The following is a 144,179-nucleotide window of genomic DNA, read 5'->3' on the forward strand; positions in this document are numbered from 1 at the left end:
AATGTACATTTCACTCTTGTCTAGGAGTTTGCTTGCTTGTCCTCAAATGACATAAATAGATGAATTGAGAGCCCTAGTTTCAGTTTTGAAGTACTTGAAGCATATTTTTGTATTCTCTTTGGCATCACTGGTGAATAACATAAATACAAAGCATAATATAACAGTATGTGTATACAGCTGGCACTGCAATGCAAAATCAAGAATGTCTGATAAAATGGTGGGGGAAAAGTTGCTTGGTGTAATTTGTCAAGGTCCTGATGCACAATGATTTTCAGACTAGGAATTTTGACTGGGTTTTTTTTGTTTGGTTGGTTTTTTGGGTTTTTTTGGGGATTTTTTTTTGAGCACCTGAGGCCTTCTCTGTTGTGGACAGGAGGATTCTCTAGAAGACGAGCAGATCAGTGGCAATCACTTTTTGCTCTCTGTGTTTAGAAAGCAGATGGTGAGGGATTCGCCTCTCAGTCTCTGTGAAACACAGGCACTGATTTCCTTGATTCCACTGTCAGGAATGCCTTGCTGGTCCTGAAGTGGGTTAAAGTAAACTATGAAAATGAGTGCTTATTCTCAAGAAAAACATTCCTGCATGGAGTTGATTTGGAATAGTTGCATGCACAGAAGCTCCTAATAGCCTGAGGAGGAAAAGGAAAGAAACTACTGGAAGGTGGTCTTATTCACTCTAAAAAAATATTCCTTCAGTAACAAAACCAAAGAGATGAACTGAGTGTTCTGCCCACCTCCAAACTCCTAGCCCTCACCACCTCAAGGAAGAATGAACCTCAAATATTTGTTTGCAAGCAGTTTTTACAGAAAAACCATTTGCTGTGACATTAAATTAGCTCAAATATGGGATCCTCTCTGAGCTGTGATGTGCCCACCAAAAACATGCAGTGTTCAGAATTATATCCAGTCCCCACAAGCAATCCCAAAGCTAAGCCAGCTCCATCCACCACGCCTTTCACACATCACTGACTTCACTGTTATCTCAACTAAGACTCAGAAATGGCTGAAGATCACAGGGAGAACAGCATGAAAATTCTTATATATACATACATACATACATGCATACATATATATATATATATATATATATATATGTATAAAGAGAGAAAGTGATTTTAGTGTCTTAGGAGTTTGCATATTTACTTTCAGGAAACCTGAACAGAGAATGATTGAAACATAATCAACAAATGTGCCCTCAATCACGGTGTTGTTAACTCTGTGGGTTTTCCTTGGTGCTCAAATCTGCCCAGTCAAGTCAACTGGAGTGTTTAGGCTTTCATGGGCTTTGCTCTGGAACCCCTCTGAAATCTCATTGCTAAGGGAAACCACATCCCTGTGATATACAATGCGCTCCTCCTTACATGTGACAGCAGCCTGCTCTGGTTTAGATAATACCAACAAACTGGAAATCTCTTTTTTCTCTCTGAAAACTGTTTAAGAAACAGTGCCTGCAGACTGACTGGCTCCATCAATAAACCCAAATCATACATAATCTAAGAACCTGCCTGCTAAAAACGGCACCATGAGATATAATTTAGGCATGAGGAACACAGCTCTGAAGGGAGCTTGAAACAAATGATATCTCAATAGCACTCTTGGGTTGTTTCCCCTGGTCTCTGGTAGGTAAATTTGAGCTTAAAAGGGGGGGGGAGTTCATCTAAATGCAAAAATTGATGTAACTGGTTAAAAAGTTGAGTTGTCAAAACAAAATATGCCTTCTGTCTTTTGAAAAAGAAAAACCTCTGAGAATCTAAAAGTGTGTGGAATTAATCTACACAATGAAAGAAACCTTATAAACCTCTTGGTTCAGCCCATGAAGCTGACCAATATTAACAATGACTGAAAGGGCACAGGATGGTTTTATTTTATTTTTTGGGACAGGGCTCTCCTTTTGAAGAGGAAAAAAGATTTAATAAGCCTCAGTAGAAAAAGATTTCTTGTCTGGTGCCAGTGCAGGAACCACTGTTGGCCTTTTTTCTTCCGAGAAATTAAAGCCTTTTGTATGAATTTATAAAGTCAGTAGGAACTGTTTGCCCCAAAGAACCTGTTTGCACCCCTCTGCTATTCTAGGTGAATATTCTCACATGCAGACAGAGCATTAGAGGGAGCTGGCACACCAGGCTGTGAACAACAAGAATTCACTGCAGAGAGTGCAGGGCCAAAAGCTGGGCTGCTGGTGGTGTGGAAGGTCTCAGCATGGGGTGGAGGCTCTGCCATTCCTGGATGCTGCTTCCCAAACCTCTGCTGCAACAGAAATGCTTTTTCCAGCCTGTGGCAAGCAGCGAGGAAGATTTGATATCTCTTGGCCCATGTGTCCGGGGGATGGTTGGCAGAGGAAGGAGCTGCAGTGTTGCCTTCACTTGATCGGGAGAGACAACCATAAGAAACAGGATTTGCTCTTTTGGGTGATTTCTTAATCAAATGCTTCAGGCCTTTGTGAGCTTGCCTGCAAGTTCCTTGTCCCATTTCTCTCTCCAAGGCTCAGAGGGTCCTAGAAGTAGAGGTGAAGCATCCTGGAGATGCTCAATGACCCTCTAAAACACAACAACCAGCCCTAGCCATCTGCAGCCTCCAGCTGGGTCTGGCCTGGTCCAGATGATTTTGTCTCAGTGGCGAAAACACCAAAGTTCCACGGCGTTATTTCAGCTGTGGGCCAGGTAACACCACCCAGCGATCACCTTGACCCTCTGACACTGCAGAATGACCGGCTCATAATGGCAGTGGATTGCCATCCATTGTTGAGAGAGAATTTGCAAAGCAGCCTAAGGGAATTTGGCGCCCCATTCCTATTGAATTACAATGGGATTTGGGCATTGAATTTCCTTAGTTAGTCCTTTCAAACTTCCTCTCCTTTTTAAAGTAATAAAGGTGGTATTTTCATAAGGACTCGTGCTGGCTTCTTTTGAAACTGCTTGACGTTTTTTACCACTTACTTCAATGAAAGCATCATTTGGCCAATACTCTGCAATTTTGAAAAACTCACGGTGGGGATTTTGAATCATTTGCTCTGAAATTTATGGCCTAAAAGTTTGTCCAAAGGATTAATTTAGGGGGAAAAAAAAAAAAAGTGAAACATTTAAAAGACATGAAGGAAGGAACTGAGCTCAGTGGAGAGAAGAGACCTTGATGAGATTTAATAAGTAAATTCCAAGGTGCACTCCAAATTCATCTTGGTTATCTCAGTCTCAAATAGCTTTTGAAAGCCCTAATATTTATTTAACTGTGGAAGATATGAAGGGGTTTCCAAGACACTTTCCAGCTATGATACACCAATATACTAAAAATCAGCTTTGAAGACTCAGACCTAATTAAATTTCTTGAAGATGCTTTATCATCTTCATCTAGGTATTTGTTAAAAACCTCTTTTAAACTACATATATGGATTATTAGCTATTAACTTAATTGTGTGACCTTTAGTCAAATCAGAAAACCTCTGAAATCAAGTAAACCAAAGTCTACTGGCACAGTTGCATATCTGGAAACGGCTTGAGATTTTCACTAATTCTCCTGGAAAATGCAGGACTTTCTTTGACAGACTGGAAGCCCGGCTCTGAAAGTAGGCAATTATCCCTCTTGGTCCTGTTTTTACCACAGTTTTAAACTGAGATTGCACGGGGTGGGGATGACACATGGTTAACAACAGGAGACCATTAACTTAAACATCTTCCATTTATGTGGAAGCATCGGTAATTCGACGGGAAGGCTGAGGCCGTAAGTCCGTGCTGAGGGCAGGCTCCAGGCTGTGGAATTTTCCTGGAGCCAGAACAAAGGAGCCAGGTATCAATGCAGTCATCTAAAGAAGCAAAAGATCTCTCTAAGGGATGAGATTCAGGAGACAAAGCTCCAGGGTGAGGAGGACCCCTGAGCAGGATGTGCTTACTTGGCAGGTGGCTTTTGTTTACTTGCAGGATCAGCTAAGGCATAAGGAAACCGGGCTGGGGCTGCAGAGAAGCTGCTGCAGGATTCAGAGCAGGACTTTTGTGGAGGAGGGAACATCCTGAGCTCCTTAGAGGATGCCTCAGGCCAGAAAGGAACAATAAGGGTGAGGCAACCGGGCAGAAAGAAGAGTGTTTGGTTTAGTCTAAAGCTGTTTTCCTTCCAGGAGATAAAGTGCTGGAAAGGTGGCACACAGCTCCCAGAAGGGAGGTGTACCTCGCTGCCCGCCGTTATCTCTGGTTCTAAACAATGCCTCATGCTGGGAAGTCGGCATGGACAGCATTGCTCCGGGGCTCAGGGCTGCCTGGGTCAAATCTCCCATTTTCATGGAGATCTTCAAGCATTGTGGCCAAGCAGAGGGGCCAAAGGAGGATGTTGTAACTTAGACCACTGGAATTTTATGAAAGCAAAACTCCACCACTTATACATAAGCAAGCAGCTAAATGAAGTATCCAGCCCTAGAAACTGCAACTGGGTTTCACTGCTCAGTGTCTTCAAGGACCAGAAAGTGAACTTGATCTTTAAAAATGAAATAAACTCACCTGCATCTGTTCAACTAAATACTTTGTATAATTTGTGATTAGCATCAAAATGAACTGAGACTCATGCAGTGCCTTAGACTGCTTGTTCCTCCATCCATTCAAAAGTTATTCACTCAATTTCTGAAGCCTCTTACCTCAGTGGACTCTGGACCTGGGTCTACCAGCAGATTGGTTTTCTTGTACTTGTAGTGCTTAGAAACAGGACCAAACAGGAAATAATCTACTTTCAGCATCTGTGGAAACTTCTGTTCTTCATAGTGGGCAGAAGCAAGCTCAATGCACAGAGAAATAATGCCTCCGCTCCAGCAAATGTTCTCTAAAAAAAACCCTCCAAAATGTGGAGGTAAGTATAAATTGCAAAGAGGTTCTACAGAAAAAGCTGAGCTAAAAGGAAAGAAGTTTTTGGATGGGGGTGGAAGAAGGCAAGAGAACAAGATCTAGTTTTATATTTTTTTGTTAATTCCATGAAGATGATAAATATAATAACTAAAACAACCCCTGCAGGAGATTATTAGAATTTAGGCTCAGCACTTCCATTAGTATTTAATGCTACAAAAAGATGTCCAGAGGAAACAGAACCTCTTCTCACCTACTGGCTGCCCTTCAGCTAACAGGATTTCATTAGTTAGATGCATTTATTTGGGCTACTGGACTATTTGGACTCTGCTTTAAAAAAAAAAAAAAAAAAGTTTGCACACAGGGAGAAACCTCAGTGTTCAAACAGAGGTCTCTGATCTGGCAGTAACAAAGATTTCTCTCTGTAGTCGGTAGCCCAGCAGTGAGGCACATATCTGCTGAAGATATACTGCAGACAGCAGTTCTCCTGAACGTCTGGAGGTGTTCCTTACCCTGAGGCAAAGGCTGCTGCAGCAAGCAGAACCCAAGGTCTGACACAGCCTGTCCCCTCATGGTCTCAGTTCAAGGTGCTGCCCTCCACCTCCCACGTAGGTTTATCTGCCTGATGGGTCTGATTGTGGATATGAGACAAAATTTCTCTTTGGTTCTTCCTTACGGGATAGAAAAAAATTGGGAAAAAAAAAGAGGGGAAAAAAAAAAAAAAGAAAAAAAAGAAAAAAAGCCCACCCAACAGAGGAATTTATTAATTCCAGTGGCACTGGCAGTTTATTACAAGACCCCTTTCTGTAGACAGCCAGTTCCAATAGGAGGCTGCCAGACTTGCTTACAAGTGCTCTGAGAGCAGAGAGTTGCCTGGAGTTGTTCAATCACACTTAGGCCAAGACATATTAGTAATGTCATTAATATTATTTGACATATTGATAATGCCAATAAACATTTTGAGCAATACCTTTGGCATAAAGGTAGGAGGGGAGGGTCGTCTTGACATCTGTATGCGTGCAGGGCCTTCCTACTTTTTCCTTGAATACAGAATTTATAACCTTGGCAACGCAATTCAGTATTTCAGGAGGAACATTCAAATGACTTGTAAGATAATCTGCCACCCCCTTGCTCCTCTATGTGTTAATGGGGTCACAGCTTCACTCCCTTGTTCCTCATTTCCCCTCTGGTCTGTTTATTGTCTGTCCATCCCTACAAAACATTTCCGTGCACGCAGCTACAGCTCCTCCTCAGTGCCCAGCACAGACACCAGTCCCCAATTGGTGTTCCTAGGATCTCCTCCCATGCAAACAATGCTGAGTAGATGTCCTGTAAGGTGATTTTTGCACAAACTTTTTCTGCCAGAGCTCTCCTGTGGCTCAGTTTTATGGGGGTTTTTTTGCGTCTTGCTATGAGAGGTCTGACTAAAGAAGGACCTTATTGCAGATTTCAGCCCTTCAGGAAGCAGAGATAGGATAGAGCCAGACTCCTCTTAGGGTGAAAGGCAATGCAGCTAGCTGAGTTTTGTCTACATATGGAGGAACAACAAAATCACAATATGAGTAGTTAAACATTGGAACAGAGGCCCAGCATTCTCATGGGACCTTTCCCCTTGTTTTTAAAAACTTAACTTGTCAAGACTTGGAGCAAACTGACCTAGCTGAGTAAGATGTTGAACTATCAGATGGCCTCCAGAGCTCCCTTACACCCAAATTATTCTGTAAATCTATATCTACTTATTATCTTACGTATTTAGGCTACTAGGGTTTTAGAGAGCACAATGATATTAAAATTTTCACAACGGACTGCGCAAACGAGTAAACAGAGTTCCCTCCTATCTTGGTGTTAATGAAGCTTTATCTAAGGCTGAATGACACTAATTCTATTTTACAAAAATTGCAGGCTGATAAAGAGTAAGTGTGGATTTTCAAACAATGTACTCCAGAAAGATCTTCTGCAGCTTCTCTTTTTTTTTTTTCCCCTCAACCCCCCCAGCTACAAATGCAGAAACATTAACTCTTTTTATCTTGAATGGCATCATACTGGGTGAGGCACTATAAAACCAGTCCAGTGATTACAATCAAAAGGAACCTATTTTGTTAGTATCTGTGGTTTACAAATAAGATCATGTTGGGTGTTGCTTCTCAGTGACTGTTGGGCATCTTTATGGTTTTTCGCTTGTCCTTTCTAAAATGCATACAGAGTGGGTATGGCCATAGTAAATTACTGTTTCTTTCATAATTTTCCATGCACTCTTATTTCAGTGGGAAATGGTAGCAGAAGTGAAGGACTGCCCAAGAAATCACAGGGAGACATAGGATTTTGAAGACCCCAAACATGTGTTTGCCACCTTAACTTGTCCTTTATGTCACTGCAGATTTTGGTCTCTCTGGCTAATTTTAGTGTAACCTATACTACAAAGATATGAAATATGCTAGTTAATTAACTTCTGCTTTAATTCTTGAAACAGAAGCTGACCCAGCACTGACTTTGAAAGTGATTCTCCCCATATGTACAATGACAAAACACTAAATCATATTTTTGGACTATGATGGTGAAGCTAATATGAAAATGTTGCTAGGTAAGTTTTTGGAAAAAACTTGTTGTAGATCGTGGCATAATAAACCCTCAGCTTGCATGCGCTGAGAAATTGTTTGGATGTAACAAATGGTGATACTCTTGTTGCTTTTCTTGTCTCTAGTGGAGAAGAATCAGGACATCGTGGTTGTTGGAGGTCTTGGTAAAACACGTTGAAGTCAGAGGAAGAACATTTACTGGCTTCAAGACTGCATGAGAAGGAACAACAATCCTAATTTTGAATTTCTTATGCTCCAGTTTAATTTTTGTTTAATCCAGATGTTCTTAAAAGCTAACATGGTTTCAAATTATTCAAAAATCCCCTCAATCTTAAGGCTTTGTTTTTCTCCCCCTCCCTTTGAATAGGACAGGCAACTTTATAAAAAAATAAAGCACATAATTTATGGCATTCCATCATCTGAACAGAGAGGCTAATGCTCACAAACTGCATGAAGCTGGATGCCTGGTTCCCAAAGATTTCCTTCTTTTTTTTCTAATTTGGTGGAAGGCATGCAGAATGACACCAGTCCCCCCCCAACAACCCTGTGGGAACCAGCACTCCAGCCGTAGGTAGGAGAATGGGCAGCCTGAAGCCCTGGCCAGACCAAAGCAGCAGACAAATCCCTGGAGAGCAGCTTTTTCATTCAGGCAAGCTTGAGGAAGGGAATATTTGCACAAAAGCAAATTTACTTTGCTGGTGGCTGTTTTGTTGATTAATACCAGTGAGGATGCGAGCGCCGCGTTTCTCCCAGCCCAGGTTTCCTTTCTGCCTGACCTCCTGTCACATGGCTGGGATAGTCTGATGTTGCCACGGGTTGCCATGGCAATGACAGTGATGATGGCATGTGTTCAGCATAGCCAAATTTGAACCTAATGAGAGCAGATATGACTTGGAGCTCTTGTCCCTGAAGAGCAAACCTGGTTATATCTCCACGTCTCTCCTTGGGAATCGTGGAGAGAGCCCTTAAATGCAGCTCTTGTGAGTGCATTAGCTGTGGACACCAGCATGGAGGGATGAAAATAATTTCTGCTTGCTGTAAACATGGTCTCATGAAGCTGAACACACACTCATGTGAGGAGAACTGAGAGAGAGGACATGAGGAAAACAAGAAGTCTCATCCGTCTGCAGTTCCCTTTGCTGACGTGCATTATCTTCCTTAAGCATAAGCAGATTCCTGTATGTCGCTGTGTGTTATCAGTTTTGGTCTCTACACTTTCCTAAGAAAATAACTACTTCCAGTTGCTGCAGGCCTGTGTGACATGCCATGCAGAGCTGCAAAGCACCATGAATAAATTATGGCTGTCACCAACTTCTCCGTCTAAAAAGGACTGCTACAAAAATAAATTAGCGCTGCCCTTGAGCGCTGTGAAGAGTAAACATCTCACTCATGACTTTGCTAACGAAAAGAGTGAGACCTGTACTCCACCACAGCCAAGCCTACACAGACAATGTGTTCTCAACATGAAAGAACAGCCACTGCTCTAAACAACCACAGGGAGATAAAAGGTCCTAGTGCAAGAAAATTACATTCAGCCTAGAGACAATTCCAGCCTTCTTAACTTGGGTTGGGATCAAGGACTCAGCTGGATCACGATCAGGAGAGAAGTTTAAGGTTGCTTCATAACTACTCTAAAGTTTCTTGGGGAGAGATTGAACCTCCAAAACTCCCTCTGCTCCTGCTGTGTTGTCAGATGGGGATGACTGAAATGAAGCAGCTCTGAACCTCACCCATCAGTATGTGTGAGTTGTCTCATATTGCAAGAATTGTGGCTTTATCTCTAGGTTTGTAGAAAACAGCTCCAACTTTGGCTTCAGGAACAGTACTTGGAACAGTTCTATCTGCATACTGGGGTGGAATAAACCATCCTTTGTATGTGGAGTCCTCCCTGTCTACACTTTTTCTTGAGGTTTTCAAAAGCCCTGATTCTAAACCAGAAGTTCACATGAAAATGTTCATTGCTGTGAGCACTTTCTAACAAAACTGCCCAGTGGATTTTCCAGCAGTGGACAGGTAATCCAGAGATTATTTGAGGAGGCAATTTAATCCTCTTCATTGCATAAAACTAGCTAGGGCACACCTGGAAATTCCTCATGAAACACTAAGGCACACACCATCCATATGTGTTTCTAAACACGAAAAAGAGACAAGCTAAACGAAGAGGAAGAAGAGTACCATATCATTTTGCACTCCTTTTAATCTTGCATCATGTGGCAAGAAGACATGTCTGTAGAGATATTACACCTTGCCTAAAAGCCACCTGAGGCCTGAGTTGTCCTTTCAAACGTCTGCTGCTGTTTTTCCTACTCTTCCTGCAGCTCCTTGTCCCTCCTTTGTTAAGAAATTCATCATAAGCTTAACCCAACTCTTATTTCCAGCCTCTAACTTCAAGGGAGTCAAAGATCAAGGGAGTAGCAGCAGGGAGGGCAGGTAACCTGCACTTTCACACTGAGGCCTTGCCCCTCATCCTACACTTCCCCACCCTCACATCTCTGAGAGCTGCACCTCTAAAAGCTGCTGGTAGCCCTTAAGGGGAGCAGACTTCACTGCTGAACATCTTGAAGGGAAGAGCAGGCTCAGCACCAGCCAGGATGCCTGTCTGCTGCTCTCACCCAGACCATGGAGCTCTCACCATCCTCAGGCAGGACAGCACAGCAGGATGTGGGGCTTGGGCAGAGAGATGCCAGTGCAAGCCCATGGATGGATGGATGGATGGATGGACGGACAGATGGATGGATGGATGGACGGAGCACCAAAGACAGAAGGCAGGACTTATGAAGAGGTTGCCCTTGTGCTGGGCGTTTTCCCATCTCCTTTCCTCAGTGCTGACCAAACCCAACGCAACTCCACGCTCCCTGAGCTCCTCCTGGCACACCAGGCAGGTGGATCACCTTGTGCATTTCAGGGTGACAGCGCTCTCTGCCTGGCTGGGACATCCCAGCGCCGTGGTGGGCACTGAGGTGTGATGAGTGAGGACTGCAGCTCTGCAGCAGGCTGGGTGTATCACCAGCCACGGTTGAAATGTTAGCTGAAGGCTGGGTGAAAGGAATATGCTCAACAGGTGTGCTGGGAGTCTGGCACAGGGAGCTGGGCTGGGGCCAGTGCCACTGAATGCCTGCTGTGCTGCTTGGCCAGCTGGCTAGAGTTACAGCAGGGTGGAGGGAGTGCCTCTTCATCTGCAGCAGCTTGCTAGAAAATTCTCCCAATGCTCCTGACTCATCTACTGCCCAGGAGCCACAGCCCTCTTTTCTTTTCCTCTTGCTTTTCCTTTTTCCACCAGGAACCTGTGCAGCTGCTCTTGGCCAGGGGTTGCTCCTCTGCAGTCCCAGTTTGAACCAGAGGACACAGGGCAGCAGGGAGCAACAGCCCTGAGATTTGGCTAGCTCGGGGCAACCATCAAAATCTTTCAGTTATGACCTTGACTAGTAACAGTGGGCAGATCAGCATGTGTCTGTTGGTGAGATATCCTCAGACTAGGGATTTATGCAGCAGCCTCATCCCTCCTGCACAGTTACTCTTAGGACTGCCAGAACTACCTTATCCTAGCAGGGAAATTACTCCAATTTCTGGACTGTCATTTCAGAGCTGCCAAGTCAACCTTCTCACCACACAACTAACAGACAACAATTGGAAGAGATCTAAGCACGTTAGGCTTGATGGGTTGGGACAGTTTTAGATAGCAAGCTGAGTAAGAGCTTTCTGAGCCAAGGCAGTATCCTCTGCATCCTCATGACTTCAGCCACATGTCAGCCAGCCCTCACATGTGAATATGCCTGACTGTCAGCCAGAAAGCTTCCTGATGACCCTTTGACTCCCTTCACTGGGAGTTTTGGGTGCACTGGCCCACGTGACAAAAGAACTGGGGAAGCTTTCTTTGATCAGTTTTCAAATATGCCATTAACATTTTTTAAAAAAATAAAAGTTTGACTCTGTATGCCTGAGATCAACAGGAGTTTTGCTTCTCATTTTAGTGGGATTTTTGGAAGAGCTTAAGTAATTCCTATGCCTCTGTTCACCAACAAAAACTTCAGCAGGAATGTTTTTACCAAGTGCTAGCACTACATGGGGCAAATAAGGAAAGAAGCTAGAAAAGCTTAGGCTTGCTATACAAGTGGCCCAATTGCCTCCAGAAAGAAGTCCTGAAATGGGAAACTTCAAGTACCCCAGTCTGCACAAACCTAGCCAAGTGTGGCTGGCCACAGTGTGACACATTCAGCCCACTGAAAATCTTTGCATGACCAGAGAAATAATCACTTCAACTCTTTGTGCTCTTCCTCTCTTATTCTTACTACTTGATTGACCTCCCAGGATGATGAAGTGTAGCAGAATCCATCCAAGAAAAGTTAAAATGAAAATTCAGATCAGAAAGAGTTTTTCATCACCTGGAAACAAAAGCTAATGGAGCCAAAAACATAGATTATACAGGTGAGCGTTCCTAAATGAGCCTCATTCCTTAATTCTTCCAAACAGCAAGCATGCAATCAGGTCAGGGAGAATTGCTAACCTGAAACAATAATTATGATTTGCCTTTTGTGATTTAGCAATTAATTAGCATATGACTAGTGAACATTAGGCTTATACAAGATTGCAAATCTGTAGTCCCAACCCCAGCTGGAGGCTCTGTTAGACTATGCTGCCAACATAAGTCTTAATAAGTGGATTGGTAATCTTTGTTATGGGTTTCTTTCCTGTTCAGAGGGTGAGAAACATCCTATTCCTCTAGGTCTGAACCAGGATTAATTGATTGGTCTCATATGAACCTGAAAGCCATTAAGAGCATGAAGGATAAAAGGAATTCAAACTGCTTTATTACCATTTTCTAGTAAAGTACCAGTTTAGACTCTGGACCTACTGTGAAGCAGCAGGTTTCCAGATACTGACTGTGCTGGCATGTGCTTCTGGAAAAGAGGAAACGGCTGATTCCTAAAAGCAGAAACATCTGCCCAAGTCATGAACACACTTTCTGTCTGAGGCCAAACAGCAGGACTGCTGAAGAAGTCCCTGTGCTGCCAGCCACATTGGCCAGAATCACAGCAGAACAGTGGTGGAACTGTGAACCACGCTGATCCTCCTTCACCCTCAACCTAAAATATTTGTTTTATGGCACTCACCATAGCCCTTACTGTGTTGGCTTTTACAAATAAGGCACAGAGAGTCTTTTTCTCCCCCCAGCTATGGGTGAAGGAGCAGAGTTGTTTGTGCAGGAGAGTCACCAAGGAATCCAGAGAGGCCAAACTCGCCAGTTGGAGCACTGCACTAGGAGAGTCCACATTTTTGATTATGGTTGTTCTCATACACCAGTTTCTTGGGCTGTTTGATGCACTTGTTGGCCCGTTTAAATCAGTATTATCTACCAAAGTGTTCCTGACAAAGTAATGAACAAATATAAAAGAATTTGGCCCGGTGAGTACAATACTGACATTAGGACCCCATCTAACATGCTTCCCTCTAACATCTGCCCTGCGTTCAATTTATTTGACAGAACTCCACAAGTAAATAAGGGGAAGTGGCCATTCCAAGACTTTTCTTGAAGCAGCTGAACTACTGAATCCAGGCATAAATATCAAGACACTTCTGATAGTTTAGTACTACTGGCAAGTGAACGTGATTGAGGAACCTGACTGCCATTGGGATGCTGGCCTGATGTTCTTGGAAGAAAAATTCTCTCCCCCTTTTATCCTGAATTAGAAGGGTGGGCTTTTGCATTTGCATCAGGAGAACATCCTTAAAATCAAAAGAATGACAGCAAAGTCTGAAGAAAAGGGAGCAGACAGTAAAATTCAACCTTGTGCCAACGAGCAGTGTGTGTAGACTTACATTTTGCAAAATAACTCAAGCAGAGCATGAGTTGAATTTCTCCCACTGAAGTCATCAGATATTGTCATCAGACCATAAGCATTTCCTAAGGCCTTGTGGAATGAGTGCCACAGGGCTGGATGCAGCCCAGAGAGAAGGGGAGTGCACAGCCAACCTGTGGGCCATGTTTTCCAGCTCCTACTACACCTTCCCTACAAATTGCTTACCTCTGTTGTCTGCTTCACAGCATTGTGAGGACATTTCCTGCTTCAGAACTAAAGCTGCAGCCTTTGATCGTGCCTGAGGCCCATACATGAGAACCTACAGCAAGGGCCTCTTTCCTCTTCTTGCTCCCAGCCCTCACGAAACCACGTCTCCACCCGCACTTCAGCAATTCACTGGAGCACGTGCTTAACATTAAGGTCATGCAGGACTTACGTATGTGATTAAAATTAAGCATGCATTTAAATGCTGTGTGGAACTGGGACCTCAATGAGGATGGCTGTTGGATCAACCTGCTATGACCCCTGCTGAGCTGATTATAACTCAGCCTTTTGTAGCATTCTATTTTTCCCCAAAAGTCATAGTTTATTCACTGTGTCTTGCAACAGAAATTTAAATGGTCCTGGGTTTTGGTTTTTTGTCCTTTTTTTTTTCCCTCTATAACACTGTGCAAATGACATTGATTTTTCTAGCCCTGCAAATATTTGAGATTATAGGAAAGATTTCCCACACTCCCCAGCCTCCCCCCCACCCCATTCTGTAGCACCTTTTGTGCACCAAGGAGGCATGTGAAACATAAACATACCTTGGGTGCTTTCAAAGTCCTAGGAAGGAAATAAAATTAATTTCTGTAAAAAATGTCAAGTTTCTGCAAACCAAGTTTAAGAGGAAAACAGGTGGGCGTTGGCTTTGTGCATGTAGCAGAACAAAGAAGAATGGTTAACCACCCACACCACAGAGATTCTGGACTTGTCCTCTTTTGACCATTGAAAAATGTGGTGGCATAAACAGTCAGGCAGATTTCCTTCACTTTCTCTCCTGAAGGAACATTGCTTCCTTGCTGGAAGCTCAGAGAGGAACTCTGAACATGCCTGACAGATCGAGAAGCAGAAGGAGATTTTTAATTTTTGTTTTGCAGATTCATATCTATGGATTATTCCAGTCTACTATCCCCAAGAAAAAAAAAAAAGGAAACAAAAGCAAAAACAAACAGGCCATGGGATCATCTGCATCACTGCTGTAAACAGATTAGCCCCATGTCATGTGAAAACTCCTTATCACACAGCTGGGATTTAAAAGTGTGAGGACTCCCCCTTTTCTGTGTGGCCCTGAACGTCCATTCCACCCTGATGTTCCAAAGGCAAAATATTTTAACAGCACTTTTTCCAATTTACCTATCGCCCATATTATGAACAGAGACAGTTGATCTTCCTTCTGATTTTTAATCCTTCCCCCTTTCTGTCCAGAAGGACTGCTTAACCTAAAACCTTAATCCTTAAGCTTGGAAAGTCTGTAGTCACTTGCCTTCATAACCATGTTAGCTTTATCACTGCATCATCACAAGTACTATTTTTTTTTTTTTAACAGAAAAGTCGATGTGCTAAGCCTCTCCTCCAGCACTGCAGTCTTCTGATATTTCACCCTGAGATACAGCTGATGTCCTCGCCCAGCCTCATAGCTAGGGCACTTTTTAAATTTAGGTTTATTTTATCATCCCAGGAAACCTGGGCTAGTCAAGAACCAAAGGGTTAGTAAAAATTTCACATCCTACCCTGAGAGAAGAGAAAAAAAGCTGTTTACCTTCAGCAGACAATTAAAAACAGGGGTGAAAGCCCAGCATCGTAAAGTCAAGGAAAGCTCTGCCATCCATACCAACAGGCCAGAATTTTAACTGGGATATTTTATACGGTTCCTGGGTGCTCTTAGCTTTGGCTCTGCTCTCTTTGAGCAGAGGCTTTACAGCAGCTTCAGCCCTTTTTTTCCAGAGAGAAGCCTCTCGTATAATTGAGTGTACGATGTTTCCTTTTTCTTTCCCCGAGAGTGGCTAATAACCTCACCCTTTATTAGAGATGGGAAAAAGCACATAAGAAAGAGATGCTGAAAACCAAAATTCATTATTTCTGCCACTCATGGAGGACTTTTTCTTCATTAAGAGAGTTATCTTGAGGGCATAAGGGAGCTTTAAATCCTTTTTCTCTGGTTCAGGCTTCTGTTCTCATACACTTTTACCACTCCATCCAAGCATTTCTCCACTTACAGCCCTGGCACTTCATTTTTTTTTGGTCTTTCTACTGCACCTCTCACCCAGACACCTCTCCCCAGGATTTGTTCTTTTAAAGATGTCCAGAATTTCTCCATGATACATGAGATGCCTTTGTTTATACAAGATATGCAAAATATATGCTTCACATTTTCATGCCCCACTATCGAATTGGGTAATATGAGATTAAATAAAGACAGTCTTGTTTAGCTCTCTGGTATTCATGAATGAAAAGCTGAAACCTCTTTTTTTTTTCTCTGAATATTTACATTTCAAGTCTTTAATGTGTTTATAGTATAACTATTCATAATTTTTTTTTCTTTCACTCATGAAGAAACAATCACTGACAATATATCCCACTTGTTTTTTTTTTTTTCTTCTGAAAAAGGCTACCTTTTCGTGGAAAATAGAGAAAATTTGTAATATAGTAAACAAAGATTGACAAGTTTAGATTTAAGTGGTTACTTCACGTGAACAACTTAATCTTGTAGAATTTCCATTTTTTTATTAAAAAGTCATGAATGAAAATGATAGTCTAGTAGTCAATATCTGATACCAAAAAATTCATCAAAAACTCAAGAGGGACCTATAAAATATCCATTACATGACTTTTGTGAGAAAAGCAAAGCAGTTAAACCTTCAGTCCTTAACATCCAGAGTTTCATGACCAATCTATAGGGAAGACATGCAAATACAGCCTTCATCTTATGGAATTTTCTGGAATTACAAATTCTTATATATTTCTGGCATGACTGCCTGCACACATCTGAAATCCTGCAGGGGAAAGTCAACACAGCTCCACCAAAACCACTGTCACCACACTGTTACCTACTGGGCAAGGATTTTGGGGACAAAAACGGAGATCTGTGTTCCCCACAGCACTGCCAGTGTGCCTACAACCAGCGGAGCTGGCTTGTGTTTCCATCAGATTCCTCCTCTGAAAGGCTTGTTAGTGGCCTGGTAAGATTAAAAATTCAATAAAACAAAACAAAACAAAATAAAATAAATCAAATAAAAATGTCAGACTCCTCTTGGGGACCCACATCTCAGCCTCCTAGAGGTACAAGAAGACACGCTCTTCAGTTTTCAGAGTTTAAGAACAAGGACTTCAATCAGGAACATTAGAACTCCTGATTAAATAAAAAGCAAGGCATCAGAGAGCCTGTGTAAATTCGGTGGAAAATTGAGGCCTACTCTGGCTTACCTTAGCATATACATAATTTTTTGCATGTCTGTTGTGCTCCTAATGCAGAAAGTGATGCTGTAGAGCTGTTGTAGTGCCAAGACTTTCGAATTTAATCCGTTCCCTCCTTCTTTACTAATATTATTTATTTAGCAGCATCAGACAAAATCAAGGCTCCATCCCACTCAACTATTCATCTGCAATGTCAAGCAGGAAAAAAAAGAAAATGTGCAATTACCTAAGGTATGCAGAATTCGTCTTGTTAGGTCAGATTGGTCCCATCTCTGACAATGACCAACAGCAGATGCTTGAGGAAGGAATATGAGGTCAGAACAGCTACCAGAGAGATCTTTTCATGGTATACTCCTTCACATCCTGAAAAAAAATAAATTAAGATAAGCCTCTACAAACCTGAATATATTACTGCATGCTGTGAGAATTTGGTTGTGTAATTGCCCCTGTGCTTAATGTCATGCACCTCCGGAAGGGGCTTCCAGTCGCTTCACTCCAATCTCACACTTTGAGCAGCAGCTGGCTCACAAGGCCAGTAACTCCATGAAAAAGCACCTGACCTGCTGCACCCCAGAGCAGAGCTTTGAAACTGCAGCCTTTGAATGTCTTGTCAGAGAACAGCACCTCATCAAGTCATCCACTTTTACTGCAACGCAGCTTGGATTTTCAGCCCCGGCCACGTTTGAACACCACCACCTCCCCCAACCCCTCCTCCAAAATAGGTTTAACTGGGAATGAAATAAAGCACACACCTAAACAACAGGAGCAAAATCCATCAGACTGCTCCCTGTGCAGTGGAAGAACAAACACAGAGGAGGAATCTGAGGGCCCCTGGGGGAGTTAACACCGTGAGGATGACAGTCACAGTGCCACTAATACTCAACCCTGCAAACTATTTGGCCAAAATAGAACAGGCAATCCCTTCATTTCTGTAGAACAATCCTCACTATATTGAGCTTGGATTGAGGAGCCTGAAGCTTGCCAAAACTTTGACTTTATCAAATGTTCTATAGTAGCTCAGCCAAAATCAACTCACTTTGAGTGGTTGAAGAGCTTTCTGTTCTCTTCTACTTGGGGTCCGTATACGTGCATCACTTGGGTCTCTGAGCATTTCAGGTGGGGCACTGAGCAAGCCAGCTGAGGTCTGTGGGGTGTCTGCTCTCTGACCCTCTCTCAACAGGTTGTTTGGGCTCGCAGGTATTCTGCTCACGCAGTTCTGTGTGCTCGCATGCACGCAGCCTTCACATTCACATGTGCTTGTGGCTGTGTGTCTGCATGAGCCAGGGCAATTGCAAAGAAGCACAGCTTCCTTTTTAAACTGTGGTGCAGTTTGCAATTGTCCTTATAAGGCCATTTCTTAGCGTGGCCCCAAGCCCTGACAAGATGCTCTGCTCTGCTCAGCAAGTGCTGCCTTTGCAGGGTGGGGGATCCACTCTGCTCTGCAAGCATGAAGGGCACTTGTTACCTTGGAAAACAAAGGGAAAGATGATTGAGGCCCCACGGGACATTGTTCCCCTGCTTAAAATCCTTTCTGAACTGAAGGACTGACAAGTTCTTCTATTAAAAGAGCAAAGTGCAAGTAGACCTAGAAGGAAACACCTTTTTGTTTTTTTTTTTTTTCTCGGTTTGGTTAGATGTGTGGCAGGAAGGGGCTAATCCTTTGAAGAGGACCATCTGAAGATGCAAAAAAAAAAAAAAAAAAACCCAAACCAAAAAGCCTAGCAAACGATTGCAACAGGCAGCCCATTGCTCTGCTTATCCTGCTGCTTTGTGTGCTGAAGCATGGCCTTGCTAACTGAGACCTGGAGCAGGGTTTTGGAGGAGGAGCAAGGGGAAGCATCCTTCCCTTGCCTGTAAAATTAAGACCACACTGAAAACCAGGGATGCACGGATGCTTCTCCCTCTCCACTCTGCTGCTGCAGAGAGAAAAAAGCCAGTGCCTGAGCTGGGGAAGAGGTGGCAGAGGCTGCCAGAGAGGATGAGGATGGTGGGACTACATCCAAAGGGAAGCACCACTCGGAGCAAAGAAGATTAGATGCACCAGGCCCTCAAGGTTTGAGTCAAACCCTTTTGTGGTTGATGGAAAGGCTTCCATTCATTTGAGTGGAACACATTAATGAGTGGTGGCACGCCTTGTTTATAGGGCAGTGAGCGTGCAGTTCCCCGTTACAGGTATGAATCAGAAAGGTGCAAGCTCATCATGTATATGAAGTCTTTTTTAGATACCGATCACACTACAGGAAGTCTTTGATCTTCAAGGAAAACCTTACTTTGCCTTCAGCAACAAGGAATACACACATAACGAGGTAGAAACCTCCTCCTCAAGCAATACTTGCCGTTGTTTCACCCTTGCAACAAAACGAGGGTGAGAAAGCGACAGGGCTGAAAATCTCTGAGTGGAAATAGGACAAGGCTGGAGCTCAGGACGCTTTGCTGTTTATGAAACGTGGCTTCCAGGTCGATCAAATCCGACTAGCATTCATTTTCCCACAGATTGTTTCCTATATTTGGCAATTCAATTTCCAGCATGCCTCCTGCGCCCAGCCCCACCAATTGCCAAAGGACAGGACCCGTGCGCGAGGGATTCTCCAGGGGTCAGGGGCAGCAGCAGGCACGGGTGCTTTGCACACTTGTGCAGAAAATGGGCAGACCAGGGGTGGTTTGTGCCCCTCCTTGCCACAGGTGGTGAAGTGAGGTGCTTGTGGATGTCAGAGGTAAAGTAATTCGTGATTATGCCTTTCCTTCTTCACTCAGCCGAACCCACCTGTGCCTCAAACTGAGCAAAGGCACTTTTTTTCCTCTTAACTGCATGTTTTCTCCAGGCAATCCCAGTATTGAGAGGTTTGGTTTAGCCTTTGTGTTGCTTCACCTTTATTACAGATCTGCTTAATTGTGGTCTTTCAAACTTTGGTTTGTTCACCTGCTCTGCTCTTCTCATTATTTTGAACACACTGTTATTACACTGGTGGTTTTTTTGTTAACACTTGCCTGAGAAACTTTAGTTCAGTGAGTATCAGTCTTTCATATCTGCCATGCCTACCCAAATGTTGGAAAGATGCTTGCTTCCCTTTTATCCCGACAATTGTTTATATGACTGGAATGCAAATTCCACAAAATTTGCCCAGGTGAATGGATTACATCTTCCACCTAATTTTTTTCTGTAGATCTCAATGACTGGGGTTATAATTTTCCCAAATTCCCACACTAGGGAATGAATCTGTTTAATCTAGGATGCTAATAACTTCTAAAGTGATAAAAGTTTTGTGAAAATGCTAAATCCCTGCTTTAAAAGTTTTCAAATCACTACCACTGTACTCAGAGAAAAAAAAAAAAAATCATATATTTCAGTACAACTATACTTTCATTCAAGCCTCTGTTAGAGAAGACTATTTTTTTAAACCTCTCCAGCTATCAGTAAGTAAGTTATTGGGATACCATTTATATATTGTTAACAAATTATTTTAAAAGTTGGGTCAATTGGAATGTGTTTAGCACTTATGGCTAGAAAAATGCATGGAAGCACAAAAGAATTATTAAAATTACTTTTGAGATGCCAGTTTTCTGTATACACTTATACAGTTTTACCAAAATGCTACTGTTATGGCTTTGGTAATTTTTAATCAGAAAATGAGCCATTAATGTAAAATACATTGAAACAGTCGTAAGAGCTTTTTACTTCCTCTTCTGAATAGAACAACAACAAAAAAATTAAAAATAGCCAACCTCTCTTGAATTTAAAAGTGTGTTTTCCTGAAAACTTTACTTAGTGTCCATTAAAAATAACACACTCATTAAAGAAAAGACACCTGAAATAAGAAGGGCCTGAATTAATTGATGGCCTTTTGTGGCATGTTTATTAATACTTTAGAATAGCTTTAATTGTGTTCCACGGCATGGCTGAAGTGACCCAATACACCCATGCTTCTCAGAAAGATCAATTGAAAGCTATTTGAAAGCTACTGCATCTTGTTCTCTTACGTTTCAGAGGAAAGGAGAGAATAAGGAATGATTTATGCTCTCAAGACCACAGGGAAGAGTCACCAGTGGCAGGGAATGGGATTAATTTGATTTTTGTCCTCACCTGCCAGAGCTTTTCTTAATAAAGCAAAGAACATAATCAACAGTATTCACACTTCAAAATCTGAGTGCTTTTTTTACCTTTCAATAAACACTTTTTTTGAGACAGGAAAAAGTTAGATGGCCCTCTAGACACACATTTCTGTACAACATTTGGTTCCAACACTTTGTTCCAGGTCAGATCTCTGGTCTTCAAGGTCCTTCCCAGCCCTGATTTCAACCTTGAGTGCCCAGTGGTGAAAAATGAGCTGGGAAGGGCTGGTACAGCAGGATGAAAGACGTGGCTGGAAGTTGGGATACAACCCTTCCTCGACTTCCAGTGCAAGATAAGTGTGTCCCTCTGGGGCCATGGGGACAGCCAGCCCTGCTGGAGAGCAGATCCTTATGAAGGACATGGGAATGCTGCTCCTCAGTGTGGTCCCCAAGTGACGGGAGAAATGAGAGAGGGCTGACCTGGCTGACAGGTCCTGTCAGCAGTGAAGATTTTAGGGGATTTCAGGTAAGCAGTGGAAGGCCCTGACAAAACTTGGCAGAAGTGAGGTTGAAATTGTGAGGCAAACAGCCAAGACTGTGATCTTGATGTGGTGACTGATATTTTTTTTCCCCCAGTGAAGGGATGAGCAGGAGTTACTGCACTTCCTACCTGAGAGCATTTAAGCAGTGGGATTCTTTTGTAGTGTTGAATTTTACACAGCAAGAAGAAGAATTACTGCTATACAGTGAAACTTGTGCTTCTGTTGCAGTCTTCTTTTTATAGTGCATGCCCACAATGCTAAAAACTGCACATAAGCTTGCTCTTGCTGGTCTGGCTTGGAATCTAATAACAATAATTTAAAAAAAAATTAAAAATAAAAATGAAATTTAAAAAAAATTGGAATAGTGTGTGAGACTTACTGAAACTGAAAACTACAAAATGTAAAAAAAACCCTATTCACCCCGTGGTGCATACTTGCATTTAGGTGTCTTAATAAGATACATCTATCTGCATCATTGCATATCTGTTAGGTGTTTTGCTGGTTTTTGGTTTGGGTTTTTTTTTTTCATATAATTTAATAATGTGTAAAAAAACTTAAAGCAAGAATAATGGTATGTAGAAGAGCATGAAATAAGAAGTGCAGAAGAAAAATGTCATCTTTGCCTGCTATTTTCACAGAGGTAAGTTGATGAAATCAGTGTCTGGTGGCTAAACTAAGAAAAGGATTGAACAGGAATGATGGAATTTCTTGATTTTGTAAGGCAACATTAGAGACAGCCTTTACATCACAGAACTCTCTAGGAGCAGGTGCCTCTGTATCCATTTGTGAAAACTAACAATGAGGAAAAGGAACAGACCTCCAAACTTGCGTTCTGGCCTCAAAATGTCCACTCCTCAAGTCGTTAAAGTTTGAACAAGGTTAGATATCCATGGACAGAAGAACTGAGGAGGATTTTGAGCTTGGCACGGTAGGAGCATCCTGGTGGCAGGATGTATGTGGCTTGGCTGAAACTTCTTGGCTGGTGGGCAAAAGATCTGGAATCAGATGGGTTCCAACGCTGAAATGGCAGGAAGCCTTGAGCAAAATGAAAAGGTTTGGCAGGCTTCATAATCTAGGAGTGGAACGAGGCTCCAAAACATGTTCCAAGGCTTCTGCAACTGGGGTTGTGGGTCAGGCAAGAAGATTAGTCTGAAGGGCTTGTCTACACAGGAAATGGACTGGTTATATTGAAATAATGATACTGCTAAAGCTTGGCTCATCAGTTTCCTGATGCAGATGAGACCTTAGCAAGGCAAAGGAATCCTTATGAGAGAGGGAAAGCACAAAGCTGGCCAGGATTACCCATCAGGCTAAACTGTGGCTATCTCAGAGCTTAGTCCAAAGTTGGCTTTCAGTCTTGCTTGCTGGGGAAGACCAAGGAGAACAGCTTTTGGCAGATGAACAGGTTTCCAGCGGGGAAACTGGGTTCCTTCTGATGGTGAACGCTGGGACAGGATTCACTGCCCGGGAATGCCAGTGTCCATCCCCTGTGACTCACACTTCCCCTGCTTGTGTCCTTCAATCCCCATGCCCAAGGGACAAAGAGCAATTGTTTAACTTAACGACTTAACAGCAGAGGAGGATGGATGTTTGAATAAACTCGTGGAGCACTAAACTGCTGTGAATTGACATTTGATCAGCGCAATTAGGTAGCATTTGGTGGAACAAAACTGGTTAACACCAGCCCTCCAACCCCAGGAGTGCAAGATCAAGAGTGAATAAAGACATTTTGACATCTAAGAGCTCCTCACCAGCAAACCACACCTGAGTTGGTGTGCCAAAGCATTCTTTTTGCCCGGAAATTACATGGCAGCCTGATTTTACACTGAAGATATTGAAACCCGTGAGTAACTGGCTATGAAGGCAATTAATCACTCAATACATTAATCCCAGGGACAACTTAGTAGGTAGGCAAACCAATTAATTTATTGGAGTCCCTATGTTTTTTCTAGTATGCCATGGGCTCCTGCACTGGAAATTCCCATTTGCAGCTTGAAAGTTGTCAAGAGGGAAAACAGATATCACTGCAGCTCCGGACTTTCTCACCTGGAGGGCACAAGAAACACTTTGAAATTAAGGAATAAAAACTTCAGAGGGCTTCTATGAAATGATCAAAAGGGAAACAGTTAAACACGTGAGCCCAGCTCTAAAGCTGATATTTAAGCTAGAAGAATGTGAAGAATGACAATTTAAGAACATACTGAGATGAATGAGAAGGTCCAAACCTTTTGGAGCTATTGCTCCAGGCTCTCTGCAGACTCAGAAGTACCTGCATCAGCTGTGTTTGAGGCACATTTATCAGAATTTAATTTGCAGTCACAATGACTAGAGACACGTTATACAACATGCACACTTGGGCCTTGGAGAACAACCGGGCACCAGGGAGAAGCTTCCACAGGCAACAGCACCTGCAGCAAAAAACCACTGAGAACAGAACAGGCAAGCAGCAACAAGTATGATAATCCAGACTAGAGACAGGGAGCAATTTTCAGTGCAAACTCAACTGAACTGGAGCTAACTGGCTGCAGAATAAACCTGATTATACCCCCTGCATATGTAATTTATCTAGTTTTCCTTCTGAAGAGCTGTGAACTTGCTATTGCCCACACCTTTTTTAGCCCAAACATGAATCCTTACTCTTTTCCCTGAAGCTATCGATTTCTTTGTGGCTGTTCTGAGAAACTTTGGCTTGGTTACCTTTGTCACAATCAGTTCTGGTGCATTTCCCAACACCCACCATGTCCCTTTCAATCTGTCCCAGATACCACCACTAAATATCTACACGTGATTCCCAGCTACATTTCAGCCCTCTCCTGAATCCTCTTCTCTGGTTACTACTTGCATTCAAGTAAAATGTAAACGTTTCTTCCTCTGTTCCCTTTTTTTAACCCCTTTGCCTTATTTCCCTTCCCTTCCCCTGGACTCTGCTGAACAAGCCACTGTTTCATCTGTCATAATAAACTCTTCTATTTGCCTATTTAATATCAGAGCGTTGTCCCTACATTGGCCACATTTCCTTTTTTTGTCTCTTCCAGGTCCTTCCCTAAGGTCCACTTTCCACCAGAGATTGTCTCACTCATCAAGTGTGTGTGTGTGTGTATAAACTTTTCAAGAACCGGAGCAGAAACCATGCTCACATAATATCACTAACATGTCTGCTAAATCTCTGCTCAATTATATCACTTCTCATTACATTCCATGTCAAGTTTTGATGCTCGGCATGTTTTACTATTAGAATAATAAGTACCAGCTTGATTGCAGCTATATCTTTTGAAAGACTACACCGAAAAGAGTACCACCCACTTGCAGTTGTCAGATTTTCAGATAAATTAGTTCATTACTGAGGAAATGATGGCTTTTTTTTTCTGCCATCTTCTTTTGAAATTAATTCAAATATTAATATATTGATTGGACAGGTGGCATTTACATAGCGACTGATATGTATAAATAATTGTTACCTTTCTGAAGAGAGAATGGGATGCTGAAATATTTTTGCAATTATAGGTGAGGATTTTTTCCAAGTATGCTGGTACTATTTATGGACTTTCTTTTGTGTTCTTCTTTGCATCTTTCTTTTGTCCTACCTTCTCCCTATTAATGGGATCCACCCAGTCACCTCAAATGCCTAGGTTTCCATAAAAAGGCTGGAAAATCCTGATATTTGGCGCTGGCAAAAAAGGAAGCAAAATGTATCCAGCTGTTTCCATGTGTTAGTGTAAAAACATTACTATGTGCAGTTGCAAGACAGGTAAGGATGTCCGTAAATTATGAAATATATTTGGATTTTTTTTTTTTTAATATACAGTGTAGCACCTCTCTCCTTAAATATGAGGTTACATTTAATGACAATAGGATTGGCCACCCCTGACTAGATCAGCCTGCAATGTAATCACTGGAAATATGAACTCATATTACAAATGGTGCATCTTCAATCATTCTAGAGAACACAACAGCTGTGAAGATAAAGACTGGAAAAAATACCTTCTGCATAATTGTCACAATATGAGTATGGGTGAGATGTTGCAGAAGAAGGGCTCCTTTGAAATACAGCATATTAAAATAAATTAATGGAGAGAGAAACTCAGCAAAAGTGTGGTTTAAAATAAAGGAGGTCAGGGTGGGCATTAGGAGACAGTAACTCTGGAGAGATCAGAAAAGGAAGCAGAAAAAAATGTAATTTTTAAAAAGAGACTAAGACTTTATGAGCTATCACTGTATCATAAATAAAACACCAATGGAGAGAGAAACATGTAATTTCAATACATGACACCTACAAGTAAAAAGAGAAATCTCTAAACTACTGAAAGGAATTGGTAAAGATTATTAACCCAATTAGATGCAAGAATGAGCCAAGCAGAAGGTTTAAATTAGCACTTTATCCATTGGAGTCAATGAAGCCAGCCAAATTGCATCAGCTGAGGATTTGGCTGATCATTTCGAGATGCAGAATGGGGGGGGGGGGGGGGGGGGGGGGGGGGAAAGAAATGCCATAAATATATGGGATTAGAGAAAATTCAATCTTTTAACAAAGATGAATGGCTGGCAGAGGGATGAGGAAGACCTTGATTTTGTGCTAGTCACAAATTTAAAATCCTGAGCAAAATCTTCAGAGGGATTTTGTCGAAACCTCTCCAGAGTAGCAGCGGCAGTGACAAGCTCAAAGAGAGGAAAAGGGGTGCCCAAAACAAATGAGAATTATTAGAAGAATAGAGCTTTGGCAGGCACTTCAGCAACGTTCCACTTTCTGCAGCGTGCATCCCTCTGCTCCCAGGGAAAATGAACTGGAATTGACCCATGAGTAGCACTGGGACTTCAGCAAAAGCTGAAGAAGAAACACCTTCATTAGGAGATAAACTATCAGCTGAAGTAGTTCAAAAAGTAGAAGATAAAATACATTGTTTCCTTTTTATATCTTCAAAGGCATGCAAGATGGGAAATCAACTACGCCTGAAATCCCTCCACAGGCAATGGAAATACCTACCGGAGTTGCTTCAAAAAATGAAAGTTGGGCTAACTTTGTAATGTATCAATAAAAGTGTCATCAAACTGCATATACCAGACAGATTATTCCGTGGTACCAGGTATTTCCCTACAAAGCCAGAGATGGCCTTGATCAATTTTATGGCGTGTCTAGAAAAATTAGGTATCAGAAAAACTGGCTAGGAAGGGGAACTCAAGCCTTTCAGAGGCTGTATATTATACAAGTTGATTAGGACACACAGAATAAAAGTTATTTGGCTGGTATTTGAGAGCTTAAGTTTTAAAAATACTAAGGCGTTAGACCTTAGGAGATGCAAGAGTTGTATTTAGGCCTTGGGAAAAAAAAAAAAAAGGGAAATGCTTTTCCCAAGGGTATACAAGTATAAATAGATTTGTATTGAATTGCATACATCTAGTAAAATACACGAGGAGGCACACACTGGAAAATGACCAGTAAATATCGCCAGAAACCATTTGTGTCTAACCCATAAATTCAAAATCATTTCAAAAATCACTCAGTACCTCTCTCTTCTGAAGACAACATCAAAATGTTTCTCTCCTGAAGTCGTCTTAGCAGTGAGCATAATGCAATATTGGGATACCATATCCCAACCAGCAAACTGTTGTCATCGTCCAGAGGTCAGATGATGTAAAATGACTGCAGTTCCAATCTCACTGACTCCATCTAAAGCCACACTGAAGGTAAATGAAATCCAGCTGTGTCTTTTGAAGGACTGAATTTCATAAAACTTAATTTGCACCTACAGCAAAGAATATTTTGCTTCTAAAGATTTCAAAAATGAAAAAAAAAACCCTGAATTTGATTAAGCTTCATGGTCACTGCTTTTCAGCAGTGAGAAGTGAAGTCAGGATGTGCCTTTAGTTGCTTAGAAATCCTTGTTATGGTAATTGCAGACTTTTGCAAAGTCAGTTTGTTGCTAGTCTTCTAGTGGTGGATAAAACATCCTTTTGACTAGACTTCATTCTATTATTTTATTAAATCAAACTTATCACTGAAGAGTGGATATATGCCAACAAATTACTTAATAAAGATCTAGGGCCATTTGAGGTTCATGTTTTAGTGACTAGGGATGTGTTTTGTTTGGTTCCAACCCAGTTAATTTTATCACTGGAGGAATTATTTTTTGTTAACTCCACTGCAAGTTTCACTGCTCTCCAAGCACAAGTTTTTCTGCTGCCTGCACTTTTAGACACGTTCTAAGGTTGGGGAAGTGTGACCTGTGGTACCCACGAAACCCACCTTGCGGTCTACCACAGCCTGCCAACACCACACATCCATTATTCCTGTCTCATGCCTCAATTAAAAGGTTTTGGAGTAGGGCTGGTTCTCTTTGCAAAGTGATTTCTTGAGTCCTGGTTCTAGTGAAGAGTTTCTGAGGAATACTGGGGGCAGGTAAAAACCTAACTGTGAATTTACTCAGACACTTGACTGCCAAAGATTCATCTTCCTCAAAGGAGCAAAACCTCTATTTCTCTTATAATTGCCACAATATGCATCTATCAGAGAAGGAAATTACTTGCAATACCCAGCATGGTCCTCACCAGTGCACTTCTCTTAAGCATTCTCAGCAACATAAAAATACATCTTTCTATGGGTTTTCAACATGTGTACTACATTCCAGGGTGTCCTTGCAGGCAAAGTGATCTCACCAGTGAAGAGCTGGCTCTTGGAGATTCCAGTCAGAGCTCTCGGATTCCAGTCTGAGCTCTGTCAGGTAAAAAAAAGCATTTCAAATTTTGTTAGCAGGCTGAAAGTTTTATGTTTTAATAGGAGAATTTTCTGAAGAGTTCTTAAGAGCATAGACTTGGGCTATTTACAGGTAAACCTTCTTAAATCCACTGTCTTCTATAAGAGAATCTGCTTAAAGAAAATTTTATTGATGAGATATCCCTTGTGTTTCATAGATGAGGGCAAGACTTCAGTGTTGCCAGCCAACCAGTTTCTCCTCAAAGTCCTTTCACAGTAAGGAAACTCTTGGAGGTTAAAAAAATAAGTGAGTTGACAGGGTAAAGGTCAGATCAGCACATTACTAATCTTTTAGAGACAGGAAAGTGGAGTTCTCTCAATAGCTGCAGAACACACTATTCTACAGACAGACTGATATTTAGTTGTTCAGGCAGCTGATAGAATACTTACTCGCCTCTTGCAGAAGGACTTTGAAGCCTGGCTCTGGTAGGATAAAACAGTCATGAAGAAGAGGAGAATAAACAGAAGTTCATACAAACTCCTTGTAGGAAAAGGAAGAAATCCTTCCAAATCTGGGAAGGAAAAAAGGGAAGCCACTTCCAGTTCTGTCAGTGGACATTCAACAACAGCGCCTCACTACTGATCATGGACAAAGACTGTGTTCTCAGTGTCTTATTTTCCACATTGCTTTTCTGGTATCTCCTGCTCACTAAGGCTGTGTTCACTGACCATGCTAAATGTACCAGTCTGCCAAACCCTGAAATGATGTTTCTCCATCCCATGGAGAAATAGGTTTGGTGGAGGCAGTGGGCTAGGGGAAAAGGAAAGTCAGAACAGCATCATCTTGATCTTTCTACACTGCCTGCTCACGCTTCTGCCTGTGGCCTTGCTACCCTGAGGCTCACTGTGCAGCCTCCACGGGCTGCTGTGGCTGAAGGAGCAGGATGCAGGTATCAGCCACGGCCATGCAAACCTGACCACTGCACACCAGCCAACCCCAGTTTTAGGGATGAAATGCTTGGGACTGGGCTCAGGCTGGTTAGAATTTTTTGGGTGAGGAAAGATGCAGCCAATCCGAGAGGCTGGAAAAATGTCTGGGTTTGTTTCTTTTCGTTTTTTTTTCTTTTCTCAGCCCAGGCTTTTCTTTCCCTTGGTGGAACATCGACCATCTACTCCACATCAATGACCAAAGGCTTAATTTTTTAATTTAAAACCAAGATCATCCCTTTTCCGGTGGCTTCAAACCAACACGGCGGTGGGGACACCACCTTCGCTGGGAAGATGGACGATGGCTGAAATTCCTCTCTAGCTTCCCACCCGCGTGTGGGCAGCGGGGCTGCCGTGGGCTCTTGTCAGAGGAGCCCCCGCAGATCCTGGCTACAGCCCGACGTCCCCCGGAGACCCAGAGAGGACCAAACTGTCTTCCTTGCCCTTAATGGGACACTTAATCCGCCGGGGTAATTAAGATCAGGGGGGCTGTCAGCACGATTAACCTCTTTATTGCCGGCCGCGGCACCGGGGGCAGCCAGGAGGGTCCCCCCGCACTCCCACCACCCGCGGAGAGTCCTGCACCCTCCGGGCTCGCCCCCCTCGCCTCCGTAGCCAGAAATGCCAGCTCCTGCGCGAAACCATCGCTCCGAGGGCTCAGGGGTCTCCGGGGAGGCTCCCCCCTTCTCTTTTCCCTGGTGGCTGCTTCTTCACAGCCCAGCGTGTCCACCTCGCTGCGGGCTCTCCCCGGCGGCGCTCGGAGCGCGGCGGGGATGTCACAAAGCCTGCGGGAGGAAGTTATGGACCACCGGACCCCTGGGGAGAAGCCTCCCGCCCCGTGCCCCCCGGCGCTGCCCCACAGAACCGCGGTTCCTCCGGCCGCCCCGACCTCCTCCCGCCGGGACCGCGGGTGCGTGTCCGGAGCCCCGCTGTCCCCCCGGAGCTCGGGGGTCTCCTCCGGGACCGCCGCGGGAGGGACTCCCCCTCCCCCCCGCCGGAGGAGCGGGGGGATAGGGCGGGAAAACACTTCCAGACTATCTCCATGAAGATCCAGTTTCTTTCTTTCTGGTCAGAAGTAACGCGTTTTGTGGTTGTGGGTTGCTCTTTCTTTCTCGCTCTCTTTTTATTTATTTTTTTTTTTTTTTCGGTTTGGGTTTGTTGTTTTGGGGTTTTTTCCCCCCCCCCCCCCCTTTTGTTTGTTTGGTTGGTTGGTTTTTAAATATAAGATATAACGCTGAGAGACAAAGAGGTGAATTATCTGCCTCGGCGTTGATGGTACGTCAACATTGCAAAGCCCAGGCGCTCTGCTCCTGCGATGAGGATGATTTATAGAAAATTGCAGGCAGAACACATGCACATTCTGGCAGCCGTAAAGACAGTCCCTCCCTTTCCTTAATGTTCTTTTATCAGCTTCTTAGGAGGTGTCCGCTCCGTTTGTCTGCATGAAACCAGTAGTCTTAGTAGGAATCCTCAGTTTTGGTGTTTTTTCCCCTTTTCCTTAAGAAGGATTCTCTAAATCCAACAGTGCTCCTTCTGCCCAGATATTATCCTTCCTCCCATTTCTCACAGCACTTGTTTGGGATGGAGGGGGGGGGAGCGGAAAGAGGGGAGAGGAGGAGGAGGAGGAGGGAGAAGATCTTTCTCCTGTTTAGTCATTAACTTGCACGGCTCAAAGGAAAAGAAGATTTAATAGGAGGGATCCCGCATGTGTGCTTTGTACTCACGGCATTCTTGCGGATGGGAAGATCGGAGGGTGCATGGGTTTAATATTTGACCAGTACCTGGGCGACCGATTTTCGTTATTTTATTTTATTTTATTTTATTTTATTTTATTTTATTTTATTTTACTGCTATTGTTACTATTTCTGCATTTGGTCTTCAGCTGAGCTGGGAGAGACAATGAAGTTCTAACATGCCTGACACTTCTCCCAGAGTCAGTAAAACCTGAACTCAAAATTTCCAGGAGATCACCTCAGGTTCAACACTCATATGTAACTTCCTCGGAGCAGGGGAGGATCTCCCCCTTCACCCGAACCGGAGCTCCTTGGTTCTAGTCTCTCTTCCAGCCCATGCGAGCTGCAGAGAGCTTGAGAGCTCGAGAAACCCCACTGATGTTCCAATACCAGTCATGCCCTTGTGCTCAAATTGATTTTGCCTCACTCCCGCGTATTGATTCACTGAGTCTGCACGTAAACCCTAATTCCTCCCGCCTCTCCACCCCCATCCCCCTTTCCCCGCTAGACATAACCCCAGGAAGAATCTGACCTGGTGCTGTGGAAAGATTGGAGGGGGGGGGGGAGCGCTGAGGTGGGGGCAGCAAAAGAAGTAGCTCAGGACAATGCTTAATAGAAACGAGACTAAATAAAAATGCAGGCTACAGCCTCTTTGTCTTTGTCTGCTTGCCTTCATCACCCAGATACCTTTCTTTGTGAGCCTTGATCGTTAGTTTCCACGGTTTTAAATAATCAGTCACAAAGAAGCAGACAACTAGGTGTTGGGAGGCATAAAAGTTATTTTAAGTGGAATTATTTATTTTATTTTGCAGCCAAAAAACGTTTCACCAATGTAGGAAGTGATTTTGGTGATAGTAGTACAAGCTCTCTTTTCTCCCAAACGCTTGTGAGAAATAAAAAACCTGGAGATGACTGTCTTTATTTCCAGGAGTAGACTTCAAAATACGTGCCAGAAATGGACAATTTGAGTGTCCTTTCTCCACATCAAATGCGAGCTGGAAGGGGGATTAAAAACCAACCACGTGGTAGATCTGGTTTTATACTTTGCAACCTCCAGCTCCATTTATGTTCTTTACCCTGCTCAGGGAAGATTAGCCTCTAGATGGATGTGTCTGAGGGATCACCTCGGGGGCAGATCTGCATGCAGAAACCGGTTTTTGTCATGGCTGGAAGAGAGCTATGACCCAGCAGAGCGCTCCATCCGAGCGGCTCCCCCAGCATCGCAGGAGCTGCTGAGTGCTCCTGCACAGCAAGCTTTGTGAAGGCAACAGCTTGGAAGGGGAAGATCTTCAGATCTTTCCCCCTTCTTCTCCTCCTCCCTGGCCTGTGAGTGATTCAGTGTCCCAAACCTTAACTTTTTGTTACCACCTTCCTCCTCTTAATCTCCTTCATCTTCAACACCTCCTCCTCTATCACTACCATCTTCTCCTCCATCTGTCTGCCTGCTGGATCTCTCTCTCGCTTGCTTGCTTTCCCCCCTCCTCTTCCACCTCCCTCCTCTTTCTTCTTGCCTTTTCCTCCTCTCTTTTCTTCTCTTTTCTTTCTCTTTTTCCTCCTCTTCCCCTACACGTTGTTGTTGTTGTTAGAAAGGATTCTTGCACCCCCTGGTGCTCTTGCGTTTTGTGTGGTAGGAGAGGAGATTGTCTTCTTTCTCTCTCTCCCTCTGGTTGCTCATTATTCAGAGAGAGACACAGAGGGTGAGAGAGAGAGAGAGAGAGAGAGACGGATATCTCAGGTCATCTGCAGCTGCAGCAAACCAGTGAAGGAGAGAGAGAGAGAGGGAGAGGGAGAGAGAGAGAGGGGGGGAAAAGCAGGGAAAGATGGCGATCCTCCATTGCTGAGACCTGGCAAGGAGCACATGAGACTCACAAAACAACTTCCACAACAATAACAAGAAGAGCTAGGCAGAGAGGAAGAGGAGAGGAGAGGAGGCAGCAGCAAGAGCAGCAGTGCCGGGACGCTCCTGTAAGTTCTTGCAATTAAAACCCATCTCTGGTTTGGCATTGGAGAGATCATCTCTCGTTTGTGTGTGTGTGTGTCTGTGTGTGTCTGTGTGTGTGTCTGTGCGTGTGTTATTTTGTTTGGTCTTTTATGTCTGTCTTTCTTTCCACCACCTTCCTCTGAAATCCATTCATTCGGTCAACGGAGGAAGGAGGAAGAAAGAAAGGAAGAAAAAAAAAAGAAAGAGAAGAGAGGGGAGCGAGAGCGGGGTGTTTTGTTTGAGAGAGAAGTCTCTTGCATGGAGGAGGAGAAGAGGAGGAGGTGCTGGTGGTGGTGGTGGTGGTGGTGGGAGGAGGAGGAAGGCGGTTAATTAATTTTTTGTTGTTGCATTACGGGGGGGTGGGGGGGAAATATGGGGAGATAAGTGAGATACCAGCCGAGCTTTCGGGGTGGGGGGTGCCTGAGAGGATATGTGTGTGTGTGCGAGGTCTGGATGGTGCTGTGCGTGTGGACTTGGATCAGAGACGGGAGACACACGGAGGAGAGAAAAGCTCCGTGCTGGCACGACCCAGGCAATCGGGTGACCTCTTTCTTCCTTTCTTTCTTTCTCGCTCTCTTTCTTTCTTTCTTTCTTGCTTTCTTTCTCTCTCCCAGGCACTCTCCCCCTCCTCCTCTTTCTCCTCGTCCCCTCTCGCTGCCCTCCTCGCCGCTGGCGAGGCTGGTCCCTCACCCCGGCGGTGGTGCCTCCACCGCGGCTCTCCTGGAGTTGGGATGCGGGGGTCCCCGGCGGCGTCGGGGCTGGGGGGCTGCTGGTGCCCGCAGGAGGTGGCTTGGAGGAGGACAGCGTTCAGCTGGAGAGCAGGAGCCATTACACACGCTTGTGCTCTCCTTTGAGAGAAAAGAGAGCGAGAAGGGAAGAAAGGAAGGGGAAGGAGCCCACTTCTACTTGCTCAGTTCCCCGATGTCCCTACCTTTAAACCAGGCAAGGGAGAAGGCGCTTTCTCCCCTGCCCCTTTCTCAACCCACCCGGAGCAGGTTTCTCCCTATCTCTCCCCCTCTTTCCCTTTCTTTATCTCCCTGTCCTCCATTTGCAAGCTGTCTGCTTTGGTTCCAGTCCAGGCTCCACAACACAAAGCTTCTCCTCGCTCTCGCACACATGCACACACACGGTCCACAGGCTCTTTATGTCTTCTGGAGTAACCTTCTCCTTCCCCCCCCGTCCCCCCCGGCTCCTCTCAGCATTGTGGTTTCTATTCTCCACACAGAGAGATCCTCCTGGAGCTTCATGTAGTTGTGATCTGATAGGATTTCTTCCCCCTCCCTTCACCTCCCCTCTTTTGGGGGAGAAAAAGGGAAAAGTTTCATTTGTTTTTCTGGTGTTTGGAAGGGGAAAGACCTTCAAGTTTTGAGTGCTTTCTGCTCCTGCTTTTGTGTGCGCGTCTGTGGGGGTCTGTTTGTCTCATGAAGCTGCTTGCATGTCTAAGAGGAAGTGACTAGTTTGGCAGAGAGCTGTGATCTGAGTCAGGTAAGCCATGTCATGTTCTCTAGCTCCACCAGAAAATGGAGGAGAGAGAGAGTAGACAAAGCTGAGATGGGAAGTGCTCCTAACATTGTGGATGTCTCTCCATGTTTTGAGGCTTTGCTGGGCAGGAGCTGGCTTAATCATGATTTTTTCCCCTAAGGTTTCCTTCAGATTTTTCAATGCACAACATTGTGATGGGTCTTCTCGCTGTCTTCATGCTATCAGGAAATGAGGATTGGAGGAAATTGCTCAGATTCTCCTTCACACAGAGAAACACATCCTCAGGCTTTTTTTCTCTGATGCTTTCATGCGGAGGTCACCTTTCTAGATATTTTTCTTTGGTTAAAGACCACAGGATTTTGGAGGTTGATCAGTTGGCCAAGTAAATAGTGTATATAAGCATATATTTATAGATTTCTGAAAGCATTTGGAGGTAAGTGCATGCAGCTTGAGGCTGCTCAGGTTCTTCCAGAGGGTATCATGAAATGTCTCTTTTTTTCCTAGGTGCTGATGCCTAATTTTTTGGGATTTTTAACATCTCATTTTCAAGAGCATTCCTTCTTTTGGATGTGTTTTAAATTAAGATGGAATATTTCTCTCCACTCACTAGGTTGCATTAAAGTGATACTGGCAAGCGTTTAGTAGGTTCCTCAGAGCATCATAACATACATAATTTCTCTTGGAAAAAGCAAAACAGTTTTCACAGCTGTCTTTTTGGTGTCATAAAATATTCTTTTTTCCTGAAAACTTACAGCAACATTCTTACTGTGATTTTAATGTCATTATGGAAACCTGAGATCTTTAAAGTGAGATAGCAGTTGAGCAGGAATTTGTGTGCTTTGTTTTTAACCCACCTTTTAATCTGAAGCGATTTTGAGTAGACCCAAAGCAGGCCTCGGATCTTTTCCCACCCGCTGAAAAATGCACGTCTGCTGCACAGTAGATGCAGCTCCTCAATAAGTTCAAAATACATCCTGAAATGCATGAGGGGGATACCAGGGTGCAGTGCTGCTGAGCTTGAAGGCACAGCTCCATGGGAAGGTGTGAGTAATGTCCATACATTGGTTACTCTGAGGGATTTAAGAACAAATATGGAAAGATGTTAAGTGGCAGGATGGGGACCAGTGAATGTGAATCAGAACACGATCCCAGATGTGCAAAAAACCAGAAAGATTTGAGGATTGCAGTGACGGGTGATGAACTTGAGATCCGGCTTAAACGTTAAAATCAATGCCCTTGTTTTATTTTTGCTGTGGAAGAAATGTTTTAATGTGTAATCTAATATGCTGTGCAAGGATATTGCTTTATCAACTGTGCATTTCTTAAGTTCTGGTTGCTGATGCGTCACCCAAATTACTGAGATACTCTGGTTGTCTCCATCTTTCAGAAGAGGGCCATGGAACATACCATTTCAGGTATGTTTAATCTTATATTTTGACAAATAGAGAGGTTAACTGCTTTTGGTTTTGGGGTTTTGTTTGTTTGTTTCTGCTGTTGTTGTGGTGTTTTGGTTTTCTTTTTTTCCCCCCCTGAGGTGATATTCTTTGATGCATTTTTCAGTCTCTGCACAGGTCTAAATCAGCCATTGAAGAAAAATTGAAAATTTGCCCACTGACCTTTGGTTATTTGGGTCAGATCCCAAATATCCATCCCCTATATGGACTGTATGCAGAGTGCTTGTGGCTCTCTGACAGAGAGCTGTGAATCTCTCCTCTTACTTCTGGGGAGGTCAGCCCAGTGCTGGCACTACGGCGTGCCCTGCAGACACACTGCCCTTGAACGTGGCATGTGCAATCCAAGAACAACGCTGAGATTTAAGATCAGGATCTTTATGGGAGGGCCTCTTACACCCTAGAAAACCAAACAACATTGCAGTAGTTTGAGCTGGAGTGAGAATGGTGGTGTTTTAATGGTTTGTTTGTTTATTTGTTTGGGTTTTTTTTTTTTTTTTTTTTTTCTGGGTTTCCTCCCTATGAGACTGAAACCTCTTCAGAGAATTATATTCTTGTTAATGGTGTTTCTTGCTGTAGTTCTGCTCACACAGACTGAAGTTCACCTTGCTATTACAATACTAGCTGAAGAACTTTTATTTAAAAAAACCTAAAAACCAGCCAAAACAACACAAGACAATTCTACTCCCCCAAAAATCCCAAACAAACAAAGAAACAAATAAGAAAAACCTGAAAACCCATTGGTTTTTAAAGAAGCTCCAGAGAGAAGATCTTAATTCATGCCATGGTGATGACATGGATGTTTCTCCTAATTAGGCATAAATTTCTTCATTCAGACAATGGCTTTCAATTGGTTTTGGTTTGGGGCACACAGAACCTTTTCTTGGTGCAAGCTCTAACAGAAAGAATAAGCACTGATACCTTGTTCTCCAGTATTTAAATATGCTTTTCTTAATCACTTTTCTCACACCTATTAGACATAGCCTATGAACCACTACTTTAAAAATATGTAAACAATTACTTGATTTCCTTTCATATTTTCACTAGCTTCATACCAGGTTATGTTGATGAGAAACTTAAGATGTCATGTTTACAATTTCCTTCTGTAATTAAAAATACTATTTTGTTGCAAAAGGAAAACTAAAAATACAATTGTATGTGCTTAAGATTGTGAAGAATATGAGGACATAATGGGGTGATGGAAAGGGAAAGCAGGGCAACTGCAAGTGGAAACGGATAAAAATATGATTATTCCAATCCAGTAACCTTTATAACAAATTTCTTAGTGTTGTGAACTTTGACTTAAAAGAGGACTGACTTTTATGAAGACCGATAAAAGGATGATTAAAAAGAGAGTTGACAAGTAGATGACTGTTGTTCAACATAGATGTCTGGACATCTGGCAGATGTTCCTCTGGGCCCCAAGGAATGGGCAAGTTTAATTTTAGCCTTAAAAAGGAAATGGGAAGAACTTAAGTCTTATAATAGTACAACTTACAGTTTGAGGGAGGTTACTTCAGAAGAGCTCAAAAGATGTCTCTTGAAATCTGGAACTCGCAGAAACCCTGTGTAAATCATCTTTTCTTACTGGGTTTTCCCGTTATTCCAAGCAACATGTGTGGAGTTACAACATAAATTGAGATTACCTCAGTTTACTGTAACACTTTCTCTGTGTGGTGTTGTGGATAATTTCCTTAATTGGGCAGAACAACACTGCTTTGAAGTAAGAAACCGCATAAAAAGGACTTAAAAGTGTGAAATTGGTGAATAGTTGCGTACTGTTTATTAACTACTATTGTCCCATATTGAAGCTTCACCAGGCAAACTTAGGGACAAATGCAAAAGTCCCCAGTGAAATAGTGATCTGAAGAAGCTGCTAATAGAGGAAGGAGGTCCTGTTTTTCACAGATCAGGAAAGGTCTACAAAGGCCAAGATGTCTGTGTCCTTTCATGTGTATTTTTTTTCCTTATATTTTGTTACAGTTCCAATCCATTGTAGGAGAAAAATAATGGAAATTCTCCTTTAACATCATATATTTCTCTATTTTGACTCTTAACAGATATTTCTCTACTTTAAAGATTATATATTTTTGTGAACTTGTTCTGGATGAATATGGTCTGCTACCCGTGCCAGAACTGTATGATTTGCTTAAGGTGCATTCTTGATCCAAGATGTGTTCAAGTATGAACTTCTAATTGCTGGCTTCAGCAGAGATGTTGAACTTCATCAGTTCAAATGCTTGCTTGCTTGTCAAACAGCTGCTTCACTCTAGAACACTAAATAACCAAGAAATCTGTGGGCCCATAGGAGGTGAGCAGGAGGTCTGCTAAGTGTTAGTTGAGGAGAGAATGAGAAATGCCATCTTACTCTTCAGAGAGTGAGAATAATTTTTGAGGGGGGGAAAAAAATTAGGACAAGATGAGATGATGAGAGTGAAGGTTGCTTAAACATCTGACTTCTCAGAGAGAGGAACTCTTAATTGTTTAATCAAGAGGTGCTGGAGAAGGAGGTGTGATGCAAGTCCTCAGCTGCTGGCAGAGACACAGTTAACATTGTAAACGGTTGAACTTCAGCGTGGCACTTCTCCAAATGAGTTGACTGTTGAAAATAAAATGTTCCAGAAGAACTGGGAGAACAGGAAAGAAGTTAAAATAGCATGGTTTGTATGCCAGTGCTGAAAGAAGAAAAGGGGGGAGGAAGGGAGATAGATCGACTTATGATAATTATCTTGTTGGTTGTAGCAAAAAAAAAGGGCATCAGTAGAAGTTTCCAAACTAAGAGGACCAGGTTTAATAGAATGTGCTCTTCAGTTTTGTCTTGAGTTTTGGAAGTACTCTTCTGCTTTCAGGTTGTGCTTGGGAAGTTCAGCACATAGGTAAATACAAAAGCACGTGAGACTGTTTTTGGGTTCTATTCAGTTTTGTTCTTTTAACTTTAAAAACAATGCCAAAGAACTAAAAAGTCTGCCCCTCATCTCTTGAGCTTTATTGAGCCGTGCCAGAAGTTGCAGCACAAATACATCTCTAAAGGGATTTGAAGGAGAGGAGAGAGTTTGAGATGAGGAAAGGGGAATCTTTGTGTCTAGTGCCCTATAGTTGAATACAATTTTAAGTACAATATAATTATATTTTTTTTTTCCTGTGCTCTTTTGAGCTCTCTGGGAGTTGAAGATCTTGGTACAGTTGCTTTGGTCAGCTTGAGGCAACATATGTTACTGCAGTAACTCAAAATATCCTGGCCTAATCAATACTTGAAGGAACTATTCTTTGAGCAATGTTTGGGAAAGAGCTTTCCCTTATCATTGGTTTTGACTGCTCTGTAGCAGTCATTTCTGGAGATCTGTTGGTTTTCAGGACATCTGTTACAGACCTAGCAGCAGTGCTGTATATTATATTTTACCTTGATCAAAAGTCTCATCGTTTTTGGCTGGATTTTTTGGTGGTATAATGATGGACCTCCACAGCTGCTGTCTAGGGGAAGTAGGGGAAGTCTAGGGGTTTTGGCTTGGGCTAAAATCAGCTTCTTAGGTAGAAGATGGTAAGATCCATCAAGAGAAGCAATTAATTTAGTTTAGTTCAGCTGTCAGTTGAAGGAAGATGGAAACAGGAGATCTCAGGATGTTCAGGAATTGTTCTTGAGTGGAGTCAAACGCAATTTCTTTAAGAATACTTGTTTAATAATGTCAGCATAAAGAGCTGTAGGCACAGCATCAATGTACTGAGTGGTTAGGAAGGATTTATTTAGAGCTTATTAGGGTAGCAATCATTGCAAGGCCAGTGTGTGTTTAGGACGAATAATTCTGAGAAAGCACTTGATTCACTGGGCTACTTCTATTAGTTTTAAACCAGTTATATTAAGTATTCAGTTCCTGAAGTGTGTCACTTGTTACTTCCTGGTGGAAAATAAGACCTTCTAATTGGGATTATGTGTGAAGAAGCTAAGTGCTTGCATTATGTGGCTGTGTTTTTCCTTCTCCTTCCAGTTCCAGGAATATGCAATTAATAACTTGATAGTCATTTAGATAATGGGTGCTCAGCAGCCCTGGGTGGTGTATTTGCAGCACTTGTTACAGATGCAGGCTCTATGCTGACCTGAAGATTAGGAAGTAGGATGTTCATCAGTGGCATTACTGTTGCTATTAAAAAGGTCTGGAAAGGGGCCTGAGAACCCCAGCTGCTGTCATGGTGTGGAGGAAGTCAGGCCTTCAAAGGATACAAGGATTAGAGCGTCAGGAAAAGTAAATGGTAGCATCAGCACAAGTAGAAAATAGGCAGAGCTATTCAGCAAACAGAAAAAAAGTAGGCTAAAGCATGCCGTAATTATGTGCAGTGGAAACTTGCTGCTAACAGAGCAATGGCATGGGGTAGAGAGGCAGGAGAGAACGATTTTTCAAGACAAAACAAAGCAGACATTGCAGAGAATGATATAGGAAGACTGAGGATTCAGTGTGCTTGTGATAATGTGAAAGAGAAGACTTTGTTTTGAAAGATGCTAAAAATGGAATCTTCTGATGCACATGTGGTCAGTGTTTCCGTGGCCTGGTAGGACAATGGGGGCTTCTTTTGCATTGCTCGGATGAGCAAACCCTTCCTTTCCGCCTGCAGCTCTTAGGTTCAAACAGTGGCTCGGGGTGGTATCGGTGGCTGCTGCGGAAAGAAGGCATCACAGGATATTCCTTTTGGGAAGAAGATGGGTCATCCTGGGTTGGACTGTTGTCATGCAAATGCTTCAAAGCACAATGGCCACTTATCACAGGAGCCAGGCAAACACATTCCTCCCACACACTGTCCCCAGACCTCTCAAAGAAAAGAACAGGATGGGGGCATGTGACGCTTGGAACCTGTGCTCCAGCAGGCACACTTTTTTAAAATTTTCTCCGTATTTGTCAAATAAACAGCAAAGCTAAGGGGAGACTACTTGTGCTGGAAGATTCTGGTCCAAGCATGATGGTGATGTGGAGGGTGGTCCATTTACCTTCTAATGACTGACATGCTGGAGAATTCAACTGAGTGTGCAGCTGGGAAAGGGATCATTAATAAAGGCCTTGCTGTGGCCCAAAAGTCAGAATTCAGCTGGCTGATGATGCTGAAAAGGGTTTGTTTTTTTCCTTTCTGCCTCCCTCTTGTTGATATTAGGGCAGCTGAAATAGATCCTAGGTCAGAAATTCCAGAAGGATTGGTGAAAGTGGTTTATGTCAGTGGTGATTGTTTAACAACTTTTTTGTCATTTCCTTTTTTTTTTTTTTTTTTTAATCTTTAGTTTTATGTTTTTGTTAAACAAACTGATAACTGCAGTCTGGGCTAAACTTGGAACAGCCTGAGGAGTGCTGGTCTTGAGGGGGCTGCAGTGAGTCAAGGATGAGTACTCATCTCTAGTTGAGCAAACTGCTTCTGGAGAGAACTTAAGAGGCCCATGGATGTTTATTTATTTTAACTCAGACTTGGATTCTTCAGTTCTAGTCAGACTCAGCTAGATTTGTGGACATGAGGCTCTTTGTAAGGAGACCAAAGATTTGCTGTCTAGCCCTTGAAACTTGCTCTTAATTTTTTTTGTTCCTTCAACCATCTATCCCCCTACCCAGTAAAATAGGCATAATTAGGATTTAACAGCCATATTGGAAATTAAGACCCTGGTGCTGGATTCTGTTGCTGTGTGTGTTAAAACAAAACAAAACAAGATAAGAAAAGCCTCCTTTCATGAGTGGTTCTGGTGTGTCAGCCTGGAGCAGACCTGCCCTGCTCTTGGCAGGCGCTTGAGATATGAGATGTGGTTACCTGCCACCTTGTTTCTGTGTCACTGCTGTAATTCTGACTGATCCTGTCTTCTCAAGTGTGTTGTTGCTTGCGGTGAGTATGGACAAATACATATATTCACAGTATCTGCTTAGTTGGTGATGCAGCAAAGTTTGGAAGGCACGGTGGCCAACGGAGTCATCTTCTTGTTTTCTTCTGTGTTGTGAGACAAGTGGCGCTGTGAAAACAAATAAATAAATAAAACTTGAGTGTGAAGAAATTCGGAATTATTTCTCTCAGTATTTGATTGGGAGCTCTGATTTTGCATTTCAGTTTTTCCCCTCCCTTCTGTCTACAGCTGGGTGGCTCTGGCTCCTGGCTGTGGGACCTCCAGGACTGGCGGGCTCTGAAGCCTTGCTTCTATCCTGCTCAGCTTCTAAATAGCTTGACAAGTATAAAAAAATGTAACAAATGGCTGATGGAAAATTGAGAGCAGCCAGACAGCTCTCAGCCTAGTTAATTAGCTCCTTGACTGCTGAATTGTTCCTGCCCCGTCATATGGCTGTGGCTTGCAGCCCTGCGAGAAAGGGTTTGGGTTCCTGGCCAGGAGTGCATCCCAAAAGTTGAATTAATGTAACTTCAAGTCAGTGTGGACAGGTTTCTTTTGGTCTAAATGACCTTTTATCTTTGCTGGGGGAGGGCAGTGGGGAGAAAGCGTATCAGCTTTCAGCTCTGTCAGGTCACCTAGAGGCCAAGTTCTCTTGTCTGTGATCAAGCAGATGGTGTGAAACAGCCCAGTGTGCAACAGCACCAGGGCCTGGGCAGAGGAGCACTCCAGCAGCCCTTCTGTAGGTAAATGTGACCCAAGGCCACATTCTTCTCAGCATAGATGGTGAATGGCACCTCGGGGCTTGCAGGATGGGTGTGTTTAACCCTTCAGTGGTGCTGGCTCCTGGTGTGTTCCCATCCTGGTAGGTTTGAGAAGAAGCTGTTGTTGCTCAAGAGCATGTGGGTTTCTCCTGCCAGAACACCCCGTGCATGTGTGAGACCTGAAATCTCTGGCTCCAAGGACATAACTGTTACTCACTGGGACCGCTGAGAGAGTGAGTCAGTGTGTTTGGGTCTTTGCATGAATAAATGAGTAAACCTGAATTATTCTAAAAGGATCAGATTGCAGAGGTGATAAAGCACTACTATGAATTTTCCATTCCACGCCCTCTACAAATGTGCTGCTCTCCTCCCACCGTGGGGCAGGGGCTGGGGAGGGAAGACAAGATTTTCCCAAGCAACCACATAAAAAAACTGCTGAGGCTGTACTCAGAAAATGTCTTTCAGACAATCAGAAGCTGCTTGGCAAGGTGTCAGGCAGGTTGACCAAAGGTTGCACGAGTTGTGCTCCTGCAAAATGAACGTGGAATGGTCATTGCCCTCCATGGTTCTTCAGTGCTTCCACAGGTTCACCAGTGGTGCACAGGAATATAGTTTGCTTGCTGGTATTCTGGTCTTATCTCTGAAGATATTTATTTTAAGAATTCGTGTCTACATAGGTTTGTTAATACTGTACTGTAATATCAGATGGGCTGCTGAGACCTCAAGGGGGTGAGGAATCTATTTTTAGTGTGTTTGAAGGGTAGATGATGTTTCAGGTTGTGGAATGACTTTCTAGGGGGCCTGTCACCATATACTGAAGTTTTGTATGTCATAGCAGTGGAGGCCAGTCATATGATGATGAGTTAGTAACTTAAATGGGACATTAAAAAAAAAAATCTTGCTCTTTGGGGAAATTTTAAAGATAGATGGAGCTAAAATGTCACACAGCCTGTTCTCATGCTTGTTTCCTTGATGTGCTGAAGACATCTAATCCTCTTTACAGGTGAATTAAGCAGTCTGCTTATGAGCTGAAGGCAATACCTGCTGATCTGTTGACATCCAGATTGGAGGGTTATTCATGTCTCAGTAAGACTTTTAGTAATGGATGACCACAAGAACATTTTAGCTGCCCAGGTGCTGTGAAGAAGTTAGTCACATGTAGGAAGTTGGATAGTGGCAGTGCCGTCCTCTTTGAGTGACACCCCAGCCTGCAGAGATTTGGAGCTTTAGGTTGATAATTTCCAGTCTCAGACAAATTTATGCGTGCAGCAATCTGAGCAGTGAATCCAGTCGTGCTCTCAAAGCACTGCACTGTGGTGGTAGCCATGAAGAACAGATTTTAATGATTTGTTATAGTTAGATTTTATGTGGATTTGCTTCCTATTTCCTTTGGAAGACGGCAAAACTGCAACTTTTACAGGATTCTTCTTACATTCCTGGGATTTTGTTGAGTGTGCAGGCATGTGCGCTTTATTTATTTCATAACTGCTCACTGCCACTTTTAGGAATGTTAACAAAGGCTTTTTAAGAGGTCAGGCCTCACCACTGCTGCATTTTCATGTTACCGTAGTGCATTTGGTAGATAATAGATGATGGGAGCTAAAGCCCTTGTGCTCTAAGAGCTCATTCATGTGAATAGTCGCTGTGCTCTGATTCTGAGTTTTCACTGCAGCTACTTGTGTGAGTAAACATTTGAAGATCAGATCCTTAGCTGCGTGGAGTAATTCTTGTGGAGCTTTCAGGGAGGCGTTTGAAAATTACATCTTGAATTGAGGATGCCCTTAACTTTCAACAGCTTCCACCTACATACATGAGATGCTCATTTGTGGTTGCATGTGAGGGCATGGCTGTAGCAGATTTGCAAGATTCAGCGGAAGCATATGCATGAGATAATTCTTTCACTTTCATTCATGTGCTCCTTCTTTCATTCTCACTCTTTCTATTTTGACAGTAGGAGTATGAATGTTATAAATACTCAACTTTGACTTCAATTAGTGCTGGCGTGTCCCTGAAGTACGATTTCACGTGACTTTGCAGATGTTCTAGTGAGAACATTCCTGTTGGTGTGATTCCTGTGGATGATGTTCATGCATTCTGGAGTCCCATCATTAACTGTGGTGATCTTGGAAGCCCTCATTTTGCCTCATTTTTTTCTTCTTAATTAAGGCATTGGCTTGAATAGATACTAATATGGTAATGGCTTGTTGAAGACAAAAGTGTTTTGGATCAGGAAAAAGGCAACCTAGGTCCATCCACAGTGACAGGAGCGTGTACCTTTGCGTGTGTGTACATAATGCAAGTTCCCATCCATGTGGTTCATGCTGCTGTGGTGGCTCATCTGGAAGATCATTTAAATATTTACTCCAAGAGATCTTGTTCTCTGTTGGTGTGAAGCAGCGTTTCCAGTTATTTTTAGGCCATTTCCATCTTAGCAACCCTGTTGGAGATAAACCAGATACAAGTGCTCCAAACCATCCCTGCGTTTCGGTAGAAATTAATAAAATAAAGTTTAATGGTTTGGTCCCAAGGGGAGAGCAGACCATCTGGTTAACAGAAGGTTAGGCAAAGCAGTACAGCGCTGAGAGTGCCATAAACCAGCCCGGAATATCTGGTGGTGTGTCCAGTTGCTGCATGTATTAAGCGTTGAAATGGTGCTCTGGGATCTGCAGAGCCAGCAGTTCTGTTACCACTGCTGTGACGCAGGAGATAATTCTGTTGGGCAAGCATCAGCATGGGGGTGGATCTACAGCACAGGATGTGTAATGTCAACATGAAGCATGGGAGCTGGCAGTAAGAAGGAAAGCAGCCATTTCATGCCAGTGCAGGAAGCCCAAATAGATTTTTTTTCCCCCCCTTCTGCATCTTGTCCTTTTGTGCTGCTTTCATAGTTGGTATTAAACGACTATCTTCTGCTTTGTCATCTGAAAACTTCAGCCCAGCAGGGCTCCATTTCTTCCTCTCTTTCTGAACCTCTGGGGGCTTTTTTCCTTGGTTTTGTTTTGGGGGTTTTTTTTGGGTTTTTGTGTGTATGTTTCTTTTTAAAAAAAACAAACCAAACACAAAGCAATGAAGTGCACTCCAAAGGCACGTCAGATGGATTATAAAAGGGGCTGGGGGGAGGCTGAAGGGCTAAGCAGAGCTGGAGAAAGAGAAGCGTTCAGTCATGTGCAAGTCCTGAGCTTCCGATGAAGCTCCACTGTAGATCCTTTTGGCTTTAGTGCAGACACAGTTTGTTCAAAAGCTGTAACCATTTGGGAGCGTTGAACTGCAGCTGCGAAATGCAGAAGGTATGGAATGCTGTGATACTGTGTAGACCTTGAAACTCTGTAATTACTCAGAAACTCTAGGAAGCTACTGTAACTGTTCCTGCTTTCTTTTTAGCAGAAATGCACTTTTAGAACGCCTTTGTCCTATTTGGCTAAAGCCATGACACCCTTTATTTTTTTTTTTTTTTTTTTTTAAGAGCCAAATATTGTTACATGTCTATCTAAATCTGCAGAAAGAAGATTCTAAATAAGCTTGCTAAGCATTCAATGGACTTAAAAAATCTGGTGGTATGTCTTCTGTCAGCTCAGCCACACACTGGTCAACTGGTCTAGGGTTTTTTTCCACCCATACCGTTTGGAGATACCTTCCTGTAGCTGCAGCTTGAGAAACTCCAGAATACCAGAGCTTGCTTCTTGATGGACACAGCAGAGCTGAACTTCATAATCAGAGCTCTCATGGCTTCCATTGCCTGTTCAGCAGGATCTTCAGAGAATATATTACAGATCCCCTTGAATGAATCCTTGTCTTAGACACCGTTCCGTGGCAGCCCTGCAGAAGCATGACTTCCTTCATGTGTTCCTAAGAACTGGAGTGGGAGTGTGGGAGTAGTCAGCCCACAGGTATGTTTTCCCAGTTGCAACTTGGTGATGGGAGGAGGGGATGCACATAAAACATGGCTTGTGTGTGAAGACTGTTTGTTCTGTTCTGCAGTAACTCCATCCTTAAAACTGCCCCACTGGCCCCATTCAGATTTTTTGGTTGGAGCTATGGGACTCTGGCACTTCTGCATAGGGCTCTTGCAAAGAAGTGGCACTGAGGAGTTATCTGAGACTTGAACACCATCTCTCAGGGCAGAACTCTCTCTTGGTTCCATAGATATGCCATGGTGTGGCTGTTTCATCATCACAAGTGTTAGGGATGCAGGCAAATCAAAAGATTTTTTAAAAATAAAGTATGGCCACCCTGTTCTGTCTATCCACATAATATCCATTGCAGGTTGTATTTTGTAGTGGCTGGTTGTTTTGTGCCTTTTCTAGTGGCGTTGGAACAGTTTTCAGAACATGCTGGAGGAATGTTCATCAGAGGTTCTTCTTCATATGCAAATGAACAATGCCACCAGATAATTGTCTGCACGTTTTCTCATACACCATCTCTGTACTGCGAAGAAAATGCATTGTCCTTGACTTTTTCCTACTGAAAAAGGTGCTACTTGCTGAAGATAGTTTATTATAAATAACTACTAAGATGATAATCTCACCACAGCATGCTTGGCAGTCTTCCACTGAGTTAGCCTGTTTCAGCAAGGAGCTGTCGCTTAAGATACAAAGCAATCTGCAGGGACATATGATCACACACACTGACTGTTTTCTCAGTCATCATGGATGCCTTATCATTTCCTGTGTCTGTAATTAGGAACTGGAATTATTGTCTGGTAAACCAGCAGGATCCACCACCAGAAAGATGGACCTGAGTTCCCACCTCACAAAGATTTGGTTGCAGAGAAGTTCTCAGTTATGGAGGCTCTAGTAGAAGAATGTCTGTTAGACATGGGCTTTTTGCCTTTTATTTTTGTCACAAGGATAGATGTGAATTACTGGGGAAACTCTTGAGAGATATATATATATAATGTTTACAGCACTCATTCCTATTTTAAATTATGGAGAAATACAAGCCTACCCCTGGTAATAGTGTAGAGAGGATTTTTTTTTTTACTGTTTGCTTTGTTTGGCTAAATAATGGCCTCAGGATCTCTGAATGTTTCGTTTCGTAGAGATACTGTCCAGAAGGAAGACTGTGATAAAGAGATAAGAGACTGTATCCATTTTTTATGAGAGTGTAGAAAACTAATATTAGTATCCCAATATACTTAGTGGGAAGATTTAGCTGTAGTCACATAGCTCGATGGTGTCTTTTTTGAATTTGAAAAGTTCACAGTGCTTTGTGCTACGTGGCTGTTGAGTTACCATGTTATTGCAACAGTTATGTGGTGGGTATCAGTGGCTGCTGTATGCAAACTTCCTCTCAATGAGGGTGCTGGCAAGTGTTCACCTTTTATTTGTCTAAAAACAACTGGATCGGGCCATCTCTACTGCTTTGTTGACAGTATAATATGAGTCAGAACTTTTTCTAACTTCCATGTTACTCATGGATTCTCCTCTGTGGTGCCTGGTGCTTCTCAGTCCTAAAAACTTGTCTTTCAAGCTTGGGCACCTGCGGTTGCTTAAAAGTGTGGAATGTGATATTTAGTGGAGGCCCTTGGTAAGATTGAGGTGGAACAAATGAAGATATCAGCAATTATGATGGACTTCCTTTTCTACTGGATTTGGCAGATGATGTTAAATCCATGTATCTCAACGAGATCAATGAGAAAGCAAACATGCTTTCTCAAAGAATTTAGTCAAAGACTGACTTGCAAGGCTTAGTATCAGCCCTTTTTTCTCCCAAACCTTGAAAGAGTTTGGAATTGACTCATCTGGACAGAGAGATGCTAAATCTTTATCTAGTGATGGTATCCTTCCCTACAAACTCTACAGAGGCTCTTCTCTTTCCCTGTGAAGTTGTGGGAGCAGATTAATGATGGAACGGGCTCTGCTCTCACATAAGATAAGGGAATCATTGGAGCTGGTTCCTGATGTTTGATGTCCCAGGTGTGACCGTGGACTGTTCTTCATATCAAAATCTGACCCAGATGCTTTTACACTTCTAGGATGGCTCTTCAGAGTCTGTCATGTCCATAAGTCACCTGCCCTGGGCGACCTTGTGTCTTTAAGGAAAATCCCATGGAACAGTAAGCTTCCACCTTACTGAAGGACACACTCTGAAGAGCCAGCTCATTAGGCAAGCTTTGAAGGGTGTGCTCTGCAGAGCAGCTTCCTGTTATTTGGTTAATGGTTGACCTAGTTCTATTGCCATATGCCTCCTGGAACGCATTCTATTATAAAATATGTGCTAAAGCAAGACTGGGATAATAGATGGAACGTCAAAGCCTCTATGAGACAGAAATCATATAATGCTGTTGCGTTTTGGACGTAGTTACTAAAAATGGCAGTATCTTCATGGAGCTGTATTGATTCTGATGGCAAACTCAGGAATGTTGAACACAGCCACTCACGTATTTTTTTTTTTTTTCCCAGGCTGGCCTTGTACAAAAGGTTTGTATCAATAATTCCCCCTGCTCCGTATGTGAAGCTAAAGTTAGGTAGTGAAGCATTCAGAGTGATATTACAGCTGTGAGAAAAGATTAGATTAGATTTGGCTAAAGGCAGGAGGATTTTTTCCCTGTGGTAGGTGTTTTTTCCATTGCAACCATTGGATTAGCAAATTTTTTTTCCTTTTTAAATGCTGGCTGGAAGCCAGAAATGGGTATTAGAGCTTTTACCTGATAACAGAGACAGAATACTCACACACATACTTGCACTTAGGCAAAAATATGAGGAATTTGGAGGTAGTAGGTAAAGTTCAACCTCCAGCCTGAACGAGGCTTTGCGACACGCTGAAGTTCTGAAGAACTTGCTGGCTGTGTTTTCTGGTTGATTTGGTTTTCTGCCCTAGGAAGAGGAAGGATGTATGATAACGACTGTTTTCATAAGCAAGTATGGTAGAACAGGGGGAAGGGAAAGCTAAAAGCCACGTTTTGTAACCTCTTCAGAGCTCAGCACTCTATCAGTAGATGTGGAGATCTGTTTTTCCTCCCAGTGTGCTGGAAGCTGAACTGCTCACCAGACAGTAATTCCACGGTGTGTGTTCACACAACCTGGCAGTGGCCAACCTTTGTCTCTTCGCTTGCAGATGGCTTGCAAGCAGTCCAGGTGTGAATTCTGGGCAGAGGTATGTCACCACAGTGGTGGGGGGGGCTGGGCCCAGCCTGATTTGTCTGTGTGGGATGCAGTAAGCTGTCAGGACATGCAGGTGCTGCTGATGGGCAGGAGGAGTGCCCAACCTTCAGAGAAGTGGTGGGAGTCATAGTCATCTCGTGCCTCTCTTAAGTCCTTCAACCTGAGCCCGTTTAGGTGCATCTTCTGACTACGGGCTCATTTGTGTGAGGCTGGGAATATTTCGGCACGTTTGTCTAGGATACATGTAGCAACAGCACTGTGCAGTTTCCCCTTCTTCCTTAAGTGTGCAATACTGAACTGAGTTTTTTTGTAGGAGAGCTGCCTGGTGGAAAACAAAACTGCAACATTTTTAGCAGGACGTAATGTGTTGTGTGAGCCGAAAATCATACTGGTCATGAAAATAAAAAGGAGAAAAAAAAAAAAAATCTCTGCTCTGCGACTGACACAAGCACAGCTATTTGTGCAACCTGATCAGAACAAAGGATAATGCTTCTGCTGCAAGATCAGACAGATCTGACGTTTCAGCAGGCTGAGCAAATGAATGGCGGAAGTGGTCCGCCTCCTCTTATCCATTGTCTCAAAGATGCAGGCTCATGGAGAAGAAAGGGAGTTTGAATAGGGCTTCTGAAGGAATATGCTGCTTTGTGTTCTGTGGGAAGAGAGCAAGGAGGAGTTCTAGAAGTTCTCTGCATTGGCAGGCTGACAAGCTTGTAGCAGGAAAATGTGGCAGTGGACTACTGGTATTGAAGGAGCACTTTCACTTCTGTAGCCTGCATAGAAAATCTGATCTGTAATTAGGAAACTGCTGAAATGTTCCAGGCCTGGAATATGAGACCAAGCCTACCTTGAAGGATACTCAGTGGATCTTTAAATCCACTGAACTATGACCTCCTAGCTGAGACTTTTTCTATACTTTTCTTTTTGGTTTTTTGTGTTTTTCTTTTTTTTTTTTTCCCCTTTTGTTCTTTCCCTGTGTCCCCTAAATAGCTTGTCTGTGTTTTCTGGGATACCTCTCAGTTGTGCTTCTGATGGGACTTTTGCATAGGAAGAGCTGGACTGATGAAATTGCTGGGACAGTCAGAACCTTCTCCTTGGGAGATTCTTGTGGTTTCTCTTGCTCCAGCTGTCAGATTAACCCAACTGGGATTTTAGTAGCAATCTCCCTTTTTAAAAGCATAATGAAGCCAAGGAAATGTGAGAAGAGTGAGAGCAGGACAGGAATTTTTGATAAGCTGCGTAGAATTGAGGGTTACTTCACATTTCAGAACTATAATATATGACTTCCAGCCTCAAGGGGTATTTCAGCTGAGAAATGAATCCTTTGGAGGGAGGGGTGTAGAATTTATATCAGTAACCTGGCTGGTTAGATCTCTGTGTATTACCTTTTTGCATGGTCACTGGGACTAGAAATTGCTAGCAGTTAGGTGCACCATGATTGGAAGGCTTTCATATGGAACCAGTTTTCTTTAAAATAGAGCATTCCTTGGCTCAGGAATCAACAGCTGTAATTTTTTTTTTAGCAAACATGCTATTTTCCCTTCTTTGAGTTAATGAAGATTAGATTTGTATCTCTGCTAACACAACTGGTCTTGGCCATCCACAAGATCCCTTCTGCCCTTTTTTTCCCCCCACATACAGCCTAGAAGATTCTGTCAATTCAAAAGAGACATAATTAATTCCTCAGGATGCTGACAGTCCATCATCAGCATGCACTGGGAACGAAGCTGCTGCTTTAGAAGCCCACTTAAAAAAAAGCGCATCAGAAAGTCATCAGACTCTCCTGACTGGAAGCCTGTGTTGACACTTTCAAATGTGTGATGGCTGGGCTGCCGTGATTGGCATGTTTAGTATCCAAAAGCAATTGTGAAAATTTGCGGAATCACACAGAATCACAGCAAGGATCAGGTTGGAAAGGGACCACTGGAGGTCATCTGGTCCAACCTCCTGTTGTCTCTTTTCAAGAAACAGCCCCAGCTCTCCCAGCCTTTCTGCATGAGGGAGATGCTCCAGTGCCTCAATCACATTTGTATCCTCTGTTGGCCCTGCTCCAGGAGCTCCATGTCCCTTCTGTGCTGAGGAGCCAGAGCTGGACACAGCGCTCCAGAGCTGCCTCCCAGGGCTGGGCAGAGGGGCAGGATCCCTCCCTGACCTGCTGGCAATGCCCTTCTGAGTGCACCCCAGGATCCCATTGGCCTCCTTGTGCCCAGGACATTCTGCTGGCTCAGGGACAGCTGTTTGTCCCCCAGGACCTCCAGGTCCTTCTCTGCAGAGCCGTGTTCCAGCAGATCACCCCGGCCTGTGCTGCTCCTTGGGGTTATTTCTGCCCAGGTGCGGGACCCTGTATTGCTGAATTTCAAAAAGTCCTGCTCTGCCCATCCCTTCAGGCACTCGAGGCCCTTAAGAATGGCAGCACAGCACTTTGGGGCATCAGCCACTCCTAGTTTTGTATCATCAGTGAACTTGCTGAGGGGACACTCTATACCAAGCCATTAAACAATACTAGACCCAGTATCCAGCCTTGGGGACACCACTAATTACAGGACTCTGTGCCACTGGTCACATCCTCTGAGACTGCCCTTCAGCCAGTTCTCAATCCACCTCACTGTTCCCTCTGTTTATTCTCAGCAGAGGCTAAAAAGCCATCCCAGAGGATGTGCCATACTGGATTTGTCCCAACAACCACCAGCATGAGTTTCTAGCGTCTTTGACCTGAAGGGAGTAATACTGGGGACAGGAAATAATACCACAATATTGCTCCTTTATTCAACCACGGCTGCAAACTGTGTCTAAACTAAGTCAGTGTTATTTGGACAAGATGATCAAAAATGTTTATATTCCAAAACTGTCCTGTGGAAGGAGATCAGTGAGCTTTCAATCCATGCCTGAGTGTGAGGACAAGGGGAAAAAATCTCATGGGTGCATAGAAATCTCACCAAAAAAAAAAAAAAAAAAGAGTGCTCTCTCAAGTGATAAAGTTTTGGGTCTAAAAGTGAAAGAACAGTATCAGCCTGCCACTAAGCAGAGATTAAAAGGTCAATTGTGTATCAGTGAAGGCTGCAAAATGATCTCTCACTGTCTTCTGCATACTCACCTCTTCAAGAAGTAGGAGGGACAGCAGAGGATCTTGGCTAGGTTTGGAGATCTTGAGAAAAGCATCCTTTGAAGCTGTTACCAAATTTATGTTAGGCAGATCTTATCTTTATGGGATATTTTTATTATTTTCTTAGTAATAGATCTCTTTAAGATATAAGACAGTTGGACCAATCACTGCTTTCTGAAAAGTCAGAGCGCTGTGCCAATCATAAAGCAGATAACGTTTTTGCCAAAAAAAAAAAAAAAAAAAGAAAAAAAAGCAGCTATATTGTGACCTAAATCAAAGAGGAAGCATGGGAAGCATGGAGGATTGGCTTGCATGAATGACAGCAGTGTGCTTGGGTTCTCAGGCATCTCTTAGGTCAAGCAGAGTGGATGTCTGAAGTTCCTGTGGACAAAACTTGAATTTTGGAATTCATCCATTGCACACAAAAGACTACAACAGACCTTTGGGTTGTCGTTGAACGTTCACAGTGGAGCTGAGCTGAAGGAGACAAATGATCAAAACATGTATTTGCACCATCTTTAGATCTAAGTCTGACATCTTGTGTGGTTTGCTTTTTGTTTGTTTCTGTTTTGGTTTATTTCCCCCCAAGTAAAAGGGATTGAGAATTGGGTCAGTGCCTCAGGGATCATCCAGATGGAGGCACCTGTTTTTTGCAGCTCTAGGAGAGAGGGACTGTGGGATGAGAAAATTCCATGCAGGCAGTGCAGGAGAGTCATAGATCCCACTGGCCATTGGCTTTTCTGGCATATCAGAAGACTTTTGGATCTTTCCAAGATTGAAGTAATGACCTTGCTTTGATGTATCAAACAAATAACACCAGTGCTGTGCCTCTGAGAACCCTTGATCCCAAAGAGATAAGCAAGGGTTTTCCTTTGTATTTTGGACCCATTCCATTCAAAACAAAAGCATCCCACAGGTCAGACAAGAAGGGTATCTGACAGGATTTAAAGAGACTTTTCCTTTTTTTCTGTCTGTTTTCTACACCAGTAATTTATATTTTTTAATGTGTCAGACCTAAAAGCTCATTGTTCAGTTTGTATCTGCAAAAGATAGGAAATGTGGAACAGAAAAAGCTCTGTGACTCACTCAAGAAATGTGTTGGCTTTGTAGCCTGTGTGGGCTTAGAGGGTCCTGTCCTCCTTTTGAATTAAAAAAAAAATACAAAAAAAGTGATCCTGCAAAGTAGTAGATATTTAAAACAGTTAGAACAGCGGACTAGGCTGAAATGCTGGGGATAGTAACAGTTTGAAGTCTAGAAAATTGTGCTTCATCATGAAAGCTTTCAGGTAGTCCATTCTTTCCTTTCAGAGGTTTTCAGGAGTGACATTTGAAGGACTAAAAGCAGACAATTTGCTAGTCTGTGTCCAGGATTATTGGAATCTGGAGTCTGTACTAAGCTGTATAAAGCTGCAGTGGCTGGAACATGAGACTAGAAAAATGCTCATTATGTAAACAATTTTTTATTTCTAATTTAATGGTGCAAAAAAATTAAGAGGTACTGGAATTTCTGATGGACTGTCAGAAGTTGTAAGGGGTCAAGTGTAGTTTCTCTTCAGATGCTGTGGTGGGAGACAGGCTTGATTGGGTTGGTTGTGGACAAACTGTGTGGCTGTAGAAGGTGAACTTTCAGCAAGATGAGTCCCAGTGCTGTTATCTCGTGTCAGTTTAGGGATTAAAGCACAGCTGATGAGAATCCTGCCATGTGGAGCTGCACGGAGTCCAAGGAGGTGGTTGTGTTCTACCAGAACATGCAAGAAGATTCCTTCTCACCTGGCAAACGAGCGGGAAGCAAATTAACCAAACTGAGTGAAATGATAAGGCTGAATGTGGGTTTGTAGTTATCAGTTTGGGCTTGATTATCTATAGTGGGTTTTCTTCCATATCCCCGTTTTCAGCTTAAAACTATGGACCAGTGATTTGCATTTTGTTCTCCAAGTGGAAAAGTGGAATCTGTGCAGAAGGTGGGTGGAAGTTGATCCTCTTCATAGTCAGATGCATTTTTCTGTTGTCTCTACAGCAGAAGAAAAAATGAAATAATTTTTTTTTTTAATAGTCCTGACAGAGCTACTGTAGACTTTCACACAGTGATTTCTACAGGATAAATAAATCCCCCAGAAGGAAGATCTCTGGTTTCCTCTGGAATTTAGCAGCACTTTAGTCACCCCAAACTTTCGTCCTGGTTTTACAGATGGGAACCGGAGGCTTTTGTCCTGTAGTTACCATAGAAGAGGTTGTTGCACAAAAACCCAATCATAATTTGTCAACATGCCAGTCTCCTAGGGTAACCTAACATTCTACTCTAGGTAGCCCAACCAAGCCATCTGAAATTATTACTAGCAGTAGTATTATTATTGTGAATGCATTTCAGTAGATTTCAGGGTCTCAGTGATTTCAGTAGTAATTGGTTTCATATTTTTTTTGTTAGTCATCTTTCAAAATCTTAGCCTTTGGAGTGTTAAAGGTGATAAATCTAGGCAACCTAGAGATTAACTCATCATCTGTGCTTATGAAAGACTTTAACAGTAAGCACTACCATTAGATCCTCTTTTTTGATAACTGATGAAAAACCAAGTCAGTTTCAGGGGAAAAATAGTACATTAGCCTGGCTTTGAAGGTCAGCAGTAGAGGCCTCACTGTAAATGCTTTTTTTTTAAACTTTATAAACCAATTACTACGGCAGGATGAAGGAGAATTTTGATTCCCTAATTGGCAGATTGTTTTCAGTTCTTAATTTGTAGTTTCAGTTTTGGAAGATTTCTTTCCAGATTCAGAACTCTGTATGGCAGTAGTGTGACTGAAAGAGCTAGAAGACAATGGGAGAAGAAAGGTGGTCAGCAATGAAGAAGGAGACAGATGTTGAAGCTTTCCCCCCTTGTTTTTGGAGTGAGTGACTATTTTAACCTGTAAATAACACTCTGATTAGTGGTGTCCCATCATGAACTGCAAGTAAAGATAAGATAAGATAAGATAAGATAAGATAAGATATAAAAAGATGACTTCCTCTTTTCAAACCAGTTTTTCTCCATTTCTCTCCCATATCCTTTGTCAAATCTTTTCTCCCAGGCATGGGTGCAAGTTCTCTTGTCTTCAACTTGAACATTTCCTTTCTTCTAGTAATCAGGACTGTAGATAGAGACCCTGTGTGCTCAGCTGAAAATGAAACATCCTTCTTTTTTATTTCTTTTTTGACAGTGAACCTTCACTGCTTAAATGATCTTGTACTGCAGGTGGCTTAGAAGTATAGGATATCAGTTAGTTTGTCAGCTTTGCAACACATCTGAAGGTCAGGTGCTCCAGGAAGGGTGAACCATAGCACCAGGCCTTGATTATCATGTCTGGGTTCTGTCTCCTCCAGCTTCTGAGACCTGGGAGATCCATTGCAGGTTCTGCTTTCAGGTGAGGAGAAACTCCTGTTTTGACTCTCCACTTCATCATAAAAGCTGTAGTGAGTACTGATCCACGTTAAGGTCTGGTCCTCAGCTGGGGAAAACTGGCAGAACTCCAGCAAATTTCTAGAAATAAAAACCTAGAGAAGTCTCTAAAACCACAGCAGTTACTGGGACTTGCACAATATTCTACAGCTTGCAAGAATACAGCAGCATGAAGCTGGGATGACAGTGATGGCTTAATATTTTTTGTAATCTCTTGGGTTTTTTTTGGTTTTTTATTTGGGTTTTTTTTGTGAGAATGAAAATCTTCAGGCGAGAACTTTGCTCCTGTTCTCTTGGTGGTACTGGCTTGGATGGCTTTGTTTTTCTTTGAAAACTGATAGCAGAAGACTATCCAACCTTCAGGAGTGGAGCCATTATATGTGGGGCTGTGCAACAGGAGCCAAAGTTTAAAAATAAAATACCAGGCTGCCTTCCTGAGGATCCAGACATAGCAAACACACACGCACAACACATACGCAGGACCTCGGCTGGCCACGGTTGTATCAGTTATAGAGCCCCGAGCAGCAGACAATGAGAACCAAAAAGGGAGTCTTGTTCCTCAAAAAGAAAGAGGAAGAAATATCAGGGCTTCTGTAGCCTCAGATGCCAGTTTCTGGTGTGCATGGGAGGCCCCTCAGCAGCAGCACCAGCAGCAGCAGCAGGTTGAGGGACAGACAGCTGCCAGTCATTCCTGGTGATGTTTGCTGTAGGCCCTTCCCGGCACTCCCTTCTCTCTCCCTCATTTTCTCTGCCCTACTGAGGAAGGGGTCTGGGCTGAGGTCTTTTTTGAGAATGTGCTCCTTTCTTAAGCGAGAAAAGCAGTGGCTTTTACTTCATGCTGAGTGCTGAGTGATAGGGACGCCAGACACCTTCAGAAGAAAGGGAGGACCAACTATTTTGGCTTCAGAGCCATATCACTGGCATGTTTATCTGTTGGACTGTAGAAATAGCAGATGATCAGATCATCTTTCTAGAAGACCTGGAGGATGAGAGGCATACAGAGGAGATAGTGGATAGACCAGGAAGAATAATTTGTGACAGAAAAGCAGAAAGGTGCAGTTTAATGCCAGGAACACAGCTTGGAAAGTGAGGCAAATTATCTTAGAAAGGAATGGTCTTTTGAAAGAAAAGGTGACTCTACTCAGACAAACAAGTCTAGGAACCTAGGAGGATACAATTCTTCATTAATTATGAATGTAGAGAGGGATGAAGACAGTGAAAGACTTAACCCTTTTTTGCCTGCTTCCCCACAGTGCTGATCTCACACCAACTCCCAGGCTTTGCGTGGCAACTGTGAGCAGGGCTGACCAGGGTGGGAAGCCAGGGTTCCTCCAGGGTGTGAAGCAGCAGGGGTTGTCCTTCTCTGGGGTGACACTGTCAGAGACTGAGTGCAGCAGGCACCTGTGCACAGCCCGTGTGCCACCTCAGGTGTGCTGGAAGATTGGAGCCCATGCTTTCTACTGCATGGTGTGCCCAGGTGTACCTTGCAAATGCAAACTGAGTTTTTTAGCCAGGTGTCTTCCAGCTGCACCAAGAATCTTTGTGTATCGCAGTTGACAGCTACAGGCAGGGAAAATAAACACCCAAAGAAGAGGTGTTTTCCCTCATCTCTGCCCAGGCAAAGTAGCAGTCACAGCTGCCCATGACACACTTGGCTTTTGGCAGAGCTCAGGCTGGTTCTGCTCTGCAGACACAGGATGAAGCATGCTCAGTGTGCTTCCTTCAGCAGGAATGCCAGCAGTATCTTGGATTACTACAGAGGCTGCTCTGTGTCTGTAAGCTCCTTTTGCAGAGTTTGGGTTCACATTAAACGGGATCAGGAGTCCTTGGTAGGCTGCACATGGCTCTGAGCACAGAGTCTTTTGGAAAGATGTGTTTTCTTAGACACCAGACTCTCAGTATGGAACACTTATTTTGTTGAAAAACTATATTTTCAAAAAAACCACAGTACCTTCACATGCTGGCTGAACATAGGCCGAAGGTGATATGTAGCCTAAAGGTTTTGTAGGATGTGATTCTCTTACAACCTAAGCATTTTTGCAAGAAATCCATAAAATACCTGTATCTTGCTTGTGGTGAGGTACAAACAATGAAGGATAGGTGCCAACTGTCAGCATGTGAAAACTAATTGCTTGGTTTGCTGTCATAAATTTTGACAGCCAGGGTGGAGTGGAAGTGTGCACATGCTTTGTGGCTCCAGCTAGCATGAGTGAAAGAGAGGTCTGATTAAATCAAACTTCCTCTTCCATGGTCTTGAATATCTCCTGCTTAAAAAAAGACATTGAAGAAGACCCAGAGAGTTCCTCTTGCAGATATCCTTTATAAAGGAGACTTCACTGCTAGTAAGTATTGATGGAGTTTTGTCCAGATATTTGCTAGAACAGAATTAATATTATTTTGCTGATTATTTGGAAGAGTTTGGGAATAGAGTAGAAAGGCTCAGCAGTTTGGGCAAAGTCCTATTAAAACAAAAGCCTCTCAGCTCACCGAGAATTTCAGTTTTTTCTAGATGCCAGCCCTGAAAACCAAATATCCTTCCTCCCCCTCAAATAAAGCCCTCCTGAAAAAACAGGCCAGTGTTTTTTCCAAGTCCCTCCTCCACTGCAATGTCAAGTATTATGAGGGTTAGACCATGTTCACCAGCCCCGAACTTTGTCTCCACTGGTATTCTTCTCTGCAGCTCTGCAGACATTTTGCCGAGTTGACCTAAATTCTTCAGCAAAAGGCCTGGATTCTGTGCAGAAAGGTGGAAATGGCAACTCCAGTTAGAAAGTAAACACAAAGATAAATAAAGAGCATCAGTTGTATCCTTGTGTGTGGTGTTTTGATTTACCCTTGCTTCTGGAATTTTAACTTCTGCTCTGCTGGGGAGCTTTTTCATTTCTTCCTCTTGTGGGAAGTTAGCACTGGGATTCCAGGGACAGGAAGGTAGCATCGCCTAACAAGCAAGCACTGGAGTCTGGAAAGCCACTTTGTGCTGCTGGCTGTGCCACAGACCAGCTGTGTGACCTGGAGCCAGGCTGCTGCACTTCTTTGTGGTTCTCCACTACCAGGTAAAGGAAGAAGTTTTTTTTGTGGTGCAGACTCACTCAACTCGCTTTTCACACAGACAGAGCCCACCAACAAGTGCGGCCTGAACTGCATGAGTCAAATAAATAGGTTGTGGTTGGATGGAACAGACTGTCAGTATTGCTGCCTGAAATACTTAAATCTGCCTTTTTGTTTCTTATGTGCAGTTTAAAATTGTGAACCTTCAGATTTCGTTTTGAATTTAAAGCCATTTGAAAAACAGGGGGATACTTCAGTCTTTGCTCTGTCTGGCAGCAAGTGACTTCTGCTGACTTTAATGACTTGTCTGTGATAAATGAATGGAAACCTGAAACATATGATCCTGTCTTTTGTCATGCTCCAGTGTTCCATAAACAGCAGAAGGGAAAATGAAATCTGCGCAGAACTGATTGTACACTTCTCCCATAGACACATTGTCAATGAGGTCATAAATTAATGTGGAACTTTGACTCTGCGTGCATTCCTGCAAACAAGAACCCACGCCTGAATGAATGCTTGTTGCTAGAAACGAATAAAAAAAAAGGCGCAAATGCCTTTTATTCAAATGACTTTTAAAACGGAAAAAAGTCCAGCGTGGACTGCAAACCGCATTACATTCTTTTTTCTCTTCCTTAGTGTTCAAGGATGTTGGCTAAAAACAAATCAAATGTCTCGGAATGCTCTTTGTATGAATTCTGATGTCATCAGGTTCATGTATGGCTCTTTTGGGATGAAAGGAACGGGGAGGAGATCCACCTGACTGACTGGCAAGTGGTGTTGCTGAAAGCTGTGTCTGAAGAGCTGTTCACTTAGCTGGACTCCTAATGAAATGAGAATGTGCTGTTTATATATGTGATTGTCCTTGTCTCCTCTCCATTTGTAAATGAAAATATGTACCCTGTCCCTTTCAACCACCATAAAACTTCTTTTTTTTTAAACAGTTGAGTTTAACATATGTCTTTATACTTTAGGTTTTGTTTTCTGGGTTTTTTTGGCTTGTTTGTTTTTGTTTCTTGCTTGCTTGTTTCCATCTTTATTCCTTTAGTAAGAACAAAATAGAATTCTTTATGTGGTTCTGCTTTGAACTTAATCCTGCTTTATTTTAAAAGTTCCTTGAGCTGGAGGATTCAATGGCATTCGATCTTCTGGAAGTACTTATATGTACGTCTTGGAAAAGCAGTAAGTTGGGAAGGTTTTAAGTGCCTTCCCTTTAAGTCAAACCTTGGTTCCTTTTTTTTTAAGTGGCTCTACAATAATCAGTAAAGATAATAGGAATTATGTACCCCTTTGCTTTGGAACTGGGAATGCAGTAGAGGTGTCTTTGCCATTATCATAGGTGAATTTACTTTCTCTTTGTTGAAATCACTGGGAGCCAGAAAACCCTTCCTTTGCTTTCAGAACATTACTTCTGAACTTTCCAGATTAAAAGGCAAGCTGTATTCCATAATTTTGTTTGTATCTCATCAGGTTGAAAGTTCTGCTTGGTTTACAGATGGATTTTACACCACCACAGGACTTGAATCTTCTGAGTTTCTTTTGCATATTTGTAAACCTTTTTTTTTTTCTTTTCCATCTTTATTAGCTTAAAATATCTTAGCCGCTTCTATCCACTCTTGCATGCAGAGTAAATGTCAAGGTTTTCCAAGCCATGGAGTTATTTAGACAGAGGCACTGCAGTTCCAAACAGCCATTTTTGGTCCCAAAGCACGTCTGGCTCTGGGTACAGCCTCACCTGTGTCCCTGCTCGCACACGTGGCTGGGTGTGATGTGCAGGATGAACCTGAGGATCTGCTCCACACTCACACAGGCAGACACTGGGTTGTGCTTCTGTGTTCTGGCCGTGGAGCTGCTGGCAGCCCAGATGATCTGTCTGCTTCATTCCAGAGAGGGAATATTCCTGGAGCAGCTTCTCCCTCAGGTGCTCTCTAAAGCGAGTGTGCTGGTGGGGGGAGAGGAGAACTGACCTGCTGCCCACCCTGCTTCTCTGAAGCCAAGTGTGGGTGGCCTTCTAGTTGTTGCCAAAAGCAGAATACTTGTCCTGAAGAGCCACTGTCCCACCAATTTTCAATAATGTAACTGCATTTGCAACAAAATAAGGGTTTTTATGAGGACAGGTCCTATTAGAAGACCATTTATTGGCTGTTTATTTAATGCTTCTCCTGAGGCTTCTCTTTATTGCTTATTATGCACCAAACCAAAATCCTGACAAAGCCTGAGCTGCCACTGGGCTGCCTTTTCTTGAATTTGTCTAAGAATCTTGATGGGGTTTTAAGTGCATTTTGTTTTTTCCTAATTGGAAAACGTCCAAATTTTTACTAGGGACACACATTAAGTGGTTTCTAAAAAGTCCTGACACCTTGAATTTACCCAAAAATTCTCTTCTCTTAGGCCAGGAAAACTCAAAATCTCTTCCAGTCTCTTCTTGCCTGTTACAAAAATAAAATACTTGAGTGCAGATTCCAGGTTACTCAGTTGTTGTTGGGTGGGTTTGTTTGGTTTTTTTTTTTATCCCAAGAGATACTTTTTATGTTGATAAACTAGTCTTGAACTGAACTTTCCTTGTGGCAAGAGACCTTGGGGGCTATATACGTAGTTTGGCAATTGTTTACATATTCTGGAGCCAAGTTTTGGCAGCCACTTTCTCTTTTTATCAGATTTCATCCCCGGTATCTTTAAGGTCAAGTGAGAATGGCTCTTCAAAACGAGTCATCTTTATGACAATGGGGACTGACTATTTTGTTCTAAAATTGGATTTTGTTACCTTCCTAGATGAATTTAAATGCCTGAAGACAATGCTGAGTTTTAAGTCGTTAAATGCAAAGCATTTGCAACAGCTGAAAAAAAAATAAGGTGTTGTGTAATGGAGTTGCAGAAGAGAAAAAAACTCTTTAAGAGTTCTGTAATGGCTACATACTTGCACGGATTGTAGCTTTTGAAGGATGCAGTTGCTTATAATCGCAGCCCTTATTACAAAGAAAGTCTTAGTTATTTTTTATTTGTTATGATCCATTTCCTGTTTGAGTATTTCTTAGGAGGAAGAAAAAGAAATTGGATCTCAGTGGTTGACCCTCAAACAGCTTATTTAAAGCAAAAAAAGGATTAAAGTAGGGCAGAAGAACTCCATTACGAGCTTCAACCTCTTACCATTTTTGATACAACCAAGCTTTAATAGCAGATTTCTCCTTAATTTGAATGCATCTGTAGTAGTCAGGGGCAAGAGATGTTTATTACTGGAAAGAATTGAAGTAAGGTTAACAAGAGGTTGGTTGTGTTATTTGTTTTTCTTTTTGGATTGGAGATTGTTCTTAATTATTACCTGCATAACAAAGTTTGGGTTTTTTTAATATTTAGGGAATAACAGCTTTTTCCTGGTTTTAATCTAATAGTTTCTAATTCCTCTTTGATTAAAACACTTTCTGGCTGGAGAACTTTCATTAACTATGGTGGATTCACAAATGTTGTGATCCGTAATCCCAGGATCACTCAGAATTCCCCCTTCCCCCCATCGTGAAGTGCACTGTAGACACTTGGTTTCTTCTAGGGCACATCTGCCATCTATGTATCACATTAATGATTATGATTATGAGCCAGAGTGCTATTTTAAGTATTTTGTAGTTGATTTTTGTATTGTTACAGAACAACTGCAAAAATTTGATTCCTGGAAGGAGTAAGTGGGTGGAAATGGGGGCTGAAGGGGGGACAAAAAGGAGCAAGTTTCTCATTTGGACCCAGGATACTGCATTCATAGTGCATCTCAACATGTAATTCAAAAGACTCTTATCTACAGCTGAAGTTGTTTGGGACAAAGTATTTTGGGCAATACATTAGCAGCAACTTCTCCTCCTTTTCTGCATCATCCCGTCTCATCCATCAGTGGCAGCACCAGCATCTTGCTGCCACCACCACAAAACAGACAGAGGACCTTCACTTTCTCAGGTGGAAAAGATCTCTTGGGAGGGGCTGGCAGGGAAAAAGGTGGCAGCCTAATGGTTATCACTGGTCTGAGATCTGTCAAGTGCTGGAAAAGTGTGTGCTCTTTTACCTGGGGCAGAGATGCTGGCTGCCATACTGCGTGTGAGTCAGTGGGCAAATAAAACTGTGTATTCTGTCTGGTATTATAAATGGGTCAGTGATGGATTTGTATTACCTGAGGAAATGAACTGGCGGACAGAGAAGCTTCTGCTTGCTGCCCTGCAAATGTCAAATATAGCAGAAAGCTTGGGGGAAGGGGAGGGATAGCTGGAGACAAAGGCAGTGTTAAAATAGCTAGGGTGTCAGTGGAGCTCCTCAAACAAACGTGCTTCTGAGGGGTAGGCTGGGAGAGCTGAACAATCTTCAGACTTTGTTAATCAGCATTTTCTTATCCTCCAGCAGGGTTTCAGCAGTGGATCTTGCTTTATAATTGGAGTCATGCACGAGGTGGGTTTTGGTTTGCATGAGGTGATGTGCTGTTGCACTGAGCTTTGCTTGCTGGTACAGAACATGACTTCTGGTGCTTCGGTTTCGTGGGGTTAAAACCATTCCTCTGAATGTCCTTTTCCATCCCCTCCACACTTTTAAAGTACCTCTGGAGCATGTAAGATCTCTGGATGGACTGAGGGAGAGGGCTCCTTACTTCCAAGGGTCCTTACTCAGCTGAGCTCTTATGGGTGATGAAAGACAGGCAGAGGGCTGTGGCTTCCTTGGATCTGATCCAGGCAATGTTCCTTTGGTTCCCAACTGCCCCTGTGAACTTCTCTTAGCGAGTCTTGAATGACCAAACAGGGTAATGGGGTGCCAAATTAGGGAAATGATCTCTGGCTGGAAGATTACTCCTCTCACCAGCCAAGTTCAATCTCTGTCACCACAGCTACATCAGGTCCGGTTCAGTTTCTGCACTTAAAGGAGGAACGTGAGTCCAGGAAAGCAACTTTTCACATCCATCTTTCAAGCTAGTGATACTGTGGCTTTATTTGGCATCGCATTTTTTCAGTAGCAGGCCCAAAGCAGAGCTTTGCCCTTTGCATTTGTGGTTTCTGAGTGCTAGTGACTTGATTTTCACCTCTGTGACTACACTGAGTGCCTGTGTGTGTTTTAAACCAGCTGTGTTGGCTGGCCTAATCTCAGATCTTTTTAAGATTAAAATTCTGTGGCCCCTAAAATAATCCAGCAGTTTCTGTGTTCCCATGGTTTAGCTCTGTTGCCAGTTTATAAAGCTGCATTTAGCCTCTGTAAAAATACCGTGCTTCTTGCACACTGAGATTTGGTCTTTAAAGTTTGCAGCTCACCAGCCACAGCACTGCCAGTGACCATGGCATGGAGCATGGAGTTCAGGGTGAATGGCAAGATTACTTCTAAAGGCACTAGAGAGTGTTTTAAGGGTATATGGCTATCAGGAGATAATCTCTTTTCTCTTCAGACACAACTTTGTGACTTTGTTCTTTCTGTCCGTGGTCCAGCAGAGTCTCTGGTGGACTTTGTCGCATCTGATTTGCTCCTGGCAGGGCCCCCTTTAAAACAGCTCTGACTTTTCTTGGCAGGGAAGAGATCTTTGCTGGGGTTGTGCCAAACTGAGGAGCCTGCTCCTCCCCTGCTCCTTCCAGGGTGAGGCTGGTAATGCATCCTTTGTGTAAAAGCTCCTGGAAGGTATTTGCAATGCATGAGAAGGAATTAGGTTGTTTCTGGAGTACCCAGGCACGGTGCTGCCGTGTTCTTCAGCACCACCTACTGACATCTCCCCCTCTCTCTCAACTCCACGCACACCGGGGTTTGCACCTCTTAACTCACAGCAACAGCATTACTCGAGGTAATTAACAATACACTCTTGGCTGGAAATTAGAAACCCCAGACCCACGCATTCAGTTCCATTGTGCCATATGGGGAGCACTAATGAGCAGGGTACAAAAGCCAAGCTGCTTGGCTCTGGTGTCTGTTTTCCCCGGCTGGGCCAGCCCACTTGCCCCTTCGACACGTGTGTCTGTGCACAAGAGCGTTGAAGGGCTGGGTTGTGTCAGGGAGGTGGATGACTTGGCTCATGTCCTGTGAGCATTTAGTACAGAAACCAAGTGGCAAAACCACATTTCTATTCTAAAAATTTTGCCCCATGCTGTTTCATCTCCCTCTTAAACTAGTTTTGTGCAGCAAATTAAGTATCATACTTAATAAGGAAGAAAGCGCTACTCTGACCATCCAGTTGTTCAGATTCTTATATATAATTTTAGTGTCTTTCTGATTTCTGTAGGGATTAATAACTTGCCATGAAAGTAATTCAGAAGATCAGAAGAACTCATCCTAGCCTTGCTTGGAGCAAGAGCATTTAATGTTTGAGAGCCTTTCTCATAAGGGAAGTTCTTTATCCTAAGACTCTGTTGCCTATGCTCTGTATCATGTACTGCCTCACAGCTAAGCCAAAGGAAAGAAGGACAAAAAAAGCCAGAATTGTAATTTGCATGACAGTCTGTCTTTTAATAAGATTGTGGCATTTTATTTGCAATCTGCTTTTATTTCAAAAGTTTGAAGTTTGAAAGTATCCTTCAGGCATTTGGATGGCCTCCTAATGTATTTTTTTAAACAGAACAGATATATATGTAGACCCCAGGACAGAAAAAAGTAGAAGAAACATTATTTGTGAGAAATGAAGGCGTGATCGGCACTTAGGTAGCCTGAATCAGTAAAGCCCCAGCAGAAGCAGACAGGTGCCACTGTCTGATTCTCCTTACACACCTTCATCGAAAATCCATGGTGTGCCTTTATCCTGCTAGGGTCTTACAGTGAGATGGCTAATAGGTATTAATACTCCATAATCATGTTTTTCTAGAGTTTTGGATTTTTTATTTCTTTGTTTTGACTTTTTTCCACTCCCATTTTTTGAGAAGTCATAGTCTTGGGGACCCAGTTGAGTTGATAGCAATGTATGGACTCATTTCATGTCATTTATGTGAGAAGTTCTGTGAATCTTTGTTGTTTTCTTGAACTGAAAAAAAAAAAAACCCATCCATGTTTCTGGCAGCAGTTAGTAGCATCTCTTCCATGAGCTTTAAGATTAATGTGGTTTATATTTTTTTTAAAATGTAGAAGATTTTGCAAGGTGTGATAGACTTAGTGTGGTGTCAGGTATGTTAAATGTCTGTATTCAGGAACATAAATAAGTATCAACTGTATGGAGATCAACAAAGTTTGCTATCCTATTGTCCATGACAGGGAGATTTCTGAAAAGTCTGGAAGATAATGTACTAAGAATGTGTAGTAGGAAGACCTCCTTTCGTGGAATCAGATCTGAAGCCCACTTCAGGTTCAAACACCTTTTCAGGTGGCTGGATAAGGACATTTTGGGAAGAAAATGAGTTTGTGTCTTCTCAGTTTAGATTGTTATTACTACTGATTTGTTATGAATCTCTAATAGTAAAGTTCTTCCTGAAAATACATTACATTTTGATACATTTTCCCATGTAAGTCAAGGGAAATACTTAGTGGAAGAATGGAATCATAGGTATCAGCTAACAAATCTCTTTCACCTTAACTGTTGAGTTTCAGAATGGAACAAACAACTCCAAACTGGATGTATGGAGATACTGATAATTAAAGCTGTAACAGGTGATAAAATTTTACCATTAATTCCTTTACAAAAAAATATGAACCACAAAGTATGTATATTGCAGAGCTGCAACCCAATTCATGGAGTTCCATCAAAATCCAGTTCTATGAAATTGAAAAGAAAAAAAAAGTGGAAAAAGAAATGGTGTTTCAGTTTAGTTTATGTTGCTACCGGCTCAGAGAAGTAACTCCAAAGACAGTCCTCAGAGGACAGATATTCCTCTAGCTTGAGGATTTAGATCTAGAATTCCAATAGCTTGACTGGAATTCAGTCATTGAAAAAGACCCATGAGTTGAGTAAGTTTGCCTGACTGCAGTTGAGAGCTGAATTTATTTTCTGAATTCTTAATTAATTATGGGGTTTCCTTTCATAAATGAAAGATGAGGCTGGCTTCCTCCAGTTGGAATAGCCTTCTGGTTTCCAGTTTCTCAATGTGTAAGTTTTTGCATTACTCCTATAATTGTATTTGTTCAGTCCTCGTTTTCCCTGTTGTGATCTTACATTATAAAAAGTGTTGAAGAAAAAAAAAAAATTAGGGGGGAAAAAAGAAAGTCCCAAATCCAAAGACATCAGAGCAGCAGCTCCACTGTGCATGGGCTGAACCTGGCCAGGAGCCCAGGCAGCAGGGCTGAGTTGGAATGTTCTCAGCACAGCTGTAGGCACTGGTATAAAACCCAGCCTTCTCCAGCAAAGAAAAATGCCTGAGGTGTTACTCATGGGAGTTTTGAGAACTTGTCTTATCAAGCAATTACTTGCCAGCAAATGGCAGTTCCATGGTGTTTGGTAGTTAATTTCTGGAAGGGTGCAGAAGGCTGGAAAAACCTCGAGGACCATCAACCAGCACTGCCCATGTTCACCCACTAAACCGTGCCCCCAAGGTACACATCCACACATCTTTTAAATACCTCCAGGGAAGGTGACTCAACCATTTCCCTGGTCCCTGCAAGGGGGAAGAAATTTTCTCTTCAGCTCCACCTTCTCACTGAGTAAAATGAAAGCTGTGTGTGCAATCTGGGTTGTGTGATGTAGGGATGAAGATGCCTCAGATCCTCTGACCAGAGGAAGGGCTGGAGAGCTGGAGATGCCTTTGTTTCACATGCAGTGTTACTAATGCTGAGCTGGAAGCTCACAGTGTTGTGTGGTCTGACTGACCTTTTTAGTTGTGGTTGTGCGTGTGCATATTCTTAACTTGTAGAAGCTCTGCTGACTCCATCTCAAAATATAACAGATGGGTAGTCAAACCACAGAAGCTCAATTTTGAGGTCAGTGCCTTGGGCTTCACAATTAATTTTATATTTTGAAGCTTTAAAACCAAACTTAAACATAATGATTTGTACTACTTTGGCTGCTGCCAAATTCTGTAATTACTGTTGTTCAACAAGCACAATTATCTTTTGTTTTGGATTTTTAAAAACCTCGAAATCTAATGCAACTGTGTCTCAGATGTTCTCAGGCATTTATGAGTGTAGAGAAGGATGCTGAAGACAATTTGAGACCACCTTTTGTCTTTAAAATGGTGGCTTTGAGAATCTCTCTTGCCCAATGTTTTGAAAGCTTTTTGCTCATAAGAAAAATGAGAATACCTCCATATTTAAGCATTAAGGCCATGTATTTAAGAAGAGGTTGTAAATGCAAATTAGCCAGACAATGGCATTTTAATAATGTTTCGTGAGGTTAGCATTGCATTAGTAAAAGTATTTTAGAAATCACATATTATTTATAGGCAATGTGGTCTCAAGAGATTGCTTGTGAATATGTTCAAGGGCTTGTGGGATTTATGGATTCATTTAATGGTGGTTTTGTTTGGTTGCTTCGGGTTTTTCTTCCCACACTTCTGCTGTTGAGTTAGTAGATCTGGTAACTCCTGTCTCACTCCACCTCCATTCCCCTCTGAATTTTCTTATTGAAAATGTAAATGGTTATGGAATGTGTTCCCTTAGCTGACCATGATGGAGATGTGAGAACCTTGCTTTGTCTCCTTGTGTTGGAATGTGTCTTGCCAGTGTATTACCATTGGCACTTGAAAACGCTCTTTGCTGGTTGGTAGGTGGGTCTCTCCCGGTGTCAGGTCCCATGCAGACAAAAAAGGAAGAAAGATGCACATTGTGTTACAGTTTCTTTTGATATATGAGCTCAAACTGGCAGTTTCTGTTTTTAGCCCTCGTGCAATGACAGGATTTTAAAGAAGAACATGGAAATGGTAGAGCAGAATTCCTTACAGAATGCTTCGTCCCTCTGTCAGGGTGATGCATGGTGAAAACATCACACTGAAGTCCACTCAGCTGTACCTGATGTTTGTTCCTCACGGGAAGCAGTAACACTAACCTCTTCTCGGACTTGGTGCTGCCTTTGTGGGGCAGACCTTGCTGAGATTCAAGCTGGAACCCGTTAGAGAGTCTCCACCAGTTTTGTAATCACCAGCTATTAATGATACCTCTCAACACAAAGGTTGGTTTAAGCTTGTGTAGACAGCAGCATCCTTAAGGATGCATTCTCCAAGCAGCAGCCTGTGCTGGAGATGAACATGGTGGTGGTTTTCACCTCTAGAAGTTGCCAGGATTGTCTTTTTTTCATATTCTCAGCGTTGGTCTCCCTTCTGGTTTTCTATTTCGTAAGCTGACCTGAAGTTTTCCAAAAGAGACAGAGCTGAGAGCGTTTTGCGGTGATGTTTCTAAAGGGTCTGAAGTTTTCGGGGGTCTGAGGAGGGGGAGGGCTGTGGGAAGGGGGGGGGGAAGAGTGAGGTTTTTTTGTGTGCGCGTTGTTTTTCATCTCTTCCACACAATGGAGCTTTCAGAGAACCTCTCTTAAAAGGCATAGCTACAGCCTTTGTGTGAAGGGTGTGTCTGCTGGCAGGGTTTGCTGATGCAGACAGGCTGGCTGGTGATTAACAAAGGTCATTAGACTTTGGAATCTGGCAGGGGAGTGGGGTGGTGTGTCTTCTGCGCCAAGCAGGAGAGCTCCCCAGGGACAGGCCCGGCTGGAGGCTCCCCGCCTGCTGTCTCCCCTCACTCCCCCGCGCCTCCTCCTCCTCCTCCTCCTCCTGCTCCTGGGAGGCTCAGCGGTGTGTCGCCTCTGCATGTAGGACAGCTTGGACCAGTGTCCTGATGCTGTGAATGCAGCGTTTGTGGAGCGAACCGTCACGTTTTGTCATCCATGGGACAGGGGAACCCAACCCTGAGGAGATGGTTTGGGGAAACCCAAGCCTCTGGTGAAGGAGAGAAGGTGCAGCTTTGAGGAGGGCAGGGGGAGAGCAGCCACACCATTTGGAAGGCAAGCCATGCAGGACAAAGGGAGATGTGTTCTGGGGGATGGTGATTTCTAAAGCATCACCTAAGGAGGAGGAGTTAAAAAAGGGGGAAAAAAAAAAAAAAGAAAAAGGCTGGTGTGCTTGAGCTGAAGCTGAGATAAGTGAGGCCATGTTGTGCACAGGCAAGAAGCTCTGAGGCTCTGAGTGCAGGAGTTGTCTGAGCTAAAATGGCTGCTCCCAAAGCTCAGAGGACTAGGGCAGCTTAGTGAGTCTTAAAGCTTCAGTGACGCAGGGGCTCATATCTCTTGAAAGTGTGATAAACACATTCAGCAGAGCTGTGGCTTGTTTGGCTGAGATGAAAGGACTAAGCTTGGGGGATGGGTAGTGAAAACTGGATGATCTGCTTTTCTGTGAAGTGCTCTAAATGCAGGAGTCGTCTGCTCCATGGAAAAATTTGTTTTCAGGTCTAATGGACTGTGCTAAAGGAGACGTGGGGTGGGGCTTCACTGACTGCTGTAATTTGATCCAGAGCAGATAGCAACCTCTTCCACACAATTTGGTCTGGTGCTTGCACATAAAGGCTTGAGTATCTCGATTATTGTAACTTTGTTAGCTGAAAAGAAGCTGGTGCAGCGTTCATTTTCTTTATTGGTGGTGAGAAGGAGTGGGGGGAGAGAAAGCACACGGTGCAGCCTGCAAAGTAATGCAGGTAAATATGTGGAGAGCCTCTGTGCTCAGACTGTCCGGAATTTGACTTGCTAGAAGTTTATTTTAGCAGGCTATCAGAAGAAGCATTCTTTCATCTAAAATCCTGGTGCAGTACCCTCTGTTGTTTCTGTGCCTTAGTGTTTTGGAGCTTTTTCCTCACTTGGTAGGTTGCTTCCTTCATACTCCACATACAACAGATGCAAGGAATTTAAATTGCTTTGGGCTGCTGTTGTGTCTTGGACTTCTGAAATGCTCGATTTGTCATCCTTTTCCGGCACATGCATAGAAGCCTAGAGAGGCAATTGCTGTATTAGCACAGGAAGGTAGCTCTTGTGTCTAAGCACTGCACAGGGTAGGAGGGTCTAAGTCTTTTGTTTGGCTTGTGCTTTGTGTCTCCTGTCCTTCATGGCAGTGCAGCCCTCTGTCGCAGGATTAATTGTCACGAGCTGAACCACCATCCTTCACTGTATTTTATGTTGCTTTATACTTGAAGGTATGCAGGGTTTTTGGATAAATCAAGGAAGTCATAATGGCTCTTGAGTCTTTGTAACTCATGTTTCCATTGTACTTTTTCGGTATGGTTATTCCCGTTGCTGTCCTTTTCTTCCTCCGGCTGTCTCCATCTCACAGACTGCTAAGGCACAAAGGTCTTGTCCCTAGAATAGACTGAAATGAAACTGTAAACATTTTAACAAGAGTGGAGGTACCCTTAAAAGCTTGGTGGAAGTAAGCAGAGGAAAGTATTCTGCCTTGGGTTGGTGTCACTGCATCTAACCTTGCTGTTAGGTCTAGGTTTTCCACCAATATCAGGACTGATAGGATGCTGTGAAGGAAGGCAGATTTCTCCCTGTGAAAGCTTTTGATGCATGGTAGTGAATGATGCGGGAATTGTCAACTTCCCGGAAGGTTAGGGTGTGTCTCCTGAAGGCAGAAGCTCCTGTCTTCTGTTGGTAAATTCCAGTGCATGACAGGGAGTGATGTGCCATTTCTCTGCACATGGGCTGTGGTCTTTGAACAGGACCAAGTTCTGAATAACAGCACTATGTAATGGAAAAGCCAAGAGGACAGAGTCCACTGGATCAGTAGTCACTTGTCAGAGATTCGACTGTTCATGGAGTTGAGTCAGCAGCTTGTGAGCTACCAGATAGGACTTCTTGTGGATCTGAGTAGACGCTTCTTAATAGGTTAAGGAAAGGTTGAGTTTCACGCTGCTGTGTTTGTGGAATCTCTGCAAATGACTGAGTCATCAGAAGCTTGGTGTTACCTTGGTGTTTCCAGGATTTGTTCCAAAAGCACTGCTATAAACTCATATCTTTCTTCTTGTTTCCTTCCCCTGTGTTTCTTGCAGATTTTTCTAATGTAAAAGATCATCCTGAACCATGGAGGTCCTGCAGTGTGATGGCTGCGATTTTCGAGCTCCATCTTACGAAGACCTAAAAGCTCACATTCAGGATGTTCACACTGCTTTTCTGCAGCCAACTGATGTCTCTGAGGAGAGTCCTACCCAGCCAAGGTCTGGTTCTATCAATGCTAGCAACCAGACCGAGGTTGAATTTTCTTCTGTAAAGGATGAATTCGCAATTGCAGATGACATAGCAGGTAAATCTCAACTCCAAGACTGGTCTCAACTCTAAGATCTGAGCTCTTACCCCCTATTTTACGTTTGTTTTATTTCAATATGTTTTAGTTTCTGCCTTTAATGTGGTTTAAAAATTTGCATTATGTCAGCAAAGCAGATATCTAGCATCAGCCATACTGGTTCTGACCATGGCTTTTTTTTTTTTTCCCCGCAAATGTAAGCATGGAGGATGGTTTTATTTCCCAGCTTCTTTTCATGGGGTTCTGCATACTGATTTTTCATTTTCAGCTTTTCATGGTTGTTCTTCACTACCATGAATCACCTCAAAATTTTCAACTTTTTTTAGTGTACTAGTTTTATTTTTTCCCCCAAGAAGGTAGTTTTGGTAATTATCCACCCAAAACTGTACACCACAGTCATTTATATGTAGACATGCACAGTGGTCACTTTTCTGACCATTGCCAGGTCTGTAGATACTACCATAAGTAAGTGAGGGAATCCTGGAGTGGTTATTGTCAGTTCAGGATGTGGTTACATTCTTAAGCATACGGGGTGGGTGGAGGAAAAGCCTTTTTATTTTATTTTATTTATTTACATATACACCTTAATTCTCATTTTAGGGCAAAATGCAACAAGTCAGATGGGGACTGGAAGTTACTATAGCCAGAGCCAGACTTTCTATGGGCAGCATATGGCTCCAAATCCTAAACCAACCAGCAAGTTTTTCCAGTGCAAGTTCTGTGTGCGTTACTTCCGTTCCAAAAACCTCCTCATAGAGCACACACGGAAGGTTCATGGAGCACAGGCTGGGGGGAGCTCAGTGGGGCCACCAGCTTCTAGTTCCCTAAATTACAACATCATGATGCATGAAGGGTTTGGTAAAGTTTTCAGTTGCCAGTTCTGCACCTACAAGTCACCCAGGCGTGCAAGGATTATTAAGCACCAGAAAATGTATCACAAAAACAACCTGAAAGAGAGTTCAGCTCCTTCTTCTTCTGCTGCTGCTGCTGCTGCTGTGTCTGAATCATCGTCTGCTTCTGTGCCAGTGCAGGAACCCTGCAAGGAGCTGCCGGCAGAGGTGGTGGAGCGGAGCATTTTGGAGTCCATGGTCAAGCCCCTGACCAAGTCTAGGGGCAACTTTTGCTGTGAGTGGTGCAGCTACCAGACACCTCGGAGGGAGCGCTGGTGTGACCACATGATGAAGAAGCACCGCAGCATGGTGAAAATACTGTCCAGCCTGAGGCAGCAGCAGGATGGAACCAGTGCACCCGAGCTGCAGAGTAAGAGTGCCCAGAGTGCCTCTCCAAACTCAAATTACATCTCCATGAACACAACAGGACGTGAGATGTCGAATGCTAATGTCTCAAACTTCAGGGGATCAATGGGCAATTCTCTTATCAGGCCCAACTCTTCTACATCTTCAAAGTTTTCTTCTGTGTCTTACCCTCAAATAAAGCCTAAGTCACCTCACAACTCGGGCATGGTTAATTTGTCTGACAGATCCCGCTATGGAATTGCTGATATGACGAATTCTTCTGCTGACCTGGAAACAAGCAGTATGCTAAATGACTCCAGCTCAGATGAAGAGCTAAATGAAATGGACAGCGAGAATGGCTTAAACTCCATGGATCACCAGACCTCAGGAATGTCTGCAGAGCAGCTGATGGGATCTGATGGCAACAAACTATTGGAAACAAAGGGAATTCCCTTTAGAAGATACATGAACAGGTTCCAGTGTCCTTTCTGCCCTTTCCTGACGATGCACCGCCGAAGTATTTCCCGTCACATCGAGAACATCCACCTGTCTGGGAAAACGGCGGTGTACAAGTGTGATGAGTGCCCCTTCACCTGCAAGAGCTCACTGAAGCTTGGTGCCCACAAGCAGTGTCACACAGGAACAACATCCGACTGGGACACCATGAACTCCCAGGCTGAGAGCATTGCCTCGTCCCTGAACGACAGCACAGTGTCTTTTGAGAGTGGGAATATCAACGGCAGGAAGTCAGCTGGGATGATGGAACCCGTGCAGCCACAGCCTCAGCCTCAGCCGCAGCCGCAGCCGCCGCAGCAGCAATCACCCCAGCCCCATTCACAGCATCCATACAAGTGCACGTTGTGCAACTATTCCACCACCACTTTGAAAGGCCTCAGAGTTCATCAGCAGCACAAGCATTCATTCTGTGACAACTTGCCAAAATACGATGGGCCGCCATCGAACGCACCACAGGAGAGCGAGGCAGATGCTCACCCCTCTGCCAGCACGGTGAAGAAGAGCCAGACCTCCATCCTTGGGCTCTCATCTAAAAATAACTTTGTTGCAAAAGCTCCTAGGAAGGTCTCAAATGACTTCCCCTTAGATCTCTCTCCCGTGAAAAAGAGAACTAGAATTGATGAAATAGCGAGCAACCTGCAGAGCAAGATCAGCCAAAACAAACAGCAGGAGGATGCTGTGATTAATGTGGAAGATGATGAGGAAGAGGAGGAGGACAATGAGGTGGAGATAGAGGTGGAGTTAGACAGAGAAGAAGAGCAAACAGAACCAATGATAGAGGTTTCTAGTTCTTACGCACCCCAGCAAATGTGGGGCAGAGAGGCTAATGATTCCCAGAAGGAGGCAAGCTTCAGGAGCATGCAGCATGACTACAATTCCACCAACGGGGCAGAGATTGAGCTTACTTTGTCCGAGGATGAGGAGGACTATTACTCTGCTGTCAGCATGAAGGACCATCAGAGCCCTAATGCCTCTGTTCTGGGGAGCCAGTCCAACATGTACGGTACCGACCAGAACAATGAGAATTCGGAGTTCAGTGACTCTGGCAGGCTTTACTATTGTAAACACTGTGATTTCAGCAACAAATCTGCCAGGAGTGTTAGCACCCACTACCAGCGAATGCATCCCTACATTAAATTCAGCTTTAGGTACATCCTGGATCCCAATGATCACAGTGCAGTGTACCGCTGTCTTGAGTGCTACATTGACTACACAAACTTTGAAGACCTGCAGCAGCATTATGGAGAGCATCATCCTGAAGCTATGAATGTACTGAACTTTGATCATTCTGATCTGATCTACCGCTGCCGCTTCTGCTCTTACACAAGCCCAAATGTTAGAAGCCTGATGCCACATTACCAAAGAATGCATCCCACAGTGAAAATTAACAATGCAATGATATTTTCAAGCTATGTTGTTGAGCAGCAAGAAGGGCTGAACACGGAGTCTCAGACACTGAGAGAGATCTTGAATTCTGCTCCAAAAACTATGGCAACCTCCACCCCCGTGGCTCGCGGGGCTGGTGTGCCAGCTGGTTTTAACAAAAGTGCCACCAAGAGCTTCAGTCCTGAATGTGAAAATCAGAAGGAACCTTCAGTCAACACTGTGGTTGTTTATGACTGTGATGTGTGTTCATTTGCAAGCCCTAACATGCACTCAGTTTTGGTGCACTACCAGAAAAAGCACCCCGAAGAGAAAGCCTCATATTTCAGAATCCAGAAGACCATGCGTGTAGTCTCTGTCGACAGGGGCTCTGCCCTCGCTCAAATGTCATTTGAGCTGGGGGCTCCCATCTCCCCAAAACTGTCCAACTTGGCTTCTCAGCCTCCACCTCCCCCACCACCACCCCCAGACCTCTCTACTGAGCTCTACTACTGCAAACACTGTTCCTACAGCAACCGCTCTGTGGTGGGGGTGCTTGTCCACTACCAGAAGAGGCACCCAGAGATCAAGGTCACAGCCAAGTACATCAGGCAGGCTCCCCCAACCGCAGCCATGATGCGGGCAGGGGAGCTGCCACCTGGCATGCAGAGGCCGCCGGTGTCCATGCAGCAGCTGGGCCGCGGCGGATCCGAGACCTCCGTGAACCCTCCCGAGAACGAAATGTTCTTCTGTCAGCACTGTGATTACGGGAACCGGACCGTGAAGGGTGTGCTCATCCACTATCAGAAGAAGCATCGCGACTTCAAAGCCAACGCGGATGTGATCCGGCAACACACGGCCACCATCAGGAGCCTTTGTGACCGCAGCCAGAAGAAGTCAGCTGGCAGCCTGCCTGCCCACACCTCCGGCACCGAGCGGGACAAGTCCAAGCTGAGAGCCCTCAAGTGCAGGCAGTGCAGCTACACGTCCCCGTACTTCTATGCATTGAGGAAGCATATTAAGAAAGACCACCCGAATCTGAAGGCCACGGTCACATCCATACTGAGGTGGGCGTTTCTGGATGGCTTGATAGAAGCTGGTTATCACTGTGAATGGTGCATTTATTCACACACTGAGCCGAGTGGCTTGCTTGTGCATTACCAAAGGAGACATCCCGAGCATTATGTTGATTATACCTACATGGCAACCAAACTCTGGGCAGGTCCTGATCCTTCCCCTCCTGCCCTAGTGATGCCAACAGAGATGAAGACCTATAAATGCAGAGACTGCATTTTTGAAGCATCTTCTATTTGGGATATTACTAATCACTACCAAGCATTTCACCCTTGGGCCATGAATGGAGATGAGTCTGTGTTGCTAGATATCATTAAGGAGAAAGATTCTGTTGAGAAAACCATGCCACAGCCTGATGAAGGTGGGGTCAGAATGGATTCTGAAGACCAGATGGCAACATCACAGATGGATCAGGATGCCGAGTGTGCAGAGGATCCCAGCCTTTCCCATGAAAAAACTGTCCAGCTGGCTTCTGCAAATCCTGCCATCTCCTCCACTCCGTATCAGTGCACAGTGTGCCAGTCTGAGTACAACAACCTGCATGGCCTCCTGACACATTATGGCAAAAAGCATCCTGGCATGAAAGTGAAAGCAGCAGACTTTGCTCAGGACATAGACATTAACCCAGGGGCTGTCTATAAGTGCAGACACTGCCCATACATTAACACACGTATTCATGGCGTCCTCACACACTACCAGAAGCGGCACCCATCAGTAAAAGTCACTGCTGAAGACTTCGTGCATGACGTGGAGCAGTCGACTGATATTGCTCAGAACGATGTGGAAGAGACAAGCAGGATTTTCAAGCAAGGCTATGGTGCTTACCGGTGCAAACTCTGCCCTTACACCCACGGAACCCTTGAGAAGCTGAAAATCCACTACGAGAAGTACCACAATCAACCTGAATTTGATGTTTTTGCCCAGTCGCCACCAAAGGTGTCTGCCTCAGTGGAGCCAGACATGGTGACTGAAATCAAGGCCTCTCCAGAAATTGCTGCTGAGGATGTTGGAGAGGTCTCCATGCCAGCGCCTCATTTCTCCAGTTCTCACTTAGTGTCTCACACAGTTTTCCGGTGTCAGCTCTGCAAATATTTCTGCTCCACCCGGAAGGGGATAGCCAGGCACTACCGCATCAAACATAACAATGTCCGGGCACAGCCAGAGGGCAAGAACAACCTCTTCAAGTGTGCTCTGTGTTCCTACACCAACCCCATCCGCAAAGGGCTTGCAGCACACTACCAGAAAAGACATGACATTGATGCTTACTACACTCACTGCCTGGCAGCCTCCAGGACGGTAAGCGACAAACCCAATAAAGTGATCATTCCATCTCCTCCCAAGGATGACACTCCTCAGCTAAGTGAGGAGCTGAGGAGGGCTGTAGAGAAGAAGAAGTGCTCGCTCTGCTCCTTCCAGTCCTTCAGCAAGAAGGGCATCGTTTCCCACTACATGAAGCGTCACCCTGGTGTCTTCCCTAAGAAGCAGCACGCCAGCAAGCTGGGGGGATACTTCACTGCCGTTTACGCTGATGAGCATGAAAAACCAGCTCCAGCCGAGGAGAGGAACGACTTCGAAAAGCCTGAGGTGGAGGCTGAGGCTCAGGAAATCGAGTGGCTTCCCTTCAGGTGCATTAAATGTTTCAAGCTGTCCTTCAGCACGGCAGAGCTGCTGTGCATGCATTACACTGACCACCACAGCAAGGATTTGAAGAGGGACTTTTCCATACTTGGAAGCGGCACCCGCTCTCAGAGCCCCGTCTACCAGTGCAAGCACTGTGATACAAAACTGCATAGCACGGCAGAGCTGACTGCACACTTGAATGGTCACAATGAGGAATTCCAGAAGCGTGCCAAACGTCAGGAGAGGAGGAAGCAGCTTTTGAGCAAGCAGAAATATGCAGATGGTGCTTTTGCAGATTTCAAACAAGAGAGGGTAAGGATTTGTGTGTCTGGTCTCTTTCTCTGCCCCCTGCTCCCCGCTGGGGACCCCAGCAATACCCACTTGCATGTTCTCTTTGACAGCCAAATGACCACAGGCTAATGGATGACTCAGAGTGCCAGTGAGCTCCATAAGTTAATTACACATTCTGTTTTAATTCTTCGTCCATCCCCACATCTCCCTAGGTTCTGTAGGAAATCTTGTTCCTTCCTACTGCTTCATTCAGTATTTTCTTTATCTTCTTTCCTCCCTCCCACGCTTCTGGAGGGCCATCTGTGTCTGACAGTCGCTTGTTCTTTTGTGGCAAGGCTGCCATGTACTGTGTCGCAGATTCTCTACAAAATGTCCCATCCTCTTCCATGTCCCTTTGAATAACATATCAGTTTGCTTCTCAACCTTCTCTCTCTCAGTCCTTTTTCTCATTGAGCACTCAGTATGAGCATGACATAAACCTGTCTGGTGACAGAAGCTTTGGGCAAGTGCCTTAGAGGACCAAATTGTTGCTCAATTTCTTGCCCGCTTTCCTCCTTCCTTCTGCTTCAGTTTGAGAAATACACTTGCGCAGGAAAAGCTTTGCACAGATGTTGGGGAGGTCATGGGGTCATGGAGGAGAAGGCACAGTTCAGGCTAAAGTGGAATGGTCTTCTAGAGGACTGCTGTTAACCATGAACTGAAGGGTTTTTCTGCACAGATGTCTCGTCCACTTGGTAAGAATTAATGATGTCAACAGGAATTGACCTTGCAGTTTTGCAGAACTGGACATTGAGTATAACGTCAGGTCTGAAGTCTGGTCTGTGCTCCTAAGAACGATGTGACAAAACCTGCTTCATTGATTTATGCTTGTGTGCTCAAACAGGCTTTTGGACACTTGGAAGATGTTTCAAAACTCAAGGAGAGGAAGGTGGTTGGCTACAAATGCAAATTTTGCGTGGAAGTCCATCCAACACTTCGAGCCATCTGTAATCACCTCCGCAAGCATGTCCAGTACGGGAATGTCTCTTCTGTGTCAGCCACAGTAAAGGTAAGAATTCCTTAAGGGTGACTGAAAGTGACTGAAACTACTCGCATTGTGTAAAATAAAGGCCTTGTTGATAACCTGTGGAGGGCTCTTGTGAAGTTGAATGGGTTTTGAACTGGACATTCTGGTTCAGCATGATGTTTTAATCTAACATTAAGTTTCTGAAGTGTGTTTGGTTCATTTCAAGATGTTTTAACTTTTTTTCACTCTTGATCCAGGGGCACGAAGACTCTTTAAATTCTCATTTCTTCTCAGCCACAAAGGAGTTGATGTCGTTGATGACCGAAAGACTTGGTTTATGAGTGGGGAACTTTCTCTCAGCTACTTTCTGGGCTACGTTTCTGCTTAGTTAAGCTCAAAAAGAGCTGTTTATTTTCCTTTTTTATATATATTTTTTTTAATTTTTTAAGAAGAGGAAGTGTGCACCTTTCCACATTGGAACTTGCACGCTGGCTCCAAACAAAACAGTGGCCAGCTGAGCCAGCGATCCCCTTCAGGTGATGAGGTGCAAACGTGTTGTTCCTTTCTCCCTGTGGAAAGAGGTGCCTCCTATGACATCTCCAAGGACAGGCGATGTCCCAAAGTCTGATTTCCAGGATATTTATTGGCAGGGGAAGTGAAAGTGCACCAAGGCTGTGGGAACTAGCTCTTGTCAGAGACTCCTGCTGCCTGACTGACAGGGCTTTTTTGGTGACATAATCTGCTTTTTATGGGGAAGCCGTGTCCTCCACAGCCTAACTCGCACCACCTGAGAGAGCTTTCATTGCCTACCACTGACCTTTCTTTACCTTCTTATCTGGTACTCCTGACAGATTCAAATGCTTCCCTCCTAAGAGTCCTTTCCCTCTTCTCCTCTCTTCTCAAATCATGCTTATGTAGGGTCAGTGCTTTCTTTTGAGTAAATAGAAATCTTGCATCAGGGAACAAAAGCTGAGAGCCATGGTCTAAAGAATGTGCTCTTACAGGGTATTTAAGTAGCTGCACAAATGCATGTTCTGGTTAGAAAAGAGAAAGGAAAGTTATGAAAGAGAGTTTAAAATAAAAAAGACTTTTTCTGTTTGCTCTATATTTTTGAAGAGGTTTCTAGGGGCTTAGTGTACCGGCTTCTTTCTTTAGAGTTCGACACTGATGGACAAAACCTACTGTGGAGTAGACAACTATATTAGTCTGCAGGGTAGCTACAGTCAGCTAGAGCAAAATAAACTAAAATTAACTGCTCTGTAACTTAGCAATTATTACCTCATCAAGTTTAGAAGATTCACACCAAGACCATTGAAAGATAGATTTCTTGTGTTTTTACATGATCTGACACAAACTTGATCAAGGAGTGAGATTTTTTTTTTTTTGACGTACGCATGCATGTATATAATAGATGTAATTATGTTTTTCCCTCCCAAGAATAGATAATTTTTTATATTTTTTTTTTTCAGAAAGCCATTGATGTGGAGTTTGTGTAGGGATATATTTAGAGAAATAATGCAGTGGGAAACCTGGACATTCTGATGAACACAGGGAAAAGACCGAGGGGCAGAAGGGAGAGAGAATTGATGGCTCTGGGGGGGTATGTGTTTTTTAGCAGGAAGCTGAAGATCCTTCAAACACAACTTTGATGGAGGGTTTTGAGGGAGCCAAAGACCCTGGCATTGTGGAATTTACAGAAGCTGAATATGGAGCATCCCTGGAAGATGAAGCCAGGCCTGGGGGCTACCACTGCAGCCAGTGTGACCGGGTTTTGATGTCTATGCAGGGTCTGCGATCCCACGAGAGGAGTCACTTGGCTCTGGCCATGTTTACCCGGGAAGACAAGTACAGCTGCCAGTATTGCTCCTTTGTCTCTGCTTTCAGGCACAAGTAAGTTGTGGCTTTTACTTTTGTTTCCTAAAAATCACCTGCTAGCAGTGCTGTTTTGTGGGCTGACACTGGAGAAGGGCTTGCTCGACTTGATGTTGAGCCGCGCTTTTCTCGTGGTATTTACATAGTTCCCACCTACAGTATCCTTGGCCATTATGGTTGGCTGTTCATAAGATTTCACCTTTGTATTTTCTTGAATTCATGTCAGCCCTCTTTTTGCATGTAGGGGAGAGGCATGCAGGCCAAGGAATAAGAATTATTTCAGTAGGCAAACAGTGCAGCCCACCACTTTAGGCACCCTTGTCAAATGCATGAGGCTTAACAAGCCAAGAAGTGTTTTCCTAGTTAATCTTTCATATTTAAGAAACTTCTGCTGCATGTAACTTACCTTGTTTGTAATTACTACAGCTCTTTGTGGGTTGAGTTTTCATTTCTCTTGTTAAAACAGTGCCATAAATTTATCTTAGATCAGATTTTTTTTTCTTAATTATGGCATGCAGTTTCAGTCTACAGATATTTCAAATTCATACCAGTGTGGTATAGGAATGACTCCTTCACCCTGCCTCCTTGTCTGATACATGTTGATCATTAATAGTCACATTTCTTACAATTTGTTTCCCTGAGCTTTGACTTAGTTTTAGAAATTATTTTAATTGTAAAAATGTGTGTCCCCCTCCCCCAAAATGGGGTTTGTGATATATTTTATATTTTGTATTTTGGCATCCTGGACCTGATTCACAGGTCTGTGTTTTCTCTTAATGTCTGGGGAGAGAGCTGCTTATTCACTCTTTTAACAAAAGAAGACAGATCCAGGTACTCATTTGATGTAGGCATTCACAGCACTCTTAAATTTGGTGATGACGTCACCACTTTGCAATCAAATGCATGTGGAAGAGAAGGCATTTTTTTAGTTCCTTGTGTTAAAAAGCAATGTTTCTGGTGGTGTCACAGCACTGAAAATTGATGCCACAGTTTGGTCTGCCTTGTTGGGAAGGTCCACGGGCTTGAGCAGCCCAGAGTAGGAAAGGGATTTAGGGGAAGGATGTGTACTGCTTTGGGAAGGCTGACAGTGAGGAGAGCCCCTGCAGGACTTGCTGTTTGCCCAGTAAACTTGCTTCAACAATCAGACTTTTGTTGGGTTTGGTGCCTAGTCACTCTGTTTCCTACAGAGGATAAGTCATGTCCCAGAAGTTGCAGGATGGGTAAATCAAAAAGTGGTGGATGGCAGGGAAGAGCTCATCACCTAACTTGATAATAGGTGTGGTTTCTGTTGTTGAAGTTGTTTGCTTCTTCTTTTATTTTTGTTTCTGATGCAATTATTCTCCTGGGAGATTAAGTCTGTGAAAGAAACCAAACGAAATGTTTAAACTGCCTGAATCTGAATGAAACTTTAAAACCTCCTTTTGGAAGAGTGCAGCTGGCAAAGTATGTGGTTGTGAATATAGTTTTAATTATTGCCGTGTAGAGTACCTTAAGGTATATATTTATAATAGCTTAATATGTATTACATACCTCTTTGGCAGCCTGCTTTAATTGTTAAGTAATCTCATTCCCTGGAGGCTATTTAAAACGAGTTTTGTTCTATGAAGTACTCGCTGCAGGCATTCAAAGCCTTACTCATTTAGGAGAACTTTTTCCCCCATTTCTCTAGGAAACCTGTGCATTTTGTCTTGCCAGAATCCCCATCCTGGATTTCTGCTAAAGTTATATTGTATGAAGTGACCCTGAGAGGAGATACAAGTTCATTTTCTATTTTTTTTTTTTTTTGCTGTTATCAGATGTTTGAATACACAGGCTTCAGTGTTAGCTCTCGTAAACAGGGATTTTCTGGCTCAGGCTCTTGTCAGTGTGGGACTAAAGATCACGTGAAATCTTGTGTAGTGTGACAGGGCTGGAGCAACTGCTGTTTGAGCTACATGTTGATATTCCATAAAAGAGCAGGACAATTTGGGACAAATAAAAAAGAACTATGCCCGAAATACATCTAGAACTAAGTGGGGGATGGAGGGCAGTTTTGGCAAGTTGCAACTCCTGCAGTGTCTCTGCCCTGTTGTTGTTCCATCACCGTGTGTGAGATGACTCAAGCTAAGACGAGATCACAAAGCAGAAATGTGTCCAAAGTAGAGGCTGCACTGGAAATGTTTACGGCTTGGGCTCAGACTACTTGCCTGCCAACCCAGAGACAGTGAATTCATGCCTGTTAGCCACAGTGTAGGAACTGCAGAGCTCTGCAGGATTCACTCAGTTAGAATGAATTTGATCTTATGTTAGAAAATGTGGGAAACATCCTTTTTTTCTCCTCCAAACTTTACTGAGCTGCTACAGCAAATTGTGGAGAGAGCAGTGTTTGATCACTTCGCTGTATTCAGGCTGTTGGTACTTCCATTTTCCCTGAAGAAAGTAGAGGCTGGTCTTTGCCACCCCTTCTCCTCCTGCTGAGCTTCATGTAGAATCTCCTACACTGCTGCTTCTGAAACTCTGCTGCCTTTTAATCCTGGAACTCATCAACTGTACCCTGCTGGCACCCTCCCCAGAGCAGCATCTCTAATCTGCTTTTGCTGCAGTAACCAAAAGAAGGCTTCCTCAGTAAAGCTGGTCAACAAAAAAAATTTTTTTTTTTTTTTTTAATCCTTGATCAACAGGATGAGAGGGGACATATTTTCACAAAAACGTTTGGCAGGAGAAAAACTGTATAATGATAATTTCATAAGAAAATAATTTCTTGCCTGTTTCATATTTCTTCTTTCTGGGTCATGCATAACTTAGTTTATACTAATCTTGCCCTGTAAGTTTATTTAGGTGGCTTGCTCTCTGTATGAACAGAACTGGTGTCAGCTCTGCTCCTTTCCATCACACTAGGTTTGACTTTGCTGTTTAAGCAGATGTGTTGAGTTTGTTGAAGAGAGAGTATGAGAAAGAATCCTTACTTGTTCTGTTGTTGCTATAAAGTGCTTTGGTTTGCCTCTGAAGGGACGGCTGAAATGGTTGACTCTTTTCTTGTCTCCCTTTCTGTCTCTTTTCAAGCCTGGACCGCCACATGCAGACCCACCATGGACACCACAAGCCGTTCCGCTGCAAACTCTGCCCCTTCAAGTCCTCCTACAACAGCCGCCTGAAAACCCATATCCTCAAGGCTCACGCTGGTAAGTTTTTCCTCTCTGAGTCTTGCAGCCTGGCAGCTGAAATGGCCCGTGTTGTTCTTGTGGCTCATCACAGATGCTGGGTTGAACCACGTGTTTTGTCACCAGAACTGGGTAAGATTTTTTCCAAAGGCCACAGTCGTGGCTTGCCAGCCAGTGAAACCTGTTGGGATAAGTGGGCGTTTGGGTAATGGGAAGGGCAGGGATTTAAAATGATGGGTACTTAAGAACTTCTTTCTTCTCTTTTCTTTTATATGAGTGGTATTTTTTTTTTTCCTTATTTCTGCTTTTCTCCAAGTGGATTTCATCACTTAACACCATAGATGCCGTAACAAAATTGGCAGTGAGTTTTGCTCTGCTCTTTGTATTTATGTTTGTGCTTTAGGTGACTCTGGGAAAAAGACTGTGAACTGCACCTTGGTTTTGGTAGAGTCTTATGCTGGCTTTCATGTTATAACCAAACACTGCAAACTTTGGGAGTCAGGTCTGTGTGCAACAGACTGAGAATGTCAAAATTGCATTACCAAACATGGAAATCTGCAAATCTCTGTATTTCAGTATGGAATCCATGCAAGCAAGCAAGCAGACATGCTTCTGAGGAACTGGAACTGGGAAGGTGATGTGTCACACAGAGTAGGTCACCTGAGATTGTTGCACCTTTGATCATTAAAAAATGAGACTCAGGATTTCCTCATCTTTATTCCTCGGCCGTAGACTCTTGGCACCGTCATGCATCCTGAATTGAAAGGTTATCCTTTGGTTTGCAATCCAAACATGCACTCTGATGCAAATAATAGAATAGTGACCAGTCCGAGAACCTGAAAACCAGCCCAGTTGTTAAAAACTTTTGACTAGGAACTCCTTGAACAGGAGTTTCTGACAAAAAGGACTACAAGAATGTTCCTTTTTCTATTTTTTGCTTGCTTAAAGTAATATACTCTGGCTGTGGTGGAGGAGGAAGGTGGAAAAATGGGGGGAAAAGGCATAAGAAATTTCTAGCTGTCTGCTGATTAAAAAAAACCCCTAAAAATTAACTGTTGCCATTGATCCAAAGGCATTTCTCATCTACAGAAGTATAGGAGGGATTGATGGTCTTGTGTACTTTGTTTCCTGTATTTTTTTTGGATTTCACAAAGCTTGTGCCAGTTTCTGTACTTGGATGGATTAAACAGATTAGCTCAACTTTTGCCACCTTCCCATTCTATGGGACCATGGCATTCTATCCCTTCTAGGAAATCCAACTGTATGCAGCAGTTCCAGGTCACAGAATCCCACATCCTGTACAGAGGAGCCATGGTTCTTTATTTTCACCAACCACAAAGTAATGTTTTCTTTATGCTATTACACAGCTGGGCTCCCTGCTTGAACCTGCCAGATTTTTAGACCCAAAGTTTCCGTGCAGCTAATATTTACTTCACACTTCTCTTCATGTAGTTCATTGATTTATTTATTAGGAATTCATGCTTCTGAACTTGGTTTAGTGGATGGACACCCCTTGAAGGGCCGTGTTTTGCATTGTACAAGAACACAATTTCATGGTTGCCTAGATAGTGCTCGCACAATGACTTGGGTAATAGGGTTTCCAAAGGCTTACAGATGTGTTTCTGCCTCAGTCCCATATCTACCAAATGAATGGTCACGTCACAGAAAAGTTGCTTGTATGTTTTTCAGTCAGACCTTTGCTTTAGTATGTTTTGAGTCAGTCATTCAGAAGTATGTATTACTGAACAAATGTCTGACTTCCTCAGACTCCCCAGTTTTTCAGTAACATGGTGGTTCTCTGAAACTCTCTCATGTTGCCATTTTTTTGTCAATTGTCAATCATCTCGTTATCCGTTTATTCAGAATCTAAAACTTCAGTCCTCCTGAATTTTTCCTGAAGTCTCCTGGAGGTCTTATAAAAGTCTGTAAAATCCTGAATCCTGAAGTGTTTTACTCAGTCTGCCTCTCTCCCTCATTTTCTGGGCATGGATCAAAATTCAGTGAACTACAAAATCCGTTCTTGTGTGACAGCTGGTACCAGTGTTTCTGGCATTTGTTTTTCATCCAGTTGTGCCATCTCCTTTGGCGTGGAGCAGAACAGTTTACAGTTTCTCTAAACGGGCTCTTTGTTGTTTTCATTTGAACTTTTTCACCTGTTGTTTTCTCTTTTGTTTTTTTTTTGGGGGGGGTTGTTTTTTTTTTTTGCTTGTGTTTTTGAGGGATCCTTGTTACCAATTTCTTAATTAGTAATTTGGAAATGCAGAAATGGGTGACTGCAGGAGAAGAGCATTGGGCCTGTTCAGCTTCTGCGTAATCTGGAACATAATGCTTTGAGTACATATCAAGTGTTGAGACCCACTACATAATCCTTGCATTTATTTATTCATTTGTATATGTATTAATGTGATCACTTTGTCAGATGCAAAACTAGCAGTCAAAAAAAGTGCAGAAGACTTCTGTTGAGCCAAACTGTCGCTTTTCCTCTGCAACCAGGCACATCCTTTCATGATTTGATGTCCATTTGAAATGAATAGTGGGCATATTTATTAGTGTGTCTAGGCTGCTTGGTATGTAATCATCCTTTATTTGCTTTAATGTCTTGTGGTGTTTTTAAGTTAATGGTTGGTTGGTGCATGTTGTCATCCAGGAATCTCTTACACTGACAAAGCCATGAAGGTCTATATCTGTATCCCACTGGTATCTCGTAACCTTGGAATATCTTTTGTCCACAAATTATTGTGTTCCATTGAACAACTCGTTGTGCGTGCTACTCAAGAAATGTTCTACTTCTGTTTGTAAAAAGGAAATATGTGGCTCACACAATGCACAGGTGAGGAATGTCACTTGAAAAAAACACGCAGGGCAGTTTTTTGTTTCACCACTTCAGACTCTGAGTGATCTGTTCTTTTTCAGGTGCACCAAAAAAGGGTGTTCTAAGAGCTTGTATTTTGTCCTGACGATTAGTGTGGTTTTTCTGGAAGACAGGGGTGGGAGTTTTGTGGAGGATGGTTGCTAATCCTTTCAGGTGTGCTTACTCTGATTGACTGCAACAAGTGTGTTTTCATAGTCTCTTTTGGTTCACTTATTTCTGGTGTGGGAAACCATGCTGCTTGAGAACCTTCTTTGCTGGATTTGTTGAGAGGTGGAAAACATTTTCTGCTTCGTTCATTACCAGAACTCTTGTTCTTCTGTTCCTGTTCATGAATATTTCACTCCTATATTAGTTTTGGCACTTTATGTATGACTCATATGTGGCCAGTGTTACTCTTGTACATGGAAGTGGCACTTCCAAAACAATAACTTGGCACCTGTATATAATATCACATTGTTTGTGTTGGGACAGTTTCACTTTGTGTTCCAATTGCTTCCATGCCTCCATGCAAAACAAATCTTGTATCAAGATTTGTTTCCCTTTGTTTGCTGTCTCTATGGCTTGGAATGTATTCAGAATTATATCCACTACTGTGCATTACTTCTGTTCTTTCACTCCTTTTAGTGCTTTTTCATAACACACTTCCACACAGCCTCGTAGGTACACCCTTTGTACTTGGCCTTGCTGTGTTCACAACCTTGACTTGGTTGCCACTTTTGTGAAGATTACTGCTGCCTAATGGCAGGTTTTTCACAAGGAAAACTTGTGGTGTAATTACACCACACTGGCGGGGGTTTTTTAAAATTTTTTTTTCTTTCTTATTTTTCTGTGGAGGGCCCTTTGTTAAAAGTTTTGTAGTGTCCTTCTTGCTTCATTAATAATGACGCTGGATGTGCTGCATGCAGAAACAAGTGACTTCACCATCTCTAGTTGCTGTGCTCCCAAAGAAATTTGGAAGTGCCGTGGTTAAGTGACTCCATTTTCATCCCAGAGTCTGTTTTCTTCCCATACCATGCAACACAGGCATGCTAAGAGTCTGGTCTCTGTTTTTTTGACTTCAGCTGCTGTGCAAGGATCTGCAGTTGTCAGAAAGTGATACTTTGGTCCAAAGCAGGTGTCTACACCCACAGGCTCCAGACTGCTCCAGCAAGGAGACATGCATAGCTTGTTTTCTTTGGGATCAGTCTTTCGCTGAAGAGTCCATGGGAATTTTACTGCCAAGTTCAGTAAGAGAAGTGTGAGGGCCCCGTTTTGTTTCTTTTGTGAGCTGATGACTTGCCTGTATTTCGCTCACCCAGGTGAACATGCCTACAAATGTTCCTCCTGCTCATTTTCCACCATGACAATCAGCCAGCTGAAAGAGCACTCCTTGAAAGTGCATGGGAAAGCACTGACACTACCAAGACCCCGCATTGTCAACCTTGCAGCCTCACACGCCCACCACACCTCCAAGAACCACACTCCTGCTGAAGAAGTGGAGGACTCTAATGGTAAGAGGTGCCTCAGAGCAAGAATTTAATTGTCTAAGGTGCCGCTTAATATTTTTATTGCAAACAAAATTGCAGCAGGCAGCTTTGCACCTAAAGCATCTTCATTTGACCATTAAGAGGAAACCCAGAAGTTGCATCAAAACCAAGAGTAAACGTGGTGTTGTAGGAAGTGATCTGCTTGAGGGCCTCACTGGTTCATTCCACATTAATTTGTTCCTTCACTGCACCAGCTGACTTCGGAATATGTCACTGCTGGCTTTGTTAGCAGATACTTACATTGTAGAAGATTTTCATAGTTTCTGTTGGTAGCCAGTGGGGAAGGGATCTTCAGATTCCATCCACGCTGCTGATTTTCCGTTGCATTCATAGAATCATAGAGTGGTTTGGGTTGGAAGGGGAACGTGAAGATCATCTTGTTTCACCCCTCTCCCACAGGCAGGGACACCTCCCACTATCCCAGGTGTTGTTCCAAGCCCCAATGTCCAGCCTGGCCTTGGACACTTCCAGGGATCCAGGGGCAGCCACAGCTTCTCTGGGCACCCTGTGCCAGGGCCTCCCCGCCCTCACAGGGAACAATTTTTTTCCTAATACCTGATCTTGTTAGTAGGGCACTTCAGTGAAACTACATGATTAAGCTTAAAATGCGAACCTGTAATAGTAGTAAGGGTAGTTATTGTTGGTGTCCTGGCTACAGAGGGCACCAAAAGTACCTTCAGATATTCAGCTGCAGGAAGGAGAACCTGAGCACTGTTTTCATTTCAGTGCTTCCTTTGAAAGCTGTTAATCCCCTTGTGCTGGAGGGCTGGGGAAGAAGACTCTTGGACAGCAGCAGAGGGAGGGGACACTGTTTAAACAGAGAAATAGAAGAGGTGTTGTGTGGTATCACAGCAAGCTTTAAGGCTTTTTAAGTAGTAGGTTATGAGGCATCTTTGGGTGTCACTTCCTACCAGTTAAGAAAAGAGCTCTTCTGTGGAAAAAAACCAAAACAAAACAGCTTTAATTCCTGGATGAGTTTCATTGACATGGAAGGAGAATGTTTGCAGATGTTCAGAGAACTGGAATGTATGGAAGGAGTGTTAGAAGGGAAAATACTTCTTTTTCCAGAAGCTTGAGTGGTTCTAGCTGCTAAACAGCAAGAATTTTGTTATTTGTTGTTTTGCTTGGGATACTGGTGAACTAAGGATGGGAGGTAATCACTATCAGTAATCATTTTGTAGCATTTTTGGTGTCCTGGCTTCCTTTTCTTTCTCACCAGAAAAAAAAAAAAAAACAACCCACCAAAAAACCACCAACAAAAAAACCTAGAAGTGAAATGAGAAAGAGTGCAAGAAAAGAAAGAAGTTCAGAAAATGGCTGAAAGGAATTGGAAGAAATAAGTAATCAGCATAGAAATACTTTATTGAAGAAAAAAAAAAAGGCATGCAAAATATTTTTGTAGTTTAGCAAGTCACTTTTTGGTCAAAATCAGAATCTTAACAAAAGATTTTGACCAGCTGCTCCCAGACAACTTTTTGTCAGTGGGTTGTCTGGAAGAGTGAAATTACTGAGATTTTTTGCTAGTGCTTGCTTAAACTAATCCAACAAGCTGAGTACATCTTGAGGTGTGTTCCACTGCTTTTTTTTTTTTTTACTGCCTTTTAAATAAAATGTTCTGTTACTGACTTAAGAAGTGCAGAATAATTTTCAGTGGCTGTCCTAGCCTTTCCTGTGTGTTAGCAGTCTTTTGCTAGCAGTGGTGTGTGGAGAGATACAGAAGGACAATACTCAGTTTTGAGAAAGATGGTTCAGTTACTTTATTACTATTATTATTATTATTATTATTATTATTATTATTATTTTGCTTATTCTGGTACCTCAAACTCATGATTAGTGGAGTTAAAATTCAACTGCAGATCCTGTAGAGGATAATTTTTCAGCCTTTAAGAACTCCTCTTAAAAATAGATAAATTGGTGACTCTATTAACAAAAGCATTTCATTGGGTTGACTTCTGTTACCTAGGTTTGCACTACGCACTACAGCCTGAGACCAAGGCCAAATTTGTCCCAATTAGCTAGATCATCTTTAAATGGGGTTAATGGTTAAGTCACTTTGACAAGAATAGAAGCCACCCACTGGGGAGCTGGTCAGACAAGTACAGGTGTTAAAATAATCATGTTAGCATTTTCAGCATTGCTTGAGGAAGGAATAACCTGCTTTAAGTAATTTTTTCACATTATACTGTTGGCTGCAGATCAGGTTAATGGTGGCCACTCTCACACCATTTAATGGGTTTTTTTTGTTTTAGAAGGCCGTAAACCATTGCCTCTGGCCCAGGCTTGTGAGTTGCAGGTGATAGATAAAATAGGTGCAAGGCTAGATAAAATACTGGTCCCAATAATAAGAAATTATTGTGCAGGCACTATTATGTCCAGCTGGAGTATTAGGAAGGGCTCATATGGTGTGGTATAGCTGGATTTTGTCTGTGGGTGTGTATAAATTAACCTGCAGTGTGAACCGTGATCGAGTCATTTCACCTGGGATGCAGCACTGAACTAGGGCTGAGGTGAGAGACAGACAAAAGGTTGTATCCCATTGTTAGGGAACTTGTTTTGTGAGTTGATAGGTGTGCAGCAGGCTTGTGTGATTGAAATGGTTGCAGAGAGGAGCTGTTCCTGTCTGTGAATGAGTATTGTGGTTGGAATAGGAAATACGGCAGGGTGGCTTGCAGGTATTTGGGGAGCTAGCAGAGCTCATCTTGTCGATTGTGGAGCTCTGTAAAAATGTAGAAGAGGGAGAAAGAAGGGTACTGAGCTGTAATAGCAGAGTGCATGTCTGAATAGAGCTGCTCTGGGACAGCAGCCCAGTGGAATTTCTGTGATGCTTCTTTTCCCGGAAAAAATTGTTCCCTGACGGGCCTTTCTTAGAACATTCCTTTTGTTCTTTTAGATTGAACCATTCATTAAAAGAAGTGAATGTATTTAGATTTCTGTGGCTCGTCTCTTTCTTCTCTGTGTTGGTAGCAGCAGACTTACCTGAAGCTACTCAGCTGTACATCCCAGAGGTGTTTCGGGGTGCTTGATAGACTTTTTTCATGGAACTGAAGCGAAAATGGAGTAGGTGCTGAACGTTTTGGGTAGACCCATCCTTGCCAACTGTAGTGACAATTCTGGTAGTGACAGTTGTCATTAGAAAGCATAAAAACCTCTTCAGTCCAGTTAATAACAGTGATTCAGAGGCGTGTGTGCTTCTCTCAGGGCAGTAGTGTAAGAAGGTGATTGTGTCACTCTCAGTGAGTCAGCAGAGAAGGCTTTTTTTAAAGATACATCATTCAAAGATCCTGCCTTTTGTATTGTACCCCTCTTTGCCTGCTGGGCAATATTTTGGTATATAAAGAACCTGTTTTCACTGAATGCTATTCTAACCAGAGGCAAAGCACTCACAGGGTTTTTTTTGGGCACTGTGGGGTAATAATATTTTGGTTTGTGGGTGTTTTACTTACGAACAGTCACGAAAAAAAAAACCAACCCAGATAATGTTGGTCACGAGTGCTATTTTTCTGCTTTTCAAAGTATAGGAGCACTGAATAGTTTGTAGTGTCCACCTCTTGTTAACATGATGAGGTTGCCATTGTGGTAAAATGTTCTTTTGCTCTCCTGATAGTTCACTGGTATTTTTTGTCTTGCAAGAAGGAAGTGGTGGGGATTTCCTATATATTTGCAAGTGTGTTTGGCTTGTTTGCTTGAGTTTACTTATTTGTGATTTACACCAAAATGTTGCTTAACAGTTCAGAGAACTTGCACAGCAAAAGTTAATTGTAAATTTAAATGCTACGAACTGCTAGGAGGGCTGGATGACTCTCTTCACAAGACCTGCTTCCACGTTCTTTCAGCCTTTGTGAGAGTAAGAGCTTGCGTTCATGTTGATCTCTGGCCAGAATGGTTTTTTTGGGTTTTTTGGTGGTGGTGTCATCCTGTGGGGCTCTGTGTGTCACAGGTAAGTGTTCCCAGCTCTGCTCCTGTTCAGTGCAAGGCAATGGAATCCCACCACCTGCATTGCCAAGGCGCCACACTGGAAGGCTCCCTTCTCGTTCCATAGGGAAGAGCTGCAGGCGAGGCAGGGACACAAAGATTGTGTGGCTGAATGTGACAAAACACAAACAGCAGCAGGAGTTGTGTGCAGAGGGATCATAAGCTGAGGGGAGAGCATGTGTCCACAGACACTGCTGGTGTTACAACTGTGTGCTCGTGTTCAGGGGCTGTGGAGGTGGTGAACTGCCTCCCTCTCAGAAACTGGAGAGACTCACGAGCTCAACCCCTTGTCATGAAGTCTGTAGAGTGACTCAATGGATTGATAAAGAGTTTCACATTATGACTTCACCAACAGCAGAGGCTTCTTGAGAGCGTGTGAAATACCTGGCCTAAATTGCCCTGGGTGCTATTACTGATTTTTGGAGTAGCCCTTTATTTTTTGAAAATGACCCCGTTGGCCTAACCATGTTGTAGAGAAAAGCACTGCTCTTTACTCATATGGCTGGCAGATTTGGAGCCTCATAAATTTCTTTGTATCATGACTGTGTGCAGTGATTCGAAACTATCGTTTTTTAAAATTTTACTGTTTAGGAATACAGAATTGTCAAAATAAAACAGCAAAGTGCAAGGCTGAACAGACCTGGGTGTGGTTTCTAATGTCTCCTCAGTCGTGCTGCTGTGGTATAAGGCCATTTGTTTTTACTGGTCACCAGTTCTTGATCTGTAGAAAGCCACAACACTTCCTGTGTACCCTTGAAGCTGAATAATTACTCTTTTCACTGTTGTGCAAACCAAACCGGATCTGTCATTAATACCAGCACACATCACAAAACACACGTAAGGTCAGAACTAGAAGATTTCTTGAGTCTTCCAGTACATGGTATGTCAACATCTTCATTAAATTTAATTACTTGCAGCAGCAAATGCATTGAAAACTGCTAAGTGAAACATCCAGTGCCCCGTTCCAGTTTTTTTTTCCTGAACTTTAGCCTTTGCCAGTGGAAAATAACTTTGCCTCATCTAGAGACTGAAATATAAATACATCTGCTTGCTTTGCCAGAGCTAGGCTGGGCACAAAACTACTTGACTAAGTCTTGTGTCTTGGACTGCTATTTCAGAACTGTAAATCCCTTCCTGTTTCTGTACACTTTTATGAAGCAGATAGTGCATAATCAGTCTTCTTGTGTGGTGCCTCACAGATGAACCCCCGAAGGGTGCAGAGGGCCTTTGGTAGTAGGTTTGCTGAAGCAATTTCATGTAGTACCAGAATGAGAGGAGAACTGTGGGCAGCAGGGCACCGTTTCAATGAGATCCACTAATCTGATGCCAGTGAGTCATGATTCTGCCTTCCACCTTTCAGAAGAGAGGCAAGCTTTCCGTCTTATCAGACGTGCTGCCCTGATTTTTGGGTTCTCTTGGTTTTTGTTGCTGTTGGGTTTTGGTTTTTTTGATCTGTATAATGGATTGTGTCTGACTTGCTTATTTTTATTCATGTGCACTGTTACTCTTGGTAAGGGATATTTTTCTAACCTTGCATTCGGGGCAGAAAGTTCTTAAGATGGTCCCTTCCCCTGTGGTGCTGTTTCTCTCTCATTGTTGCTGGTGTGTCTTTGTGTTTTATGGCTGCTGCTGTCTGGGGAAAAATCACAATGGTCAGTCCTCACAGCCAGAAGACACTGTGTTAGAGCACAGTGTATTTAGTTCAGGGTTTGGGGTGTTTTTGGGAGGAGGGGCTTGGACAAAGACTCTTTTGAAGTTTCAGACCCTTTTGTTTCACTGTAGTTTGACTGGAAGGGCAGAGAGCCAGTAGTGACTACAGGGCAAATTCAGGCTGAGCCTCAGCAGCTAATTGCTTTAATTGCCAGGTGAGTTGGAAGGATTGCATCCATGGTAAGGATGCAAGATGGTGACCTGCCTACTGCAGAACAGCAGATGCCTCTGCTTTTGTAGTTACAGCTGGGCTGCAAAGAGCTTGTTCTGCTTGTTTCCCTGCTTTTGTGCCCCAAAGGAGTGATGCCTCATGCTCACTCTCAAGTATCAGATTAACCTGTGTTACCTCCAGGCTGCTTTTTTTATTTTCCCCAGCTGTGTTCCTTCTTTCTCTAACCTAGAGCAAGCAAGTTCCTGCTTTCCCCTCAGCCTTTGCCTGTCTCTTCTTCCCACAGTGGCCACACTGCCTTCCAGTGCTTGTAAAACTCAGTGGAACTTGGTGTGTCTTACTCCTTGTGGTTAGTGTTAAAGCTAAATACCAGATGCTTGATCAGATAGGACTTTTCTCCTTCATGAGATTGGCAGAGACTGGTGGAACAAGCACAGGGCTTGTTCACCTCCGCTTTTACTGAACAAACTCCTCAGTGTTTCAAGGTCCTGAGGCACTGGGGGGGGATGACCTTGTTCTCTGTAGTTCTCTTCCACTGCGATATGGTTGTTTGGCTTCTGGCCTTTTCCTACAGCACGTTGAGAGCTGTTTTGTGGCTGGTGGAACAGAGGAAGATGTCATTGGCTGTGCTGAGGGGAGTGTCAGCTCGCTGTTCATTGTGCTTTTTTTCTGGTACTGTTTTTTGTGCTTGAGCTGGATGGGCAAAGGCAGAGCTGAGATTCAACAGGACACAGACTGGAGTTCATGCAGCTGGGAGAAGGTTGCTGTCAGCCTTGTATGGAGTCGGCCTCCCTGCTGTGATGGGATTGCTGTGGCACTGAAAGGCTTCCCTAGGGTAGGGAGAAGAAAAATGTTTGGGCGGATCAAGAAACAGATGAAGGAAGAAACATCTTCTGGGTTCATTCTGAGCAGAAAGGAGTTCACCTGATTGCACCCACAGTGAAAAGAAAGAAGCATATCCTGATTCCTGTTGTGCGTTTTGCTTTGGTTTTTTTCCCTGAGGTTTTCGCTTTCTTTTGGCTCTGTTTTTTATGTTCAGGAAGAGGACAAGAGTGGTAGATGCTGATCACTTGTGTGTCTGGGGAATTTGTGATCACTCAACACAGAGTAAAAAGGATGCTGTTGGCATGAAGGGATACAGGGTGTGACATGACCAAGGATGTGCAAGAGGGCATTTCTGCATTCCCACATACTCGTAGCCTTCTCTATCAGCCTCACTGATATTCTCCCTGTCACCTGAGACTCCAGTTTATCCCATTGATTTAAAACATACTGGAGGGATTTGGTGCTTGGCAGAGAGGTATAACTTCTTTGCTCATTTTAGCTCTGTTGAAATGGATGTGTGGTATCATCATAGTTGACAGCCCAATATTTGACATTTAGGTAGCTGGTTTTATTTCTTCTTTAAGGAACATTGTTACTACAAGTGCTTGAAAATAGTGCCCGAAGTGTTCTGAGCTCCGAGCTGGTGACAGAGATGAGGACTTTCTGTTGGCAGTAAAAATAATGTCAAGGTGTATGCTGGAGGTCTCCAGAACAAATCACACAAGTTCATGTTCCTGAGCTCTGTGGTTAGAATGAATCCTTGGTAGCCATATATTGCCACTGTAATTTTAGGGCCAGTTTTAAAGCAGAATGCAAATATCTATTGCTTGATAAATCTGATTTCTTTTTCCTCTTCATTTCAAGCCTTAGAGGAGAGTGAGCATTTAGGTGACAGGAACATGTGTTTGTGGCACTGTGTTTGTATTAATACAAATATGTAGAGGGTCAGTGCAATACAGAAGGAAATCTGAAAAACACCTGATGAATTGCCCTTAAAAATGAGAAGGAAATCATGGAACAGAATAGCACGAGGATCATTTGGTCACTGATGGTAGATTATTGTCTTGAGTGAAGAGTGAGTTGAAGTAGAACTTTGTACATTTGTAAACTCCGAAAAGAACCTGTTACCTGTAAGTCATTTTAGCAGATTGGTTAAATCAGTGTCTTGCTCAAGCTATTTCCACTTTTATTTGTGTTTTTCTCTTCTGTAAATGCACTTCCATTTATGAAGTTTGAGTTTGGTTCAACAGAATAAGGAATAGCTAGACAAACTTTTTATTTTAGGCATTTTATGGAAATAGGTAAGTTCGTGGAGGTCCCAGTGTTTGACATGGAGCAGAAGTCTTGGTTTTAAGTGCAATCCTGTATTTAGATAATGGAATTTAACTCCGTTTAGAATGAGAGGGTTGTGTGCAGCCTAAATGAGACCAGTAAGTGGCCAAGTCACCTAAAGAACTGCAGGAAAGTTAGACTGAGTTGAAACCAGGAAAGAAGTATTGTTGTGGGGAGAAGAGATAAAAACAAGGGATAACTGGAAGTTATGGTGAAGCATTTCCTGACTGCTAAATTGGTCCTTTCAAATCACAGCATCAGCAGAGCAGGGTTGTGCCTGCCTTGAGAGCTCATGCAAATAGGAGTTCCTGGTGGTGCCAGATACTCTAAAACAGGAGGGCATGGGGATCTCCTGGACTGATCTTTTTCTTCTTACGGAAATACAATGGTATAACTTACTTCATAAATTACATTACTCCTACATAAATCCTGATTAGTTCCTACTGCTTTCAAATGCATCATCTTACACGGACTATTGTAGCCACTCTTGATCTCAGCTGTGAAGCTCCAAAATCCTTTTACAGGCAGCAGTGTGCGATTCACTCTGTGGAAGTGATTCAGATGATAAAAATTATTTATTATTTTCTTCTTATTTGGTGAAATTTGTGTCCCTTGGAAATTATTTGGATATTAGCACAAGAAGCTGCATAGCCTCTATCCTGTCTCAGTCCCAATCAGAGCTAGGTTATGCACACAACCTAGGAGGAAATTAAAAGTTGGAAAGAAATATGGATATAGTTTCTCTCACCTCTTCTGAATAAACAAGATTGCATAGTTCATGTGTATTTCTCATTGCTCTCTTCTGAGGCTTAGAAATAGATGTAATATCTTTCTCACAAAAGCTGCTCTGACATGATCCAAGAAGTGGCCTTCACAGATAATGCTGAAATAAATTCCTCCAAGAAGGTGTTTGGTTTGGTTTGGGTTGGGTTCGTTGTTGGGTTTTGTGGGTTTTTTAGGGGCGTGGTGGCAGTGTATAAATCCTTTAAACGGCAATTTTATTCCAGGGCTTTATTTTCTTTACTTGGTGATTACTTTTCTTTTTTCTTTTGGAGCGTGCGACTGAGGGCACAAAACTTGCTTCTATTGTCTCTAACTCACAACATTCTAGCAGCATAAAGGTTCATTAGCAGAAATCAGGATTTAGGTAGAGGGCTCACGCTCTGTTTTTAAATATGCAGTGAACAAGACTTCTTTGTGCTGTCTGCTTCCCTGAGCTTCTTCATGAGTGTTTAGCTGTATCTCTCAGAGTCTTAGTCTCTTCTATCTTCCCCTCCCCTCAGCTTTAATTTATTGCCAGAACATTTCACCCTCCCACGTACTCTTCCTTCCAGGTCAGTGCTGCATGGCATAAAGTGAACAAATGTGTGCAGTCTTCACAATCTTTGTATGACACCCTGCTTCGCCACCTTCCCACTTTTCAAGCTGTTGCCATTCATGGCTATGTGCAATCCTGCCACTCAGTCAGCTGGTAATTTTGAGTCCCATTGAATTTTGGAAGGGATTGTATTCCTAAATCTCCTAAGTTCCACCCTTATGCTTATCTTAAGGATTTTAAAGCAATAATTGGCCGTATGTTGTTTGTCAATGTTCTTTGGTCTTACTGCATCTGTACTTGGTTTTACAAATTTGTTTCTATCCAGAGGAAACTGCTGCTTTTCTTAAATCCTTGGATTTTTTTTCTGTCGTTCTTGATGAAAATCTTCTTTATGAATGAAAGATAAAATTAAATAACATTCCAAATATTTTCCTCTTAGTCTCTCTAGAACATTTCCTCACAGATCCAGAATGTCCTAGGCCTCTATTAATACTTAATTTCCTTCTTTTTCCTCACAAAGCGTTACTAAGCACTTTTTGTGCTTGTGTGTATAATGTTATTTATACATTCTGTTCGGTTTTTTTTCGTACCTCACGAGCCAAACATCTCTGTCCCCAGTTTCACTGTTCTTGCAAATGCTGGTCTTGTTTGAGTGGTTGATGTTTCTGTGTGGATATACCAGGAGAGCATGATGTCTTCACTTTAATCTCCCAGTGGCTCCTCCTGGTTGTTGAGCTGCTGAATTATTAAAATTCTGTGAATTCAATAACGTCACTTTCCAGTGTACTCCAACAACTGCTTTTCCTGAGCAGTGTTCCTCCCTCCACCCCTATCCATCACTTTGCAAGCATGAAAGTGTTTATATTACATATATCTGGTTCTGTCCACCCTAAAAGGATGAAGCAGTGGTTTAATTTCTTCCCTTTAATAAAGTCCTTTTCCCTCTTGTTTCCCAGTGGTTGCTCAGTGTCTCTTTACTTAGACATGTCTGGGTGTATTTCCAGCCTGTTGTTGTTGGGTTTAGGAGTCTTGTGGAAGTGTTGCTGTTGCGTATGGTGCTCATTGATGGTGCTGAAAATACCTACAAACAACGGAAACATCACTGAATTTCTGTGTAAATTTATGTATTCAGGGGCTGAAACTGCATATTTTTCTTCTGGAGGGATCCCAAAGTTTTGTTTTCATTTAGGTATCTCAAACGTGTTACATGCTGCTTAGGATCCAATAAAACTTGGATTTTCATGTTGCTTCTCTGGTGGGTTTTCATTGTATGTTTTCATTGTACATTTTTTCCCCAGTGTGTGATCCCAGGGTATGCAGGGATTCAAGCTGAATTGTCATGACTCTATTGCCTTGCTCTTTTGGGTGAAGTAGTAACTTCCAGGTTTGCTGGCAGACTCATTGTCCCAGTTGTTGGATGAATTTTTCAGGGTGACAAGATCCCTGACCAGGCATTTTAGTGCTTTAGGCACTCTGGGTAATGCCCATGGAGGGACACAGTGGGACTTGCTTGTGTGTTCTTACCAGAGTGCAGTGGTAGTGTAGATACAGCTAAATCACCACATGGACAGGCATTTCCCCTGCTTTCCTTTCAGCTAGTCACTTCTGGAATTTTGGGTATAAAAACGCTGTTCTATACTAAGGGAAGATGATGGCTTTCAGATCCACAGGTGCTGACAGGGGTTACATTATTTGTTGGCCTTGTTATTCATCCTCTGCAGGTAATTTGTAGGTAGATGCCGTATGTAAAATCTCAAAATTGAGATTTGCAGCGTTGCCGCTGTTCTTCCGTTTTTAACTACAGCAGTCACTGTTAATTTTTGCCTCTTGACACAACTGTAGGTGTCCTTCATTTTATCTCAGATCATCCTATGCTGTTGTCTTACTTTTGGAGTTGCACGGTGAAGTCCTTCCATTTGTTTTGAATAAAATTACTTTTTGAAAAGGAATCTCAGTGTTTTTGGGTGTGGGCTTTTTTTGTTGGGTTGGTTGTTTCAAATGAGTCAGGGCTAAGTGTTCAATTTTCTTCTCTTTCACTGCATATATGAATGTGCTTTATTTTCCTGTGCTGCCTCAAGGCTGTTCAGTGAAAAAAAACCCTCCTTTTTTCCTTAAAATGTAAACGGTACTTCCTGGTGTTTCATTTTTCTTCATTTCATTTCCCTTTCATTTGTGTTTATTCGCTGCTGTTGTGTTTTACATGTACTTAATACAAATTTTCTTAAATCTTCCCTTTGCTTATTTTAAATGTTTTCTGCTTTTTGACCTTGTAGGCTCTTAGGGCCTTTTTTGCTTTTTTCAGACGTGGATGGCTAAACCCTCTTCCTGCTCCAGGCCAAGGTTGTTAACACTTTATCAGAGCACTCCCAGCTGTTTGTGCTTGGGGTGCAGGAAAAAGAAGAGGTGGAACTTGCATTGTGTACAGCCATGACTCAGTTTTTGGGTCAGTTCTGAGGGAAAAGCTCCGCTCCCTTCCTCCTTCATTCTCCAGCCTGGCATCCAGGCATCCTGTTGTTGGGGCAGCCTCCAGAATGTGTCTGGAACATCAGCCCACTCTTCCAGCTGGTGCCCAAGGGAAAGTACCGTTTTTAAAGCATTGCTGTTGCTCCATGGCTGTGGATTTGGAACCCCTGGCCCTTCTCTGAGACACTGCTTTTGAAAAATAAATGTTAAAAAAATATCCAAAATCTCACCCCCATCCACTGTTTGTCATTTGCTGGCAGATTGCTCTGTGCTCTGTGTGCCAGGATCTTTGGAGGCAAGCTCAAGTCAGTTGCTGTCATTCCACTGCCTCTGCTGGTTTTGGAGTGGGCACGATGAAGGTGGGGCTTGCTGAACCCAGTGGAAAACTTCCCGTGCCTTCAGTCAGCTTTGGACTCTGTCCAGGGTGTTCCTGGTGGAGCTGGGCTGCACCTTCATGCCAGGATAGCTGTCTGGCAATCTGCTTCTCAGACACCAACAGAAGCCCTTTACACACGTGTTAATCCTGAGTGTTTTCCTTCAGGAAGTGCTAGATCTTGAGCTACAGCAAGATTGCCGTATAATGAAAGAATTTGGCAAGGGAAAAGGCAAAGAGTACACCAGGCCATGCATGCTACCATTGTCCAAGGGTACGACTCACTGGAAAAAAAACTCTTCAAATGGCTTTTTTAAATTCCTCTAAATATCATAACTATTTTAATTGTAAAGGAACAATATACCAAAACCTCCCAGGTGGCCAGCGTGAAAGGTAGAATTTTCTTCTGGCTGTTCCTGATGACAGGGAAAGTGACCTGATGTGCTTTTTTTTTTTTGTGTGTGTGTGTGTGTGTGTGTGTGTGTGGGAATTGACATGAAGCTATCCACTTCTGCAGTTTTCACGTACCAGGTTCCACAGGGCTGTGTAAATAACTGATGGAAAGTTCGAAAGCTGGAATAATAGACACCAGATGATAGGAGGAGTAAAAACATCTGAAGTAAAGTAGATCTTGCAGACAACAGCAAAACTTCCTTCTGAAAATAATCATTTTTAGACCTATTGCTTTCTTAGCCATGGATATCTCTTGAGGCTTTGGCCAGGAACATTGGTGGTGTGGTGGAAATTTTTGATCGTTTCTTCCTGAGGAGGGGAACAAGTGAGCTGCAAACTAGACTTTGTTACCCTAAGAGTAATTTGATTAGTACACAAAAAAAAAAAACAAACCAAAAAAAAGGTTGTTCCAAATGCTATGAACTTTCTTTTTAGGCTGCCATGCCCTTGTCATGTCTAACTGTGTTTTGAGCTTTTAGAATCACTGAACCTGGTAGCCCAGAGAAGTGAGTCAGCAAATCCCCTCTGAGCCATGCACTTGACCCTCAAGGTTCTCTTCTAAAGGAGAGTGAGCACACAGTTGCTGCCTTTGCGAGAAAAGAGGCTTCTGCAGAGGGTTTACAGTTCCTCAGGCCTGTCCTGTGCCAAAGTAAAGGAAGTGGGAAGCCTGCTTCAAGCACAAGGGAAAGAAAGCCTTGACATTTAAACAGGTGGAGCTCACTGTGAGCTCTCCTGGTGAACAAACGTGCTGTAGAAGTGGTGGAAGCAGGAGATGAGAAATGCTGTGTTGTAATCCAGCCTCACTCAGCTCATGGGGCTTGGATAAGGAAAACAAAAACAAAACAAAACAATTCATTTTACCAGAATCTTTCTTGTCTGTGCCTTTCTCTTTGCTGTCTACACCTGGTGGTAAAGCCAGGGGAGCCCAGAGACATTTATCTGCTGTGCCTGTTTTGTTTCGGGGTTTGGTGTGGGTTTTTTTATTGTCATTATTTGTTACTCATTTTTTGGGCATGTGTAACCCCTGCCTGTGGTAGTGGGAAAAGAAAAGCAAGCATTTTGCTCTTTTGAAGACAGGTGGAGAAGTCCCCACACTCAGTGTTGTATAGGCTTGTTTGCCTTTTGTCTCCCCATACTAATTGGTCGGAATGGGTGGTGTTAAGTTCCCACAAATGTGTGTCTGTTAGGGAATTCCTATATATCTAGCTTTGGGGAATTCAGCTTTGGAAAACAAAGTACACATCAAAGCAGGAGGTGGCTGGTACAGTTTGTGTCCTGCCTTCCCTCCCTCCCAACACCCCCCCTCATTGCTTTTTTCCGCCTTCTAGAAAGCTTAGGAAAAGAGCCTTTTGTCTTCTATTCAGGAAAATTGCACTGAAATTCATCTGTGCTTTATTCATCTGCTTTGATTTGTGCCATTCATGGGCAGCTGTGGGTTATATTGAACAAAGCAGATGAATTCCTAACCTCCACATTCAAAGCAGTGTGTTGGGAAAGGTTCAACACCACCCTCCCTCACCCCCCTCTCCTTTTTTTGGGTATCCAACCAAGATGTTAACAGCTTTCAGTTTCAGTACCAAGACATCTATGGACTGTGTTCTTCCACATGCCATTAAAATGGCGTGGCAGAGTTCTGCGGGGCTGTAGAAGGGATGTGTCTATAGGGATCTCTTTCCTCAGTATAGCAAAACACAGTGGTTTGAAAGTTTGCTTTGCTGTAATTGATGATTAAACATCTCTTTTATCCAGTGGTGATTTAATTTCTAACATCATCAGCATGAATAGGGAAGAGTACCCATTTCTTATTCTTTTTTTTTTTTCCCTATAGATAGATTATTTACATGTATCCAGTGCCAGATCTTCACCTTGTGTGAACTGGCATAAAATATTTGAGAGGATCTGGTCTGATTTATGTGCCAAACACATAAAACATTTGGCAGTATGATTAACGGGCTTTACCTTCACAAACTAAGTGTCTCAAAATCAGGCTTCTTTTTAGGCTACTTTTAATTTAAATGTGTCACTCCTTTCCGCCCCAAAATCAGATCTAAAAAACCATAATTCATACTGCTCACCTTTTAAATTGTGGAATACACATTAAATTAGATTAAGAAATGCTGCACCTCTTAATCCCTTCAGAAAGCAGGATTAGTTTCATAACCACCAGCTTGATCAACTCCCTCCAAAAGCCAGTAGGTTCTGGAGCAGGCATCATCAAGCCTTTTTTAGATTTGTTGATCCACCTGGAATAACAACTTTGCTCTGTTTCCCTGCAGACTCTTCGTACTCGGAGCCTCCTGATGTTCAGCAGCAGTTGAACCACTACCAGTCAGCAGCTTTGGCCAGGAACAACAACAACATCAGCCCAATCCCACTTTCAGGGAGTGCTGCAGGAGTGGAAAAAGCGGAAGCCATCCTTAACTGTGAATTTTGTGAATTCTCTTCGGGTTACATACAGAGCATCCGGCGCCACTACCGCGACAAGCATGGAGGGAAAAAGCTCTTCAAGTGCAAAGATTGCTCCTTTTATACAGGCTTTAAGTAAGTACTGTACAAAACAGATGAAATTTACTCATAGGGGTTTTTGTTTTTAAGCACTTGAAAAGACTTCTGAGATCTTTGAGAGCTGGCTGTAGCTAACAGGGGCATGGCCACTGCTGACCAGGGAGAGGAGCATAGGAAATGCCATGCCAGATCACAGCAGCATCCATGTAATCCATTTTCTTCTCTCCTGCAACAGCCGGTACCATCTGCTGCAGACAACAGCACAGTAAGTCCTTGCAGTAGGCTTTAGAGTCATGGAATTGTTCAGGATGTAAAAGACCCTTAAGATCATCAAGTTAACCATTAACCCAGCACTGCCAAGCCCAACATTAAACCCTAGTGACACATCTGCACATCTTCTAAATCCCTCTGGGGTGGTGACTCAAACACTTCCCTGGGCAGCCTGTTCCAGTGCTTGACAACCCTTTCTGGAAAGAATTTTTTCCTTACATCCAATCTAAATCTCCCTTGGTGCAACTTAAGGTCGACAGGTTCACAACGTCCCCATTGTCCTCTTGGCACAGTCCTTCTTCCAGAGGTCATAAACTCTCCTTTTTTTCCCCCCAAGTTCCAGACATAGCTCTCTGTTCAGCCAGGCCAGTCTCATCTTTTGGTACATGGAGTCAATCTGCTCTTGCAGCTTTAGAATTTCCTTCTTGGAAAACATCCAGTATTCCTGGATCCCTTTGTCCTTCAGGATGCTCTCCCAAGGGACTCTCTACCAGTCTCCTAACCAGGCCAAAGTCTGCCCTGTGGAAGTCCATGGTGGTAGTTCTGCTGCACCCCTCCTTCTCTTGAGATTCTCTGAGAATCAAGAACTATCATTTCATGATCCCTTTGTCCTTAAGTGTGGAAATTTTCTCTGCAGAAATAATGTAATTTCCTGGTGCAACCAGCATGAAACGTGGGACAATCAAGTGTCCTGGGGCTACAGGGGAATTTATATCACCTTACTGAAGAAACCCTTCTCATGTAATTCTATTTCCCCCCGATCTTTCTAGCTTAAATGGTAGAAAGATGCTATTCTCTAGCATATCTGATAGCATACAGAGACATTGCAGAAAATCCAATTATTTAAATTTAAAGGCTCAGTGCCTTGTGTGTTTGTTTGTGTGTGTGTTTTTAGCTGCTCCTCTGTAAGAAAAGAGAAGGCACCTGTGCAGTTCATCATTTCCTCCTGATGTGCTGGGCCCTTGAGCATAACACCCTCAGCTGACATTTGTGGTCTTAAACATGTTACGAGTGACAGTAAACAGTAGGACTGGATAAAGGGAAGGAGTTCTGTTGAAGAAAATGTTGAGTACAAAGCTTGGAGAATCCACATGAGAGCAGCTCCTAGTTACATGTCTCTACCCTCTGTGGCTTCACTTTTGCTTTCTCTGTGTTAAAATGTGCTACTTCTGCTTAATATCCTGATTGCTCTCTGTCTTAAATGCTACCAGAAATTTCCAGGTCCAATCTCTTTGTGTCTCGCAAGTGCCATTTTCTTTCAGCTTGGTGTTATGAAATAGGCAGCATTTAAACACATTAATAGCAGTGTATTTTCTGTCTTTAAAAAGGGATGGGGAAAGCAAAATAAAAAAAAAACCCATACCAATCCCCTCTTCAAGCCACCCTAGAAACTTAAGTGTATGAAAGCAGTGACCAAAGTTGATAGAAATAAACCTGCAGAATTCAGTGATTGCTGGATTGGGTCCAAAGCCACTTTTTACTCCAGTTCAATGTGTCAAGTCTCTTAGCTTTTGCAAGGTTTATCACTGCTTTGGGAAAAAATTACCAAGTGCCTCAGGTTTAGGCACAGCTCTCATTTCAGCAACTGAGTTTGTGGTTAGATGGATGTACAGTTAAGTTCTGTTATCTCTTGCAACCTTTAAGTATGCAGGCAGCGTAATGCCAGCATGAAATTTTTGGTTGAGGAGTACTGTGGAGTATTCATTTATTCTTCCACACTAATAAATAGAGTATTCTAAGTCTTGGGTTTTCATATTTATGGCTGATGCTTTGAAAGTTAAACCACTCCGTGCCAAACTCAGTATGAATACAAATCCCTTTTGTACCCACAACCTAAAGTTTAGCTGGTTAGATCAAGATGGTTAAGGTGTTTTCTGCCCGAGATAAGTTTGTCCTCCCCTCTGCAAACCCAGAACAGTTGACAGATTTTGCTCAACTGGCTAAAAATTGAACCTTTGCTGGAGAAAGCATACTGAATGTTTCAGCCTGAAGACAGATAATGAGCATGAAGGATGGGAATTCTTTTGCTATCTTAGCTATAGCAACGTGACTATATGGGGCAACCCATGCAGCAGAATATCTTGTCACAAGGAGTGTTTGCTGCTTTGAGGGTACAAGCCTGCAGATACCTCTGCTCATGTGTCGCTCATGTGAGCAGCCCCTCTGCAGGGCCGTGCAGACAGAGCTGAGTGGCATCTGCACCTCTTTACACCACACATCCCTTATAGAGCTGTGACACCTCGTGGTTCCCCTCCTGACTGCTGCCATTCTCTCCCTCCTCTCTCACAGATCTGCTTTTACTATGCACGTGGAAGCCGGGCATTCGGCAGTCCCCGAGGAAGGACCCAAAGACCTTCGCTGCCCTCTCTGTCTCTATCACACCAAATACAAACGCAACATGATTGACCACATAGTTCTGCACAGAGGTAACAACGTCCGTGTCCGTGTCTGTGTCCAGCGAGGGGAGTGCTGGACGCTGCCCTGGTCTGGTTTCTTTAAATTGTTTACACTGGTTTCATTAAATTTTTACTCTCTCTGTACATGAGGACAAGTTTATGTTGAAGAAGTCACTAGCCCTTGCTTATCTTTTTGTTTTGTTTCTATACGATGCATCTGATTTATTTCCTGTAAAATTCAAAGTTCACCAGTGCCAAAACAGAGCAGATTTGGAATAGTTTTTAAGTTCTTCCTCAAGGGAGGTGAGCAGCCATCAAACACCTGTTTAGCAAGTGTTGCCTTAATTTGCAACTTTGATCTAGGCCAGAGCTGTGCCCTGCTCATGTCCTTGTTATCTTAAAGGCCTTGCTATCATAAACTCACCCAAAAGGTTTATCAGCTAACCATAGAGGCCTCAAAATATCCCTTGATAAATTCCTTGAGTATTTTCTCCTCAGTGTTCTTAGAAACAAAATATCTCATTTTTTGTTTTACTGTAAGACTCCTTTTCTGTCTACATATCTCCTTTTTTTAAGTTTTTTTTAAGCCTGCTAAAAGTGGGATTAGGGATTTCTACATTCCATTAACTGTGGGCTTGCTAGCTCAGGAGAGACAGCAGTTTGGGCTCTCTGGGCTGGGATTCCTGCCCACAGCTATCACACTTGATGCTTGTAGATGGTCTGTTGGCTGCCGAAATCCAAACCCATGTGTTGGGATGGCACTCTGCCTGCGTGCAGGTTGGGCAGAGTTTCACAGTGGGGTACTGCTGGTGAGCAAACACAAGTTTTGCATGCCATCTTTTTCCTGGAGGAGATTCTGGTGTGACAAGTGCTACCGTAATTCCTTGTAACATACCACTTCTCAGTGCTGGTAGCTTGAAGTCCTTCTTGTACCAGGTGCACAGGGAGCTTGGCAGAATTCGGATTTCTTTCTGCTAGCAGGGCTGTTCTGAGGCAACATCTGGGGAAATGACCCATCAGTGATTCAGAATGCACATTACAAAGCTGCCATGTTTGGTTGCAAGGGTTTGGCAGATGCTTTGGCTTGTACTTACTGTCTTTGAAGGTGTTGCTATGTCAGATTTTGCCTGGTTTGCTCCATTTTGTGGCTGTGCCAGGGCTCCAGGAGACAATGCCAGGCTTTTAAAACAGGGGGAACTGGATGGATTTAGGGTGTTTTCCATCATGCATAGATTTGATACTGGGAATGTCCAGTTGCAGAAGTGGAAGAGCACTTAATGAGCTCAAGCAGCTCTACTGCTTGTGCTTGTGAGCTCTACTGCAGCTCTGGCCCGTTGCAAGGAGGTTTTCGCCTCCTGGGTGAGTAAAACTGTCGATCTCTTTTTCTGTAGAACTGTTGCTTCAGTTGCAGAAACCAGCCTCAAAGAGTTTTTGCTGCTGAAACAAACCTTATAGCAAAGGACATAATGGTGTATGCACCATGGTGCTGAGAGAGAAAAAACAGCATAAGAAGTTTTAATGCAAATGGGATTATAGCTGATAAAGAATCACAGAGGCCACCACAGGGTTTTCTTTGACATCACGTATCCAGGTAATAAAGGAAGCATGGTTCATACTTAAAGAGTTATTTCTGGCGCATATACCCAGCTAAAAAACAACCCTCTGCTATTGTGTTTAATTGTGTGGCAGCTGGAGCAGACAGTTTTGACAAGATTTAATGTGCACTGGAAAAGAGACTGAGGGATAGTCAATGTAGTCTGAGATAGCCTTCCTGTTTTATGGCCATTGCATTGGCAAAGCAAGGGCATAACCCTGAGCTGCGGCCCAAGAAAATTAGTTTTGAGGTAGATGGAGTGGTGCAGTATGTAAAATCAGGAGTGAAAGATTTGATCCACTCATGGTTAATGTTCCTTTTTGTGCAAAAGGCATGTTTACAGATGCATGACTCTTACATTACTTCCAAGTTGCTGCACTCCTAATCCTTGGTGAAACAGCATGTGCTTGAAATGGAGAATATATTTGCCTCCTGATGAGTGGCTACTGAGGCTGAATTTCACAGGGTTAAAGGAGTATCAGCTAGAAGCCTGAATGCCTAGTGAGAACAAAAAAAAAAATTAGGCAAGGAATTTGCTTTCCATGAAGAAGGAGAGGCTCCAAGAGCTTCTGTCATGTACGACTCACCCCTGATCAATGTAAGGGCAGCTCAGTCTCCCTTCTGTGGGTACAGGTGGAGCACAGACTGATTGCCGGTGTCCTGTCCCACGGGGCTGACATAGCCAGAGGCTGCTGCAGGTCACTGACGGAAGTTTGGCTCTCTGGTTCTTTATGACAGGTCTTTTCTCTCCCGGTCTCTATGACAGGCAAGAGGAGACAGTGAATTCCTGATCCGTGACCAGCAGCAGTGTTGGCCTTTATGCTGGACAATGCAATTAGTGTGTCACAGAGCCATTTAGGTTGGAAATGAGCTCTGAGACCATCGAGTCCGAGCTGTGACCTATCCCCACCTTGTCAGCCAGCCCAGAGCACTGAGTGCCACTTCCAGTTGTTCCTTGGACACCTCCAGGAATGGGGACTCCAAACCTCCCTGGGCAGCCCCTTCCAGTGCCTGACCACCTTTTCTCCTGATGTTATCCCTTCCAGTAGCATTCCCCTCATGCAGTTTGAAGTGTATTGGTGTTTTTCCAGGGCTGAATGCAGCTTACCAAGTTCACTGTTGGCTCTACTTTTAAATCCTTGGGCATTTTTCTTCCTTTTCCTTCCCTTAGAGAATTAGTGATTTTCTTCTCCCATACAAGAGGGGTAACACCCACATGTTTGGAGTAGTTACCTTCTGGATAAATTTTCAGATTCAGCTACCTCCCCAAAGGCTTCCTTGCCACATATCCTGATTCCTTGCACATGCTTGTTTCTGACATTTTCCATTGTGCATACAACTTCACTGATAACATACAGAGCCCTTGTGCAGTGCTTGCTTTTGACTACTGGAATGCAAATTCTGCATGTTCTGTGATTGTAGTTTGGATTTCCAGGCAAAAAATACACATTTTCAAAACCCAAGATGACCAAATAATTGGTCTGTGTCTAGATAGTAGGACTGCTTTTTTTGGTTTACCTCTGAGAGAAGGAAATAAGTTGTATGAGCTTTGGTGTGTTGCTGAATAAAGATATCTCCTTAAAACTAAGGAGTAATACAGTCCTGAGCTCTCTTGTGCCTTGAGCAAAAAAATGTGTGTCTACTTTGTTATAGCACTGCAAATAGTTAGTCATTAATGTCCTTTCAGTTAATTCCCTGATGTGATTAGCCTGAATATTCCAGTCTAATGGAAGGATTGGATTTCTTAAACCAAGATGATGCTTTTGTCAGGTGTTTATTTTGTTGTTATTTTTTAATTACACCTCTTGCAAAATTGTTCCACAAGCCAGGACATCTTTTTGTGAGGTGTCTCCAGCAGCCTTTGATTACACACTGATGAACTTTGAAGAAGTCTACATGTGGGTAAAGAAGCTACCTCTTCAATTTGTGTGTGGGGTTTTATGGTTTGCTGTAATTTTTCTGTTGTCCAGACATGATAAGTGCATAGTAAATGAGTAATTAGATAAACAGGGCTTTGCAGGGGCAAGCTGGAGGTGAGAGCATCACCTTAAGAAATGTAACATTCCAGGTCCAGGTAGCCCTGCAGGTTCCAAAATCACTGCTTGGAGGAAGCTCACTGACATGAATACATCATGTGAAGGTTGTAAGTCATTCCCTGAAACTGAAATCCTTCAATCTGGAATTGATGTTCATGTCTATTTCGCTCTTCTCCTCTTACTGTGTTGCCTTTGATTTGGGGACTCTGTGTGATTGTGAGGTAATAGGTTTTGTTAATGTGAGTAAGAGAATGCTTCATTACTTCAGACTGGTAGATTTAAAGTTTTATACCATTCCATGTCTTAACTTTTTAAATCTGTGCCAGGCATTACAGGAAAAGTGAATTTTAAAGTATTTTAATTAGTATTTCTGTTTTTGAAAACCTTACTTGGCTTTTTGACTTTTGAAACTGGCTATGTCACTTACTTCTGTGAGTCCAAAAGCACACAGCTGCAACAACCTTGTAAAAAGTTTTTCTAGTGATCTCAGTACCACAGCTTCAAATTCTGCTGTGTCTTGAACCCTATTCTCCCCTCCCCTCTTTCCACCCTGAATGGCTGCTACTCAGTTTCTTTATGGTTAGAGAAGCTGTTGTTGGTGTAGAAAAGAATCACAAGTCTTTGGGAGTTTGTTTTCTTCTTTCCTGGTTAAGGCATAGCTTTGGGGAAAACTTCAAAAAGAGGGAAGTTACGAGATAGGGTAAGTTTTGTGCTCAGGGAGAAGCCAGGCAGGATGGAATATTTTGTTGAGCTGGAGAAAAAAGTCTTACTGTAAAGGGAGCGCGTGTTTCTGTAGTTGTCTTTGGATGTAATTTTACCCTCCTCACTGAAAGAAAGGGCCTGTTGGCTCAGATCCATGTGTGCATTGCCACGTCTCACATTCCTTCAGCCTTCATGTCTACCATAGGAGATTCAGGCCTCTTTTTTTTGCCTGTCCTTAGGGATGAGCCTGGATGAGAAGGATCAAACCCCTCCTTTTAACGTGCAGTCCGTAAGGAGGAACAGTGCTAAGTTTCAAGTGTTCTAGCTCAAAATGCCAGTTGGGGTAACAAAAGCCTTAATGAGGATCTGCTGGTGACCCTCAGCTGCACGGTCAGATTTGGGGTTTCTGTTGTGTGCACAGCATGGAGGGAACCACAGTGGATGAGTGTTGAGGCACATCGGATTTTGGCTGTGTCAAGTGACCGAAATTAATTGCTGCTCTGTTAAACATCAGTGCTTTGTTAGAGGAGTGGAGAGTTTAGAAACTCAGCAAGAGCATTTTCAGTACATCGTACGTGTGCAGAGTTTGAGTCTGAGCTTTCTGAAGGCTCTGGGTATGTCGGGAAGTTTCTGCTGCTGGCTGAACTATGCAGCCTTTTTCCAGGGAAAGGTGCTGCCCTGCTCACCTTCTCAGTCCCCAGAGGGTAGGTTTGGGTGTGATGATGAGAACACCAGCTTGGATTTGTGCAGAGCCAGCAGCCTGTAATGCACTGGGAAGCACCCTGCAGCTTCCCTGTTTATTACTTTTCTAGAAGCTGTTGCTGGCCACTGTCAAGTACTGGACAAAATCACACTTTTGGTCTTGGCTGGTTTGTGGCTGGTTTTGTATTCCTGGGCTCTGCTCCTCTGACTCACAGATGGAGTCTCATTTGGCCCAAAACCTTCCATTCCTATCCTCTTCACCCAATCACCCATTACCTGCCTTTGTAGTTTTTGGAGATTAACCCCGTCCTGGCAGGGAGAACTGTTCCCTGGTGTTACTGAGTGAATGTTGTGCTGTCCCCACAGAGGAGAGGGTCGTTCCCATTGAAGTCTGCCGTTCCAAGCTGTCCAAGTACCTGAAGGGAGTTGTTTTCCGCTGTGACAAGTGTACCTTCACCTGCTCCAGTGACGAGAGCTTGCAGCAGCACATAGAGAAGCACAATGAACTGAAACCTTACAAATGCCAACTCTGCTACTATGAGACCAAACACACAGAGGAGCTGGACGCTCACCTTCGAGATGAGCACAAGGTAAGACCCAAATAGCTTTAATTCCATTGCAAACACTGTTAGTTTACTTGCATGTCTTAGTAGCCAATTTGGCATTGGGGGTTTTTAACCTCCCCAAATCTGGAAACTAATCCCATGTTGCACTTCCCTTCCTCATTTTTCTCTTACTTTTTTTCTTCAGAAACTGAAAAATAATCATTTCTGAAGCTGTTCAGATTGATCAGAATTGGCAAACTGCTGCATGCAGAGTGTGATTATCTGTAAAAGGCTCCTTGTGCATGCTGGGTTTATTTAAAAGGGGGTGGGAAAAGGGTGGTGGAACAATACCAAGGCAGTGTGATTCAGCCCCTATAAAAAGGCAGGAGATTCCAAACACAGGATTGCTCTGGTAACTTCAGCAGCGTGACATGCCATGCATATTTTATTAACAAAGAGGGCTATACATCCCCCTTTACATTTAACAAGGGAAAGATAAACAGCAAATCTAACCAGGTCCTAAGTTAAGACTGCTTTGGAGTTTTTGTGGATTACCTGAGTGCATACCAGTCTTTGAGAAGTCATTAAAGGCTTTCCACAGACTGCTAGCTTTGAATTTCTGTAGCTGAGAAACCGTTTAAGTTCTAGAACTGGGATGTGTTTTGGAATATTTCCTAGCGTGCTTCCTTGGCAGTTTCCAGGGGAGGCAGCTATGTGCCTTCACCTGTTGGAGCTGAGCTGCCCAAGGTCCTCACTGAAAACTTCATTGACTGAATGACTTTTCCTTAAAGCCAAGTATATTTATAGGGAAGGTATTAGCAGCAGAAGTCCCAGAAAAAAACTCCCACTTTTTATGCTTAAAAAATATTTGGCCATCTTACAAAACCAAACTTTGTTAATTTATGCTGGGCTGCTATGCTCCTCTGCCATCTTTTATTACTTCTGGAGAGTCTTCTGCAATTCAAATGGTGCAGAAGGAGTTCCACACCTCCTGGTCATCACAGCAAGATGTCTGGTATATGCAGGAGGAACTTTTGCTTGGTTCTTTTTGACACAGTGCCTCAGGCTGGGAAGATTATTCCCTTAACTTAGCTCTCCCTTCCAGTCTGGACTTGCAGTGGTGGTGCTGGGTAGTTTAGGGCATCCTTTCCCCTTTTTTCATTGGAAGTTATACCTCTCCAATTTGTGTCTTAAGTTCTGGGCTCAGCTACTACACAGGTTGTCTATCGCACCTTAAAAAGAGTTTCTTTGTATGAGCTGAGTTAAATCAAGTGCCTTTCGTGTGGTCTTGTTTGTTTAAATTCGTTGGGGGTTATGTGCTGAGTTAGAGAACCTCGTCACAACTGTCTGTACCCACTACTGGGAATCCTCACACCTCTGCATTCAGGATACTTTGTTATTTGGATGTACACTGCAGTCTACTTCACGTCCTCCTCAGGATCGTTCCCATTTCCTTTCCCACAGAGGGGTAAAAAACAGTCAGTGGGTGTTGATATTTCATTCAGCATCTTGCAGGACATGTTGTACTGCACTCACCACTCTGTCTCCATCCCCTCTGCCTCCGTGGCTCAGTGCCTGTGCTGCTGGAGGGCTGTCTCTCTGCATGAAAGATGAATCCAAAACACTTCCCAGCAGTGATCAATGAGCTCAGAGGGCGTTTGTCATCCAGCAAGTATTAGCCTCAGTGTCCTGGTCATGCTCCACGCTCTCCGCCTCCACTGTAAATCTGGGCTGCTGCTCCGCTGTTCCTGTTGGATGTGGTGGAGTTCCTGACTCCTGTGCCCTGAGCTGCTCCTTTCATACTGCTGCTGTGAGCTGTTAAGTAGCTGGTGCATTTCACCCCAGGGTTAGCTGAATTTGTCTGCTGGGTGAAGTGTTCCCATTATAGTCTGTGTATCAGTTTGCAAAGCACTTTGCAGCCCGGCGTAATGAAAATTAATCTGTTATTAATGAGTGAGAGTGTATGTGGCACACAGCAGCCGTGTGCTTAGTGAGAAAAAGAACCATCCTTTCATGAATAAAGCTGAATGAACCAGTCACAGAGAGTTTCCCTTCAGCGTGGATCTGTGGTAGCAGTGTTTGATCACAGTGGTTGAATAATGGCATAAAAATGAGGATACGACTTGATGTTTCACATTTACTGGATGGAGAAATGAAGGGGGTTTGCCAAATCTCATTAATTTCCAGAAACCAGAAATTAGGAATGCCGAAAAAACAGCAGTAGAAGGCTCGCTGTCACTGGAAATAAATGAGTGTTAATTTGTTTATGGGGGCTGCATGTCACCTCGACCTGAGCAGGCTTTGGGGTGTGCTTGGTTTTGTTCTGCATATGTGGCCACGTCTCTGGTTGGTTGGTGATTGTGCTGGGTGCTAACAGAAGTGTTTCTTTCAAAGGTGAGTCGTAATTTTGAGCTGGTTGGACGGGTTAACTTGGACCAGTTGGAACAAATGAAAGGGAAAACAGAGAGCTCTAGCAGTGATGAAGAAGAAAAAGAAGAAGAGTTAAGCCCCAAGGCTGAAGAGAGAGGTCAGTGCTGCTCTTTGATGTGTTGGGGGGTTTTCATTGGGTTTTTTTAGGCACTGCAACATGCCTCAGCAGTCTAACTGTGCGAGGTCAGCTGTTGAGTGGACAGCACAAAGTCTGCAGCAGGCATGGCAGCAGAAGCAGAATGTGGCTTTCCTGAAGACACAGCTCCTGTGGGAATCTTGTGTTTCTAATCCTCCTTGTTTCTGTTAAGAGAATACATGCTATGAGGAAGCACAGATAGCATCTGTGACTAATCTGCCTGTTCAGATAACATCTATAAGGGCTTGGAAAACTATGGAAGTGTATTTTAGTGGCCTGTCAGATTTTCTGTTTCAGTAACCAGTACCCAGCTTTCACTTGGCGTTGTCCAAGTGAGGGATGTAGGCTGCTTTGTGGGCTGTTATTTACTCTCTGGCCAGCATTCTTTGTCAGATAGTCAGTCCTGTTTGCAGTCGCTGCAGCTGGCAGCTCCAGAGCCACGGTACATCCCTACCCCACCTGTCTGTACCATTTTATATTTAAATATGTGCCATGGTTTGTATCTAAGAATAATCCCACTAACTTCAACAAGGCCGGGTCATATGCTTTTGGTTTGGTTGAAGTTAGATCAGCAGGGAAAAAGTAAGTTCTCAGTTAATTAAATGAAGGGTTTCTTTTCCAACAACCTTCTCCCATGAAAGCCAAGTTATTTCAATATCTGGTGTAACTGTGTTTTATCTGGTGCAACAATTCAGCATACAAATGCAACAGGTCTCTAATGTCTTTAGTCCCTTTGTGGTTTGTACAACAGGTCACCCAGTTCTTGATGCTGACAACTGCAGTTAGCCAAGTTCTCTGTACTTCCACCATTTTTACCTTCTTCCTCCTGATTTTTTAGCTTTCAAACTCACTCAAGGGCTTTTCAGAAAAAGAAACATGTCTCTGTACATGTTTTCAGGCATTCAAAAATTCCTATTTCTGGGCTTACAGGTAGTTTACAGAACTAGGGGGGGGGTTCAGATAATGCCTCTTGCCTTTTAACAGCAAGACCCCAGCATCCTGGGTTTCATTTAGTGTCCCTGCAGCATAAATTCAGTTTCTGCTTATCAGCAGCACTTCAAGAGTGGGTAGTGATGGCTTTTACTTAAATGAGAATGGAAGCCAGTGGAGGAGGACCTAAAGGGGTGTCAGTTCCATATGCATTTCAGAGTTCAGCATTAGCAGCTGTTTGGAAACCTGCTCGGTTGTGTCTGCTCAGGGACAGCTTCGACCCTCAGAGCTTGGTGGCTGGAACAAAAATGGTGATGTGGTTTGACTGAAGCACCAGCTCACCACAGCTGCAGATGCAGCAGGCTGATTAATGTCCTGTGTAGACCCACAGCTAGCAGGGGGTGAGGAGTCAAGCTGTCCTGGTGAGGATTACCTTAGCATTACACACAGGCACAGGTGCTGAGGTGACCTTGGAGGCTGTGGTACCCAGACCAAGGAGAGGAAAGTGCTCTCTGCCAAGCCTTACAACTCCCTGCAAATGTGCCACGGGCAGGGGGGGCAGCCCAAGGTGAAGTTCATTGTTTAAACTGGCTTTAGGTTACACTGTGAAAGTGTAAAACCGTCACCTTCTATGCAGGAGTTTTACATTTGCAAGGGTTAATGGATGTGTTGTCTTCATGTTTCAGAGTTAAGCAAGGCAGTGTTTTAATGATCCTGTACTTTTTTTTTTCACCTGTGTCTCTCTGTTTTCTTCAATCCATGACTGGCTAAAATTATTTCTGCATGCTTGTTTGGATGACCAGCCTAAAAAAATCAGGCAAGGTTTCAAGTTTGTTTTGCAGCATTTCTTTCCTCTCTGGCCTGTAGGGTTAATGTCTCACTGTTGTTATTTTTTTTTTTTCCTCCTTTTTAATCTCTTAACCGTTTGTAATAGATGATACTAAAATAGGTAGAAAATGCAGAAAACACTTATGCCTACTGCAACAAGGATATTAGAAAAGATCCAGCCGTATTGATTGCATTTTTCTACACAAGTTGTGTGAATTGCCACTCTAAGGTGCAAGATTTTTGAGAAATATCCCAATGAGACAGGAACTGAAGACATGGGTGGATGCTCAGTTGCATGCTGGCACCTTCCTAGGCATTTTCAGAAGATACTTCTGGCACAGAAATGGTTTGTCCTCTTAGCAAAGGACCAGACCTGTGGTTTCAGACAGAGCCTGTCACAGTGGCTAATGCTGTCACAGCTTTCAAATCACATCAAATTCTGTAATCCTGGGTGCTAGTGGGGTGCATATGACAATTCTAGCCTTTGTGGTGTTAGCAGGAAGTGCGATTTGCTGAGAGTGCCTCTGTGTGCTCCAAGTACCTGTCCGAGGTGTGTGACTTTGGGAGAATCAGGATTTCTTCCCTAAATTCACCACTTTGACTTGAGCTCCTCTGCGCAGTACTGAAGGTGCAAATAAGAGCTTGTGGCTTCTCCAAGTGGGCTGTTGGTCCAAAGAAAGGCCATTATCCATGTGAACAGACAGAGCTGGGCAGCAGAGCTGACCTGCAGTCTTGGATGGGAAAGGAGGACAGTCATTTGCTTGTGGTAAAGGATATAGCATAAAAGGAGATGTGTGGGGAGAAATGAAGTGTCTGGCATAGACCATGCAAAGTACAGCTCTCCCAGATAGGAACTCTGTGTCAGACAGGTTCTTCCTGATCTTTATGTGTTGGTCTTAGCAGATCGAGAGGTGTTTTTCTGTAACAGGCAAAAATTAAATGTCTGTGAGTGCTTGTATGTGTGACACAGCAAAACCACAGAGAAGTCAGGTGTGTGTGCAGTCTGGTACTTCTCCTCTGCAGGACCCAGAGAAGAGCAGCTGCTGATACTCCTCCAGGGAACCAGCCCAAATTCACATCCCTAGAAGCAAAAGTTACTGGGAAGTAGGATGAGCAGGATAGTGTTGTCTGAAGAGGTGGTGAATTTACTGGAGTAACACTTGCTAAACTTAATGGGGGTTGCAGGTGCAAATCGTGGACTGCCTTGGGTTGGAAGGGCCCTTTAAAGCTCATCCTGTTCCGCTCCCTGTCATGGGCAGGGACACCTTCCACAGTCCCAGGCTGCTCCAAGGCCCGTCCAACCTGGCTTTAGACATTGCTAGTGATGGGGCAGCCACAGCTTCTGTGGGCACCCTCTGCAGCTGTCTCAACACTCTCATCTTAAAAATTTTCTTCCTTGTGTCCAGTCTTACCCTACTCTCAGTTTAAAACTGTTGCTCTTTTCTCTGTCACTGCTCTCTGGTGAAAAGTGTTTCTCTGTCTTTCTCATAATCCTCCCTTAAGAACTGAAAGGTCTCCCCAGAGATTCCTCTTCTCCAGGCTGCACAACCCCAGCTCCTCCCTGTTTAGGCAAAAACAGTCTCTCTGTTTCACATCTCCTCTCTGCAGAGGCCCAGAATAAACACCCTGTTGTGTGCTATACCATAGGTATATTCTTATACAGAACATCAGCAGCATTTGCCTCTAAAACTGATTTAAATATCAAAAATATTAATCCCCCTATCATGACTAGTCTGTGTGTTGCAGTGTGTTTATGCATTTGTGCCATGCTTAAGGTGTTAAAAATCCAGATGTAAACTGAGCTAATGGCATTTGCTTGCATTCTGGTGTTCCGCCTGACACAGCAGCTTTATGATATTTAGCCACATAACAAATAAGTTCCCAACAATAAGAAATGCAAAGTGGATTTTTATTTTTTCCTTTCACGGGAAGAGGCAAAAAATTATGTCAAGAACCATTCCATATAAAATTGAGGTAAAGGTTAACTAGTGAGAAATGCATTTGCAGGACTTAGGTATGAATAACAGGGAATGTGTGAGCAATTTTGAGTTCATAGACTGATCCTAAGCAGAGTAAGTCTGAGAGAAGAAATCAAGTGAGCAGAGATCAGAACCAAAATTAAGCAAAATCCCTTTTCTTTTATTATGTAGTTCAGGAGGAGTCAGAAAGACATTCTGTTGATTTCTTGCTTAAGATAATCCCTGCTAAGGAATTAATGCTCTGAGCAGATGGTGCTGTCTCATTTCCAGCAAAAGAATCAAGTGAGATAGTTCGTGCAATTATTTTTAATGGCTTGTGCGGTGATCATCTTAATTTGTGAGAAAATGTTTCATCTTTTGTCGGAGCAGGCTGTGTTCACATGGAGCTTGGCTTTCAGGAATGTCATTCCCTGAGCTGCCAGTGACTTCACTCATTTTACAAGGTGCTTGACACTTCTGCAAATGAGGCCCCAAGCACTTTGTATAAAAGATTAGGATGTGATGAAACACCTGTGTAGTTAAGATGCAGGACTTAATCCATGAGACTTCATGATTTACTACAAGAATCACATGTTAAATATACCAAATCCATGTATTTCCTAAAATTCGTACTACCGGTTCCAAAACTATAGATGGACTTGAGTGGGTTTTTCGATTTTGCTTTCAGGCCACTTCAGTCCTAGACTTTAAAGTTTTGATTTAGAATTCAAATTCCACAGTCTCTTCATTTGTTGAAATACAAGAACAGGGAGTAGTAACTTGTTGCCCCTGCTTGCAGAGATGCTTTAAGACCTAGGATGGGGTTTGTCACTTGCAGCGTCACTTTTCTTTTGCAGGAGTTGCATTTTCCCAGTTACTTGACAGGAAAGTCCTTTTGTTTCTCTGGAATGAGAGGTGCAGCAGAGGGGATCAGAGGAGGATCACAGTGGTCCCTTCTTGCCCTGGCATTTCCGAGTTCATGGGCTTGTGCTGTCCTTTTCCAGATCCCATGATGTTTCCTGACAGCAGCGCTCCAGAGAAACGCTTCCCGTGCGAGTTCTGCGGCCGATCATTTACAGAGGGCTCTGAGTGGGAGCGGCACGTGCTGAGACACGGCATGTAAGTTGCTCTGTGTTCCCTTGCCAAACAGCCAGGGGTGTCAGTAGAACTCTGCATATTCCCCTCACCCCAGATCTCCCCTCCCAAAAAGCCACACATGTGCAAACACAGTTCTGTGTAGACCTAAATCTGTGGATACTGTCATCAGATGTCTCTGCATGTTCACCCATTCATTCTTCTTAACTCTGCTGACCAGGCTGGCTGTGAACCGTAGGGTTTAACTGTGGTTCTAAAAGATTGTCTCTAGGTAAATGCCTCTTGGCCAGGATTAACTTCCCCTAAGTGTATTGTTGATTTTTAAAATAATTTTTTCTCTCTGTGGCAGTTTGCACACTGTGGTGTGATATGCATCACAGGCATCTCTGGAACAGTCTGTTTCCTTCTTTTGATGAAGATCTCATTGGTAGCAGAGATCTTCTTTTTATAGCCAGAGTTTCTTCAAAGAGTGGATTTCTTTCAAGGTTGCGGACATCTGGGAAGCATTTGAGTACAGTATTGTGGGTTAACTGCGATGGGATGAGAAACAAAAACTTCTCTTACCCTTAAGAGAATATAAGTCTGAATATAAGTACTTGAAATGCTGCAACCTATGAAAAGTTTTATGGGATTTTATTAATTTGTTGGGGAAAGTACTCCTTTCCTGTTCTTTTGTTTGGTGTCTCCTAAGTCTTGTTTACAAGAGGCCAGGGAGATGGGAATAAACTTAAAGTGTCACAATTTGAGTTCTTCCCTCTGGTCCCAAGTTTGTCCCAGCGCGGAACAAACAAAGATTCGATTTCAGGGCTTGAATGTCATGGGTCCAACCAGCACATTCATTCGTCTGCCTCTCCTTTTGAGCCTGTGGCATGGTGTGGCTGCTTTTTTGGAAAGTGATCCACTCCTGTCCCTCATGTGATGGGCATGGCTTTGCTGTACCCTGTGTCCGACCGACCGTTCGTGTTTTTCACCGCAGGGCGCTGAACGAGAGCAAGCACAGGAGCGGCGAGGACAGCCAGCCCAAGGAGGACGTGGAGGACACCGCCAGCACGCTGCCAGAAGAGAAGGAAGGCATCGAGACCATGGTGGTGGACTACTCCCACGCTGGAGAAACAGCGGTCAGCATCGTGGCTGCTGACAAACCTCTCCTAGACAACCCGGAGGCCAAAAGTGAATAAGCATTTGGTGTGTGGTTCTAATCGACGTACTTGAACGGTGATGAGAGGGGTGGGGTGGGGTGGGGCGGGCAGAAGGAAGAGATAAAGCTGCTTTTAGGACTGAATGATCTATTTTCAAAGCACTGGTACCTGTGTGAGTGTGTGTATATTAAAAGTTATTTAAGTGATGGAATAAGTGGTTCCATTACGTCACTGCATCTTTTTCCTCCTGGATCTGACAATGGGAAGTTATATTCATCTTGGACTAATGAAGCAACTCCCCGTGTTTTTCCTACATTACACATCGTGCTTTGCAGTGGAGAGACTTCGATTGTTTTATGAGTGGAAGCGTCGTGAGCGTGGAAGAAGTGGTGGGGGGACAACTTTTCAACGCACAAGTTTGTGTGCGTTTTTCTAGTTTTAATACGTAACGCTTTTCCAGACTGAACGCAACTGCTTTAGAAAAGAAAAAAAAAAAAAAAAATTAGATAAAAAGAGGAAAAAAAAAAAAGGAGAAAAAAAAAAAAGGAAAACAAAAAAAAACAAAACAGAAACTGCTTTGCTTAAAAAACAGTCACCTGTTTCCTAGTACCTCAGAATTAACCAAGGGAGATCTCTGCATTTGTCAGTACTACCTGTTGTTGTTGTGGTTAAATGTAGAGAGACTGCTGGGCAAGGTGGTGAATGGAGGAAGAAGAAGAAAAAAGTTTTAAAGAAAGGAAAAAAAAACAAATTGTGCTTAAAATCCCAGTGTGGGTTTTATTTCTTAAAATACTGTGATTTTTTTAATTATTTTAGTAAAAAAAAAAAACAAAAAAAAGAGAGAAATACTTTAATTCCTAGATAACTGTTTGTGAATTGTCATCCTTTATTCCAGGTAAGCTGTTTGTTAGTATTCAGTTATAATTTTAGTATTTGGTAGATTTCATGTGACTGATTGTGCAGTTTTGTTTGCCACACGTTTTATTTTCTATCAGCCTGAGGTGTTACAAATACAGCACAATTAAGTTTCTCATGTAAAAATGAGTATTTCTTTTTGAGTGGGGGACAGGGAAAGGAGACTAGATCTTGTGAATAGAACCTTTTTCGTTGTTGCTGTTGTCGTCGTTGTCGTCCTCGTTAATTTTAAACATATGGAGATAACAAAGAAGTTTTAACTTTAAAAAAAAAAAAAACCTTAAGAACCAAACTTACAGCACAGCTATGCAGCTCATGGGCCAAACACATGGGTCCTCATAACCATTCTGTTGCTTGTCATATTAACATCAATCAGTCTCACACCAGTAACTTTTCGTTGAGATTGGCTGCCTTTGTTTTGTTTTTTTCCCCTTTTTTTTTTTAATTCTGTCTGTGGTTTGTGAGTGTTTTCTTCTTTTTTTTTTTTTTTTTTTTTTTGTTTAGGTGTGGTGGGAGGGAGGGGTGTCTGTTAACACATCTTTTTGCAAGCGGAGGTGAGTTGGTTACACACGACATTGAGCCTGGAGAACTACTTTTACTCTAATCCAGTGGATGGAGTTGCTGAGTTTTTTTCCCCTCCTCCTTAGCTTTTTAGCATGGGGGGAGCAGTGTAGAATGGATAGAAACCTGCATACCTTAAGTGGCTGATCCTGCACTACTCCTTGGCGATGAAGCCTATTTAAACTCAATTTGGGGATTTTGCCTGAGTGGCCAATACAGGATCTGGTGCCCATGGTATGTTCTGATTGTGAACAAAATAAGAGAAAAAAAAAATAATTAAAAAAAAAAAAAAAAGGAAAAATGATAAAAACAAAAAAAAACTGAAAAAAAAAGTTTCTTTCCAAAAAGTAGAAAGTACTTGACTGAAACCTAGTTTTAGAAATGCATGTGTCTTTGTTTGTTTTTTTTGTTTTTTGGGGGGGATCTGGGGGAGGGGGAGGGGGGAAAATAGGAAGCTCTCCAGGAAATTGTGTCCTGGAGAGCTTCACTTAAAAATGATGGCAAAAATGTTGCATTTGTGGAATAAGTGCTACTTGAGAAGCATGGTGTTTTGCTTTTGGGGATTCATCAATTGTGTGTTAAGGGGATTCTTTCAATTTTTCTGTTGGGGTTTTTTTTTTTGGTTTTTTTTTGGTTTGGTTTTTTTTTTATATAGGGAGGGAACATCATAGAAAAAACACATTGGAGGGACAAGTATAAATACACATTTTGTGTCTTTATTTGTGTATTTGTTTTTTAATTGGCCTAATTTCAAATATATTTAAACAGTTCCATACCTGGATTGGGTGTTTGTAATGGTTACCAAAAACGAAAAAGGAAAAAAAAAAAAAAAAAAAAAAAAAGAAACAATGATTGTGACATGCTTTTATCACTACTTAATTTTTCAAATAACATGTAAATATTGTAATCCATTGGATTTTGTTTTGCTAACCTGTAATAAAAAAAATATGGGACCATTATCCTTTTAACAACTTAGAATGTCATATTTTTTTTCCTTTTTTTTCTTTTCCCAAAAATGTATACCTGATATATTGTGGACACACATTTTAGGTGCATTATTATGATTCTGTTGACTGTAATGACATAGAATTGAAAATAACATTTTTTTCATTGTTTAATTTATACAGAGGACTTTTTCAGAGTTTGACAGAAGGAAATAATAGCAAAATGCTAACCCATTGGCTTCAGCACTCGGTATTTCCTGATTTTAAAATTACTGCTTACTGATGGGGGATAGGAAGGGGATACTGAACTGTTGCACTGACGGGTTTGTTTTTTTTAAAAAAAAAAAACAATGAAAATTAATAAAAACTTTTTAAGAGTGCGTGCTTGTCTGTGTGTGGTTTTTTATTGGCTTGCTCTGGAGATGGGTCCCTACAACTGGACTGGCTTTGGCAGCTCTTGAAGGGGAGCAAAGTGCTCTTTTTTCCCTCCTGCACCCTTTCCCCCAGTGTTTCACAGGGAATTTTTCATTGGCAGGTTATGGGGAGTGACTTTCCCTAGCTCACACAGGTCTTGGTCTACAACATCCCCCAAGAATGCTTCAACTATGCCCCAGCCAACATCCATTAGAGGTCAGGGGCATGCTGCCAAGCTCTGCTGACTCCTCCTGAACCCAAACATAGAAATGAGGGAATTTTGCAGGCTGTATCAGAAGATCAAAATAGATGGAGACAGGCTGGTATTTGGATTACCAACTCAGCCTCGTCATGAGCTGCTGCAGTATTGTATTCCCCAGTATCTGATGACCTGCTGGATCCAGCACTGAGGCTGTGCTTAACTGGAGCTGAATATACACCCGGAAATCTGGAGCTGGAGGCTTTCCTCATCCTCCAGAAACCTAAAGTGATGCTCGTGGTGTCGTCATGGAATCTTCCTTTGCTAAATACAGATTTTTGAGTGCATGTTCAGAAGATGCCAGAAGATTTTTTTTTTTTTTTTAATCTGGTTGTGTTTTAATCAGACCCTGTTCCCAGTTTAAGCAGCTTTTTGGTTGTTACTGGAGTTGGATCTTAAAGGAATGTGTGTGCTGTGAAACAGCATGAAACCTTTGATCGCCTCGTAGCTGTGTGTGCTTTTTTCCCTAGAAGTCAAAAAGCAGAGAAATATTCTATCTCCCTGTTACAGTGCTTATTTCCTTAACCTGTGTTTACAGGGGAAGGGGAGGAATGATGCATTCTGGGCTGTCAGACACTACCTTTTTCCAGTGATCTCTGGCAACATTTGTTCAGGATGGCCTACAAGTAATTTGCACGCTATGTGTTCTAGCCCAGAGCCTGCCTGCACTTCCACCACTTTAAAAAAGGAAAGGGCTGCTCAGTGAGACATTACTAATAAGGATTGCATCACTGATGTAACAGTGGGAGACCCTGGGATGAGTTCTAGATTCTTGCACTTGCATTTTGCCATCCACCTTGGCGTCAGGATTGTGTGAGTTGGAAACAAAAGCATTTGATCTCCCCATGTTTAGGTATCAGGCTGGGTGTGACTGGATCACAAAATCCTAGAATGGTTTGGTTTGGAAGGGACCTTAAAGCTCATCTTGTTCCACCCCCTGCCACGGACAGGGACACCTTCCACTATCCCAGGTTGCTCCAAGCCCTGTCCAAGCTGGCCTTGCGGGATGGGGCAGCCACAGCTTCTCTGGGAACCCTGTGCCATGGCCTCACCACCCTCCCAGCCAAGATTTTTTTCCTAAAATCTAAACTAAACCCACTCACTTTGATTTGAACCCACTCCCCCTTGTCCTATCACTACAGTGACAGCCTTACCCCACCTTTCCTGTAAGTTCCCTTCAGGTCCTGGATCACCTGTGCTGAGCTCCCTGTGCTGAGCTGAAACACAACACAGGAGTGGGAGAGAAGAAGCAAAGGGAATGGTGACTGACAGTGATCCTTTACTCACATTACCTCTCTGCCTCGATGGGCAAGTCCTTTTCTTTCAGCCCTGGGCTTCCCAGGGAGCATTTGTGCCGTGGGACAGCCAGGATTTTGCACACACTGTGTTCCCAGGCTCATTGTCCTCCCTTTGCTTATGAAGCCTGGGTAAATGTTTGCCTTACTGTTGCTATCTTGACTGCTGGCATTTTCCTTCAGCCTGGAGGTACTGAATTCTCCCCATGCAGAGCTCTTGCCTTTGTGTTCACCCCAGAGCAAAGGCCTGGCAGGAGTTGCTATGGGAATAGCAGTTATCAGGCTGATATCTCCCTCCCTTCCAAACATCCAACCTCCCTGGAGAAGAGGTCAGCCTTTGAGGTTGTCCTGTGACTCAGGGACAGCACTGGCACTTGGCAGGGTCACACACAAGACTGGATCTGTGGGGTTTCCAGAGGAAAATCCACTCTTAGGGAAGTGATAGGGACTATGTGGAATGTTGGTACTCTTGGCCCAGTTATCTTGGAGGACTTCATGTGAACCTACACAGCAAAAGAGCCCCCAGGCTTCAAGAAAATATCTAAACACAATTGCTGGTGTTCAGTTCAATGGGAGCTGGCCCAAGTTTCTGCTCTCTTCCTCACCCTGAAGTCTTCCTTCAGTATTTTTCTGAGGACACAGGACTTTTCCACCATGAAAGTCATCCGTCTGGCTCCAAGGCAAAGAGACCACAAACACCACTGGCCTGGTCTAGTGTCAGCAGTAATCCTGGTTTTGGCAAGAGGCGGAACCAGAGACCTCCATATCTCCTTCATGAGCCTGTTTCCCAATTCCTCTTTCTCTGGTGTTCTCTAAACCTTTGACTTCTCCAGCCTGTCTGCTTTTGCAAGCCCAGGTTTTTGGTGAAAGTGTGAACTACTTTGATGCTGTGCTCACTGACACACAGCCCTCCTCTGAACAGCATTTCTGCCTGTCCTACGGCTAATCATTTTTGACCAAAAAAAAATGAGCATCTAAATGTATGCTCAGTGGCACATCACCTAACTAAGGCAATGGTTTCTTAGCAGAATCAAAGTGGGTTTTATCAGATTTTCTCTTTAGGTTCATAGGCATCACTGCCAGGTGACAGCACACGAGAGCCCTTAACAGGTAGAAAGTGACCATGACAGAGGAGAAGTTATCGATCTCTAGCTCAGATTTAATTCATCCCAACTTGGATCCCACAATCCCTTCTCTGCAGCACACATGCAATATGCCTCAAATCAAACCCAAAAAACAGTGTCAGTGTGGAGAGATTTTGGGTTTGCTTTGCTCTCATGGCTGAACCAGTGTTCTTGCTTTTTACAGCTAGAGGAATCCAATGCAAACTTCTGTCAGCTTGCGAAAAAGTGAGAAAAAAGCCTCAAAAAATAAGCAAAATAACATAAATCCTCATGCACTACACTGTATTGTGTAGCAATAGAATGTGCAGCTAAGACTCGGGTAGCACTATTGACTTTCCTCTTGCTGCATTTGAGATCTGTTTTGTTTTGTTCCAGCAGAATGTGGAAATTGATCAGATCAGGTGTGTTCCCTCTCTGGTTCAATGTCTTGACTCCTGAAGGAGAAAAAAGAAAATCCCATGGTGAGCAGGAAGGGAATAATCTGTCTCTAATGAAAGTCTCACCTTAATCCATTCTGACAAAAGCTTTTATCCACAGAAGTCCTCTTTCACATTAATTTTGTGTTCTAGTAATATAAGTCACAGTACTTTTGCTACCAGTTCAGTTTTGGATTTGACTAAACACCTGGTTTTTCTGATGAGAACTGAGAGGTGAAATACTTCTGTGTTAAAAAATTTTGCTATTTTAGTATCCTAAAAGGAAGTGCTTCCTAAAAGTTAGTTGTGAGAGCCCTGTTATTCTGACATTGTTCATAAAATGCATTTTTCATAAAATAATCAGTCAGGAATTGCAATTGATTAATTTCAGCTGGGATGCTTAGGGAACAAAAATGAAGTCAGGTGCTGGAATGAGAAGAGTCACGCTTTCCTTCTCAAATAATTCCTCTCTTTGAAAGTTTGGTGTAACAGCAAATATGCCTCAGCTCAATTCTTGAATTCTCCATAGAGTTTACACTTCTATTAATGAAGAGCTTAGCTCAGTCTAGCCAACTGTACATGCATGACTTCCAGATCTAAGTGAAATATGTCTCTCTGCAGCTGTTCTGTTGTGCTCTCAGCAGCATTTAAAGAGAGGGGGGTACTCACCAGCAATGCCTCAAATTAATTTAGCTCATGTTGAAAATGTTAGACTGAAATTTTAAGTTTTTCTCTGTAACTGGAGGAAACCAGATTCAGCTACTGTGCCAAACATTGCTTCAAGTGTTTGTGGAATCATTTAGACTGAAGTCACTGCAGACTTCTAGCAGAGATGCTGCAGTTAAAGGAATGAAGTTTGGGTCTGTAAGAACCAATAGAGAATTAGCAGGCAAGCTCTGTAAAGCACTAGGTCTTTGATGTGTTTTTTTCCAGAAAATGTTTTCCTTTGCTTAGACTCTTCAGGACTTCAGGCACGTGACTGTTGGAGCCACGTGATCTGAGCAAAAATAGTCATTCAGAAGTGGAAAGGATCTGGTTTCTCATAGTTGAATAAATACCCAGCATTCAAAACATGCTGCCTGCAGAAAGGCATGAGGCCTTTGAGACATTTTGCTGCAGTTGCAGGCTATTTCTTGCTAATGCCACAGGAATATCCTCCTGGAAAACAGGTTAGAAAATGATGTTTACTCCCCCTGTTCCTCAGCTGCTCCTGTAACCACCTCTTCCACCTTCCCTCACAGGAGTGCTCTGGAAGCCTGGTGGAAAACTCTGGCCCAGGATGTGGCTGGTAGGAGCTGGGACATTTAAGGAGACATTATTATGGTTGTTTGGGAGGTGTTGCAGACAGGACTTGTGCTTCTTCAGCTCAATGGCAGAAAAAAGATTTTTGGGGGTCAACAGCTTTAAATATGACTGATCCTTCTCTGAGGAACTGGTTGTGCTTCTGTCCTGTTAACCAAGAGCAGGAAGAACAGGTGATCAGAGGTTGATATCATATCCCACGTAAATGACCAGCAGCAACAAAAGTATAATTATATTCTTACCATCAGATTAACTGTATGTTGTTATTTAATCCATTTAAAAGTGCATGTTCAGCAGTTAGGACCTCTGCAGGGTCTCGTGCTGTAACCTAGATTTCTTTCCATGTAATTTAATTGGAAAGCTGACGAGATGTTTTTTTCTCTCCCATTAATTTATATCAAGTGGGTGCTGTTGCTGAGTTGATGGGCTGTTCCCAGGGACACTGCATTCTGCAAGAGCCTTAGACTGAGAGAATTCACCTGGGTTTTGGCTGTGAAAAAAATGTAGACCTTCTCCTCAGTGTCATCCTTGTAAGCAAACTCTGTGATTGTACACTCTGAATTCAAATAGAGGCATGATCATGTGCCTTCACCAGTCAGCAGTGGAGAAGTGCTGTGCTACCAGGTGGTTAAAATGCTCAGGAAAGAGGTGATCACTTCATTTTTCATGCAAAAGTGGAACCTTGAACAAGACAAGTCTCCAAGATTTCTCAGTTAAAATGTCCAGATTAAGTTTCAGAGAGCTCCCATCCTGGAATGAGCACCAGCAAGTGTTGTAAATGAAATATCAAGGGTGCAGTACAGCTGGGCTGCTCTCCAGCACTCAGGTGAGTTTCTGTTTTGTGGGCGTTTACTAATTCTGTGTTCAGCCACATTTTCTGCAAGTGCCAGGAACTCCATTCCGTGGCTGGTTTGAACACACACAAAGTTTTCTCGATTGTCTTCAGCTGACTCTGAGCAGTGGGGAATCTTGTTTTCTTCCTCAAAAGCAGGTTTCCAGCACAGCTTTGGTTAGTCCAGGTTGTCTCCAGTTTCAGGCTGGGATCTCTTTCTTTTAAAGCTAGTGATAGTCCCCTCTTGATTAACTTTACTGTGTCATGAATAACACTCACTAAACCTATAATATTTAGGCTTTGAGTCTCTCAAAGGAGGAAGAGTTGTAAAGACTTGCATTCAAAATCCCTAAACTTTAATTCCTGTTTATAGTCCAGTGACAGACAAGGGCTTAAAACTATGTGTAAGTATCTCCTATCACCATTTCAAGGTCCCTTTCATGAAGGATCAGTTGCACTAGAGAGGCTTTTGTTGTTCATGAAGTATTTCAGTTATTTTAAATCTAATGTTTCTTTTCACCAAGAGTAGATAGAGTTTGAGCAAAAGTCTGTTAGTGTTTCATGCTACTATCCTTTGCCACTAATGCTCTTTCAAAGAGAGTAATTAGAGGATGGAATAAGAAAAATGGAACAAGACAATAATCTATTTTACATGACAATAGCATAAAGAAGTCATGTCACACAAGTATTTCTGTAGTGTTTCCTCTAGAAGGAACAGAGCAGAAATACTTCACCAAAAAAAATCTTGCAATATAAAGAACTGTTCTGCTGGAGCAGAAAAAGAGTTTACCATCCCTTTTTGCTAGATGGAGAACCGGTATTTTTGAGGTTGTTTTGAGGAATTCTGTCATAACCCAAAACCAAATTCAGGTGAGTTGGATCCTTGTCCATGGCCTTAGCTTGAAGACATTTAGAAGTGGAAAGGATTTAGCTTTCAGTTAAATATTTGCTCCAAGTTATATCTTTGTGCATGAAAGTCACACAACTTTTAATTCTTTTTTTAATTATTAATTTTTTTTTTTTTTTTTTTTTTTTAAATCTTTCCATCTGTGGGGTACCATGAGTTAGGATCTACTATCTAGATGAATAAAGTGCCATCACATTCTGGGGAGAAGCAACTGCACCTCTGTTTGTTTGGGGGTCAAGAGAAAGCCCTCTCTTGTTGGACTTTTCAGTTTGGCCAACCACTTCCAGACCTACCCCACAGAATCAGGGAGCTCTCTGGATGTCCCACCCCCACCACCTCCTTGTGCAAGCAGAGAAACCCTACAAGTCTCCTGGGGCTTGAAGCAGAGGTGAGGATGTTATCTCGCTTGGAAAATGGAGTTTATGCTTCCAAAGCTCGCTGTGGTGGGGAGGACGGTAACATTAGCTCGGGCAGCAGCAGATGGCTTTTTCAGGAAGATGTTCTGGGAACATGTTCAGGTTTTGCCTTTCATGTGGTGTATGTGCATGCTGGCAGCTGACTTAGACTAAACAAAGGGTAATTCTGAGTTGTGGTTTCCTTCTGTCAACAGACTGCGTGATGGGGTGGCGTTCCCAATGGCACACACCAGATATTATTTTCCTCCCTCTGGGATCCCTGGTAAGAATCCATCCTTGCTGCAGGTCCAAGTTGCAGCCCTACCCCCTGCTCTGCCCGCCCTCACCCCCTTTTCCTACTTTTTCAGTAATATCCAGTCCCTCACTTCCCTCCTGGTGATGCTGGAGGCCTCCAGCCCTCCAGTTTTGGCTCCCCTCTTCCCTGGCCTCTGCCACAAACCCTCCTGCTGATGTCATTCACCACATCTCCTCTTCCATCACGAGGACCTTCTCCACTCCTCCTCCTCTCTGTCCTGATGTGCTGATAGCCCCTGGTGGAGGTCAGCACAATGTGGATTGTTGTTCACACCTCATTTTCTGGCCAGATTTTTAAACCCAGCCTCATGGAGGTGAGGGCTGTAGACTTTGCTCAGGAGCATCTCTTCCCTCCTCTGCCTTCTGGCTCTCTCAGGAATATCCTGTGTTGTGAGGTGATTCTGGAGTCAGTGGAAATGGGCAGAATATCATTGTCCCCGATCTAAAATCACTGAACAGCAGCTGAAAGCACCTAATTCCCAGGACAATATGAGCTCTGCGTGTTGGGGGGTGGTTTCACATGGCTAATGAGGAGCTCAGCAGTATTTTAGTCATAATTTGGTACTTAACTTTTAGCCTGTTAGGCACGTGCTAATTAAATGTTTTAACACGCTGTACATGTTTTATGTATTAATAAGCAATAAGTGTACAAGTTACACTTTTTATGTGATTTAGAACTAATTGCAGGGTGGTGAGATTTTCTCCTTTATATACCTATTAAACCCACATAACTGCTGGTTTTACAGTTGATGGGTGTTCAGTTAACATATAGTAATTGCTCTTTAAAGGCTTCAGTAAGTGCGTGTTTGAGACAATTTACAGTGTTAGCAATTTCCTGGTGCTGCTCCTCAGAGGCGCAGGGAAGTTAATCACACCCAGCTCGGGATTTCACTGGGAGTCTGCCTGGAGTCCCTCGCTGTGCACCATGCAAGCTACATCCAGCCATGAGGGATTCCACTTCCAAGGGTGATAAACACACAAAGAAATACTTTGTTGGCTATCATGCAACTGTTTAAGTTGAAAAACCCCTTTAATATCATCAAGTCCAACCATTAACTCAGCGCTGCCAAGCCCAACACTAAAACCACGTCCCCAGGTGCCACATCTACACATCCTTTAAATCCCTCCAAGGGTGGTGACTCCATCAGCTCCCTAGACACCCTGTTCCAATGCTTTTCACCCTTTCAGTGAAGAAATTCTTCCTGATACCCAACCTAAACCTCCCCTAGCACAGCTCGAGGCCATTTCCCCTCCTCCTGTCCCTGTTCCCTGGGAGCAGAGCCCGACCCTCAGCTGGCAGCACCCTCCTGTCAGGGAGTTGAACAGAGCCAGAAGGTCCCTCCTGAGCCTCCTTTTCTCCAGGCTGAGTTCCCCCAGCTCCCTCAGCTGCTCCTGATGAGATTTGGGCTCCAGCCCTTCCCTGCACAGCGTTCTGCAGCGAGCCGAGCAGCTGGGATGTAGGGACACGTTGTTAGAAAAACAAATCAGGAGGGCCATCTCTCAGTGCTTCCTGGTTTATCCTGCAAAGCCACAGAGGAAAACAACCATCTGTCCTCTTTTCTCTTGGTGGATCACGCAGTCCCTCTCTGTTTGCCTCCAGTCTGAAGCCAGGGAAGCTGTGAGCCTGGGTCGCTGCCCCTGCACTGAGGCTCGGTGTCACCTCGGGCAGATCACTTTGTGCCTCGGGGCCCCTCCTGCCCTCCTGCGGGTGTGACACTCTGCCTGCCTTTGCTCTGGGGGAACATTGTTCATTCCAGACTGCAGGCTCCAGCACTAAGCTGTTCAAATGCTTATTTAAGAGAGATTTAAAACCAGACAAACAGCACCACCCCTCTGCCCCGTTAATTCAGAAGTTTTGAGGGCAGGAGGAAGCTGGTGGCTGTTTCCTGAGGCAGCAAGGTGCTCTTGCCATTTAATTGACACAGTCATCTGAAACCCAATCTACCAGACAAAGCAAAAGAGGAATATCGTTTGAAAACTGTATGCCAGTGAGAGACAGCTTGTGGAAAAGAAAGCAAATTTTTTGTTCCACTTCATTCCTTTTGCATAATGTTGTATCCTTTTGACAAGGCAGCATAATAAAGCTTAACTCCCTCTCTGCTGTCCACCCTCCAAATGCAGACTTAAAAGAAAACAGCAAAGCTCTATCTTTAGTGTCAAATGAACAATGGGCTCTCTTCCAACAAGAAGAAATGAGCTGATTTTGAAAGAGTTCTGGAGAAAAGTGCAAAATGTTCTTACTTCTCATGAAATAAATATTTGAATGATAGTCACTTGGCTCATCCTGTAATGTGTCAGTGCAGACTTTGCACTCCAGGTTTATATGAAAAATTGGTTGGGGTAGAGAGAAGGGCCAGAAAGCCCATATTGCAGATAAGAAGAGACAGAGACACCATAACATCTAATACACTTCAGAAACAGTAACTAATTAATATTTCCACCACAAGATGGTATATTTCATCCTATCTCACTGACGAAGCTTGGCCAAAACTTCCCAGGCAGGCTGCAGGATATTGAGAGGCTGGTTTTAACAAGCCTGGGGAAGCTCAGTCCCTCAGGCAGCGCTGTGCATTTCACCAGAGGCTTGGGGCTACGCTCCTGTGGAGCTGCAGGGACTCACTCAGCACAAAAAGCAGAGAAAGTGCTTTATCCTACAGGGTGATGGACACCAAACAGACCAGCACGGGCTGAGACCAGTCAGGAACCTGCCTGGCAAAGCTGAAGGCTTGAGGCAGAGGTTTTGCTGAAGCCACAAGGCACTCGGACCAGGTGTGGGGAGTTGTCCCCACAGAGACAGGGACAGCCTCGGTGCTCCATTGCTCTTCCTATTCTGTCCGTTTTTTCCTCACTTTCCTTCTTCCTTAAGCTGTTCAGCATGGAAAAGACACTTTGTTTACAGTGTTTAGGCTGCTGTTATTGTTGCTGAGGGCTTTTAGAAAACTTTGGAAAAGCTAATTTAAAATATGTTCTGGCCGGCTAAGGAGTTGTAGATTTAGCATTTTTGAAGGAATGCCTTCATTCAACCCACTTCAGGGTGTTTGGGAGGGACACCACCGGTCTTCTCCCTCTTTCAGAAAACAGCCACTGGTGAAATGGAGCTTTCAATGCTTCCTTCATAATGTGATAATAACAATAGTAAAAAATCCCTTGATGTTTGTGCTGATTCCTGTGCCCACAGGAAAATACATATCACAACGATAATTTACCTGGATGTCAGACCGTAGCGCTGCCCCCAGCAGCTGTCACAGATTTGGCAGTTCTGCATTGTCTCAGTTACTCACATGTCTCCCAGTTATTTTCCTCCTCCAGCGCGGCTGCATATTTCCCACTGATGATGATATATCGGGACTTGGCACACGCAGCTGGGAGAGGAAAAACAGTCTTAAAGGTCGGGCTTGGGGGTAAGGTTCAGATGAATCGTCCTCAGTGTTCTACACCACGGGATGACTGCTGTCTCAGTCAGCTGTGGCAATGCTGTCCTGCTCCTACAGACAGCAGGAACCTGGGGAAGGTGAATCCCACAGGAGGTTCAAGGTGGGCAAAGGGGTCATGAAATGTTCTGTGTAGACCTGGGTCACCATAATCATATTTTAGGTGGTTCTTTACTTCTCACTGCCTTCTGATACAGCAGTGGCTGTGGAATGACACCTGAAAGAGCGAAGAGCAACAAAATATGTGCTCAAAGCAAGTCGCTTTCACTAAACTCGGAGGCATCTGATATTCCGGCTTTTTCACAAAGCTTAGGAATCAGTATTCTTGCTTGTTGAAGCAGAGTGGTAGTTAAATGTAGCCATATATCCTGTTTGCTTTTAGTGCTTCTGAGATCGCTGCTTGTGAGTAGCTAGCATCACCCAGAAGGTCCTGCGGTGGTGAGAGTGATGATGTTAATTTGGCAGAGAGCAGCAATGTAAACACTCCTAACAATGCTCATTGCCCTGGGAAGAACTGGAAGTGGAAAAAGGATTTTTTTTGAATGAAGGGTGTGGTGAAAAAAAGCTTGCTCTGGAAACCCTGTAGGCTTCTATCTCCATCTGAGGCATGATTCAGTGTTGATGTGGCAGTGTGATTTGCCCCAAGCCCTGTTTCCAAAGCAATGACGGCTGGAAACTTTCCATAGGCAAGGTTTTCTGCTGGGAGGTGCCTGTTCCATGAATGCAAAACCTGCCGTGCAGGAGCATTTCTCTGGCTGGGATCTCCTCGAAAATCAAAGCAGCGGGTGTCACTTGCTCTAAGTCCTGACAGCGACGGCCTTTGTTTAGAGACAATGCGCTGCTAAGAGCTCGATTTGAAACGGAAGGTTTCAGTTTTGATTGGAAAGCAGGTCCCTTTCTCCTCCTTGGGAAGGACAATCACCTTTACCCCCGTGTCCCGCCTCTCCATCGGGATGCGGGATAGGATTAAGAGAAATCCCAAGAATTCGCTCTGTGGATGTGTCACACACCACACACCACCCATGGGGGCTGAGAGGGACCTCGGCTGGGGAGGACCAGTGGCTCCGACCGTGTAGCAGAGCTGGTGATGCCCCTCCCTCGGGTTTGGCGCCTGCTCTCAGCTTGCCTGGGGACTCCAGGTTCTCCTTCACGCCCTGGTTCCCACTGTGGGGAGGCACCACAGGCTGGCAGGGCAGTGATCACGTTTTGCCTCATGCCTATACCCCAAAATTCTGTGCCTCCGTGGAGATGCCCAGAGCCCTCTCTGGGGTGGAGCAGGCAGGGCTGAGCAGGTCCCTTCTCCTCTCCTCCTCAGTCCCAGCTGAGCTGCCCTGATGGGTTTCACGTGTTCCTGTTCCACCAAGTCCCACAAACGCACCCCTAGCAGCACAGAGGACAATTGGTACTTCAGCATCTGGGCACTTAGTTAAACAAACACTGAAGCAGGAATCCATGCTCTCCAATTTCTCCTTAGTGCTGACAGAATGGTTGGGGTGTCAGATGGGGGCACAGTGACCAAGAGGGACTAAAGCTGAGTTATCCCTGTGGACCTGGAAGAGAGGTGCAGAGAGAAGGGGGCTTTGAAGCCTGGTGGCACCTCAGCCAAGCAACAGAAGTGTCAGGGAGTCAATGCCTTTACTGACAGCTCCTCTGAAGCTTGGTAAAGGGACAGGCAACTGAGATGAGAAGCTTCAGTTACTGTCTCTGGATCCAGGCTGGACACCGGAGAGAAGGATGAGGTCAGGATTACAGAAACAGCACAGGCTGAGCAAAGGCAGAGCATGTCACGCAACATTTCCCTGGTGTTTTTCCATGACCTCACCAGGCTCAGTTCTCACCTTGTGCAGCCCAGGAGGCATATCAGGGAGTCTCACTGACTGTGGATCCTAAAGAAGGGCATGCACTTTACACTACCCTGATGAAAAATACCCCTGTGCCAGAGAACTGGATCATGCCTTTAAACCTGCAAGCATCCCACAGCAGCTGTCTTGTTTCCCTCTTGTATCCTACCACCAGCTCCTGCCTGAAAACCAGAGTCTTTTCCCCTCCTTGTGCCTTTCCAGAGATATAAACAAGGCAATAAAGAGTTTTCAACTGTCAGTGGACTTGTGCTGGTTCAATATTCTTTCTTGTTACACAAAGACTTGTTACAGGTTCTCCTAAACCTTAGTTTAGAAAAGGTTGAGGCTCACATGATGCCCAGAGCTGTAGTGCTCCCTTTCTTACAAAAACACCTATTTTGCTCAACTGCACATCTGTGGCTTGTTCCTCTTTGTCAAGGGGGTTGCAAAAAAACCCCAGAAGTTTTGTCAGCTTCTTCTTTCTCACCCACACTGGTCAACCCTTGTTTCCTCTAGTACTTCATGCTGCTGCAGTAAAAGAAGATTATGAATGCTGTTGAATTATCTCCAGAAAGATTGAATAAACACAGTAAGACCCTGAGTACTATTAAAAATATTGCAAAAAGAGATAAAATAATACAATGGAAGGACACCTCCTGAGTATCTCCCAACCTGTGGCAGTGACAGTGAGGCTGCTCATCCCTTATGAGTTCAGCTGTGGCACTGAATTTCGGTTCCATTGCCAGGACAAGTGCTGCCTGAGAGAGATGTGGCACGTAGATAATGCAGGACACAAAGTTAATGGGATGCACTGGGCATGGAGAACTGGGAAAGGTGGGGGCCCTGCAAGGACAGGTCATGAATGTGGAAAGATGGGAACACCAGAGCATGGAACTAGAAGATAGGGGAAGATCTAGTCTTTGGATAGCTGTCAAACAGTCCTTAAGGAGCTTGGATGAAGCTGTTCCCACCCAGCTGCAGAGAAAAAACCCCAAAATTTAAAGAAGGAAATTTTGCTACCTTCACACATGTACACACACGCATCTTGCAGTGTCTGCAAGAGAAACTTCCTGATGAGCTGGAATGTGTGACTAAGACTGCTTGTGAAGTTTTCCCCCAGGGCAACAGTGTTCCACTGGCACAAATCACCACCCCTCCACTGACTGATGGATCTACCTTCCTTTGTGCCCCTCAAGAATCTGACCAGAGGCTCTGGCCACTGCTCTTTGCTGCCCTGTTGGGTACTCAGAGGTGCAGATTTACACGACCAGGTTCTTTGAAATCCCATCCTTTGGTTCCAGTGCCAAAACGAGTCAGACGGGAGCATTCTCAGTGATTTGGAAGGTGCTCCTATGTCCCTCTCTAAATAGCTAGCTGGATCCAGCACCTCAATGTTTCTACACCATGGTTGCAGTGACATGAGCTGTGCCTCATAAACTTGTGAAGCTCTGAGAGTTGTTGCTCCTCCTGTCTGGAGAGCAAAAAAGCCTGAGGAACCTCCAGGAGATCAGTGCATAAATAATTTCAAAAGCGTGGCCGACCACTGGAGCTGCTGATAAGCTGAGTGGCCTCACGTGGCGGGGCTGAGCGTCTGTGTGTGGAGTGGGACGAGCGGCGTGGGTTCACCTGTGCCCCAGCTCTGCCTTCTGGGGTTGAGTGCTGCTTGGCCCAAGGCATTCAGCACGAGGTAGGACAAAGCAAGGTAGAAAAAAATGTGTATTTCTTGGTAAAGAGCTGTCCCTGACCGAGGCTCAGAAGAGCCTGGAGAAGTGCATGCTCAGTTTGCCGGTGACCTCCCCACCCTTCGTGCCTCACTGTGCCATGACCTGGCCCTCCTTCCTCACCTGCCAGGCTCCTGTGCTCTGCCTCAAGTGCTGAGAACACATGGGGCATGCTCATCCTCCTTTGTGAGCAGCAGGAGTGGAAGGGTCTGAGAGGAAAAACTCTGCTTTTCATTCAGTTCACATTAATCTTTACAGGGTGGTGACAGAAGCTCAGGAAACAATTTAGTGATGATCCACAGTCACAGACCAAACCCGTATCCTGCTGTCTCAGGGATGTCATCTCCACGGTGCCTAGGGAAGGGAGAAGCTATGAAGTACTTCTGTAATTACTCGGGTCACCAAAGTAGCTGCACATATGCAGAGGATCCCCGCTCTGCAGCAGCTGCCTGGCAGATGGAGATTGAATGTAAACATCAGAACTGGTGAAATAATAACAACAACCACAATAATTACAATAACAACCGTAATGATGGGGGTGTGGAGTCGGGAGGAAACTGTTCATAGGAATTTCTGATTTGGGTTTCTCACCAGACTCGTCTGTTTAGGCCACGCTCCAGCTTTGCCTATTCAGTGTGTGCAAAACACCTCAAAAATCAGAGTTTAAGGATTTTACCAAAATTTTCAGGATCATTTTCTCTGCTTTCTAGATATGAAAGCTGTGTTACAGACAGAGGAAGTGAAAAGTCCAAAGCCAGTTTTTGTGCCTGAATACTTTGGTTTCTGTGGTCCCAAGCCTGTATCATCATAACCTGGTGAGAAATGGAGGTAGGATTGGACAGATTTATATAAATTCAAAAAATAATAATATTTTTTGCATTTCCTTTAACTAAAATCTTGTAAAATACATCTCTGCTTTAAATATGGTCTTGAATGGCTCCTGACACCATTACATCCCACCCAGATCTTCATGTTGGTGGGCAGGGAGGGTGACCTTTGAGAGTTTCACTCTCCTTTTCTCAGCATGGAAGAGTATTCCTGAAGGCACCAAAAAAAAAAAAAAAAAAGGATGAACACCATACATTCCACTTCCCAGACTGCTGAGCTTGAAATCATTGTTCTCTGGATTGCATTGGCTTTAACCTGGATGCTATTTAATCCCATCATCCAGCTGACAGCATTGTGTTCGGATGTATGGGATGGCTCTCAGGAGATTACTAGGCAGCCTGGGAAGGATCTTTTGGTTTGAACTTGCTGTATTATATTACTCTGGAAAATAAGAAAAGCCCAAGATTTGCCCTGATTTCACAGAGGTGTTGAATGATTGCAGGTGCTTTTGATATTTTGGAATTGTGTGCATTTAGAAAAAAAAAAATGAGGTCGACCTGGGGTTTCTGTGAACTAGATTTCTTCTTCTTTTTTTTTTTCCCACAGAAAACTTCCTTCCTTCCCAAAATTAGTTTGTATGCACACCTTATGACCCTCAGCACCTTGCTACCTTGTTAACTTGCTGGTTGCAGCACTTTTTGCTGCACAAGTTGGTAAGCACACAAAGGCCCCCCACGGAAAGTTCTGCAGTGCTTTCGTAACCCCGGACCTGGATGGGAGAGAACACACCAAGTTCACCTCCTAGAAACTGCCTAGAAAAAGTGTGTGGTTCCAGATTTATCTCTCTGGCATTAGAAGGGGTTTTATCTTCACTGGTAGGCAAGCAATGTGATAATTGGCTCTGTGTTTTGCAAAATTTGATGAATTGAACACAATGTGGGGACTCCTGAGATGCTGTCAGTCAAGTCCTTTTTTTTTGTTTGTTTTTATAATCAGATATAATTCCCACTCCTTTCACAAATGACTGGTGTTAAACTGAGGGTTGCAAAAGGGTCTACAGTTCTACCTTGCCACCCTGCACAGCCTTGTTTCCAAAACCCAAATGTCTCCTCTACTCTGTCTCTGAAGGGCAGGAGTAGCTGTTCCTCGAGGCTTGGATGATTTATTTTCCTTCCTGTTTGCTGATATTGATGGTTACATTAGAGAGAAAGAGCTCCCTGTTCTGGAGGAATGTGATGTTTGGCCAGGATCAGATGATAAAACCGAGCAGGCAGGAGAGCATGAAAACTAAGGACAATGATGAAACCAACAGCCTTGGGAAAATGTCCTCAGAATTTGGAAGGCAGTGGTGGAAGTCAGGAAAGGTTTCTTCCCTGAGAATGGGACTGAAGGAATGGAAAAGGGGTTCATTGTGATGGAGTTAAACTCAGAGCAGATAGTTGCTTGTCATACAAGAGAAAAACTCAGGAGGGAAAGGAAGGCTTCTAATGATCACGTTGGTGAGGAAAATGATGAAGAAAGGCATCCATTTGTCTGAATTTAAGACCCAAGGATTGTGTGCATCTTCCTTTGCCCACCCTGTGCGAGGAGCTGAATCTCAGCCCAGTGTTTGTGCTTGGACATCTCTGCTGGCATCCGTGGGTTCCTTCTGCACGCGTGTATAGGTGAGAATTGGATCTCCTGGTGCTGTTAAAAAACACACAGGCATGTGATAACTGCAGGCTCCTGGCAGGATGCTCCCTCTCCAAAGCACATTCCTGAAAGTTCAGTCAGCGCTGCTAGGGCAGCCTTTTGTGTGTGTGTGGAGTCACTGCTTGGTATTAAGTACCCAAACCTTTGGTGAGCTACTTTGGGGTGGCATAAACAATGTCATCTGGAGGTGACTGTTCTTCTCCTCCTTTCAGTCCAGAACAATTGGGGTAATAGATGAGGTTTTCTGGACATATGAGTGTGACTCACCCAGCTTGATGGACAGAAGGGAGGGGAAATGAAGTAAGGGGCCAAAAATAGTCTTAGAGACATTGGCTTGGAAGGAAGGACAAAACAGGGCACAGACTAGAAAATAAAAGACCTACAGTGATGTGACATTAAGACCATCTGGACAATGTTTGGCAGCAGTTGAAAAGCAAACAAAGCCCTGAGAAGGGTTTCTAAAAGTGAGGGGAATATAAACAACACACTGATGGGCAAGTGCTCAGAAAGAACTGAGCTCTCCTCATCTATCTGCATTGGTGCCTCCAGTTTTGAGAAGGGGCAGCCCAGAGGCAAGAAGAAGACCCAAAAACATTCTCTCAGGGACTATGACAGTTTGAAGAGAGAGATTCCACCAAGTCTTGGCTTGCTTACACTTTGAGAAGCTCTCTGAGAGATCTGGCTGAGATGAGGGTGCTTGAAAGGCAGGTAGCACAGTTAACACTCACCAGCTCTGCAAATAAGCCCCAGCAATAATGGAAGAGCTCAGGGCGCGCAGGGCAGTGTAAATGGACCTCTGTGTTCGCACAACATCTGCCAAAATGATTGAGGCTGCTGGGTGCTATTGCCAGAGAAGTGAAGTAACAGTGATGGCATCGAACGTGGTGCAAGGAGAGCCTCAAAGCCTTGAAGCCCTCAGGGAAAAAAAAAAATAACATGTTGGGGTTGTCCTTGGTTGCTGCTTTAAGTGTGACAACAATTGGCCATCAGGAATGCTGCAGCTGAAGGGAAAGAAGGAGCTGCTGCATGCTTTTCTGAACTGAGTGAGGCAGTTTCCTGCATACCATTTTTCTTCTGAAGAAAATCCCAAAGCAGAAGAAGGTTTGCTGGGCTTTCCAGGCTGGTGGTTTGGAGTTTTTTTCCCCCTGCCTTTTTCTTAAAAATCCCAAGCCATACCAAACCCAAATATATTCTAACTACAACTTTTTTCAGGCTGTGAGTCAAAGAGATAAGGAGAAATAAGAAATTCTAGGAAAAAACCCTGTTTAGTTCCTTGTTCCACTCCCCCTGATAACACTGATTTTGATCCAAGTGCCACAGCAACATTGTTGGGAATGTTTCTCCTATCTCCAGTCCAAAATTAGAGTGAAGGAACTTTGCTGGCAGGCAGCTAAGCTTTGTTTTGGGGAGGCGTATCTGTATAGACAATCATGGCTCTGGACAGCAGCTGAGGATGTGGGCCCTTATCCACCCAGACTGATGGATGGAACAGAAGTTTTCCTATCCAGCAATTGCCGCAATTCTAATAAAGTCCCTAAAAACACCGCTGCTACTGAAGTGGACAGGTGTCATTCTGTTAAGAGCAGTGTCTTTGCACGGGGTGATGGTTTGCCAGCCTTCCATATCATGTGTGTGTGCCTCCCTCCTGTTGCTGAAAGAGCAGGAAAAGTGATTGTCAGCTTTGGGGTAAGACATACGGTTTTGTGGGTTTCTAGCTGCTATTTTGTTTAGTGTGTGTAAAACAGGAAATTCCCCCCACCCCCTCCTCCTTCTGGCTCAGTTCTTGCCTCCCCAGCCCTGGTTTCTGGATCCTTTTATCACAAGGCCCTGCTGCAAAGTGCCTTATCTAAATTGGCTTTTGTGGTCTTGCATCTGAACGCCCAGCGCAGAGGAAACGATCCATTGCAGGAACACAGCCCACAGGGCTTCAGACTGTTGATTTCACACTGATTTCCCTGCAGCTGGCAAGCAAGCCTCTGATTTCCAAGCTGGGCACTCCCAGTTCCTGAATTCACAAGAACTGGGAGTAGGAGCTGAATTATGTGAGGATTCGCAGGGAGGGGAATAAAGGTTCATTAATTAGAAATTAATACAAGTGGAATTAAGCATTCTGCTTCCATGTAGACCTTCAACACCAAAGGGTTGAGAGGAGTGTAATCTTTCCAAAAGTGCATTTTCCCCAAGGTTTTCAGGTTCTTTTTGACTAAACAGAGCTGGGGAGGATTGTTGAGGCTCAAGCACACGACCAGCCATGGCTGGAGGAGCCACCTAGTACCAGCTGAGCTGTGGTAGCTCAGGGACAAGGAAGGGACATGATCACAGTGATCAGACAGCCAGGAAACCCTGCTCTGGGGCTCTGCAATGTCAAATGCACAAAGGAGCCTGAGGAAAATGGAGAGAGTGAATCTGAGCATCAGCAACGCATTCACACAACAGAAGAGTAAAATAATCCTCTGATGGAGGTGCTTTATTTAAAAAGTCAATTGGCAAACAGGAAACCAGAGAACAGGCCCGGAAGAGATATCTGCTCCATCTCCATGCCCCAAGGCTGGTTATTCAAGATGGATGTTTGTCTAATCTCTTCTTTAATCTCTCCAGAGGTGGAGGTGTGATACCGATGCCCCTGGGCTCAGCTGCTCCTGCTGCCTGGATGTTTTGTTTCCTGAAGCTGGAGCTAATGACCTTTCCCTGCAACTGACCGCACAATTTGGTGTCCCATCTGCAATGGAAACGGCAGGCAGGTTATTCCACTCTTCCTCAGAGCAGCTGAGGAACAGCTGAGGAACAGCTGAGGACATCTTCCACACCTCCCTCTGCTGTCCTCTGAGCTGGACAAGCACCAAGGTTTTTCTGTCTTTGCAGGTCAGGACTTCCAGCCTCTCAATCTCACTGTTGCTCTCCTCTGCATTTACTGCAACAGACCCACATTTTTCCTGTAATTTGATGCCCCAAAAATGGCCAAGTAGGTAAATACTACTACTACTAGAAAACCGTAGCCGTGTGAAGAAGTAGAAGGATGAATTCAGATGTCCTGCATCCAGACATAAATTGTCTGTATCACTCTTTGCTTACACATAATTTTTGACCCCCAGATATTTTTATACTGTATTTGTACAATTGATTATTACTTCCAGGTTGTCTTTTTTTTTTTTTTTTTTTTTATGAGAGGATTAATTTACTTTCCCAATCCTTTACCCCGATTAATTTCCTACTCTCTCAAGATCAGATTGGGTTCCTCAACCTGTTTTTCAAAGCTCACAGGCCCTCTCACTTGCAATCTACAGACTAATGAACAGACTTTCAAGTTCCTCAAATCAATAAACATATTGAATAAAAAACGTTGAACACGGTCTTTATCTCAATATTGTTGCAAATTGACTTTTTATTATGCCCAGGTAATCTCTGCTTCACTGAATAATGCGTCCCTAAAAGGAAGCACACAGAGAAGTGTGATTTTTTCCATGCAGGAAAATGCAATTTGAGACATCAGAGATGTGTGTAGGGAAAGCAGGCAAAGTTTGCAGGCAGATTTGGTTTATGGCTGAGGTGTCACGCTGGCTTTGGGTCTCACCAAACTCGGGAAAGACATCAGGAATCTCTTTTTCACCAAGCAATATAACCAGGAATGTGACTTTCACAGGCTGCCAGACTACAGTGACTCACTCCTCGGCATTGAAAAGGGACAAAACTTTAAAAAAGTATTATTCCTTCACTTTCTTTTACTACTTGACAGTGGTCCAAAGCTTCCTATAACACTCACCAGCAATTACACAGACTGCCCAAGACTATCTGTTACCACGGGTATTTCATACACAAAATGCAGGGCTCTGTGTTCCCAGCTGCTCCTGTGAATTCCTCTGATTCTTGAATCCATTCTTACTGCAACAGCCAGAGGTGGAAGGGCTCATATAAAAAGAGAAAAGGTGATAATGGATGTGTCTGCATGTTCTACCAGCCAGAGATATGGGCTAAGACACCTATTTATTACTGATTCTTTTGGCTGCTGCTTTGTTATATAAGAAAACTCCAACTTTTTCAGCACTTGAAATAAGTTTGCTCAGGTTCAGAACTTTTTTAGTTGTGCTACCTGTGTTTTATCTCACCTTTTTAACAGAACTTTTTAACAGAATGCACCAAGTTGTAAATACAGCTTGCCCTGCCAGTCTGAAATTGTGTGGCTGATTCACATTTCATTTTAGAATTTTCTTCCTCATGCAGCAGCAATGAAGCCCACTAAGCAGTTAAGTGATTTCCAACGGGATACTGACCTAATTAAGTGCATTTTGTATGTGTTCAGGTGTGTTTCAAGAGTCCCAGCTTTGGAGTATGCTGGAATTTGTTTCTGCTGGGCTTGTAAATAGCCACCCTTGGAAAGCATGCAGGGAAGATTTCTGCCCTTTACAGCAATCCAGGCTGGAAAAACGGCACTGCAGCTGTAAATGATGCTGTTTCTTGGGAACCTGTTTGGTGCCAGCATGGCTAAATCTTCATCACTTCCTTATATCACACCCAGTGCAGCCGGAAGAAGTGGCTAAAGACACAGGAAGGGCAAACAGACTCTATCTAACGTTTTGTTTGCAGTAATCCAAAGTTTTCCTAAGGATTGAGACAGGATGTGCTGC

General features: G+C 43.4%; 1 protein-coding gene across 1 annotated transcript; it reads left to right on the forward strand.

The window, feature by feature from the left end:
- The first annotated feature begins 32,510 nt into the window (after window positions 1-32,510).
- Window positions 32,511-120,424, forward strand: ZNF462 (zinc finger protein 462). The gene is made up of 13 exons (XM_082301945.1): window positions 32,511-32,609; window positions 71,720-71,970; window positions 72,571-78,089; window positions 78,952-79,116; window positions 80,861-80,964; window positions 83,989-84,107; window positions 88,257-88,448; window positions 103,376-103,640; window positions 106,164-106,300; window positions 111,671-111,894; window positions 114,244-114,376; window positions 119,136-119,250; window positions 120,203-120,424. Exons 2-13 carry the CDS (start codon window positions 71,751-71,753, stop codon window positions 120,402-120,404), a joined length of 7,395 nt encoding a protein of 2,464 aa, XP_082158071.1. The 5' UTR covers window positions 32,511-32,609; window positions 71,720-71,750; the 3' UTR covers window positions 120,405-120,424.
- The last annotated feature ends 23,755 nt before the right edge of the window (window positions 120,425-144,179 follow it).

Source organism: Coloeus monedula (assembly GCF_965178545.1).
Source record: "Coloeus monedula genome assembly, chromosome: Z".
NCBI lineage: Eukaryota > Metazoa > Chordata > Aves > Passeriformes > Corvidae > Coloeus > Coloeus monedula.

What these genes read in the sequence shown, in the direction of transcription:
- ZNF462 (XM_082301945.1), top strand. Translation starts at nt 71,751, where the DNA reads ATGGAGGTCCTGCAGTGTGATGGCTGCGATTTTCGAGCTCCATCTTAC. An exon ending in GTCTCTGCTTTCAGGCACAA is followed by an intron (nt 80,965 to 83,988) that starts GTAAGTTGTGGC and finishes TCTCTTTTCAAG; the next exon opens with CCTGGACCGCCACATGCAGA. An exon ending in AGAAGTGGAGGACTCTAATG is followed by an intron (nt 88,449 to 103,375) that starts GTAAGAGGTGCC and finishes GTTTCCCTGCAG; the next exon opens with ACTCTTCGTACTCGGAGCCT.